The sequence below is a fragment of the Rhamphochromis sp. 'chilingali' genome (genome assembly GCF_963969265.1).
Source record: "Rhamphochromis sp. 'chilingali' genome assembly, chromosome: 20".
NCBI classification, from domain to species: Eukaryota; Metazoa; Chordata; class Actinopteri; order Cichliformes; family Cichlidae; genus Rhamphochromis; species Rhamphochromis sp. 'chilingali'.
The window spans coordinates 16,282,321-16,426,499 of record NC_137947.1 but is presented as its reverse complement, the minus strand read 5'-3'; the positions used below and the strand labels follow the sequence as shown (position 1 = coordinate 16,426,499).

Below are 144,179 nucleotides of genomic sequence, written 5' to 3'. Positions count from 1 at the left end.
CACTTAGTGCCTGAGCCGTACCACTTTTAGTTCAGGAGGCTTGCAGGAAATTTGCCTTTGTAGTTCCAAGAGCTGGTCACAACACAAATAGCAGTGCAGCGTGATTTTAGTTAAATGCAAACTTCATCACTTGGTGTTTTAGTGGTAATTAAAACCATTAAATGTTAAATAGTTAATACTCTATGTGCATGCAAACATTGCCAGTGGATTCAGTACAACCTGTGTGAGAGAACACAGGAGAAAACTCTCACGTCCCCGCGACTTGACAATCACGCAACCTTAATTTATTCGGAGATCTGGTTGCAGGAGATCTGGCTTATTGTGATTTGTAATAACAGCATGTGCAAATAAAGATCAGACGATTAAAGTGGGACTAATTTTATATTAGCATGTATCACTGAGTTGGAACTAAGAGGGAAGGCACATCGGAATAATTGAGTTTAAAAGAGACCTCTGAGCCAGTGACACACTATATACACAGCAACTTTGCTTACTGCTTTCTTCTGTAACTCAGACTTACTCACGTATCACGTATGGAAACCCTGTGCTTTTGCTCTCACACGTGCACCGACATGCATGGGTGCTCAAACTTAAAATTATGCATCTAAGGCCCTGAAGAGAGTTTGGTCTTCCTCAAGCTGGGTGATATGTGTTACACATGTGACAGAACACAGCATAGGGCAGGACAGCAGTTTGTTCAGTGACCTTTTTTCAAATTTCACAGAGTCTGTCACAGCTCAACACAACCTCAGGGACGGAGATACTATCTAGCATTAAATGCACAGACGTAAACACACATATGTGGCCGTGTCCTCACAGACCAAGCCAAAGAAACAAACAAACAAATAAAAAACCCCAGAAAGACACAAATTCAACAACATAAAGAGGAATACTAAAACACCTCTGCAGTGCTTCATTGTGTGTGATAATATGAGTTTAAAGGGGGAAGTGGTGCTGAATAGCTGAAATAAAAAGTGCTTCACAGGCTGACAAAACTGATTTAGTGGCATGGCTCGATTTCATTGCTTCTTTTTCCCTCAGTATATTTTTATTGGAAAAGAATAAAGTACAAAAAGAGCAGTTCCTGTGAGAATTTCAGCTTTTATTGATCCCTGTTCTCCATTTCCATTCCCAGCCAGCACACCAGCAGGCAGTACATGGAACCAATACAGTGGATATTTCTGTGTAGCCGAAACTAAACATAGAACCATCATGCACATTACACTAAGACAAGGATGCAGAACATTTTTGCAAACAGGAAATCCCTGAAAACATAAGGCTTTGATGTCAGGAATTGATGGTTCAGTGGATTTATTATGGTCAATTTCTGCTGTGTTGCAGCTATAGTTTTTAGAGAAAACTCTGTAACCCTTCTGCTGGTGTTAAAAGAAAATAACAAGATCAGCCTCTATTTAGTCTGCTTCAGTCATGCTCGATTAAGCTACTTTTTACATTTCAACATCTGGATCCTTTAATTGGCGTCTAGTTGTGAAAGTAAAATGCAATTCCACTACTTTTAGCTGTAGCTTTGTCATGGTCCTGGGTCGTTGACCCAGCGTTTTGTGTTTTGTGACTATTTCCCTCTGTTCTAGTTATTCTGTGTCCTCCCCCCTTGTGTCCGGTTCGGGTTCTAGATTTCCTGTTTTACTTTGTAGGTCTGTGTCTCGTTATGCCCATTAAGTTCCAGCTGTGTCCCCTCCTGTGTGCCATTTCCTCATTACCTGGTGTGTGTATTTATAGTTGGTGTCTGCCTGTGCTCCTCGTCGGGTCGTCTGCACTCATCCGTGTATTTCTGCGTATCTCTGCATTCATCTGCGTTCCATGGTGTCCTGTCTCTGCGTCCCTCTGCCCCGCACCCCCTTTGTACGGTCTCAGGTTTGCTATTTAGTTTCTCCCAGTTTAGGTTTCCGTTTGTAAAGTACTCATACCTCGTTGCCTGTTTTTGTCACCACCACCTTTGTAAATAAAACATCACTCGTATCATCAGTTTGCTGCATCTTGGGTCCTCCTTTTCCTCCACACCACACGGCTCCCTCCGCCAGCCGTGACAAGCTTACAGTAATACAATTTTTTGGGGGGGAAAAACTAAGACTAAAGAATCATTTTGACCACAAATAACCTGTGTCATGGGTTATCTGTACTGACAAGGGATTGTCATCAACCAAGTAATCCACTGCACTCATGGTGTCACAGCTTTCCTTATCTAAAGATCATGCATCGCATTTTAACTAATGTTAACAAGCTTTGCTACTACAAACAAATGATCTACCCCGACAAGCGCTCTTAGGGTGCTACAATATTAATGCACAGCTGCAGATTAAAGGAAGCACACAGGTGTTTTCATTATGCATTTATTCAAGAGACTCACTTCATTAAAGCTCAGTAACAATGTGGTGGTTTTTCAAAAGTAAAATTCCAAATATTTTGGATCTCTTTCTCTTTACAGATTGCAGTTATATTAATACTGAGTAAATAAATAAATGCTGGCTCAAGGAAATCTCCTGAGATGGAATAAATACATTCGGTTAATGGAAAAATGCACTTACTTTGCTTTAACCCTTAGACTATGTTCCTGTTTCATGCCCTTACAGTGTGCTCCAGATCAAAATTGAGCAGGGCCTAGAATTCCCTCAAGATATGTCTATACCAAATTCTGAACTACAGCCATATTTAAACTGTCTAACTAGCCTATTTGGCATTAATAAATTGGTGGTTAATACTTAATTAATGCTTCAGAATGGTTTTTTTTTTTTTTATGTTTTACAACACTTATTTTAGAGAAACACATCTATAGTGTCAAAGTGAAACAGATACCTGAATTTGAAATATCTTTTGCGATGATATAAAATATATCCTGTCTACTTTGCTTTGTAAATTTCCCATCTCTGGGACTAATAAAGCTTATCTTATCTTATTATAAAATACATCATATCAATCACTAAATAACCGTGATTATTTTGGTGGCTTCAAATCTTTTTTTGTGGTGTAGGACACATGCATCAACCTGTCAATAAAATCCACTCAACTCCACTGTTAGGATTCAAAACCGGTACTAAACAAGGTTTTGTTTGCTGCTCGCTGCCTTAAATTTGTCATGTGATTAGTTTGAGTCGGTGTGTGTTTGACTCCAGAGAGTCAATTAATACTTAAAACACGGAACATAAAAAAATACTTATTGTTTAGTGTGTGTTCAAAGCAGTGGCAGAAACCTTGCTTGTGTGCGACTAGCATGTGTTTCCCCACACTGACTGAAATGGCAGCTCAGGTGCATTTATGACTCCCTGGCCCATCTTTTGATTGTTGTTTGAGTCTCGGTTAGCTCACAATGAATGAATTCTAATTTGTTTAATTTTAGATTATTTTGTTACATTGCAAATGCAGATACACTTAAATAACACTTCTTTAGTTTAATTTCATTGCACACCATTCCCCCTCTATTATCTACTTTACAATATTGGCTCATTTAGAATCACCAGGTAAACTAACATGCACGTCTTCAGAATATGGGAGGAAACCAGGAGTACCTGGAGAAAACCCACCCACCCATGCAAAGTCCACTTATAAAACCTATTGATTTGTAGGAGGAACCATGTACTACTATTACAGAACTTGCCTATGTCATGGCACTCTCTGGCCTCTGCTCCTTTTGCTCACCATACATGACCACTCTTGTGCTGTTTTACTACCAGTTTTGAAATTTCACCATCATCCTTCAACAGTCAGCTGGTGCCTGTCTCTGCGGTAATTTGGGTAAATTTGATGATCATCAAATTTCCGGCTTAAGAATAACATTAAGAATATTTGTACTTCCTTCAAATATCAAAATAGGTTAAAGAATTCAATTCAAAAGTAGATAAATACAGGTAACAATGTAGAAAACTTGATTTTTTTATTCTTAATATTACATTTTGTTTCATGTTTTTCTTCAGTGCCCGAACTTGTATGGTGACTAAATATTTGAAAATATGTTTTTTGCCCTAATTTAGCACATGGACATGCTAACCCACTAAACTAGTGTCCTATAGACTTTCAGTCATGTTGTATCCCCACAACTAAATTCCTCACATGTAGGTAGCTACATTATAAAGGATGATCTGGTTATTACATGCAAACTTTACACTAATTTCCCAAATTAGAAGAAGAGAAAAAGTATTCTGTGTGCATTCTGCATGACATGCTAATAAAGCACTCCAGAGGATGGAGGCCGAAGAAAAGGAGCATTTTAAAGGGTTTCCACCAACACCTTTGAAGTTAGTCTGTAGCTCCCAGGGAGGACGCGACAGAGGGCTAAACGAATGATATCCTTAATGGAAAAAGACCCCTGAAGCCCTCTAAACCTCCTTGATCCGATGAGAGGACACAAAGAACGTGCGTGGCAGATAAAACCCTGCACCTTTATAGACGTCTCCCTCCCCATCACTTTGCATTCAGATTAGTCTCTTCAAAGGGGCTAATTCAAACACTACTAACGCAAATATGTCTGAACACAGCTCCCCGCAGGCATTGTCACTTTCAGAGGGAGAACTTATTTGAGGTGCAGTGTGGAAGACAAGTGGAGACAAGTTGGTGCAAGAAATGGCTTTAAAACAACAGTAAAGGGCCTAGGTTGGCAAAATGTCGCATATTAAATTGAAGATATAATTGCTTGTGAGCGCTCTGATGTGTTATGAGGGGGGGAAAAAAGTGGTCAGTATAATAAATGACTGACAGACAAGGGCTGACAGTCTGCTGTCAGTTGTTGTTATTATTTATCAGGATTCAGAGCTGCGGGAGTTTGTTAAAAATCAGCTGAAAATCCGGGGAGTAGTGACCCAGTTCAACCCGCCTCACCTTCCATGCACCTGGTTTAATGCATCAGATCTCTGACCTGTCATGATGTGTTATGATAGGTTTAAGATGGCTCTAATGGGTTCTTGCATTAATTATGAAAATTACTCTATCATTCTGCACCTCTCAGTGAAGAGCAGCTACTCAGATATCAGGGCATTAGCAGGAGGATGTACAGTGTGAGATGAGGACTAAAGAGGTGGGGGTGGGGGTGAAAGCACTGTGCGATGTGAAAGCACATCGCACAGTGCTTTCAGTGTTGGTAGATTTTCACCATAAGTGGCTATCATCTTCTCTCACCTCTCGCTCCTTTAGCCCTGAAGAGGTTTGCAGGATTTATTTCAGTTCATTATGAAAATGTCTATTTATTGGCTTCAGACCAACTCAAGCGATAACTCTGTTGCTGCCTCGCTTCAAACAACACTGGAATTTCTTTTGCTTCTGAAAAGTAATCAGATTCCCCTATTTCAGAGACATTCTGAAACCAATCACGTTTAATTCAGCCTGTCTAACCTACAAAGTGAACCTTTTGTGATGGTTATTGAATGTTTTTGAATTGCCCTGTGAAACACAATAGTGTTCAACTAATGGCTTCTTTCACACAGTAATAAGTAGGCAGCTGATGAGCAGAACACAATTACCGAAACGACAAGTTGCATTGATTAGTTAATAGCAAGTTTACTTAGGGCTTCATAATTGATGATTTTCACACATCACAAAAATGAAAAAGGAATGAAGCGAGAAGCCTTTGTGTGCTATGCCTGAAAGTGAATATAAAACATGATTGAAATGAAAAATGTGATTATAAGCAGAATTCAGAGTTGATTGATTTGGTGGCTTTGTGTTCAGAAATCCTAATTTAAATGTCAGGGGTTGAATACTACTTGGCAGTTTAGTGTCATCTCAAAAAAGTATCCTTGGGCACGAGAGACAATCAGAATGCTCACTCACTGACTGTACGTCTGCATGCTAGAAATACACCCTGTCAACATTGTTAAGGACAAAGCGTAAAATTTAAAGCATTGATCATTTTGTCATATTTATGCATATATACACGAATCAGGCACAACATTATGACAAGCTGCCTAATATTGTGTTGGTGATGCGCGATTGGATTGAGATCTGGGGAATTTTGGAGGCCAAGTCGACACCTCAAACTTTTTTGTTGTGCTCCTCAAACCATTCCTGAACCATTTTCGCTTTGTGGCAGGGCACGTTATCCTGCTGAAAGAGGCCCCCGCTATCAGGAAGTACATTGTTTCAATGAAAGGGTGTACACAGTCTGTAACAATGCTTAGGCAGGTGGTAAGTGTCAAAGTAAGATCCACATAGACGACAGGACCCAGGGAGAAGAAAGAAACGGTCGGCTCATGACCTGAAGCATATCACATTATCTGTCAAATATGATGATATGATTAGAAATAATCCCTATATTTAAAAATATGTTCGTTTGTCCTGTTACGTTCTTAGTCTAGGTGTGTATTGAACGCAACAAGAAATTGGCCCCACTCACCCAAGAAAGAACACAAACAGTAGTATCTTTGTGCTAAGTAGCCATTTATTTGCTTCAGCAGTGAGCAGTGCCAAAAATAACAAACAAAACTCCCTAATGGTCCCTACGCTTTCCTACACAAAATGAAAACCAACCAAAAGACAATTCACTTACCTAACTTTCTAAACGAAAAACAGGAGAAAACTTAATCAACAAAAATGGCTTCTCACGCCTACTAGGCAGCTGGAGTGAACAATATATACAAGGTGAACAAAATACACAAGTGCTACTTTACAAATCTATTTACAGCTATTTACAAGATTATGGTACTAACACCAGACACACACACATGAGGTGATACTTGCAAATCAATTGGCAAAGACACTCTACACAGCAACGAATCAAAAACACAGGTTCTTTGTTGGATGGTGGAGGTTAGGAGAGAGGGGGCCAGGTGGCTGTCATCTGGTGGTTAAATACTGGAGGTGATCAACCAATTATCCAATCCGAGGATAGGCAGAGACTCTACCTAACTACTCAGCAGGCACGCCCAGGTGTCCACCTCCTAAGAAAGAAAAGGGGAAAACCCCACAGCCATCCTCTGGTGGGAGGAGTCACACATAAAACAAACGCTGACAACATTGGATCATAACAGTCCCCTTCTGAAAAAGGGGGACTACCTGTGGTACATTCGACTTCCACTGGATATAAATGGGACATGGGGTGTTCAGAGGTCAGGTAAACACCCTAGGCTCTTTCCCTTTTGCTCAAAATGTTCCTGAGCATTGCACTGTGACAGAGTGGACTGTCCTACCTTGGGGGCACAAGCACTGCACTGTGACAGCATGCACTGGCTTGCCCTGTGCCCCTCAAGGCAACATAGCGAACCCTGTATTGCCCCAAGGGGGACTTGGTCATCAGCAATATATTGATGGCAAGTAAACATTTGCAAGAATACCAAGACTCAAGGTATTCAGTAACAGAACATTGCACTGCAACAGGTTAATCATTGTAAATCACTTCACCTGTCAGTGGTTTAACTGTGGCTTGAGTATCTTTAGTCCATGTAGAATCACTGGTTGAAATTCCTACATGAATTCTGTGGTTGTGAATCCAGTCTTCACTGTTATGGGCTTTTAATGCCAGGCTATGAATGATGAATTAATGCAGTCTCATGCATAAGACAGTTTTTGAGTATGTTTTATGTCACAAACCTTTGAAGAAATCTTTACGCACTGTTAGCGAGCAGGCTTTATAAGTAGTAGTGACTCTGTCTAGGTGGCTTCACACTTTCACATTCAAAGCCAGGATATCAAATAACTGTGTCACCACTCCCACTTCTCTCACCGTCTGTCAGTGTCTGTCTCTCCATGACTCGCTCCTTCGCTTAAATCTCTTTCATGGCACCTTCTGTCCTTTTACTGTGGAACTGCTCAGCAGATCTGTTCTAATTACACTGAACGATCGAGCTATACCACATATTAGTGTGTGTATATGTGTTTGTGTGTATGAGTGAATTAAGGTTTTGACTGTGGTTCATTAAATCCTGTGAATCTTTAGAAGAGGATCTGGTTATCATGCTGTGTGTGTGTGTTTGTGTGGCTCATCCTGTCCATGTGTGGCTGTGGATTAGACTCAGGGGGTCGAACTTTGATCATGGGGTTCAGAGCAGTGCAGAGTGGCACACACATAGAGGGGAGGAGAGAAGAGGGGTGAAGGAGGAGAACAGAGTCGACAAAAATATCTTCAAGTGTGTGGCACAGTGCTTGCCCTCTCTCTCGTTACACGCTATCCCTTCTTCTTCATTTTCGTCTCTCTTCAAATTGATTGATTATTTGCATTTGAAGCAACAAATACAGAACCAGAGACAGGAAGGTCAGACTGGTGAACAGCTGAGAGCATCCTCGCTTACGATACAAGGCTGGCCACAGACTTTTATTATCAAAACACATCAGCTTCCCCTGTAAAGACTTGTATTTATCCAACACTCATCTGGTCCTACACCTTAGCTTGTTAAATGAGCAATTAAAGAAACATTCAGCAGGCAAAAGTTCACTGCTCAAGTCGGTCTGAAGGTTCATTTGCTAATTAGCTACTCACCTCCAGCACATTTAACAGCATATCTGTATTGCTGGTGTGGTTCTTGGTGTTCCTTCGCACTGTTAACAACTCACCATCTGCACACAGTTGGGGTATTTGGTGTGAGCTACAAAGCTGGTTTGTTTACTTCTTTCGCACCTTTTCCCTGCTGGAGCTCAACTAGCCATCTGCTGTCAGTCGTGGTGGATATCTTACTATAACACAACATCTTCGTCTGTGCGCTTGTTTGTCTGCAAACTTGTCCTAGACCACCACAAGTTGAGCAGCCAAACTTAGCACACAGGTACATCTAAGGCCCCTGAAGCTTTTTATCTGTATCGGCTATTAGGACATCAGCATGTTGCCTAGTAACAACCCACCAAGAGGAACCAAAATGACACATAAGAAACATATAATTATTATTTTCTCAATTATACAAGCTCACCAGCACCATTAATAGTAATATGTACTTACATTACATATATTATATTAACATATTATTACTATGTACTGTATTACTATAGGGTTTTTACCATATAATTGGTGTTGCTGTAATTTAGTGCCATAAAAATAAAATTGAAATGAACTGAATTGAATAATTAAGCAATAGAAATTCCAGATAGCAAGCTGATAAGGTCTAACTATTATTTTTTTAATCTATTTCTTTTATTAAAATTTAAGCATATCTATAATACACACATTATCAGGTTCCTGTCAGTTCAGGTTCCCATCCTATTGTACTTGGACAGCTCTTATCAATATTTCTGTTTAAGTGACAAGAAGAGGACAATAGAAATTGTAAGGTGTGCTCATCTAAAGCTTCATATTATTCCGTTTAAGGAAGTCCACAAACCTCTAAGTTTATACTGACTAGAATAGTGAAACTGTTGTTAAAGCATTATTTCATGCAGTCGTCAATGATCTGCTCTCTTGTTTTTTGTTTTTTTTAAATCATACAACTCTTTACGTTTTGTGCAATGGTTTATTTACAAAATTGTATTCTACAAACAGTTTTGTTGAGTTGTGCCTTTTGTGATTTACTGTGTGTATATGTTGTCAGGATACCTTTCTTATTTTGCTGTTATGTACTTTAAAGACATTTCTAGGTAGAGCTTCTCCAAAACAGCTTCAAAATGCCCCAAGGAAGGCTGTAGTATGTGGCTTCAATTCATGCTGGTCAAATAAAGGCAAATAAATCAAATACAGTGTTCCTGTGGAGAAAAAGGCAATTCTGATATTTTGTCACACTTGTAACTGATAGATTTACCTAGAAAGCAAAAATAAGGGGATGTTCCCTGGGCTACATGCAGTTTTGGGCTTTTATGGCTCTTATTCGACAAGACAGTACAGAGAGGAAGACAGAGAAAGGAATTAGGGAGAGAGAGGATGAATGACACGCAGTGAACTGCTGCATGCAAAAAGGACGTCGGCTGCAGTACATTGCGGGGCATGCTTTACCAGATGAACTGCAGGGGTAGCCCATTTAATAAGACTGTTTTTTATATGGATGCATAAAGCCAACTCACTGTTTTACACTCAGATACAACACTCCATGTTAGGATGCCTGGGTCGTCGACCCGGGGTTTTTGAGTTTTTGATATTATTTATACTTCCTAGTTTTTGGTTTCTTTGAGTTCCGTCTTATGGTTTATGTCTCTGTCTTCTTTAGTTGCTCTGTCTCCCCTATCACCTGTATCCCCTTGTCTAGTTCGCGTCTCTATGTATCCTTAGTTCCTATATCCCCGTGTTCAGTCAGTGTTTGTGTCTGCCCTGGTCCCACGTCTCTGTTCCCTCTGTAGTGCCTGCATGTGAGCCTGTGTTATGTGTTTCCTGTTTTACTTTGAAGGTCTGTGTCTTATCTCAGTGTGTTCAGTTTACGCTTCCTTTTGTCTCGTCAGTTCTGATTTGCCCCAGCTGTGTTTCCCTCCTGTTATTCATTCCCTGATTGCTCCCTCTGTGTATTTAAGCCCTGTGTTTCTCTGTGTCCGTGTCGCGATCTACCGTTTTCCTAGCTGTGTGTTATGTCATTCCTCCTGGTGTAAGTTTATTTTGATTTTTCCAGTTATGTTATATTTGAGTTTAACATTAAAGTTGTTTTTGAGTTCACATCTGTCTCCGGAGTCTGCACCTTGGGTCCTATTCCTGCCTGCACACAGCCACACCTAACACTCCAGGCTATACTCTCCAGACTGCCTAGCTCAAATGCAGTCTTAATTCTTTACCAATAAAAAAAGGCTAGATTTCACCCCATTTTGCATGATTTTACCATTTTTTATCCATTCTTCTGGAGTTTGTTGGTGCTTTTTGTTATTTCAAGTATATCAAACAACTGAAAGCCACTTGCACTGATAAGACACCCATAATTTACACATTTATACAGCTGTTTGTATGCAGCTGGATATTTGACGAAACTTTTTGCAAATATATGTATCAGTATTTTTAGTTAGTTCAGAGACTTACAGCCAGCTAACAGATCTCACTAAATAATAGAGGCAAGTGTATATGAGTTTATTACTAAATGTAGTTATTAATGCAGTTTTTTGTTATCTGAGCTCAGCGTCTTACAAAGAGAGAGTGACATGTGCTCTAGAAACTGTACAGCCCCTTGAGGAAAAGAGTTTTATTTACTTGAGTTTAGCAAATAAAAATAAATGGTCTTGACTTTTCTGGGTCTAATGCTGCATATGCCTTCTTTATTTTTAGTGACAAACCTTTGTACTCCAAAGCTGCTGTTTCGTTGATCATACACATAACATAATTTAACAGACAGGTTAAAAAAACTGTGTCATTCGAGTTTCATTCATTACCGTCACTGTTACTATGATTGTTTCTGTGGTTTCCTCCATCTGCACAGTAGTGGCCCACTGTTAGCATCAAAAGAGCAGTTTTTGGCTAGAAGTGGGAAAAAAATACTTCCCCGCACCAAAGCAACCATGGCTTTGCTTTTAAAAACTTTGGATCACCTCCACATTCGTACTTGAATCGAAGCGTTCAGCTCCTTCCCTCCCCCAGCGTACAGAGATGTGATGAGACAGTAAATATGGATGAGCTTCTTGCTTTCTCTCACAGTTTCTGGGGATTTTTGTTGAGCATTGGGCCCCTGGAGCGCTCTGGCAGCCAATCTTTTCGTGAATCTTCTGTTCGCTGTTCAATTATTCAGTCGGGTTCCATGCTGGAGACAGAAACAACAGGCCGAGAGGCTGGAGACATGCTGGGGTGAAGCCACCAGCTCTCTGTAAATCACTTGATGTGGCTTATTTGGGTTTTTCAAGTAGCGGTGAAATTGCAGGTGAACGTTCAAGGAAGCATTGCAATATTTAGGTTGGAGTTTCATGTGGCAGGGAAAAGTGCCCTCTCTGGCTTCTTTCTCTTTCTCTATGCTTCTCCTTAAAGGCAATGTGATGGGAAACACGGGGGCCCTGTGAGCTTCATGCATAGTAATGTTGTGACTAAACGCAGCACTCATATGACAGGTGCTATTTATGTTAGCAAGGACTAATAACTTCTTCACAGGCTTAGTTTCTCTGCTGTTCCGAGCACACAAAGTCCTCCCGTTCTTGAATTGCATCCAGGATCGTAATTCTGCCAGAGAAGTGGGTCTATATTTCTCCTTCACACTCATGGCTCATGTTCACAACGCTGGTGATGTGATTCCACCCATTTGCTCATGCATACACGCAGGCTGGTTCTTTTTTACGCAAACACGCACAATGTGTCAGCCTCACTCAGCAGGAAGTTTTTTCACATGAGGTTTCATTTCAGGGAGGGAGAGAGGTGATGTTGCAGAGAGAGATGAGGCCACGGCACAAAGCAGCAGGAGGGAAATGAAGATTAATTAAATCTCCGGGGTTTCCAGGAAGTTTTTTGGGCACAGACGGAAATCTGAACGCACCCCCCATCTGGGAAGTGACTCTGATGTCAGGAAAAGATGGACGAGGCCACTACCACGGGTTTTTAAACCTACATGAATGCATACAGTTTTTCCTCATTAGATGTCTTGCAGCAGACGACTTTATTCAATCACGTTTGTATATGATTTAACTATAGACAGGGAGGCACAGAAAGGTAGCTATAAGGACACCTACTAGATAAAGGTTATTTAATAATGCCAGTATGATGAGAAATAGAATGGCTACACATTTTCAGGCTTTTACCCTCTGTCAAGCACTCTGTTTGTCAGTACGTTTTAATGTCATGATTTTTTTCAAGCCCTCAAAGCCTGATCAATGACACCAGCAGAGCCGTACCGGTGGTTTCCTTACACCACACATGATTGCATTACAGCCAGGTCTATTGCCTCATTGCAGAGCCTCACATTTGATTACTTTCTTCTAAACATTTCTGAATAGTAAGCAGAAGAACTGATGGTCTTTCCAGCCCAGTCACCCTCCATCCTCATTCTCTTCCACCTCCTTCTTTGATCTGTTCCTCTCCATCTTTCTGTCTTTCTCTCCAACTCCAGCTGAGTCTCCCTCTCGCTCTATCAAATATGAGATTGACAGCTGTGAGCTTTCACATAATTGCGTCATAATTTTCCGCCTTCACGCCTTTGATTGCTAAGCCTATAAATACTATAGATGCGCATTTGTCTATCCGCTGGCTTGTTTCACTCAGTCTCTCAATCTGTGGCTTAAACGAGCTGTGTCTGACTTCTCTGTGCACTGTTATCATCTCACTTGGATGTTTGACCAACACAGTGCAGGAAGATGTGGGTTTAAAGCTTACTTTTACATTTCACATTTATCATCAGAGGGATTCCTGTGTTCAGCAGTTAAATATTTGATATATAACTTAATTGCATATGTATGAGTCTTGGATTTTTCAGCTCAGAAGAAAGAGTAAATGTACTTTTAATGTGGATTTTTTTGTGGCAATAACACTGATTTAAAAAATTGGAGCAAATTTAAATGTAACAATGTTAAATTAGTAATTTTAAAAATGAAATCAAGCCTTTATCTGTACATGAATATTTTAAATTAATCTCCATTTAAATCAGATAACTCACATTTGAAATGATTCAACAAAGCAGCAGGATGCAGTTTGAGCTTGGAGTCTAATCTCGGAGCTCATCACAAATATAATTAGGTCCATAAATTCTTGGACATTGAAACTGGAAAAAAAATAGTAATGTTTCTGTACACCACCACAGCGGATTTTAAATAAAACAGTCAAGATGTGATTAAAGTGCTTTAATTCAACAAGTTTAACAAAAGTATTTAGGTAACTCATTTTATATGTAAATCCCCCATTTTTAGAAGTTCAAAATTAATTGGACAAACCAGAATAATTTTACATAGGACTGTTTTTAATACCGGGATGAAAATACTTTGCAGTTAATCACTGTCTGAAGTCTAGAACTGATGGATATTTCTGTTTATGAAAGAGTCTACAGCTCCTCCGTGAGAGTATGCTTGACTGCGTTAGCTGTTTTTCTTCAAGAAGGAAATAATTCTGTGATCATTCCCTTTAGTTGTCGTGTTTCCTTTTTTTTTTATTACATTTGTTTTTTTGATTTGTTCACTCCCAAAGGTTGTGCTATCCCATTTAAGATTTACGCATTTATATTTTCATTATCTTTTACTCCTCTTCTTCATCTACCTCCTTCATCTGCTCCTTCTACCACTCCACCTCCTCCTCCTGCGACCTTAAACCTGATCTGATGAATAAACACATAAAAACATGCATAAACATGCTTATTTATTTTCTAAATATTGTCACAATTACTTACTGTCAGCAGATCAGACCCTAAGAGCCACAACAGCTGGTTAAGATTTGGACATGTCACCAATTTTCTAAGTAATTTGTAGCAGATGTTGATAACAGCCCATCCAATCCACACATGCAAAGAAATCAAACCATCAAACCACAAGCTTACTGAAATGTATGTAATACTTCATACAAAAGCCTTTCTTGGTGATGAGAGCTTCAAGACACCTCCTGTATAGACACATGCACATGCATTACCCAGGTGTGATTTTGCAGAATTCTTCCACACAAACAATCTTTAAATCCTGAAGGTTTTGTCCATAGCTTGTCAGTTGGTTACAGGTCAGGTGATTGGCTGGGCCATTCTAGCAGCTTTATTTTTTTCTCTGAAACCAACTGAGAGTTTCCTTGGCTGTGTGTTTGGGATCGTTTTCTTCCTGAAACCTCCACTCTAGTTTTATCTTCAACATCCTGGTAGATAACAGCAGCTTTTAGCAATTATGTGAAGTATGTCAGTGGCGTACGCTGAAAACTAGTCCGACGCCATGATGTTCCCGACTCCAACCTTCACTGTTGGAGGGTGTTTTTGGGGTGATATGCAATGCCTTTTGATCTCCAAACATGGAATGTATTATGGCATCCAAAGAGTTCAGTTTTGGTCTCATCTGACCAGACTATAATCTCTCAGTATTTCACAGGCTTGTCTATTTGTGCATACAGGCCACTGAATTGTTTTAATTGAAACAACTGTACCTTTCTGATTTTCTGATCTGAGCTGTCCGAGATGATATTTTATTTGAAAAGGTGATTGTTTACAGCACTTATACTAATGACAGTAGTGAGATTACTTTTAACACTAGATCTCAGGAAAGTTTTACAAATTGAGTATGTTTCAAGTAGATTAAACACTTAAATTTGTCAGTAATAAGCAAATCACACACTCTGGAAATGACTTGAAATATGCTAAAACTAATTTGATTTACATGCAAATTTTTGAAAAACAATGATTTTGACTTTGTCCTTGTGAACGCTGTGTAGGTGACCTTGCAGCATGTTCTGGTCATTGCCTCCGGCTTGTCCCAGTGGACAGAGCTGCCATGCTGCTGGACTTTTTCTTTCTTTTTTTTTTTGCTTTTGGATTCATCCTCCACTCATCATCAGCAGGACAGAGAGGCTGTTAAATGTGATGGCCCCGCTGTTTCCCCTTTAACTCAGTGCCATCAGATCCAATGTGACATGCACAGTGCTACGCAAGATCTGAACTGGCTTCTCACTTCACAACAATCTGCAGTGCCTCGTCACAGGGCAAATGCTGCTATCTCCTCTAGCACTGCCACGACACACGCATAAACTCATAAAGACCCAGATAACCTCCTCACCCAACACACACGAGGAGCAATTCATTCTTAGCGCAAGTGTGATTCATCCTTTGGTGTCTGTCAGTTTGTCCCGTGGACTCATCTATTGTCTCGCTGTCTCCTGAACCACCCTTGACACTCCTATGTTCGCCGTCCCCTCTCTCTGGATTCTCTGATTTTAAATCTGTCAGACTGAATTAATACTAAAATGCGTCATGTGTCAAAACTGTCACATCTGGATTGGAGATTTGAATTTGGCTTTCAAAATAAGATTATTATTCATGAGCGTGTTGGAGTATTATATTTATTTTTTCCTCTATCTTATTTTGTTTTCCAGTCTTTAACATTTTTTCCTTTCAACATGAGGCAGAGGTTTCTACATTGTAGATTCATTCAGCTACATCCATTAAAATAATATAACCTGTATGCTTAGAGAGACATTAGCAGTTGAAACTAATGAAAACAAATAATTGAGCCAGTTTGCTTCTGACAGGCCTATACAGTATACCTCTGGTAATGAAAAGACATTAAGTACAAGACCTGTTTTGGGAGTTTGAGTGGATTTCTGTAGGCACTAAAACTAACCAGCACATATTTTACGAATCATATGTACATTTATTGCACTGGTCACAGCTAATGAGGTATTTAAAACATTTTTGCATTAACTTTTAATGCATATTAGTGTTTTACTTAAGCAAATAAGCCATAATTAACATTGCAATGCGCCTTTTGCTATTAAACTTGTGTAGGCTAATAGTGAAGCACTTTCAATATGACACATAAGAAAAAGCACAGGTGTTAGAGCAATAATAGGAATCCAGTCTATTTAAACGCCTGACTAAAAGCCATTGTGGCGATGGAGCAAGAAAAATACCACAGTTCTGAACAGGACAAATACAGCGTTTATTTATGTCAGTAATTACATGAATCCTCCATCCTTGCTGTGAATATTTAGTACGTGGTTTGCAGGTCAAGTTTCCTGTTGTGAAAAAGGTTCCGTATGGCTGCAATGTCATAATTAAAGTTTAATACATTGTGGAACTCTTTAGACCTCACAAGCCGTTGCCCATAATAGAAGTAATATTGCAAGATAATTAAAATCACTGTGCACTGTATTCGCTTCTTTAGAAACCACACACACTATTACACCCACAAGTTGTTGGACAAAAGCCTCTTCTTCTTGCCTCTGTACGCCACCACAGTGGATTCTAAATGAAACAATAAATGTGTGATTGAATTGCAGAATTTATTTTCAAGGGGTTTTATAAAAATAAAAAAATTGGATTTACTGTTTTGTTTGTTTTTCAGCGCTCAAAATAAGCTTCAACTAGTAATCAGCTTCCGCCTGCAACAGTACTTTGTTTCAGGTGTGACTGTTATGTTCCCAAGTAGTCCAGGTGATATGTGGAGGTAACAAGTAGCCTAAGACCGAAAAGACAACAAGCCATGGCCACCAGGGCCATAACTACTGAAACTTGTGAGTCAAAAATTTGTGTTATTTATATAATTAAGAAGAGACAAAAACCCCTGGAAATTTTTGAGTTATTAGGTCAAAAGTTTGAGATAAAACAGGACAGTTAAAAATAAATAAAATAATGGGACACTTCCATAAACTTGTCATGGAGAACCACTGCAGTGTTACGCATGCCACAATACACTTTCCATTTGAAAAACTGTAATCTCACGAGGTGTCAAAGTTAAAAAACAAACAAACAAACTACTAATTATACCGTCTACGTTATTTATAGAGGCTTTGGGCTAATCCCTAAAGATCTTATTCTCATTTAATCCAATCAGAATAGGCCCTCAGATCAATGAGCAGCCTCTCTTGAGACCTTGAGTTGTTGAATTCATAAAAAGAAATAATTTTTATTGATTGATTTTTATTAAAATCTTGTATGGTTAATCCAGAAATGCGTGTACGTTTCTCAAGTGAATGCATTATGCTTGTGAAATATTTAGCCACCACCTACTACATGGATTTATTATAGTCTTAGTAAATAAAAGTGAGAAATAAAGAACCAAACAGTGATGGGAAAGGTGACAGCGATGGTGACAGTGCATATTTTGAGAACACAGGTGAAAGGTGGGAGTAAATTTAATGGTAACTGAGCCTCTGGAGCTGACAGTGTTTCATGGTAACGTTAGCTGACTGGCTGAGGAACAAACTGAACAAGCAGCTTGTTTCAGGTAAGACAGCTCCTTCTGTTATGGGGTATTAATGTTTCTAGCTGGTTTTAATGAGCACATCAAATGTCTGTTTGTGTCTGTGATCAGTGCTCTCCTGGTTGGTAGTCTGTGTAGAATTTGCAGGTGTCAGTGTGATCCAGGTGTGACAGGCAGCTATCAGACAGATGCATTTGGATGGAAAGCCAGGTATTTTGTTGTGAAAGTTGCCAACAGATGGCATGGAAACTGATGGATAAAGCCTGCTCTGATGTTCCCCTGTAGCTGAATTCATGAATTTAATCCTGCATTAATAAACGTGTATCAGCGAAGCTTTTATAATATACAATATGCTCATATAACAATGCTGCCGATGTATTTAGTTATTAGGTGTCTGATATAGGCATTGAATTTCATCTGTATTTTGCTGTGAGTTGTTGTAGAAAGGTATTATTCAGTGTCCAAAAGTTGATCCTGTTCATCTGGGCGTAGCGTTTTGTGGGAGAAACGTTTCGTCATTAATCCAAGTGACTTCTTTTGGAGATTTACTTTCCTGGATGATTGAGAATGCATCAAGACGTATTATTCAGTGGTTGACTGCAACTTCCTTGCATACTAAACAGATACTGAGACAACAGAAACACCAGAGATTATGTGGTTTGTTAAGTTTCAACTTGAATATGGTTAAGCATTTATTCTTTTAGATTTTGTCACCCCAGTTAACGCACAGAGAGTGGGTTAGTTTATAATTTTGATGATACAGTAATAATCCAGCAAATGAATACAAGCAATGGAGCTGAAATATAAGATTTTGTGCAGAATAACCTCATATTATTGTAGCCGCAGTCTGATTTCCAGGTAATGAATAGATGTCAATTGCTGATATCTTTTTAACCTCCAATAAAAATGAGCCCCAAGCTGTCAGTGATTCAGCCAAATGTTAAATGCTTTTCCATCCTCTTTTGGCAGCAGTTTAAACATTTCAGTTCTCTGGACTTTTTCACATTAATAACTGTAAGAGGGGAGGCTGTCAAAAAAACCAACTGAGAATATATGAGGTAGGAATCAGAATTTTCATGATTTAAATCCATGAATATTAATGCTTGCGGTGGGAATTATTTATGATGATATACATAGTATATTTGTATGAGTGTGTTTTCATTATGCTGCAGTACAATTGGACCAGAGGGAAAATATGTTTCAGGTGACCCATGACATGCATTTCCAGTACGTAGATTGAGGAGGACACTATAAATATTCTAGTACAAGTCGACATCACAAACAAATTTTCTGCAGTATTGATTAACCTCAATGGCAGTGTTACGGATGTTAGAAGCCTTGGCATTATTTTTTTACCAGTCAACATTAAGAAAAAAAATTCTTTACTTGAACTTTGCTGGTTTCCCATGTGCACTGCAGTCGCAAACTTTTTAATTTTTAACCTTTCCCCTAAAAAAGTGCATATGACACTACAAATACTCAGTGCAGTTCAATCAGACGCTGCCAGCTAGGGCTGTGCAACATTATATCATCCACAATAATACTGTTAATAATGCTTATGTAATAAAACTTCATATAAATGAACAAAGTTAAGCGGATTCAAATGCTTTAAAATCAAGTGATGTAATGAACTTTGTTTATCAGTGTGAATTTTGACAGAAAATTTAGTTTTAGTCATAAATTATTTAAGCTTTATTTTCAGAATCAGAATCAGAAACTTTATTGTCATTGTCATGAGAACAACGAAATTAAGAATGGTCCCCGATCATTGCATCATCCCTAGCAATATCAAAATATAAATAAAACAATAAAATTCAATAAATAAAATAGATAGAATACTTAAAATACTAATAAGATATAACAGTAAAACATTCACATACATTCCCACACACATGCTTCAGACCGTGCATAGATTAACACAAGAGTGGCGTGATGGACATTTTTTTGTAGTATTCAGATGTGTTATTGCAGTTGGATAACAGCTGTGTTTGAGTCTATTAGTCCTTGCTCTGATTGCCCTGTACCGTCTGCCTGAGGGCAACAGTTCGAACAGGGAGTGGCCAGGATGTGAGGTGTCTTTTATGATGTTTTGGGCCTTTTTAAAACAGTGGGCGTTGTGTAGAACTTCCAGTGTGGGGAGAGGGCAGCCAGTGATCTTTTGGGCGGTGTTAATGATCCCTTGGAGTGCTTTCCTCTGAGCCCCTGTGCAGCTAGTGTACCAGATGCATATGCAGTAAGTTAGAACACTCTCAATGGTGGCTCTGTAGAAGGACACCAGCAGTCTCTGTGTGATGTTATTCCTCCTGAGAATTCTCAGGAAGTACAGTCTCTGTTGGGCCTTTTTCAGCAGCTCGGAGGTGTTCACACTCCAGGAAAGGTTCTCCTCTATATTGACTCCCAGGAAGCGGAAGCTTGCCACCCTTTCTACACAGTCCCCATTTATGAATAGTGGTTGGATCTCTGCCTTTTTCCTTCTGAAGTCTATTATGAGTTCTTTGGTTTTTGAAGTGTTGAGGAGGAGGTTATTGGCCTTACACCATGACGTCAGCTGCTCCACCTCGTCTCTGTACGTAGACTCGTCTCCCTTGGAAATGAGCCCCACCACTGTGGTGTCATCTGCAAATTTCACAAAGATGTTGCTGTGGTGGCGAGGAGTGCAGTCGTGTGTGTAGAGAGAGTAGAGCAGTGGACTGAGCACACAGCCCTGGGGTGAGCCAGTGCTGAGACTCAGGGCTGAGGATGTGTGATGGCCAACTCTGACTCTCTGTCTACGGCCCGAGAGGAAGCTATTGATCCACATGCAGGTGCTGTATGGAAGCCCCAGGTCTTGTAGCTTGGCCACCAGTTTGTGTGGAAGGATGGTGTTAAAAGCTGAGCAGTAATCCACGAAGAGCATCCGCACATAGCTACCATGCTCTTCCAGGTGAGTTAATGCAGCATGGAGTGCTGTGGCTACAGCGTCTTCCGTGGATCGGTTTGCTCTGTAGGCAAACTGGTGTGGATCCAGGCTGCGGGGCAGGGCTGCTGTGATGTGTCTGCGGACCAGCTTCTCAAAGCATTTCATTACCACTGGGGTGAGTGCCACCGGTCTGTAGTCATTCAGGCCGGTGATGTGGGGCTTCTTAGGCAAGGGGACTATGGTGGAGGACTTCAGGCAGAGTGGGACAGTCGCCTGTGCGAGGGATTTGTTGAAAATCCTGTTAGCCAGTTAAATAAAAGATTATAGTAGACTAAATGTAAAAAAGTTCATCCAGTTGACTAAAGTATAAAAGCGTCTTATTTTCCTTGACATTAAGTGTGAAATGTGTCCAATATGTCAACTGTTCCTCTCAGTCGCTGACCTATTGTCACATTTTCATGAGAAAGAGGAGCATGAGAGTTAGCTGAACATGTTGCACGCAGATCTGAGGGTTGTGCATCTCAGGGTGCTGCTCGAGGAGATCATTTCTGACTGGATCAACTCGTCCCAGTTTTTTTTCCACACATCTGAATTAGCTCTGATTAGATCTCATCCCTCCGGAATATTTTCATCTCCTCTTGTATCCTGTGGCAGGGCGTGGTCTGCGGTGCCGTGCAGGGAAGGCGGATGCACCTGCACAGCATCCACAATCATGTCCCAGCCTGTGGTTGTGGTTGTTGCAGCCCATTGTGAGTGTACAGCAACCGCGTGTTGGAAAAGTGGTTAATAAAGATGCTGCAAAGCATGAACATGCCACCGGGTCTGGCGTGGTCATTCGCATATCCATTTCATTTCATCATGATTTTTTTTATCCTCGTCCAGTAGTTTTTATTTAGTTATCGTCTTGTTTTTGGCAGAAAAAAAAATCTTGGTTAACAAAATTACCACTGGATTATATGACATGTTTGATTAGATGATTATTCATCATTCATTTTTATTTACCACACTCGTCAAGGCTGCTAAGGATGCGCCCACTCCAGATATAACCACCCCCCCTGGGAGTTTCTTGAAGACCAGAGGGGTACAGCCTCTGAGCTACACTCTTCCCTACACTCATTTAACCCAGTGTGGAGGTTCTGCTGGACTGCTGGAGGGAACACAACAGACTCTACCCACGACTTTCAAAACTGGCATAAAAAGTACTTGTGTGTTCCAGCTCCAAGTTCCCTGTGAGAGCGAGTTTTAGCACTGGGGGAAATGTGGCGACCTGCCTTTTCGTCCCTCGAGTGGGAAAATATCGACAGGCTGATGTTTCTTTCCAAAAACCTGTAAACACTGAGGCAGTAAGCCTTTCCTGCACAATCCTGTCTTGAATTCTTATTTGGTTGCATTTTAATGTTGTTTCATGCAGCACGCCTCTTTCTTTAAGCTTCTCCACCTTTCGCCTGTCTGCATTTACCACGTCAAGTAATAAAGCATAAGTTCCTTCAAAGCTATTTTTAAAACTGTAGTCTCCACTTAGTAGCCATCCTTGCTGATCTCCTTCCATACTTTCGAGCAGCTCCTAAAAGAGTCCGGGAAATAATTTATTTCCTTGCAAGTGGGTCACTAAGCAGACGGGGAAGGTGAAATATTGAGATGCATTAAATCATTGGTAGCTTAAAGGTGGGATGTTTTGAGCTTACAGATGTGTCTGAGTACATCGGCCTGTCTCTGTGTGTGTGTATCTGTGTGTGTAGGGTTGAGGTGGTGTTTCACTCTCTAGGTCTTTAATAAGTTAGGGCCACTGGAGCCCATGGTTTAATTAAGAGTTGGAGACAGATTTAGGCCTCGGCAGCACCACGCTGGTCTTCTCCTTGGACACACATGCACACTAAAGAAGCAGGGGTGTCCTTGGATGTTTTATGAATTACAATCAAACCTTTGAAATAAGATGGACAGCACCAAGAAAAGAAGCACATTCTGGAAAAATGGTAAAAAAAGGATGAACTTAGTGGGGAAACAAGACGTAATGTTCAGAATAACCGAGGGGACTGATAGACGTGAGAATGAATTGCACAAGAAGACGGTGGTTTTTAAAATCACACCGGAAATCTTCTGTATTCAAGGATTTCTACAGCAAGCCTATTCAGCTCTGGCTGTTTCTGAAAGCATGGGGGAAAGGTGAGGGGGAAACAGGCCTGTCGGAGCCGATAAACTGTACACCACGATTATTTATCTCAGCTGCAGGTGGAGCCTTGAGATGTGAAATGTACAATTTCAGAATAACAAGACAAACTTTTTCCCCCCTCCTCTCTGTCTGAATAATAATACTTTATCTGTGTTTTTCTGCTGTTTTGTTTCTCCACCTATGCGTTTTTTTTTTAAAGCATAAAAAGTGTATATCATAGAGAGAACATAGAAGGAACTGCACAGCAAAGACTTTATGATAAAGCTGAAATAAAACTGCACGTAGCCCCTTTATTCTCTCACGCAGTCGAAATTCAGGTGTTGGGCATCAGGGCTGATTTTTTTTAAATGTTGCCTTTTATTTTCTCTCACTTTTGAAAAAGTTGTTTTCAATGTTTAAATCATGCCCCATCCAAAATGACCATCTTCACACTGCATATAAAGGAGCTTAACAAGTTAGTGTAGCACTTTCTTTCTAAAGCCTTCTGTCACACACACGCTCTCCAATGCACGATGAGTTATGCGTTGTCAAAAACTTCCATAAAACTTTAGCAGTTTTTGCCGCTTCAGAATCAAAAGAATTCATTTTGGCCCTAAAAACAAATCTTTACATCATATTTTTATTACTTTTGACTGAGCGTGTTGCTGCAGTGGGATGTTTGTTTAGGGTTTTTTCAGTCAGCGCAGAGATCAATCTTAACATTTTCTTCAGGCAAACTGGCAAAAGAGAAAAAACATCAGAAAATTTAGTGCCTCTTTTATTTCCTGTATACACAAACAAAACTTCAAGGAGAGTGATACCCCTGCAGTGAAAGAGCTGTTCTGTTACTGGCTGTGGTGACATGAATGTATTGTTCAATAGAATATTTAATTAAATATTAAGGTTTTTGTTATTCAAACGTTACTTGGTTCCTATTACCGGTACTGAAATTTTTCATTTACTAGAAAAGTCACATGTCATGCATCAGGCATGAGTAAAAATTATGTTTTTTAGAGCCCGAGTAGATTGTGTCTTGTGATTGCATGGATGAACTTTACGAGTAAACTAGGACACTGACAGAGGCTTTGGGACCATTGTAAGGTCATGACTTTGACCCAGTGTTCATCTCTTCCAAAGTTTTTCTGTAAGAAACATGGGATGTAGTAGCTTGAATGATTTATAAAAGAAGGCTCAGGTTGATAGTGATTTATTCAGAGGAGCCAGATGACATGGGAGTTACAGCTGGTGAAAAACTTTAGATCAGTCTCTAGTAAGAATATAACCCATCTCTCAGTGACGTCCAAGGGAAAGTGAGCAGTCAGGTGAATGAGACAATCCAGAATCTTAATGGGGAGAAGAAAATCAATGAGCAGGGAAAAGGTTACTCAGAAATAACCAAACTTTTGCCTGACTAGTCGTCACTGAAATAGGTGTAATGATCTGGTGAAGGCTGGAGGCCAAGCTGGTGGTTTTATGGGCAGGAAGATGATGAGGAAAGTGGAAACAGGTGTGCCCATGGGCCCTCATAGAACATGGGAGAGAAATAGAAAGACAATTGGGACAACTGGCCAGAAGCTTTAACAGCTGATTAGATGATGGTGGACCAACAATCTGACCAAGTGGCAGAAACGGCAGAGGAAGCACTTGTTCTGCTAACATAAATCCGCAGGTTCCAAAGTTATGAACGCGAAGGATGGTATGCAAACACTGAATACTAGCTAAAAAATTACGTTAATATTAACTTAAGAGAAGTCTGCGCAGAAAGAAAGAGATGAGAATGATGTTGATGGCAAAAAGATGGGTATTTACCGAAAGTGAGATGGTCAACTGCAGATCAGTATTGGAAGAAACTGTGAACAACTACCAACAAAATGCGCTGCAGGTCAGAATGTTTACTGGGACAGAATGACTCCCTTTAGTGTGGACTTTAAGCAATTCAGAGTTCTGCAAAGAAAAAATACCAAACATATATTACACTAAAGGAAAATAACGAAAAAGCACAATATTGCATCTTTTAAACTGCAACCAGCTTGACATTTAATCAATGAACAGACTTTAGGTTGGCAGCTTTTTGATTACTTTTCAAAGTCAAAAGTAAATGGCTGTCAGGATAAAGAAAAAACAAACAAAAAAGCGATCGCTCGGTGTCCTTGTGCACGATACAGACAGGACGTGACCCCAATCGATGCACAGCAGACTGTTCACAGCCTGGGAGATTTACGACTTGGACTTTCTCATTTAAACTCTCCAAACCTGCTAAGCAAAGGAGGCTTTCACTCAGGGATACCTTTAAAAAAAAAGAAAAATTATTTCTGCAAAGTTGTTCAATCAGTGGTACCGAGTGCAAATTTGACTTTCCTGATGAGGCTCCGCTGCTTTCACTCGCTGAGTTCATCCCTCATCCTTATTTCTCATCACATTTATTGACTTCACAAGAATTTTTTTCCCCCCCAAAAGGAAAGAGCTCCTTGTTAGTATGCAGAGCAGTCGAAGTACAAACGCCACACTTCTCTTTTTCAGAAGTATGAAAATGAAATATTCATGACTACAGAGAGCTATCTTTGAGAGAGAGCGGCGAGAGCGAGATGAAGATGGAGAAGAAAACAGTTGCCATTTTGACACGACACTCAAATTTTCATGGCGTGCCGGCCCTCTTTTAGGACACCTGAACTCCTCTAGCACCTGTTCGCTCTTTGAACCTGGAGAACAGGTAAAAATAGCTCATCTTATCCCGTTCCCATTCGAACTGTCTGTCTCCTCCTCCCGTCTTTCTATTGTTCCTCCAGCGCTTTTGGCGAAATCTCTGTGACGGCAAGTAGCAAAGACTTGGCGCCATCCCAGCTGACAAACTGAAGGTTAATGAAATGCGAAAGAACTGTGAAGTCATGAAGCTGCTGCTGTATGGGCTGGTGATACACGTAAGCATTGTAAGTGCTTTTGAGTGGCTTAAGCAATGGATTAAGTGGTACAAATAACACAAAAAAGGGAATATTAATTAACCACAAAAGGACAGATTTATTTTTTCTAATGAATCAAATGAAAAGTGTTTACAATCTTCTACATCCATCACCTACTTTGTTATTTTGTTTTTAATAAAGTAGGTGAAAGTAGGTAAAATAAGCATTTATCATATTTTTATGATATTTTAATTCTCAACCATACAGGGAAATCTATATGCACAAAACATCACAAACACTGTGCCACTAGAATGGCAGCGACTCATGTGACAGACGTCAGGTCAGCTTTTGAGCTGGTCGTGCCAAACTCAATACAGAAAATGATTCTTGGAAAGATGACTCTAAACAGACGGCTAACTTTCTGGAGAGAGTTGAAAGGTGCTGCATAAAATGCTTTTACATGGGTAAATTTGCATGTAAATGTATATTTTGTCACTCTTGTGGTCTATAAGTCACAGGATAACTCAACAGCTGTTCTGTGGGATTCAGAGACAGGCAGAGCAATAGGTTGTGCCACTAGAAACTTGCCTTGTCAGACGGGAGAGAGATGTTTTCAGCTATTATTACTCCATTAAAAAAAAATAAAAAATTTAATAAATAAAAAAAATGTCATATGGATGAGTAAGTCTTTCCTTTGCCCGTTAAAAAAAGTTTTAATGTACATTTTTTAAATGAAAAATGAGTAATATATCCTCCGTGAACCACGATCTTTGACAGGTAAAGAACACCACTGCACTAAATAGTGATTGAAATAGTTGGTAAAGGAGTTAATAATGAGATATAAACAACAACTAAACATGCACTGGGTCAAACTGACCCAAGAACATCATTGCTGTACCTGAGAAATGAACATAAAAAGAGGATTAACTAATAATTGTTAAAAAAAATCTGAACAAACAGGTAATTTTTTGCAACTAACTGTAAAATATATGTTAACAAGCAGCTATAACTTTTTTTCAGCGTCTTGAGAAACTCTTGGCAGGTTTATACCTTCTGGTTTGTTTTGTTGCTGAAGTTCAGAAATTCTGCCTTTGCCCGTGGCAACTGTCAGTCAAACCAGTTTTTTCCACAAAAGACAACATTTCGTGACAGGAAAAGCACAGCTGTCAAAAATAAAATAATAATGACCGAATCGCATTTAGCTGCTTTAGTTTCAGGGTCCTGATATTTTGCACGCTTGCTCACTGTGACCCTGTCATTTCTTAATGGGACTTAGGGAAAAGGATCGGATCGCTCGTCTATACGATAAGCTTAAATGCCCTCTGGGAAAAAAAGACCTAACGAGTTTAGAAAAAATAAAAACTGCAATCAACATATTGCCGTTTTGCAGATAAGTTAAACAAGTTGCTTTAATTAAGTTGCAGGGCAATTTGCTGTATGCTGCTGCAGTGATGCAAAGAATACTAAAAGGCAACAAACCAGATGGTTAGACAAGCTGCCTCAAATTAGCCATGGATGAAAACCTAAATGTAGATTATGTTGTGTAGATTATGCTTGCCATGTGTGCATCATGTACAGTAGATGAGAAGAAATAAAAAAGGGTATGCTCTGCTGTACCTGTTTGCAAAGAAACGCGTTATGCGTTACTGCCCATCTCTGGTTAGCACTGGTCCAGGCCCTTTCTGTGTGGACTTTGCATGTTCACCCTGTGTCTTTTTCCCAGGAGATGAATGAATCTACTAGTACGCCACAGTCCAGAGACATACATAGGGTTAGGTTAAGTGATGATTCTAAAGTGACCCTAGGTGTGAATGGTTGTCTTTCCAGGGTGTACCCTGGTGTTTACCCAGGACAGCTGGGAAAGGCTCCACCTGCCTTGCAACCCTGAACTGGATACAGAAGAAGATGATAGATGTATGAATCTAATCTTTATGACGGAAGGTTCTCACCCTTTTCACCTCTCATCTAAGAAGCTTCTTTAGTTTTAAAACTAAATGGTTGAGAGTCCCAGGTATTTAAACCCAAGTGCTTGTACCTAAGACCTTGCCTCACCTGACTTCAATAGGAAGGGATCTCGCCACCGTTTGGTTTTAGAAAGGATTAGAAAGAGCTTCTTCAGCTCTTCACCTCTGAGAGGTGAAACATCTTCAAGAAACATAAAGAAGTACAGTCGCTTTCTTTTCAGGCTCATTAGCCTCTTGATGATAATATTACTCTAATGTAAAACAAGCTAAATCATTGCCCATTGGGGCAATCAGAATACACCTCACTGCTATCATAGACAGTGTACTAGACATGTGCATTGCATGTGGCACTAACAAGAGACAGCTGCAGTAAAATACTATTGATTGAATTGACAACACATTATGTTACCCCAAGTTCAGTAAAGTTTTTACACTGAACGCAACACAAGAGGGGGCGAGACAGAGAAGCCAATAGGAAAGGCATCAGTGTCTGAAGCGTTCACTCGTGTCAGCTCACCTGACCGCCGTCTGTGGTTACATAAATAATGTATTGCAAACACACAGCAAAAAGCTGTAGGCGCTGGTATGAAATACCTTTGTTTACTGTTGGCTTTCACCAAACTATGGTAGTAACCAACACAGGTGCTGACATGTGGCATGGGAAGCCCAACACAGCACAGAAGTGAAACAACCAAATCAGAACCGCACGTAGTATCAATATCCAGCTAAAGGCCTGCCACACCTATTATCATGTACTCCAGCTGATCAAATTACAAAATCAACCCGTTTGTGTGATTTCATGCAAACTTAAGCAGTAATTAACACAGTATATTGTTCAGCTATCTTCAAAGTTTTAATTAGCATTAAAACCATTTGAGGAAAATTATTCCCTTTGAGGACATACTCTCGCATTCACAGTTTCCAGTCATGTGAATAGAGGCTTGCTTCATCCTAAAGGCCTTTAACAAGATAAAAACAGTTGTCTTTCTTTTTGTCAGTCTGTATTTCTTTCTTTCTCACTCTTTCAAGAGTCTGAATGTGTTTATATGCAAGCGTATATATGAATGTGCGCGTATTTATCTTGGATTGTGCAGCCTCAGTCCTCTTCAGAGAGCGTAGATGATTTATTGATTAAAAAGACTGGTTTATTCAGATGAAGCATCTGGAGAGGCCTTGGGACTTGTTTTTAGTCATAGAACCCCCCCGCCCCCCCATCTATTCTCACCCCCTCCTTCTCCTTAAAAGACATCACGCATGGTCTAACATCTGGAGAAAAAAAACACAAAACAGAAGTTCTGGAAATTCCTTGTCATTCGTCTCTTCTTCATAGCCAAGAATAGCCAAGTTAGAGGGACTGAAAACCTTAATTTTCATCCTTTGTGTGATGAGACTATTCAGTTTATTATGTCTAGCATGGAAGACTGTTTTTACGGCAACCATCTTTAACAATGAGCTGCGTGGGGTAAGAGTTGGGAGGTGGGGCGAGAACCTGTCAATCAAACCCATATTTATGGCGCTGATGCACACGAGTCATATGCCAGTTTTCTCCTCTCTTCAGTTTTCACAGTTAACGTCAATAGATGTTGATGCCTGTAGACGCCTACTCCCCATCCCAAAAGAGATCAATACAAGTAATCAATAAAGAATGGCACCTATAAGCAGAATGGATAATAACAATGGTATCAGTAAAATTTTATCAATATCCATCTAAGGATGGTGTCAGGAGATCAGTGCCCAATCATCCTGCCCCTTTGTCTCAGTGAAATACCTCCAGCACCGTGGGAACCAGCTGATTTAGAATAACTTTATTGTTTTATGGCAAAACCAATGATGTGTATGCATGTTAATGTATGCAGTTATCCTGGTAAGCTTATAGGGATTGTCAAGTAAACAGTCTTTGTAATTCTCTGCTTTCTGTTATTATTGTTAGTTTTTCTCTTACTTTGTGTTTTTGAATGTCAGTTCAAATATTCCTCATGTCTTTATGACTTTTCGTGTGCCTCATGTGTCTCCCTCATCTACCTCTTTTCTGCATTAAATTATTTTCCATGCTTTATTTTGAAGTTTAGTTCCTAATGTACGCTCTGGTGTTTTTACTTTCCTTCCTTTTTTTTTCTCGTTTTGTCGCCCTAGTTAGTGTTTGATTGAGTTCCTTATTACCTTTGTCTCCCTTGTGGGTGTATGTAGTCTGTGTGTTCTTCCTCAGTCTTTGTCATTTCTGTTCCCTTTTGTTTACAAGTCTCTTCTGTTCTGCAGGACTGACTGATTTTTTTTTGGATCAGTTGCCTGTGGCGACTTTTGTTAGTCATTTTCTTCATTCTGTAACCACATTTTCATTCATTAAAGTTGTTTGTTTTACCACCTACCTGCTATTCCCTGTCATGCCTGCATTTTGAGTCCTCATTTTGAACTAAAACATTCCCCAGGCTCCTTTTCAATCTGACATGTTATACACACTGGACCACTATCCAATTATGAGAGCCTGATATCTGGGTAGATGTGTGGAAGCTCTGAAATTTACCCAGAAAGATACCCTGATAACTTACTAAACCACATTCCTAGCTGGGTTGGGAATGGGGAAATGTAGTCATGTATACTTAGTTCCTCTTGATTTGTTAATCCAACAAAATAATGAAAACACTCTGTAGCCCTGCTGGCTTGCCAGTATATGCCTTCTTCTCTTGAGCCATGTCAGAAGCTTGATAGTCCTCGTCAGTGTTTCTTGTTGGGATGCCAGGCCATGGTTTATGTGTAGCTGACAGACTAAAGCTTGTGCTAGGTCAGGGCTGACATGATTTATACACCGCCATGGGAATGCCTCAGATTTCCTGCAACTCTCCGTCAAGGTGCTAACGTAATCTGCCTAATCTGCCCCAGAGCTGGGGATTTGCCCCATGCTTACACAGGATCCTTCACAGGGGTTAGTGCAGAAGGTGTGGAATAAGTAAACATGGCAGTACTTACTCATAAAGCGGAAATGCACCAGGTTTTATAAAACACAGATCATCCATCCACAAGTTGGATTTGAACTCTCTTACCCCAACAAGGGAATCCTTGCTATCTCTTTCTCTGCACTACAAAGCCTTTAATCTTAGGCCTAATTGTGTGTGTTTTTTGTGTGTAACCAAATGTATTGGTTGAGTAAGTTTTGCTGTGGCCTTCATGCAACTCAAACGTGCAATTTAAGTGGAGATTTTCACAAGTGCATGTGAAAGTTCCTGTTTTGACAGGTGCTTGAACCAGGGATTAGAGTGGGGATGAGAGATGCATTAATCAGAGGATTCATCCTCTGCTGCTCTTCTCATCCCTCTTACTAAATATACTGCATCAAGCTCGGCCAGCCAGGGAGCGACGGAGGAAGACTGAGATGGTGTAAATGTGGCTTCTGAGCTGTCAGCGAGAGGCTTATTACTTGGGTGGACATACATTTACAGGTCTTATTTCATAGGTGTGTGTGTGTTGTGTACACAATTTTATGTAAGCGTGTCTCTGCTGATTTGGACAGTAAGCTGAGCTGAGAGTGAAGACTGAGCGAGGTTTGTTTCATCTTCAAGCACTGCACTCTTGGAGCAAGTCCGCAGCTCCTAATGCACTAATGCAAGAGGCAGATGGCTCCCTCTGTGTCTTTCTCTCCTCTCTATTCATGGTTTCGTCTATTCCTGCAACTGAAGTGACTTCTATTCCCCCCATGTAGCGTGTGTGTATGCATGTGCATGCGAGGTGCTGAGTTCATCTCACGGTCTAATTGAGATGACATTTCTGCTCTCCAAATTAAATTATTCAGGTCTTCTTATTCATTTGTTCTGCTGTTCCTTTGTTCCCCATCCACCAACTGCTTCTCTTTCTCTCCGGGCCAAAAACCTGTGCTCATAAAAAGCATTGACCCCAAAAATAAAGAAACCATAACTTCAGTCTTTATTTGATGAGGCCAAAGCTCATTCCAAGTGGTGTGACCTTCAAAGAGTCAGTAATGGCTGAAGTATTGCTGGAAGGAATCCTTCACTTGTCACCAGTGGTTGAAAGCAATTTATAGTTTTCCCGTGATGTTACATCATGGCAGGAACGCCCACCTGGAAGGCAAAACAAGGCTTTCTTCCACTGACTGCCTCTTATTTTGGTACCAGCTTTGTCCAGCCAAATTGCTGTATAGTAGTGGGATGATAAGTCGTTCACAGTGTGAACTACAGCACTACATGCAAGCACACCTCTCCTGCCTGGTTAATACTGCAACAACCTGATGGATTAAGCTCATATAGCTAATTACTGTAGCACTTCATTTTGTTGTGACAATGCAGAATTTATTGTACTCAGAACAGCTTTATAGAATCTCTCAATGCTCCTCTTGGTTATGTGAGTCCTTTATCTGTTTATTTATTAATTTGTATTTGAGTTATTGCACTTATTACCTTATATGTGGTATAGTATGACGATGTCCAAGGCAGGACAAGCAGGAAAAAAAGAAGGGTGGGGAAATGTAATATTTAATACAATGATAGGATACAAATAGAAATTCACTGTTTTTAATGATTGAAATACTCCAGCTGGTGCTGTGTGTGGATTGCAAATTTTTTCCACACATATTTTTTTTGCTCTAAAAGGTGATCTAAATATTTGTGGCTCAAAACAGATGGAAAACTATCAGACTGCAGGCCTGCGGACTGCTTGGGGGCATGTTGGAACGGTGTTTTTGCCCTCCAGCTCTCCGTGCCAGTCACGTGGCTGAGAATTATGGATTGGCTGGATTTGTTCACTATTCTAAATATTAAAATCAAGGCCAATGAAGGTCATTGAGGAATAAACATTTTGGGGTTTTTTCCGCTCGGCTTCGTAATAAGAGTTTCTGAAACTTTTATATTTTATGTGAGGTGATTTCAAAGACCAGTTTTGTTATAAAGGTGCAGCTGCATGACATTGAGGATGAAGCAAAAATGTATTTGTACTGTGCTTCTAAAATTGGCAGCCATGGCAGCAGGAGGTTAAGCTATCCATCATAGGAAAAATACCAGATTTCTTTTTTCTTTTTTTGCTCTCCTTTATTCCAGCTTGGTTCTCATCCTTATCTGCTCAGACGCCTGTTTTCCTTGGCTCATCTTTGATGCAAGAAGTTGTGCGACACAAAGCCAGCATATACCTTGATAAAAAGGAAGCTTCACTGCTACGGTTGCATCTGGCTTGCATCAGAGACACAGTCCCATACACACATTTAACTTGTTCACTCTTACACGGTGTACAGACCTGGGCGCTGGCAGCACCTCTGCGTACCTTTTGCACAGCTACTTCTCTTTTCAAGATCAGAAACTTGTATTTCTATTTTAATAATGTGGCATGTCAGGATGAGCTGGCTGCAACCTCCACTGCTTTCAGTGTGAAGGAGTAGATGGGGAGCAACACAGAGCCAGGTGGCGGCAGACCGTTGTGCCTTTTGAAAAGAGATGTCAAACATAAGGCACGAGGCCCAGAATCAGCTTGGCAAACACTCAAACCTGGCCCATTGGACGGCTTTGGAAAAGGTGAAAGAGTGTATAAATGTTGGACTTTCAACTGCGCATTCTCACTCCTGAGGTGTAATATAGTGACGATTTGTCCCACGGCATTCCTGACGATCGCAAAAGGTGACCTTCTGCGTTCTTATGCTACGCGCCAGCAATTTAATGATGTTAGATAGTGTTTTCCAAAGTGATTTAGGTAAAACGAACACACATGTGTAGATTCATTCCAAATGGTTCTCATGTTTCTTAATTTTTCCGATCTCGTAATAGAAGGATGTGTTGGGTGCCCGGAAGCGTAATATACGGACAATTTGTCACCTAGCATAAAATGTTGAAAATTTTTTTTTTATGCTTTGGGAGTGAGAACGTGTTGCCCATGTCTGTGTCCACTACACCAAAATGATTCAGTAATATAGAAACAATTAAATAACAGAAATAATTCAGGGTTTTTTTCACTATCTATCTGTTGTGTAAACAATGGGTCTACAGAAAAAATAAAAACAAATTTCTGTGAATTCAACAAAACCTTTCTGTTTTATGATTACAAGACAGTCTGGGCAATGAGCTGCCAACACGACATATATCTTTCTTACAATTTAAACCAAAGGAGTAGTGCTGACAGATTTCTTTCATTTACTACAATAGCATTTCTTTATGTTGTAGAAAAACTGAGACGTGCTGTGAGTTTGCATTTGTTTTTCTTATATTAAGATATGTCAGGGATTAAATGTGTAGTGACAGAAAGGGGAGTTTTACTGGTCTGGTCCACTTAAGATCAAAGTGGGCAGTACGTGACCCAGGATGTGAAGTGAGTTTGACATCCCTGCTCTAGAGACTTTGCATGAATACCTAGCCTCCTGTCACTGGCGCTGCTGAAAGTTTACTCGGTGAGATACCTTTAGTGATGCTGAGACAAAAGAGGGCATGCAGCAGACAGCTGTTAATAATCCCTTTGCTGCATCGCCTTTGGACACACTATGATTTTTACTTCCTCTTGATAGGCTTGTTGGCAAAAGCCTTTCTTCTTGTCATCTTGGCTTGAGAAAAACTAAACAGAGTTTGTTTGAACTTTTTGGGAAGGGGCTAAAGTCTACCACTGTGCAGAAAAGGGGTTCACTTGATTTATAACACAAGAGTGAAACAAAATTGTGTTTGAAGTAACATGTGATTAACCATCCAAACACTTCAGTATTGTCATGTTGGCCAGTGAGAGCAGCTGATGAGAGTTTAATGATGATCTCTGTTCTGGATTTCTATTGTAACATTTTCTTAGCTACTTTTGTTATCTTGCATTCACATGTTGGAGGAAACATTGGATATTGGAAACTACTCTGCAGGTTAGTGCCATTTTATCACAGTGAGGGTTTTCATTCATAAAGTCAAACAAATGAAAAATTATGAATTGCTATGGTCATTGTGCAGTGTTGACGGATGTTTGCGTGTTTTTTCTGCCTTGCAATTTGTGTCCACTGATTTGTATTTAAATCAGTGGACATCAGATATTTTATATTTAAAAAAAATTTAAGATGCGGTGAAGTGAAAAACTATTTACCCCTTTCCCGATTCCTTATTTTTATTCATATTTGTCACACGTTTCAGATCAACACATAAATTTTAATGTTAGATCAAAAACATCTGTTTAAACACAAAAAGAAGTTTTTAACTAATGATTCTATTAAGGGAAACAAAGCCACTGACGACTCATCCAGGAGTTCACAAAAAAAAACCAACCCAAAAAACCCCCAGAGCAAAATCTAAAGACTTGCAGACCACACTTGCCTAGTTAATGTCAGAGTTCATGATTCATGACATCCATGGGAAAGTTTGAAGAAAAGTTTGCCTTGTCTCTGTCTTCATGATCAGCAAGATGCCTAATCAAACTTTGGACTTAACTCTGATTCAGATGCTTTGATATGACCTTAAACAGAATGTTCAAAATTCCTCCGGAGCGATATTTATGCCACTTGAACACTTGATTGCAGTTTTTGCTGCCAAGGGTAACACAACCAGTTATTAGCTTTATGGGCAATTGCTTTGTTACTTAGAGCCAGGGCCAGGTAGGTTTGCATATCTTTGTTCCCTTAAAACATGAAATCATCACCTAAAAACAACATTTTGTAATTACTCGGGTTATCTTTATGTAATATTGCAATTTGTTTGATTAAATAGACAAAAAAGGACTTTCAAAGGGGCACACAGAACTTCACAGGACTCTACTCTTTCTAACTTGTATACAGACTAGAGTTTTTGGGGTATGTGGATTCAGGATGTTCCTTTCTCATTTCTTTAAGCTGCATATACTTGATCTCTGTCCTCGACTCCACTTTGCATTTCCCACCAAAGATGCAACAGAGGAGGCATGATGACAAAAAGCGTGAGAGGAATCGAGGCAACAAACATTTAAACATTTAACAGGCGTCCTTTTTGGTAGCCCATTATAAAGCGATCTAAATTTCTAAAGTTTGTCACAACATTAATTATTTAGTTTTAGCCCAACTACTTCTTTATTTATCATCTCAGGTGTAATGTAGGTTTGGTATTTTTTAAATGTTAGAGCTGCATTTCTTTTCAGCTCACAACATGGTGCAATGTGACAAGATGTAATGCGCACGCATACACATGGCAAAGGGCAGAAAGTTTGATCATCTTAAGCCTCTGTCACACTGACCTTTTGACTCCTAGGGGACCGTCTTCTGTTACGGTGAAATGTCCATTCCCCAATGCCAACCACCCAATGAATTAAGAATTGAATTTAATCATTGAGCGGTTGCTGGAGGTCGGAAGGGTGTGGGGTTCCCAGGGGGGTTGCAGCACAGTCTCTAAGTCTGTGTGAGGTGGGGTTTTGAATAACTGCAACAACATATGAATAAAAAGTCTTGCCATGATGTGTATATTCCAGTCAGCCTCTCCTGTCTTATATTTGGAAGGTAAAAACACTTCTGCCAAGGATACACCTGTGCATCCTCAATTATAGCTCCTCTGGCAGGCTTCCTCTGTCCTCTGTCCTTCAGATGCATTTTAAGAATTGAGACATCCTCCAACATGGCACACTGAGGTTAATTTCTGGGTCACAGGGAGGAGGATGGTTGAGACGAAGAGGCACGAATTAGAGAAATGAAAAAAGCCTAGTTTTTCTGAACAGTAGTATACCTTGTACAGACAAGAAACAGCACAGGACTGTAGAAGAAGCAATGAACCGTAGTGGTGATACTGAAGAAGGTACTGTGTATGCCTAACATCTAATATCAGAATAGATTTTACAAACAGTGACATTGTTGCTCGAGGAGACAGAAAAAGAGGCTGGGTGTGTTTGGAATCTTAAGTGGGAGAGTTGCAGCATTGCCAAATTATCCATATATAGGTCAGGGACACAAATTTGTGTTTATGTGAAGGCAATGTGTGAGTTTTTTGTGTATCTCTCTGTCTCTGTGATGACTGACAGGGAATTTCTTGCACTCTGAAGTGAATAGAGTAAACAAACATCAGTGCATGCTAAAGCCAGGCAGCAGCCTGTCTGGGAATCTCTTGGAAGCCTCTGAAATTGGTTTTTGATTATTAAAATGAAGACAATTTCCTCTGATTAAATCAGCGAGTGCAGATATGACTGAAGCTGTCTACTAAAAAGAAGAGATGGAATTTAAAAGATCAGGACAAATAAGTTAGCTAACTTCCAAAGATAAAGAGAAGTTTATAAATGTTCATGGTTTACAGACATATTGATTGGATGGTACGTGTTAGGTTTTTTTTCAGTCACTTCCCTTGTGGAACTACTTCATCCAAGAAGAAACTTTTCCATAAAAAAGGAATGCATAGCTTCTAGATTCAGGCCCATGACATAACATCCATTTACAGTTAGGACAGATAAGCAAGTTAAGCCAAACTTTATAAACTTTTTTCTTGATAACTGAATACATTTACTGAACACTTTATTAGGTACAGCTGTTCAACAGCTTGTTAATACTATCAGGCAATCACATGATTAAAACTGGAGTGCATTTGCAGTATAGCCATGTCTACTGTTTACAGAGAATGTCTGGGTGAAAATGCTTAGAGCTGACAGGAATAGTAACTCAAATAACCATTCAACAATGGTATGCAGAAAAGCATCTCTGAATGCACAACATGGTGAATCTTGGTAAGGTTTTGCAAGGTTACCAAAGGTAAGGTTTACGAGAAGGTAGGAGACCTCCTATGATGTACAGTCTGGAGTTCGATACTGCCAACAAAAAGACAGGAGGTAGGGTGGGAGGCTGATGGCCTGTTGTGGTGACCCTTAAAGGGAGGAGCCAAAAGATGAAGAAGAAGGAGATCCACCTTAGGCTTCAAACATTATAGTGTACCATGCAACAAAGCTAAGATAATCTCACACTGCTTTCTTCAGACCTGAAGGCAAAAGGCAAAGCAGTAGTAGGAAAGAGTACCCAATAAAATGGGCAGTGAGTGCAGTTTTTATTCTTAGTCAGTTAGTTGTTTCCAGCATTGATTACTCATTATTCTCTCAATTATTTGGATTAAAAAAAAACAAGTTTGGTCCACAAAAAATCTTTCTTAATGCCTCTGTTGCTTTGTTAAAATGTTTCTGTCTCATCTGACCAGCAATGCAAAACTAAGAAATATCCAGAAATGAAAATACCACAGACAACACAAGCACAGATGTTCAATTAATCATTCCAGTACCACGTTTTCATTAAACAAAACAACTACTAAAACTGGATGATTGGTGGGTGGTTGATTCGGAATTAGCAAAAATACTTGCAGCTTAATTTTCTATCAGTGGACCAATGGATTAATCGCCAAATTATGTCAGCTCAAACTTAAATGTGAAGTTTTAAAACTAAGAGGATTTAGGGGTGCTGTTAACAGTATAATGCACCCAGTGAGTGTGTAGCTTTTAAGTAAAAGCTAAGACACTGTTTAAGAGATTGAAAGAAAATAATCCTCCCTATAAAACAAATTTAGGTGCAGTTTCATCCATTTTATCTCCAGCTTTGTGCAGACAGTAATTACTAAAAATCTTTCCCATATCTACCTGTTACCCCCAAACCCAATCCTGTTCCTCTTATCTTTCACAGTGACAGTAGTATACAGCCCTGTGCTTAGTGCTGAGTGGGTCATTTCAGGGGTCAGGGTTTTTTAATTGGATAATCCAGTCCCGAGCCAGCTGAGATTAGCAGCTACTCAAACCTAGGGAATTGGTATGATAGTGTTTGACCTGCATGACCATACTGGGTGAAGCAGTAGCACACAGCTCCACCTGAGGGTAATGCATAAGCTACTAGAGATGATGGACGAAAGTTTGTTCAGCAGTACCCATTTTCAGAAATTAGAGATATGAAATTTTCAGACTGTCCTCCCGTAAAGGGAGGAGTTTACTATGTTTTTAAGGTTATGCAACATTTAGCAGTTGCCTGAAAGTGTGCTGGAGTCATCGCTTTTTGAAAAGAACATCAAACAGAACTTGAGCTTATTGGTTAATGTTTTAAAAGTGTTGGTTTAAAGCCTAGCTGTAATATCTTTTATAACGCTTGCCAAGTCATTCTGGGGCTTAAATGTAACCAAACATTGAGTAAAAACGGAGCCTAAAATGGTCCTATCTTAGTGGGATCGCTTCAGACCAGTAACCAAACAATTCCTAATCGGATAACAGCCCTCTTGAGATATCAGCATTATGTACTGGTATTCAAAATTTACCACATCGTGTAATAAACTGTCGTTGTCTTCATGGTGGAGCCTTCAACAAGACTCAGAGACTGTGCTCGTCATTTTCTGCAGCCGTGTGCTTATGTTCACACCCCCCCTTGTGAGTGTGCCTCAGAGTCTGGCACCGCGTTAAGCCTGAGAATGTGCATGTGTCGGTGCTGTCCCCCTAATCCTTACAGCAAATAAAGGGGAGCTTAGTCAGTCTGGTGCACATACACACTGGAGCAGGCAAGTGAGCATAGATGGACACGCTTCACATGCACTAGCACGTGCACTTTTCATATCTTTCTCCCCTCCATCTGTCTAATACCTCATCCTTCCTTTCTTTCACGTCTCTATGATTCTCTTCTGCATGCTTCAACCTTCTTCCAACCCTCTGTATGCGTCCCTGCTCTCTTTCCCCCCCCCACCTCGACTGTGAATTCCTGCACAAATGCCTACAGTGTCCCCATCTCTTTGCCACGCCAAACTGAGTTTTGGAAATTGGCTCAAAAGCACAAGGATTACCCCCACGCCCACAACGGTCACCCCCTCAACTTTCCTCCGCAGGGCTCAACAGCCCCTAGTGTCCCATAATGAGAGAGCGGCTGAGCTGCTGAGGTGGGATTTACGTTTAGCAATGGGTACTCGCTCTGGTCACAGTTGAGCCCAAGAAAGGCCTCTCTGATCCTACACAACGGAAGTAAATATGCACTCCCTTTGCCTTTGTTTTCTTATAAAGCGTCTTATCATCTACACTCCTTTTCCTGACACCCAGCAGACTTGGGCACTCTTTTATGTTATATTAAGAACTTTCTGTTGTCATGGTGTTTAATCAATGATAGTGAATATGATCGAGGAGTGGGTGGGCTCAGCCGGCTCATTAGCCAGAGACAGCTGTGCTGCTCTGTTCACATCTTTTTCAAGCACATGAATGGATATGACGCAGCAGGAGCAGGTGAGACTGACCATAATGGAGCCCGCAGGTGACAGGATGTTCTCAGCTGGATCAAAGGACAGTTTTTACATTTTTGTCTTATATAAAAATAATCAGGTGCCCATGTGAACAATCAAACAGGGCTTTCTTGTCCCTCGTGTCCATAGTGGCTAACAAAACTATATTAGAAATACTGAGCATGACAATTAATCTGATGTCAGCTTTTTGAAATATTATTAAGAGTAACTGTAAATATTATTTATTGCGAATCTTGGTCGGTTTAATCTGGTGATGGAGAATCCTCTGTCAGAGATGCCAGTGTATCAACATCATCAACAAGACACACAGCAACATAGCTTATGATACAATACAGACACAGAGGGCTCCACTGAGCCAAAGCTTTGTAACAAAATTACTGTACAGCTTGGTTAACTTGGGTTTTTAATAACTTAAACATAATAGACATTCATGTTTATCAAATGGCCGAACATAAAGCAAAATTGCATACATCAGTCATGCGCCCCTTTATTTCTGGTTTGTCGTTGGAAGCTAAAATTGTAACTGAAATTAAAGTTTGATTAATTGAACAGCCCTACTTTCAGCGTGAACACTGTACCTGCCTGCACTGATGACGACACTGCTACCTGACAGATTAGGTTCTAGGTTAATAAAAGCTGCTGCCTAGCTGGGGGCTTTATATGTGGGAGCAATATTGCCATCTCATGCAAATTAGGTAAACTCTATGTAATACTTGGGATTAGTTCAGGGTGTATTCTTTCACCCAGGAGCCTGCTGGGACTGGTCCGGCATCCACAACCCTGCATAATTTAGTTGCTATTAGAATATATTTCAAGTCACTTTCTAAAGCAGCTAAGTTAAAAACTGAGAAAACTGGGTCACAAACAAATCACCTGGTCTTTACTTTATCCAAGTGTATTTTCTTAAATGTGGATATTTGTTTCAGAACACACAAGGCCTGTTTTATTGTTTTGGTCTATTTATCATGTTGCCAACAGCAGCAGTAGTGGTATACAGAATTGGTTACAATCTTTTAACTGTATTTGTAATGCAAATATCTAATATGCCAATAATGTAGCGTCAACTCGATGCAGTTATGCGCATAGACATCGTCTAGATGACTCGCTGAAATTCAAACTAAGCATCAGAATGAGGAAGAAGGGTGATTTCGGTGACCTTGAATGCGGAATGTGGTCGGTGCCAGATGGTTAGATCTGAGTACTTCAGAAACTTTTCCCCATGCCAATGTAGAATGGTCCAAAAAGGGGAACAGCAGTTCTCTGTGAAAAAACGCTTTCTTGATTGCAGATGTTAGAGAAGAATGGCCAGACTACTTTGAACTGATAAGGCGGGTAATAGCAACTCAAATAACCACTCATTACAACCAATGTGTGCAGAAGAGCATCTCTGAATACACAGCACGTTTAACAGTGAAGCAAATGGGCTACAGCATTACACCAATTGCATCTCCTGTCAGCTAAGAACAGGAAACCGAGGCTACAGTTGACACAGGCTCAGAAAATTGGACAACAGAGTATTGGAAAAACATTGCCTGGTCTGTTAGTCTCCATTTCTGCTTTAACATTCAAGTAGTATGGCCAGAATTCAGTGTACACAACAAGAAAACACCCAGCCTCGGATCAATGGTTCAAACGGGTGTAGTGTTGTAATGGTGTAAGTGATATTTTTTTTGGCTTGGATCCCTTTGTAACAATTGAGCATTGTTAAACACCACAGCCTGTCTGGGTGTTGTTGTATTGGTGACCATGCCCATCCTTTCATGACCACAGTGTACCCATCATCTGATGGCTGCTTCCAGCAGGATAATGTCCCATGTCACAAAAGTCAAATGATCTCAAACTTGTTTCTTGAGCATGACAGTGACTTCAGTGTACTTATGAGTCATCCACAGTTACCAGATCTCAGTCCAGCAGATCAGGTCTGGTGTGGTGAAGCAGATTTGCATCATGGACATGCAACTGACAAATCATTAGGAACTAATGTATGCTATCATGCCAATGTGCACCAAAATCTCTGAGAGATGTTTCCAGCAGCTTGTTGAATCTGTGGTGCTAAAAATAAAGCAGTGTTGTAATATTGATAACTGTGATATTTAAAAAATAAATTGATGTCACGTTAAAATGTGTATGATGAATCAGTTAATGTCAGCTACAGTCTTATGTCTCATGTCCTCTCTTTGTGCTCATAAACTAAAGCACAGCTGTGCCCTGGGCCTTGACTCACAGGTTTGTCTACAGGTTTTGGAAGATTTGCTTGAGTCGCTGCAGTTTGGTCGTCTTTTTCTGGCTTTATGATATTTTTTGTACAACTGGAGTATTGCATTTATCAGTGACATTTGTTCATATTCATTTAGCCAATCTATTTTTTAATCATTTGTCTCATTCACAAGAACATAGTGAATTCTTCTTTTTACAGTTGAACCTTTTGAATGTTTTAAATCTCTTTATATGCTCTGTAGGTACTTGCAAAGTCTACATTATTTCTGATGTTCTCTAGATATCCCAATGTTATCATTACTGGCCATGACAATATTGTAGTTGAAAAAGAAAAGTCCGTGCCACAGCCCTAAACCACCTACAAATCAGAAGACTCAAACATCCATGAAATGACAAGACACATAATGCGTGAGGGTTAGAAGTGTCTGCATAATGTGTGAGTGTAAAGTGCATTTATTAATGAAGCATAAGGAACTGGCATGCTAAAAAGTCCTGTGAAGTCAGTGTTCCCGGCTTGTCCCTAAAATTTGAGTCTGTCACATTTCTGAACGCATGATTAAGCTGTCAGAAGGATGCTGTTAATACGTTTGCCTGCAGGAATATGCACACACTGTGAATAAGTAACTGTGGAATGAAACTGTGTGTTTATCTGACAAAGAAGAGGAAAGTAAAAAAAAAAGAAAAAGAATCTGCAACACAGTTTTTAATATACGTAGTAATCAGTAAGTGTTCACGTCTGCAGAAAATGTATAGCTGATCTTTTTAAGGCTTTGAAATGGTGTGAGACATTCCTGTGAATGGTTGTGAAAATTCCATCTGAATAGCGAGATCTGATATTTTAGCAGTCATAGGTCAAAATTACATTCTTCAGCCCTTCTCGAGTGGAAGGTACCATGATATCCAACTGTGTTTTCGTTTTCCATGTAGGCTTCTCTTTGATTCTCATCGGTCCAGGTGGTACTGTGCTGATTAAGCATGGTACCAATTTCCTCAGTAAATTACAGTGGCTATGTTTGCCTCTTGGAGACCAGAGTTAATCCATTTACATCACAAAACTGAATAATATAAAAAAGAAATAGACATGAACTAACATTATCCATCTAATTGTCATGATTTAGAGAACCAGACAGACCCCCTAAACCAGCGGTCCCCAACCTTTTTTGCGCCACGGACCGGTTTATGCCCGACAATATTTTCATGGAACGGCCTTTAAGGTGTCACGGATAAATACAACAAAATAAAACTAGTACCGGTACTGGAAAAAAGAAGATTTATTCATCCGTGGCAGCACTCTAAATAAACACCCAGACTTCCCTCTCCCCCGCCACCTCTGAAGGCACAAGGCAGTACTATTGCCAGTGTGTCCTTAATTTGCTCCATCGCCTCCTTCCAGTTGGACATGCTCTAAAAAGTTCCTTTCAATGTGGAGTATCAGCTCTACTCTGACTCCTTTCCATATAGACAAGTTACTCATTCTTTCTCCAAGTGAGAGCCCAGTAACTCATCAGAAGACGCTCAGTTGCAGCACTTGTATCCGCAGTCTTATCCTTATTATATTTAATTAGAGCTTGTGGCTACAGGTGAGGGTAGGAATGCAGACGGACTGGCAAACTGACAGCTTAGCTTTAACACTCAGCTCTCTTCACCTTAACAGACAAATCCAGTGTCTGCATCAGTGCAGATGTTGCGCCAATCCATCTGTCAATCTCCCACTACACTCTCCCCTCACTCATGTACAAGATCCCAAGATACTTTTATACCTCCACTTGGGGCAGCAGTTTTTTGGCTAAGAAGTTGGACCTTAAACTCAGAGGTCCTAATTTTCATCCTTGCTGCTTCATACTCTCCTTTAAACCTGCTCAGTGTAAGCAGCAGGTCAGGGCTTGATGAAGACAACAAAATCACTCCATCTACAAAAAGCAGGGTAGAGATCCTGCAACCACTGAAGCCAATGCTCTCCACCTCTTGGATATTTAGAATTTCATATCAGTAGTTGAAATAAAAGCCAGTACACAATGTCCATAGAAAACACTGAGGGTGTTTTTAAACCTGCATTGTTTAGTCTGATGAAATCAGGTTTGTTTTTTTCTCTTTTCCCTTTATTGCTATGATTTGTTTGGGTGATGCAAAGTCTGGTGAAAGAAAGTCTTTAAAGTTTTATGCTTTCATGCTGTCCTTAACCTTTTGAGTATTCGCGCTAACAAACAAACAGACAAACTGAACTGGCTGCTCGGCAGAGGCTATGTGAATTATTTAATGTGCTTCTTTTTAATATCTCTAGCTTTTGAGGCAGCAAATAAACATTGTGGACCCAAGCATTATTTCACAGGTTTCAGTGGGCTTTTAGTTTCACACTGGAGCGGTAGATGGTAGACAAATGCCCGCATAACATTTTGGAGAGAGTCTTTTTTTTAGTCCTGTGTGCAGCTCTTTGCAAAAAGTATTTGAGCTCTTGGTGACTGTCGCAACAAATTCCAGCAAAAGCGAAAGCTTCCTCTTCTGTCTTTCCTAATTTTGCTCCTGTTTAGTTTGCCCTTGTGTTCAGGCATGCTGCTGCCCCCTCGGATTATACTAAAATAAACAATAACATCTTCTGAAAGAAAATGAATATTCATTGTAATTACATCAAACTCAAGAGTACTGCGAACTTCTACATCCAGCACTAGGGCGGACTCCGTATTAGTAAGTGAAAAATAAACATAACTGGGCTTTTGTCAAATTGTTTTTCCTGACATATCTCAGTGTGTTTCCTGCTTTGTGCAGAGAAGCATACAAAAGAATGAGCACTGAGATGCAGCAGTCTGTTCCTTTGTATTTCAATCCCCTCATTTCATTTTGTCTACTGACTGAAAGTATGGTCAGACTTTGGTCATTTGCCTTGAACACAAGATCAAGAGGCCTCCTAGAGACAGCAGTCTCATAATGATTCAGCCTCTCTCCACTTCTCCAAATGTTAACATCAATTCTCTATCAGTATCCTTTCCAAGTTTTAGTCACAAGTCACAGACTTTGTAATTCTCCATTTAGCTGTTACATTTGAGTCTGTTTGGCCCCCTTGTTGCAAAATATGACTCAGATACATTTTTAGAAAGCTTTTTCAGTCTGCGAACTTCCTTTACATACTGCTTTGCTTCCTATATTTATGTGGATGATCCTAAAGTACACACACACACACACACACACACACACACACACACACACACACACACACACACACACACACACACACACACACACACACAAAGGAGCAAATGAACCATAAATCTGCTGCAAACTAAGGCTGCTTACTAATATAGAAATGACTTGTTCACAGAAGATATTTTTACATGTTACAGTAAGATTGAATGATTGGTTTTCAGTTTTTCAGTCATAATTGGTGATAGACTGATCAGTCTCAGATCAGCCTAGGCAAGCTGCCAACCAATGTTATGGTCTACCAATCCTTGTATAGACAACCAGTTCTGAAGTCTCTTCAGGATCAAAGAGATCCAACTCCAACATGATCAGCCCACACGAGCCGGCATCACTGAAGTATAAAACAGTGGCAGAGTAACCCCACTGGCAGGTCCTGTTTGAGAGTTGCAGAGTCACAAAGAGATGTTGAACATGATAGATAAAGTAGGTCATACTTTCATACATATTCTTTTGGATGTTATTTGTAGAAAAAAGGTCTGTGCTGTCACCTTGAACAATATTTGGCCTTCTGTCTGATCCAGTTGTTGCAATACTGTTTAGAATTGAATCAAACTAGCACACCGTGATCCACTAATGGATCTTCAGCTAAACTGTGCTCAAGGTCAAGGTCACATTTGGTGTTCTCAGTGGAATTTAGCTCATTAGTTTGTGAAATGAAAATATCCAATGACAAGAAAACTCATTATTTTCTTTTTGTATATCACACATTAGAATAACCTGTGAACCGTGATAGATCGGTTCTTCACTTCGTGTGCTTTCTCTGTTCCTCTCCCTCTGACTTTGTTTTTAGTATTTCAGTCTTTGGACAGTTGATTTTCTGAAATGTTTCTGTTTTCCATCCTTTGTGATTACCTCCCTACCCTCATTTGACTGCTTTCAACTGTATTCAGCTCATTCTCATTTTGTCTAATTAATAATATATATTCCTACTTTCCCTATCACTCTTTGTCACATCACATCATCTGCTGTGCTTCGTTGTTTATGCAGTTTCCTGGCACAAAGGAGCAAGTTCAGTAACCCCCAACCCTCAATCAAGATTAGCAGTTATATCAAGGCGGTTATCAACCCAATAAGTTACCTCAGGGTTTGTCAATCTAGCGACAAGTGTCCTCGCATGAAATATGTGGCATAAGCATCATTTGACCAATCACAGATCTGGGTAAGTGCACTGAAAACACTGCGGCTGATTTTACAAAGGAAGATATAACTGTCGGTAATAGGAATAGCACTGTAGAGTACTTTAGTATTAAATATGTACATATTTATATTTACATATAAATATGTACATTTCAGTTAGTAAGACTGGAAAAGACCTTCTATAATAATAAGGTTTAGACTTTTTGAAGCTGGGAAGGAAAGTTGTGAAAAAATGATGAGTGTGTAAGTTGACATAGTAATGAGTACCAGAGTGCTAGCATTAAGACATAGGGGAATCTGATGGATTACAATAGTTATTACTTTAAATTAATATTTAGATGTGTGTAAGAAATCATTTTAGTTTTTACTGTTACAGTTGCTGCCTCGGTGGTGTTTGAGAATGAGAATGGTGACGCATAAAACTTTAAAATAGATCAATTTACTGTCCCACAGCTTGATGAAGGAGACAGGAAAATCAGTTCAGTTTGTCTGCAGATCAAAGTGAAATGAACTCGATAGGTTGACCAGGATGGCTGGTTATGCAGCAGATCTCTTGCTGATTGTCTTTGCTATCATGGTGGTAATCAGGTGGCTCTGGTGTTTCAGTTACATCGTCAGCTCATATCTTGCCGTGCTGTGTTTCTGCAGCTCCGAGGAAATCTGCATACACCAAAAGCCACCTAGCTCTGGAATCTAGCTTTAATGAGAAGGACATTACCTGAAACTCTGCACCACTCACCTTTTCCAGAAACTTTTCTGTCTTCTGAAGACCCCTCCTGAGTCTCAGTCACACCTCCGAGTAAGACTGTTAAACTTGAACTCTGCCTTTTACTATAAAATTTATACCCACCTTGGCATTAGCTACTCTGACTTCTCCTACTCCACAGTGCTCCAAGCTATGTCACTGCTGCTGTAAAACCAAAGTCTCAAGTTTCACACTTGCTCAATATTTAAGAACTGGTTGCCTTTCAATAAATCTTTTAAGGCTCCCTTTGGCGTCTCGAGTCTGAATCCAGGGCTCAAATATGACAAAGACTTTGGATCCTATTTAAAAACACCTTTTATACTATCCAAGTATAGCGGTCAGAGGGATACTCCATGATTAGTGACATTTTCTGGAGACCTTAATGGTCAGTATTGGGTTTTTTTATGCCTGTTGATCTCTAATCTTGAACATAACCTGCTCCATTGCAGGTTAGGTGCAACATCAGTTGCCATGGCAGTGTACCCTGTTAAGCAATAAACAGCATTTCCAATACTGAAGACCCAGACTTAACCTTGGATGGAAGTCCAAATCCTGCTTTGTATTACAGGCTTCTGTTTTTGTTTCATTTTTGGACTATGGATTTTTTTTTCTGCCTATACCGGCTTATTTTCTATTTATTTAATCAGCCCCTGTGTTTTCCACTTGGTTCCTCCCTCCACCGCTGCAACTAGATAAAAATGTCTGCTGTGGGGACTGACCTTTTGATGGTAAAACCTAACTAATTAAATTGTAGCCCCATGGATTGAAAAAGAATTATGGCTGAAATAACAGGGTCTGAAATAAAAACCTGCCCAAAATGTCAGTTGAGGGTAAATAAATACTGAAACTGAAGACTAAAAAGGGCAACTTTAAGCCAAGTGACTTAAAAAAGAATAAATAATACTATTTCTTCCTTACTGACTACATATATGTTTTTGTGTTGTCTAGATATGTTTGATCTCATTCATCGTGTGTTTTAAGCCAATATAGCAGAGCAGGTAAGGTATAATATCACAAATATTCCTGTAGACTTTATTCTTTACTTTTTCAACTATGCCTGTAACGGTATCAACAGAGACAATGGCTGCTGTTCACAGCTGTGTATTACACTAAATGATTTATCTGATAATCTGTGAGTTCAAAGACTAAAATCAAATTGGGTAAGAGGCAGAGTGCCAGTATTTCAGTGAAAACATATGTCTTTATTTAAAAGCCAGTAGCCAACACAACCCATTGCCTTTCTTCTTTTTGATTTGCTCTTCTCTGTGCTTAATCTTGGTCTGTTTAAGCAGTGTAGCATCATTTATAATAGGTGGTATTACACGAAAAGCTCAGAGATGGATGAAGGTGTTTGCTTTGGCTATTACTCCCTCTGTTAGAGCGAAACAGCATGACTACCTTGCAGCTCATCTAGATCAGTCTAAATCTGCCTCAGGCAAGCAGGGCCAAGGTCATTGAAGCTTTCCCATCACGTTCACATACTGTGTGCTATATACAGTATAAGATCTAAGGTTAGTCATCACTACCTTTCACTGCTCTGTGTGTAAATAAAACGTATCTTTTAGAAATGTGTCAATAACAGAAGAATCAGTGTTTCCACAGGCAACTTATAGCATCATGTCTCTAATGTCTGAGCCTGGTGCTTCTGCTTATTTTCCTTATTGATCTACTTCTGGTCTACTTGCTCCAACCAAAGACATTTTCCACAGGGGGGGTTCACTGCTCCTTTCAAACCTCCACAGAGCTTCCAAGTCTCTCGTCCCTTCTCTCTCTCAAGCTCCGTGTGTGTTCTGGTGTGGAGCTGAGGGAGCAGTCCACTAATAGAAAGTCTATTGACTGGGCCAGACACTCATTGCTGCTATAATAGCTGCCAGGACCCTCTGGAAACCAGTCGATAAAAGCAACTTGTCTGTCTCCACTAGTGAGAGGCCTTTGTCAGCACTGGAGGACAATTAAATGTCTGATCGACCACCTTCAGATGCAGTTTAGTGTGTGAGAGAAAGCATGCATGGAAGCTGCATAGCAGTACGTGTTTGAATGTGAAAGGGGGGGAAAAGGGAACCAGGTTAACATTGTGTCAGCAAATGCTCTTTGACTGTATATCTCATTGTTTGTGTGTATTTGAGGAAACCAGAGTGACCATTATTTCTTGGGAGCCTTGCTTTTGGGTATTTCTGGACGCAGACAGCTGGCACTATTGTCCTACTATTTGTTGCTGTAGAAAATCATACAAACTCCAAGTCAAGTCTCTCAAAATTTTGTCAACAGTAACTTTTCACTCCAAATTAACATTTGGGTGAAAATTTACCAACAGTGTGCAGAGCTGGATACCAGATTTCAAGCCTTTTTTAGTATCTAAAATCTGTCCATGAAATTTCCAGTTCATCTGTTTGCCATCAAGATCTGGCATACAAAGTTTCCTAAGACAAAATAAAGTCCTAAAAAGACCCATCCCACTGAAGTGGCATTTCGTTTAACGACGAGGGTTTATCCTGTAAAAAGTTAAATATGTCTCTAAAGAAGATATTTGTTGAAAAAATATGAACTTTGGAAAACTGTTCTGAAGTTCAGGTATTGCAAGTCTTGACAAGTAGCTGGACTTGTCATTTTTTTTAAAGTAGCAGGCTTTTTGAAACATGCCCAAGAAAAATGAAGTTTGACATGCTCAACATTGTAATTTTGCACCATCAAGCTGACTCCCAGAGAGCCAGAAATCAGCCTGGCGTCCAGCGTGCCCTAAAAACTTGAGGAAGCTGGACAAGTGAAGGACAAAAGAGGAAGTAGCTGCCCCGAAAAACGAGCAGATGAACAGTATCTGAATGTCATGACCTTAAGAAATAGGAAAGAATTCAGCAGAATGAAAGCCAAAAGTATCATATTTGATACATGAGTTTTTGAGAATAGGCAGCCCCCCCCCCCAGGAAAAGAGCAATAAATAACAAAAATAAGAATACTGGAAATTAGGGCTGCACGATTAATCGTTAGAAAATCGCGATCTCGATTCATACTTATGTGTGATCTCATTTCCAAATGACAACGATTAAAAAAAAAAAAAAAAGACGACGACCATTGTACCGCATTTTGATCCGGGACGTAATCTGCATGAAAACAAGCGCTCACTCTTCCTGCTCAACAAATGACAAGGGCGGAGCCTTATACCACGTGATACAGAAGCTGTGCCGTGTGATGCTAAAATTAGCAGGGAAAAAACAACGGAGAACACGTCAGGGATGACGAGAAAGTGACAGGAGAAAATCCGTCCCGGTCAACCACCCAAACATCAATAACGGGAACCTTATACAGCGCTTCCCCTTACCCGTCGAACTCCCGCAGGCACAAAGAAATTACGGAGGCTATCACTTATCACCTGACCAAAGATATGGCTCCCATCAACATTGTGCAAAACGAGGGATTTAGGAAAATGATCAACACCCTAGACAAACGCTACACAGTGCCGTCCCGCAACTATTTTTCTATTGTTGCACTACCTGCTCTATACACACAGCGTCGAGCAACGGTGGAGACGGAATTTCAAGCAGTACAACATTTTGCGGCAACAACATAACGTGAGACATTTGTTGTTTTTATGTTTATTTATTGTTTTTATGTTCAGTCTCAACTGTTACGAAGTTGATGTGCAGTTAATAAGTGCAATAAATATTTACACTGGAAAAGAAAATCGTGAGAGAATCGTGATCTCAATTCTAAGGCAAAAAATCGTGATTCTCATTTTATGCAAAATCGTGCAGCCCTACTGGAAATCCGGTTGTTCAGTGATGACGCGACGAATCCTACTTCCGGGCCTAAAGTAGTCTGCGTTTAACATGGCTTTTGTGTTGTTGACATGCTTAATGTTATGTATTTTCTTCTATTTAATCTCAAAAAGCTCCTAAAACAGTCAGTGAACCCTGTTGACCTCCCTCGGCTTTTATTACCACTAATCATTTATTTAAGCTCAGTTTTTAAAACCTTAGGATGTAACTACAGCCCAGCCCATGCAGCAGTATATGAATGACTAACCTCGTATTGTGGATGGATTATCTCAGTTGTTCTCCTGGCTGAAGTTTGGTCCTTTTACAGCATCCTGCCATGCGATTACATTTGTTCCTGACCACCGAGAAAACTCACGTTAACTTTTATCGAGTGGAAAAAAAGTTACCTTGTTCATATTATGCTAACATAGCTGTGTCGCTAGCGGTCACGTAGCACATCATTATATACCAGCTAGCCAAACTTCAGTAACCCTACAAACGTCACTGCTGTTTAGTTTTCTGTCTTCATTTATGCTGGAAGTGATAACAGAGCTGTACGTTTTAATTTGTTTCCAAAACCCCGCAGTCAGGACATGCTATATTGTATTTAGATAGAAGCTAGCGAGCTAACTCCCTGCTAACTTCTAACTCTGTTAAATGTCATAAATTCCGTTTTCATGGATGCCTGGATGTTAAACTCAATTGTTACACCTGGTAGAGCAGAACGCTGATCATTTTATTAAAGATGAAAGACTTTAGACAGTTTTTCAACTCTCAGTAATGCCATAGTGATCGTTTGATATATGGACCTGCAGCGGAGTTTAGACCCAGACACGGCTAGTGACGTCAGACTGAACAATCAGATAGCAAATATGATACAAATGAAAACAATATATTCAAATTAATATTGAATTCATTTATTATTTTAAGGTTCTTTTTAAGGTTCAATAAAAACTCAGTTTTCAAAAATGTTTCATTTACTACGGCTCATCAAGAAAGACCTAAGACAGTGAGTGTTATGGTTTCATTCTACATTTCAGTCAGTGGTGTCAGGCATCTTGTCAAAATTGATGTAATTATGACAGAAAAATACAGTCAGATCTTGATCCAGCCTTCAATACCATCTGGAAAATGTCCGATTGGCAACAGCTTTATTTTTTTTAGCTAAGCAGTGATCCCAAACAAACTGCCAGTGCAGTAAAAGTACAACTGGGTACAAAAACACACAATGGAAAACTATCAGTCATAGATTGGACTCCCCAGAGAAACACAGCCTGAGCTCTCTTAGATAAGTTTTTTTCATGTCTTCTCCAGTCTTCTTGAAGGACATCCAGTCTCTTCTTTGGATGTTGGCTTCCTTTTCTTCTATTGTCTGCCAAGATGATCCCACACTGCTTCAGTAATGTTGAGGTATACCAAATACTGACTTTCAAGCTAATCGGGACTGAAGAAACTCTGCAAATGTATCAATAAACTTCTGCACATATTTTCTTGCAACATATAAAGACATGAGTGGTGGCTCAATCATGACTTAGATTTGTATACTCCTTTCAAGAAACCCAAAGATGCTTTACAAAGGAGTATAAATAAAAAATATATATAAATGAGCACAAAGACTAAAAGTTGAATGCTTTGTTAGAAAGGTGAGTTTCTTAAAAGAGGCCAGTGATGGGGTACTGCGAATCTCAGATGGGAGAGAGTTCCAAAGGGTAGGAATACCATAGAGGTATGGAGGTTGGCTACAAGGGACTGAAAGCAGACCCACAGCTGAGGACTGTAGCACCCAAAACTGTTTGTATGGGGGAATAAAGTCAGACAGGTACTGAGGGGTGAGGGCATTGAGGGATTTATAAGTGACAAAAGGGCTCACTACTTGTACACAGTAATGCCTTTTCTTGTTGTTTTGCAGCAGCAGCAGAAAAACAGTGTTTATAGCTTGTGAATTGCTTAAATAATGTTTCTACTGGTCTCTGTTTTCTCTTGGCACACACGTGGATGGGGTAATGGATGCCCTTGTATGAAACAGTTTCACAGGCAGCTTTTTGTGCCATAATGCCAACACACACCTCATTAGAAGAGTCCCTAAGGTAGCTCGGGGGGAGGTGAGGAGGTTGATTGACAGCAGTGGCATTCAGACTAAGGAGGAGACAGTGCGGAAACAGCACGGCACGGCCACTGTCTGGGGAGAATAAAAATGGAGAGGCCTCTTAGTGCTTATAAACTCTGTGGTAACTAGAGTACTGCTTCAGTCATATTCACACTTCCACACAGCAGGTGCCAAGGATGAAGGACCATGGTACATCAAAGTTTTTTGTTTTGTTTTCGGGGCCACATGATCCTCAGGAGTGTCCACTCTTAGCAAGGAACACCACTGTGTCACCGCAAACCTGTGACACCTGATCAACGTTGTTACTGAATGATAAGACAAGTGCCTCGTATTTAGGATTTCTGATGCCTTCTGTGGCATTAAATTCAAGTTTCCCATCCAGTATCTTTGTCAGCACGTATGCAGTCTTTTGGAGTGGTCTTTGTCTACACTTAAGCTGCTGTATTTGTCAGGAGAGTTGGATCACAACCAGGAGATAAACAGGAGGCAAACTTGCTGCTAATTCTGTCCCACATTTTTCCTCGCAGCAGACGCGGAGGGACATTGGCTAATATTGTTATAGGTAATTTCTGCCAAATGGCTGGTAAATGTGGCTTGGGAAGACAAATGCCTCCAAATGCATAGACACAAACACTCACACACCCTTGGTCTTACGCGTGCACGCACACATACACAGAGCAGAGGAAGATGGGAAACTGCAGATTGAATTAAGGTAAAATTAACTGGAAACTTTGTGAAAGTTGTGCTGCTTTCCTTGAGGGGAAAATCCGATTAACTTCATTAACATACCTGGCTAGAACTTCAGTTCTGGAAAGGAAGTCACGCTGACAGACAAATAGACAATGTATGGCGGTATGTGGGGGTGAGGCGGTGGCGGTGCTGGTGGTGGAGGGAAGGGGTAAAATTGGGATGAGGCAATTGCCAGATGGAGAGGTGAGGGAGAAGGGAGGGAGGAGGAAGCAAGGGCTATGCTGAGTGATATCTGCAATGTGCAGGGTGTGAAGCGTGTCATCTATCATCTAATAGAAAACCTGTGTGTGGCTGAAACGGTGAAAAAAACACACCACACTTTCCTTTCCCTTCTCACGCTCGCTGCTATTTGTACCCACAGGGTAACCGGTCCAATTGCTGACAGTTCCTCTGCTGTCCCCGTTTGCCCCTGTGTTTTCTCTCAGCGCTGCTCTGTCACCTGTCACACATGCAGCTATGATGCAATTTCCCACAACTGTGTGATCTGAATCTTAACTAAGCCATGACTCAGACGCTGATTGGAGTTCGCTATTTAATGCTGATTTTCAGATGGCGATGCGTTTGTAAAGTCTGGATAACGAGCCTCTGGTTTCATTTTCAAATGAATGCATCCGTTTACTGCTTGTTGGCAAACAGTTACCTTTAAATGAAAATGTCTAATTGGCAAAAGATGTCTGCAATTAGTCCTTTATGAACGGAAAAGAGGCTGTAATTAGATAAACATGTCGCCCTTGGCGAGCCGCAACAGCTCTGTTGTATTAGATGAGGATTTAAAAGTCAGTCGCAGGTGATCAGTCATTTCAACTTTGATGTTAATGCAGCTGTTGTTCAAGGTCGGCGTGACCTTGTTACAGCTTTGCACAGTGAGGTAGTCGTAACACCCGCACAACGATGTGTGCAGGCTTTAGTCTACTCTAAATCTAGACGATGTTTTCACTTAGAAAGGTGACAGCTGTAATGGAGCGCGTATAGGGTTGTGTGACATGCCGTCACTGCCAGAGCATTTGTATCAGTTCACATTTTTTAAATCTTTTTAAACAGTCAGTTTGGCTTATTCTCTGCATGTTTGTTTGGATTAAGAGAATCAGTTTCCTTGTCGTGAGTTGTTATGAAGAAGTAAAGCCTCTGACTCACATGTGCACGCTGTCAACTGCCGTCGTATAAGCGTCAAAACAGACGCAGTTTTTACTAGGTTTGACGTCATCCACCCAAGGGATCTGAGATATATATCAGCCTCTTCAAAACCTTGTGGTGGTATTTTTTTTTCTTTTAATATCCCACAGTGATCGCCCTCTGCTTTGTGACCTAAAAGATTACATATTGCTCGTGTACAGTTAACAGTTAACTCCCCGGCCTTTTACATTTCCCAGCACAAAAGATGAATCTGCTTACGGTGCAGCCACTTCCTACTTGTTCCTCCTCTAATGAAGGCTAAGTGCGTTTTAGTGTTCTAATGGCTTTGCATTAAGCCCCATCTGATCCGGTTCTCTTACACAACAGTGCCTGATTAAGGCCAAGACTCATAAATATTCTTATTTAAACAGGGAGATGGGTTATTCATTGTTAGAGGTTTACTGGAGTTCAGTCATTTCAGTGTTCAATTATTCATCTCGTGCAACTCTCAAGGCCTTAAATACATAAACTGTATATAGTAAAAGGCTTCCACGAGAAACTGTAATAACTTATGTGAATATATTTTTACAATAGCATATTCCACATAATGGGTTTAGGTAGGCTTTTGACAGACATGCTTGCTGATCCAGTGCTTCGAGTTTCTGAATGACTATTAATGTTTTTTTAATAAACATATTTATTTAACTCTGTTCTGAAATTCAATGCAAACTATTTAACATCCCTTTCCCATCTTCCAAACTCCCACCTGTCCCTTTTCCTGCCCACTAAAGCTTTGCTCTAATGCTTATAGCCTCGGTTGTGTTGCATTGTGCGAGCTCTGGTATGTTTTTGTCTTTTCCAGACTGACTTGCCTCTCGGAAGGCTGAACTTAAAATAATTTTTCAGCTACGCATTTCCTCGGTGTGATATAATCCTTAACACTTCTACACTTACACTGCATGTGTTTGCGTCGCTTTACTAGCAAGAGACAAACCGCCTGAGAGAGTGAGGACAAATAAAGTCTCCTTGGCAAATCCTTTACGTCAAACAGTCCCCCTCAGTTGTATCTGTGCTATACAGTTATATTTGTGAAATTCAAAATATAGATCATAATGTTACATTAGGATTCCTACAGAGGCAAGGTCAGCCAACAGCCTCCACAGGTCAGCCAATATCCGTGCCGGGCCAAGTCAGCTGATGTTTTAACTCATTCCCTTATTTGCATGCTCTTGTCAAGTCAAATATGTGTTATTGAAGCAGATTTTAGTCAGTGCATGCTGTTTCTTACTTAATCACTGTCATGACCGTTGTCATTTATCTCTTCTCTGGTGTGTGTGTGTCGGGGGGGGGTCTTGCTGCTCTCCCTGCATTTAGGCCTTCTATTGTTTTAATGTGTGCCTTTGTTCAGATTAAACCAACCACAGTTAGTCAAGTTAATACTAACAGCTGTGCTGTGAAATCTTCTGTACTCGTATGTTAAATTGATGAGTGATGACAAGGAAGGTTTCTGTTCTTCACTGTCTCCTGCTGTCCTCATTTGCATTTCAGTGGTTGGGATTGTGCGACAGTCTCTCTAATAGTGACAATATGAATATGCAGTTTCATAACTGATGCTCATTGTTGTTGCAGTCATAACATAAGGTACCAGCAGTAAGGTCGATGAGACACTCGGCTTGTGCAGACGTTAAGCTTTTGTGTTGGGGTAACTAAATTTGATAAATAGAGTAGGAAGTGTAGCGTTTAAATTTAAATAAATAAATATTATATAAATATCGAATTCAAAACATGATAATGTCATATTCCCATTTCTTTGTTGATTTTTGTTGTGCCACTTTGCGTTTAGTTGTCTTCCTGTGCCTCCTGTGTTTCCCTGTCTCTGTTTTTAAGTGTTTGTTTTCATGTTGCTGTGTCCTCATGTTTTAGTAACAACTGTCTTTGTTCTAGTTTTACTTCCTGCTCTTTTTACTTCCTTTGTGAGTGTCATTCAGCCTCTTTCTTTTTACCTGCTGGGTGTGTTCAACTTTGTCCTGCTCCCACCTGTGTCTTGTTATTCAATCTATTCTTAGTGTGTTTATATATAACCCTAGTCCTCACACTGCCTGTTGTCTCCTGTTGGTTAGGGTCCTCTGTCCCTGTCCTTGTTTGAGATTTTTGGACTCCGCATCATAAAACAATGACCTTATTTTTTTTTTTACTTTGCTTTGTGCACTAAACTATATAGATATAGATATATACTATATATCTATATATATACTATATAGATATTGCAAGTTCTTTGCAAATCCTTCTCAGTAAATTTGCATTTACCAGGGTCTTGTTGGCAAAGTGAACACATAGGCTGTCATGAATATTTCACAGTTCTGCTTTGGTTTCAAATTTTCAAGATCACTGTTCAAATTAGGGGAAAAACTGTAAAATTAAAAGTTGTATAATTCCCCATGTTTGAAAAGTGTGGCTTTTGTTTCAAGGCTCCTTCTCCTTCTACGGTGTCTCTCACACATTTGCAAATTGCTGATAAAGCTGGTGCCCTGTTCTATTTCCATGCGCACCTTTTATTTGATCTGTGTTCAGGATTGTAAGGTAATTTTCTGCTTAACTGAAACTGTTAATTGAAACTGAGGATTTCTTTTGTGTTTTTGCTCAAGGATCTTTTTTTCTCTGATTTGTCTGACATTTTACTCATTTTGTTGCATAGTAACCACAAACGGAAAGGTATACGCTGATACCTTGGGCATAATTTGTGCCAACTGTGGAAAGATAAGTACAGAGATGTGAAATATATTTAGCACTGGGCTAATTGCTAATGCTAATACAAAGAGCTGAAGTCCTGCTCTCAGTATAATCCTTTTTTCCACGTAGGCAGTTTGAACTTTTTCTTGTCCTTTTATGCTATGTAAATAAAAGTAATGTCATTATCTCCTCCTCTGAGCATATGAACTAAAATCAGCAGATTGTTTGGTTTTCTTTCAAACCTTTCTAGCCACCCTGCTTACTGATAACTTACTGATAACTGATGATAAAATAAAATGGCATCTTCTGGAACTGCCTCACCACGATGCTGAAGCAGCTCCAGAAGATGCAAATATGTTAAGAAAAATTTTATTTTTCTATTTTTCAACTTCTTTTTGTCAGTCAAATGAAAAAGAAAAATCCAACATAGCTGTGTTTAAAGCCTATTATTGGTTACTGATTCTCCATTTATTACAAAAGGACCATAAAAGGATGTTTAGTTGGGAAAGGGGCTTCTGACGAGGCTTTGACAACCCATAATTTCAGCTGCAGACAGGCTGCCTGTGGATGTATGTGTGTTTATGTCTGCATGCTGGTTACAGATTGAGATCCCTGGTTTGGAGTACGCTCTGCAGGCTGGGAACAGGATGTTGAGATGACAGCAGTCACAGGAGGGGGTTATCAGATGTAGCCGTCAGCTGACAGACTTATTGCACTGTCTGTCCCCCTCCTGAGTCGAGGCCCAGATACATACTGTATTAGGCCAAATGCTGCCTTACTGGCCCAGTTTATGTACAGCCTAGTTTGGAAGTGTCTGGAAGGTATTGTGGGCCATCCCTGTAACATTTCTAAACTTAGTTCCTTTGATTTAATGTAACTAAAAGAGAAAAAAAGACCAAGTGTGTCAGGTAAATTAGCTTTGGTAGGTGGTAAGTTTCAGTATTTATTTGAACCAGATGTCGGCTCGTCTGGATTCTGTGCCTGTTTTATTTAAATTGGACGACTTACTAGGTACAAGATTGATTTGTCATAAAAGTCTCCCTGATGGTAAAACAGCTTTTAGATTGAGTGAGCAGCTTTTAATGAATTTTTAGGGCCCATAGCATATACTATTTGCCAAAAACATTCACATAAATCTGTCGCGCAGATACTCAGGGAGACAAAAATAAGCAAAGAAATATGCAAAAAGGGGAAGTAAATAAACGTTATCTGTGCACACATGCATATTAATTTGCTGGGAACACTGGTGCACACTTATTTTACATACAGAAGCACAACTCCCAAAGTGTATGTGTTTCAGGGCTAAAAGAGTGAACGTGTCAGATCAGTTTTAATTGGAGATGCTCTGGCCGGCCACAGAGCAGGAACAACAAAAAGCTTTTACCGAAGAATTGTTTGGCGCTTGGCAAAGCTTCCCCATTTGAAAAACAGCAAGAGACAGATTTGGATTATAGCAGAAGCCAAAACAATATCTCTGCTTGACTGGAGCCACAGCCTTTTGTCTTGGCTTAAAACAAGGTTAAAAGCACTGAGGCAATCTGCAGCATTACCCCTGATATAATTTCATTATTATGTAGCAATTGGCCTCACTCGCAAAGGCAGATGGGACACAAATTCGCAACAGGCGCATTGATGTAAACACTTGGGTTGTACTCAAAGTTCATTTCGCCTTATCAACAAGGGAAGTGGGGTGGAGGTGGGTTACTGAGCGATGACTCATGCACTTAAGAGAATATTATCATTAACCACAGTCCTTCTGGCTCATTTCCCACACTTTTTGAGGTTTTGTGATATCTGGCACTTGACATTTTAGTAGTAATCTTGATTTTTGATTTCATCCCGGACCACAAATGGTGTCCAGATGTTTAATTTTTCAGCAGCCTTTTAATTAAGAAACCCGTCATGCTGTCAAATGCCACTGTCCCAGTGTTACAATGAGTAACAGTGTCTTTGTCTGAAAAAGACACTAACTAACAGAATATTAATAATAATAAATGATAAAAGAAGAACAAAAATCTCTTGAAGTGTTAGAATTGAGCACAACTCAATTAATTTGAAATTCTTAGTCACATCCTTAAATAGCCAAGTAATGTTGTAAACAATGGCATGTGTGCCATTTGTATGTCTAAATGTTAGCAGTCTAGGGTCCGAGGTCTTCAAGATATCATTTTCAGATTTTTTGTGTGTACATATTAATAAGAGGTCACGCTGATTTAATTTAGGTGAAAATCAGGTCAAGGTCACGCCACATTATTCACAATTTTTTATGGATCGTCTTCAAATGTCACAAAAATATATTGTTCCTTAGAGGAAATTAGTTTCTAGTTTGGCTAACCAATATACCTTGACCTTCATTGTTAGCACCCAAGGTTAAAGTGAGAAAAAAACAACAACCAATAAACGATATTGTAAAATATCATATGAAAGGGCATGGAGAGAGCTGTACAACACACGTTTTACATATGAAGCCCTATAGTGGCACGATGATGCCATAACAAGCTGATGTCATCACATTGTAGCAGAAACATAAAACATCAAAGTTTTAGTAAAGCCCTCGCTCTTTAGGGAGCTGTGCCCTCTGATTGTTTTTGTATTAAAAGCCTTAATCTGTGACTGAGAATTAGCACCTACAAATATGGAGCTAGGGTTCTCAGTGGGAAATGGGTGCCCACTCTGGTTTTGGAGTGAGTCACTGCCGGAGGTGGAGTGCTTCAAACCTTTCCGGTTCTTGTTTATGAGTGAGAGCAGAAGGTGGTGAAGAGAGAGCATCAAAGTGAAGCTGCTGATTTACAGGTCAATTTACATTCCCAACCTTATCTATAGCAACGAGCTGTGGGTAGTGACCGATGGAATGAGAGTGCAGATGGTGGAAATGAGCTTCCTCTGAAGGGTGTCTGGTCTCTCCCTTAGATTGAGGACCTTGATTATTTGGGAGAGTAACAGCCACTATATTCCTCCACATCAAAAGAAGGTGGTTTGATTATCAGGCGAGGAAGTTTCCTGGAAGGCTCCAAGGTGAAGTGGTTTTTTGGGGGGTTGTTCAACTGAGAGGAGAGCCAGGATATGCTGGAGAAATGATGTGGAACACCTCAGTGGTCCTCCAAAACAGCTGGAGGAGGGCAGTGTGGGCGTCTGTCCTTACACTGCTGCCCCTGCAGCGTGGATAGAAAATGGATTGGAAGGTTTGCAACTGTGACTCATCCAGAACTGTACATTTTATTAAATGTTCTTCCATTTATGTATGCATGATTATCCTTGTCGTGTATCCCAACTGCTCTGACCTTTAAAGGGACAGTTAATGTGGACATGGTCTAAGGGCTGCCTGTTGCCCATTTAGAATAAGTCAGCCTGGACAGATTGGTCATTGCTGCAAGATAACACTCATTTCTGCCTTTAAGAATTATCACATTATCATTAGTTGTCTGGTTTTAATGCAGATGCTTTCAGTTTAGCCTGCTTCATATGTGTCTGGTTGTTACCCATCAGCTTATGAGGTGCTGTCTCAGGAACCAGCAGAGGCTGTGGGCTCAATATTGTAATAGCTAGGATGATTTTTAGACAGGGAGTCTCTGACAGGCTATAAGTACAACAGCCTGATGCATGGAGCAGAGCACCAGAGTGGAAATCTGTTGCTCCTGGGCTGTCTGGGGTTCACATCATCACAGCTGACAGCTAGTGTGCATAGGCACAGCATGTAACATGATAAAATGGGAGAAAGTCCAAGTCTGCCTTTGATTTGGTGAAATATATAGGTTAGATGTCTAATTTTGTACTGATGTATTTGTGTAACAAGAGAAAACAAAAACTCTTATATTATTTATTAAATGTTTTATTGTCTGTCCTTGCTAAGAGGTTTTAATAATTGAATTCATTCCGGTTTCAGTCAGCATAACCTTTTCCACAAGGCAGGCATTGTTATTCTTCAACAAAATAAAATATTGTCAAATCAAAGAAAAGTTTTGAACAATCTCCCCTGAAAGTCTGCCTTTTTCGATTCAGCTCCTTTGCAAATTTAAGACGTGGTGTCGGTACACACTCATGGACTCAGTGTGGGATTTAGCTTTGTTCACACCCTGTGCCACACATGTCCTTTAAAATGTCAGCTGGAGACGTACCAAATCTTTATTGTGACATTTTCAACACATGCTTCTCATAATGGGGTGGTTGCACGCTGTCGCAGAGATAACTGTAAAATCGTTGGGTACCATCAGTGTGACTCACTGATATCCCTTGATGTCTTTTAAGTTGATTACTGCATTTAATTCAGCGTAAACTCCACGGTGATGCCGGGTCATGGCAGGACTAGAAGAAAGCGAGCTGTGAACTGCACCTACAGTGAAAAGAGTTCCTTTTCAAAAACCCATCCCAGTAGAACATGGGGTTACAGTGATAGGGTCATGAATATGGATGAGCTCAGATAGCATACCCTACTGCTGCCTAAGTGGAGCGATGGCCTAGTATTCTCATACCCACTGACTAGTACACAGAGGTTGGGTGGTGCAGTGCAAATGACATAATACCAGAATTAATATTTTATTTAGCTCATCTCCTGTTGACTACATCGCACCATAGTGCTCAGTGGCTGCTGTTTACACTGATACTCTCTCCCACCTGCTGCTTCCTCTTCTCCCTTTCTCTTGCACTTGTTTTTATGCAATTAGTGTTCTGTTTTCTTCTTCTTTTTCTTTCCTTTTTGCTTGGAATAACAATTTGGTTTCTAGGAAGAAAATTACAACAATATATGATAAAGATTTCCTGCAGCTCAGCCTCACTCCACTCAGCACGTTATTATGCTCATTTATTTAAATAAAAGTTTAAAGAAAGCATCTGTGTGTGCTTGTGAGGTTGCTCTTGGCACACCCCACCCAAACTTTCCTCCTCTGTTACTCCGAATCTACATAAACTATTTTGGGAACCAAACTTTAAGGCTGTTTGTTTCCCTTCGACTCGTTTTCATACAAAACCTTCCAGCATTTTCTGCTTTTATTCCAAACACACACACAAATGACAAACACACAGTGTTCAGTCCCCGGCCATGAATTTTTTCCCTTTTCACATGCTTCCTACTTTAATAATGAGCCGTCACCATGGTGAACATACAGGTATAACAGCTTGTGTATTTATAAGAGCCTCCAGCAGTCTGGCAGGAATAAGGACATCAGCTAAATCTGCATGATATGTTGATCTGTAGATTGGTTATGGTTGGTGGAATTTATCGCCATGAAGTAAAAGCTGATATTTCAGCAGATACCATTTTGCAAGAACATGGTTTAATTCCTGAAAAATAAATAAATAAATAATAAAGAAACACTAATGATAGTAAATGATAGTAAACTATCCCACTAGAAATGAATAAAATCTTTAATTAGTTCTTGAATTTTTCTACTTTTCTAAACCTCTATGAATTTAGTAGAATCATTATCAATGTGACTATTAATATAGAAATTCTTTTCAGAGTCAGATTTTGCAGTATAAGGAATAATGCCTTTGACCCACAATTTCAACTACAATTATTTCTGTGTATAAAACGACAGAGCACCTTTGTCTTTGTCTCATGTGCTGTATTATAATTTGTCTAAGGAGCATATAAAAAAGTCAGTTTGGAGAAGGAAGTGGCAAAGAAAGTGATGAGATTTGTCGATAAACTAAATCATTTAGATCTGTCACTCAGGCCCTATAGACCACAGGCAACTATCTGTCGCTAAGGAAAAGTGTATATTCCCCAATTTGTTGGTGAGTGGTTGCTGGCTGTCTGTGAAATCGATTGCTAAAGCCCCAGTCAACAGCCCTGGAGACTGGTTAGTGACCAGATAGCCTAGCAAGCTTTGAATCCTATGGAAAAATGTGAATTCCCTGACCGGATCTCAGGTTGCTCCTGGAAGTCACTAGGCAAAACTGGTTATAAAGACTTATATAGTGCTGCATCGAAAACTTACTTGCAATGGTAGGTGGTCCTTGCAATTGGTTTGATCAGCAGTAGGCTGTAGTGTGGAAATATTGCCTGTTGGTCTACAACCAAGCACTAACTGCTCTCCCAGTGAAAGTGTGACGCTCTTTGGAAAAGCTGCAGATTTCGAAAGGTGTTGATTGCAAGGCTACGGTACAACTTTCACTTTGAAGGTGAAAGGTCTGTTAACAGTTTGTGTCATGCTTTCAAATTTCAAAGAGTGTTTGCAGACAACACAAGTCTCCATGGTTGACCGGAGCAATGTGCCAGCAACCAAAGCAATCACAAGGAGGTTTTTTCAGTGATGTGTGCGTTTTGCAACAGATTTCAGCTAGTTACAGCAGGCAACCACTCCCCAGCTGGTTGGGGAATACAGTTTTCCCTGGCAACTGGGTTGCCAACCAGTTTCCAGGGCTGTCTGACTGAGGTCTTATTTGTTACTGCAAATTGTGAAGTTGAGCAGTGTGATAACAGATGAATGCTTAAGTAAGAGGACATTTCAGACGTATTCATGGTGTCACACACAGTCAGAAAAAGGAATACACACTTGTGGTTTTTGCAAGAGAAAATAGATGTACTGTAGGTACCATTGTATTCATCATCGTGTGTTTACAAATGTGCTCAGGCTGCATAGCTCACAGCAAGGCTTCCACAGTTGATAGATTCACAGACACCCACCCGCAAGCATCATATCACACAGTTCCTACCCATAGATACATCTCTGTCATATATTATGTAACATCTGCTAAAATATGTGACTCATGGCGCAGTCATCATCTGCACAGACTGTGATATCGTCACACACAGACATCACTCCTATTGTGAATACACTAGTGTTTGAAAGAATGAAGTCAGTGTAAATAGTCATCAGAACAGTCATGATGCACATCGACAAGCAAGAAACAGACTTCTTGTTTTTGTGGTTTTGTTATGGTATAAAAATATCCAGCGGTTTGTAGTCCCACTTTGTTGTTTTGGCAGCTTTAGGAATCCACTGGCATTTCAGATGTTTCTCTGCAGGGACTGTCTTTATAGCGACTGCAGTTTTCCTCACGAAAATGACGGCTATCAGAATCCCTCTAAATGAATGTGATGACTCACTGGCTTCCAAACACAGAGTTTTGGTCCATCATCGCCGACTCTTTGAGTCACCATTACTTTATTTTCACTTATGTTTATCTATGAAAAACATGACCCAACAAAAGACTCTCATCCCAGTGCCAACATTTCGCTTATCATCTGTGGCTCAGTGGAGATAAACACTATGAATACAAAAATCCTGTACTACTAAAAACACGAACTTCACCTGTCGCTACTGCTTTATTTACACAAACCGCTTTTTTTGCTTTGTTGAACTATTTCACTTCAAACCCACATTGTATGGTTGTTACTATTAGCACGATTGCATAAAAACCATATATCTCAACCATATATGTGCAGAAGAAAAATAGTTTCTAATCAAGTAATATGTAGTTCACTCTCTTCACCGCGAAATAAGCAAAATAGAAAAGCAACAACCTTTTAATGTGTTTACAGATGACCAACAAGAACAAACAGAGGGTAGCTTTGCATTGACTGCTGTATTTCTCAGTCTTTTCCCCTGCTCATAGCCAATGTGATGTGCCAGCATGGGAAAGTGGAGCACGTCTTCTTGTGGTGCTACAGACCATTGTTTAAATACACTTTTCAGCCTGAAGACACTTACGAATGAGGTTGTTGTGCAGTGGTTACTGGACTAATATCTAAAAAGGCTCTCCTCTTTATTTTTTTGATGAATTGGTAAGATGTTGAGATGAAGGCAGTTCAGCACTAAAAGGTGATTTCTTTGTTCAGGTACAAGCATGTGCATTAATTCATTACCTAGCTATCACTACAAAGCAGCGCTATTACCAAAATGCGCGAGAAGTAGGTTTCAAGAAGGCAAGTGAATGCAATGTTCTACACTTTGCATGCATTGAATTACACCCCAGTTGTATTGTACAGTGGCTGCTACATAAGTGTGAAGTTTCTTTATTCTGGCAGTAACAGAAAAATAAAAAACATATCTAGTGGGGCAAAAAAGTATTTAGTCAGCCACCGATTGTGCAAGTTCCCCCACCTAAATTGATGACAGAGGTCAGTAATTTGCACCAGAGGTACACTTCAACTGTGAGAGACAGAATGTGAAAAAAAAATCCATGAATCCACATGGTAGGATTTGTAAAGAATTTATTCGTAAATCAGGGTGGAAAATAAGTATTTGGTCAATAACAAAAATACAACTCAATACTTTGTAACATAACCTTTGTTGGCAATAACAGAGGTCAAACGTTTACTATAGGTCTTTACCAGGTTTGCACACACAGTAGCTGGTATTTTGGCCCATTCCTCCATGCAGATCTTCTCGAGAGCAGTGATGTTTTGGGGCTGTCGCCGAGCAACACGGACTTTCAACTCCCGCCACAGATTTTCTATGGGGTTGAGGTCTGGAGACTGGCTAGGCCACTCCAGGACTTTCAAATGCTTCTTACGGAGCCACTCCTTTGTTGCCCGGGCGGTGTGTTTTGGATCATTGTCATGTTGGAAGACCCAGCCTCGTTTCATCTTCAAAGTTCTCACTGATGGAAGGAGGTTTTGGCTCAAAATCTCACGATACATGGCCCCATTCATTCTGTCCTTAACACGGATCAGTCGTCCTGTCCCCTTGGCAGAAAAACAGCCCCATAGCATGATGTTTCCACCCCCATGCTTCACAGTAGGTATGGTGTTCTTGGGATGCAACTCAGTATTCTTCTTCCTCCAAACACGACGAGTTGAGTTTATACCAAAAAGTTCTACTTTGGTTTCATCTGACCACATGACATTCTCCCAATCCTCTGCTGTATCATCCATGTGCTCTCTGGCAAACTTCAGACGGGCCTGGACATGCACTGGCTTCAGCAGTGGAACACGTCTGGCACTGCGGGATTTGATTCCCTGCCGTTGTAGTGTGTTACTGATGGTGACCTTTGTTACTTTGGTCCCAGCTCTCTGCAGGTCATTCACTAGGTCCCCCCGTGTGGTTCTGGGATCTTTGCTCACCGTTCTCATGATCATTTTGACCCCACGGGATGAGATCTTGCGTGGAGCCCCAGATCGAGGGAGATTATCAGTGGTCTTGTATGTCTTCCATTTTCTGATGATTGCTCCCACAGTTGATTTTTTCACACCAAGCTGCTTGCCTATTGTAGATTCACTCTTCCCAGTCTGGTGCAGGTCTACAATACTTTTCCTGGTGTCCTTCGAAAGCTCTTTGGTCTTGGCCATGGCGGAGTTTGGAGTCTGACTGTTTGAGGCTGTGGACAGGTGTCTTTTATACAGATGATGAGTTCAAACAGGTGCCATTCATACAGGTAACGAGTGGGGGACGGAAAAGCTTCTTACAGAAGACGTTACAGGTCTGTGAGAGCCAGAGATTTTCCTTGTTTGAGGTGACCAAATACTTATTTTCCACCCTGATTTACGAATAAATTCTTTACAAATCCTACCTTGTGGATTCATGGATTTTTTTTTCACATTCTGTCTCTCACAGTTGAAGTGTACCTCTGGTGCAAATTACTGACTTCTGTCATCATTTTAAGTGGGGGAACTTGCACAATCGGTGGCTGACTAAATACTTTTTTGCCCACTGTACATGTTGCCCTTCTCAGAAAGATTTTTTTTATCACCTCCAGACTGCATCTGACATCAGTATTTAGTGCTATGGGAATGTTTTGAGCAGTAAATGATTCACAGAGTTGCACAGACCCTCTTCAGAGCAGAAGTTCAATAGTTTCTTTGCTACTTTTCTCTCCCTTTTAATCTTCAGGTTTTGATTATTTTGGCATATGTGAAAATGAGTTTCAAAGTGGCACATCCGCAATTGGTAGACAACACTAGATTCAAACCAACAGCTTTTTGAAGTTATGGAAATTCATGCAATCTGCAATGGCTGAGGTCATCGGGAAGTTTCTTGTCCTTGAAAGTCTGGGCCTGAGTAGGTCTCAAGTGGTCTGAAAGTGAGCCGCGCTCACGGCACCGTCAGCATCACTGCATATTAAATACACGTTGAAACACAAGATTCTGGTCAGACTTGGTTCACGGTCAGAGCACTTGGGGGCGGGGGACTGCTAGTTACATGGTTACTGTAACTGCTGTTCTGTGACGATCATTGTCATGGTTTTCACCACTCCGAGCAATGCGCTGACATCATTTCAATTTCAGGATTGTGGTTCACACTGGAATTACATGGCAATACACAGCCGCAGGTCTTCTGACGGACGCCGGTGTTTAGAGCTCGTTGAAGGTGCTGAATAGATCTCAAAGATATATTATTTTTTGATTAAAGATAGAAATTAACACACTCACAATGACCCACGCACTCGTACTGCAGATGTGTGCATAAGTGCCTATGACACACATATAGGCTATATACACAAACACACGCATACTGAAGTTGCACTGCACGACTTTCGCATACTCTCGCATACTAAGACAAGTCCTCTTTTCGGAAGTTGTTTATTCCAATAATCTCTGTCTTCATCACTTCTTCTTTCCAGAGTGGCCTGTCTCTCTGACTTACTGCTGGTGTTGCTTCAGGCTGAAAACAAAACACAGAAAAGAATTTGTTAGTCGTGTTCTGTCTCTGACATAGGCAGATCCGACAAGACAGGGCCCTTTAACCACAGGGAATATCAAGCCCATGGGGCGAAAGATATTTTAGTGTCTGATATGTTTGGTCCCGTGGAAGCAATTTAATTTACCTGTAAATCCGCGTCTCGTGCCGTTTTTCATATAGCGCAGTCGTCATTTGTAATATAACGAGACATTGTAACCTTGGATTGCTGTTATTATATCGTATTATCTGCTGCACTGAAAAGAATTCCCTTTTACCGGGAGTGACAGCTCGACTTTATGTAAAGCATTAACCAATAATCCGGTTTCACAATCTTCTCATAATTACAGGAGCCTTCTATCTGGCTATACTCCAAATTGAAACAAAGAGGAAAGATACGAGCATAAACCCTCATGTTTAAGGTGCGGTAATTACTGTGGATTTAGCCTTTATCTTGAACCGCTGATTGTTTTTCATGATGACGGCTGCTGCGGCTGCATTCTGCGGCTTTATCGCCACGAAACAAAGCAAGTGTGGCGGCAAACATGCCGCATTTAATTAAAACAAGGAGATAAATCGGATTGAAGATCACGCCACGCAACACACACCTAACTGAGTAGGCATTTTTAGGGCAGGGTGTTCAAAGGACTCGATTCTTGAGAAATCCCACAGCTGATATTGAGAAAATGAAATGAGTGCTTGGTATTTCACTTTTCTAAATGTCATAGCAGAAATCTCAACAATAATGCGCAACACTTCCTTCATCTCGGCAACGCTGTTGTGTAATTGTTTCTCACGTCAGTTTGAGGTGCCTTTTAACTTTCATGATGCTGTTTTGAGAGGTTTTCTCTCCAGTATGAGCTAAACTTCTACAAACTGAGATAAAAGTCAAGTGAAAATGAGATGTTTGGCTTCATACGTCTGTATCAGTCTGAGTCTGACAACGTGTCCCCCGAAAACCACAACAAATTCCACCATTTTCAGCTCAGTCCTTGTTAAACTGTCATTCCTGTCCTAATTGGGCTGTTGTCCCCACCCACCCAGCATCTCCTCCGCTCACACAGAAACACACACACACGTTGCCAGCTGAAATGGAGTGAGAGAAAGAGAGAGGATTCATGGGCACCATAGCTGTCAGCACCTATTCCGGTAATGGCTGTTAAAACAGTGGCCTCTACACCCTGTCTGGTCTGTCAGGACTCATCTAGCACGTTAGATTCTCTGAAGAGTGGAGGGCACGACTCTGGTAGCTTGTATTGTTCTCTCTGAGGGGACAGGTAGCAGCAAGGAGGGGCGGGAGGGCAACAAGGTGGGAGGGGCAGAGCGAAAACACTGTGGGGTAGAAGAAGGGGTCAAAGAAAGTCAACAGAATGATGTAAGCTGATAGAAAAAAAGGGCCTGAATCCAAATTCTTTGTACATTCTACATAAATATGTAAACATCATACACAAAAGGTGTTATTGATACACAAAGTAATTATCTAAACAAATAATTTTATCCAGAGATTTTTGTTTTGACCATTCTACAAATCCCAATACAAGCACTTGGGACACTGAACAAAACAAAATGCAGCCGTTTAAATACAGCATAAACAATTTATTCTGAATAAATAAATAATACCCATTTTGAATTTGATGGCAGGAACACGTCTCAAAGGACCATGCTCACCACTGTGTAGCATCCCTTCTTCATTTAACATCAGGTTTAAAGTTTACGGTTGATTCTAATTAGTTTACATTTATTGATTCTTGCGACCACTCAGATGTGGACTGATATTTATTCAAGCAATCTTCATATTTTAGGAGGTTCCATCAGCATATGTTTAACATTCTTTCTTGATCCAGAGCATTATTACCGTTAATGATGACAATGTTTATCCGGCTGATGATACATCACAGGTTACAGGTTATTTTAATGTGTCAAGTACAGAAAGACAGTGATACGTTTTATTGTTGGTTGGCTGCATTGCACAAACTAATGAGAATCACAATTCATTAAAAAGTCAAATCCAGTACAAATGCCATTTTGCTAACATCTGACCAATCATTCTGTGGAGGGACAGACGAACTCACCTTGCTATCGCATAAGTTCATTGGTTGTTAGCTTCAGCCTCAGGTAGTTGGCTAAACGACAAAGCTACCAGATTTTTTTTTTAAAATCTTTGTGTTAAATAAATCATTAGACTGGTACAGTTAAGCGGACGATGTTTTTTTTCTTCACTAGCAGGAAGACTCACGTGTTTTACAATTTACAACCTGTCAGCAGGTACACCTTTTAACTCCATCAACAGTGACAGGCTCCACCTGGTGGCACAAATATGTACTACAGCAAATCCACAATAAATTTCCACCCCATGTCCTTCAGCTTTTACAGTTGGTTTTCATATGAACGCACAATAATATTGCTAGCACCATGTTCAGTGATGCACAAGGTCAAAACATCCTATTTCACAGTTTTCTTGTGGTTGCCATGTGAAGGGCATGTCTCCAGTTGTTTAATAATGCAATATGGAGTGCAGCCTTTTAAAAAAATAAATAAATAAAAAATTAAAAAATGTGTGCATGCAGTGCGCAAAGCCGTGCCAAACATTTCACAATCACTTCAAAGGGAAGTCATGCCTGTACAAAAAATAATTAATACACACTATAGCATGTTTGAGCAATTCTATCACATCTTATGGTGAGAGAGGTACATATATATTTTTTACTCAAGGAGCTTTTTCCCCTGATGCTTGAAAGCCAGTGGCATACTTTATTTATTTCTTGTAAGTATAAAGCAATTTCATAAAGGGCAGTGTAATAACTGATTCAGGGAGCTTTATTTTCCATAAAATAATTAAGTAAAGTAAAGGCTGTGAATGGTTTCTAGGATTTATATTATGGTTTGAAATTTTCCCTGGGTAAATGTGAGGGAATTGTAATTGTGTTTAAATTCAGGTCTGTATGTTATGTTTGCTCAATAATATGTTTGAACTTGCAGGTCCCAGCTTCCATTAATTACCAGGTTATTTATCATATTGTTTGGAAAATGTCCCTTGGCGGTTTCTATAGAGCAACATGGTCGAGGGATCTGCTGAGTGTGTAGTGAATACACAAACACCCAACATGTTCCTCCCTTTTGCATAATGCCTTCAACTTTTACATTGAGTGCTTTTGACATAGTAAATTTGTAAGCGCTTTTCTGTTTCTTTTTAACGTTTACCTAACAAAAAAATATTTATTATGATTGAATCAATTTTATCCAGTCAAGAAAACATTTTAGTGGTGATGACTATCCTTGAAAAAAGCCCTGCCATACTTTTATTAGTCCAGTGTATGAGCAAGGTGTTACATGGTGAGGAATAGAACGATGAAGGCTGGAAAGATGACAGAGCCAAGAAAAGCAGCAGGACACTAGAAGGTGAAGCTGGGGAAGGGGTACAAATAAAGGTCACGGTCTGTGAGTGGATGGGGTCGTTAATAAATAGACTAATCCAATAATCTCTCCCAGGGCCACACATGTGGGATGTAAGATATATGGGGATGAGAATGTGTGTGCGAAAGAGGGCAGAAGCAGTGCACGAGCCTGTGTGTCTGAGGGAGGTGTTGGTGAGGATGTGAAGGTCACCTTGGCACGCTTTGGATGCGTGTGTGTGTTTTTGCATGTCAGGTATACAGTTCAGCAGTGGCAGTTGCAAAGGGAGCAGCGATGTGAGTCATGGTTCACGCATGATCCGGCTAACCCCATCCCCCAACACAAACCACCACCCTAAAAAAATAAAAATCAAATAAATAAAACTCACCCTTACCTTATTAAGTTAACGGACAGCAACACCCAGGGCGGTGTATGCGTAAGCTTGTGTGTACGTGTGTGTGTGTCTGCATACAAAGTCTGCCTGTTTGTCTGATTTTCGGGTGAAAGGTGTAAGGGAAGACAAGGACAAATACCTTTGGGGGAGATGAAAAGAGCCCAAGGCATGAGCCTACCTCTGAGTGTGTGTGTGTTCAAGTGTGACAGAGGGGGCATGTGAGACGAGAGCCAACCGATGAATCCTGAATTAACCTTTTCCTCGCCTCAAGCGGTGAGAGGATGCACACACACATTGATGGGGCTATTACACATGCATGCATATAGCAAGCCTGGCCTATTAGCAGGTCGACAAGTCAACCATTTGCATGGGATTTATCTTACAATAAGCACTGTAATCTCCAACTGTCGTTGCCACCCTCTCTCTGAGCCTTTCCCTTTTAAATGTGCATTAGTCTATTTTGTGTCTGTGTTCTCTGACGCTAAATAATTACCAGGGTGAGTAGGCTAAATGGATTGTCCCAGACCTCACCATCATACCTCTGGGGCCTACGGCAACATCAGCATAAACACACATTAAAGCAAGCCAGAGGTCGAAATATATCAAAACAAAGCGCCCAGAAAGCAAAGGCCATGCAAACCTAGTGGGTGATGTGAATGGAAACAATATTAAATGGGCAGTTAAAGTTCAGGCAGTGTCATTGGTCAGAGAATAAGTATATATTATAACCATACTGACAGCTCACATCAAGTGAAATACACTCTACTGCACTTGGTTTTCACTTGTGGGTTCCAAGTAGGTAATTAGTGACGTTTCTTTGTTTACTTTTTACTTTCAGTGTATCTTTACACACATAGAATCTTATCTGGATCTGTCAGTATGCTTTATATTTACTGGAAAATAGCCTTAAAAAAGCCTTTAAGGTAGTCTTTATGTCAGTTATGAGTTCTTTAATAGAAGTTTTGCAAGCCCAAACCACTCAAAGTAGTACTGTTGATTAATATTCTAGATTTGATTATAGGAACTAATTAATATTTAAAAAGACAGACATTTAATTGTGAAAAACACGTTAAAATATATAATAAAAATATTAAAAAATGCTTTCTCTGCGACCTGCTGGAGCGGGGGGGCTAGGAGGAGGAGTTGGCCGTCCGACTGCGGTCTGGAGTGTGGGGCCTCCCTGCTGCTGCTGCGGAGTCGGGGCGGTCTGCCTCCCCCCACCGCAGGGAAAAGGGTAACACCACCTGGGTCTGGGGGCAGTTCCCCCCCTCCAGGGGCAAGGGTACCTAGACCCGGTTTGTAGAGTACGCTTAGGGAGTGTGATCGTGTGTACAGCGTCTCTTTATGTCTGTCTCCACGTTGGTTGAGTGTGGAGTAAGTGTATATGAGAGCATGAGGGTGGGAATGGATGTTTGTGTCTGTGTGTGCCTGTATTTCTGTGTCTATATGTCAGGTTGGGTGTCAGGCGCCACCTCTCTGGGGACATCTCAGGCCCTCCAAGGTTTGGAGGCCTATCTCCCCCTACCACCACTTCCCCTGCCAGTGGCGGACTCCCTCAGACATCGGTGCGTTGGTGGTTCTTTGTGTCCGGGGGTGGGCGTCCGGGTACACACCGGCTCACTCCTTGGCGGCCGCTTATTGGGGCCTGGAGCCTGGGGCTCGCTCGGGCCACTTCGGAGGTGGGGTGCCCCCGGCCTCTCGGCCTGGGGCTCGGTCACTCAGGCACGGCTGGCTGCCGGCGGAGCTCACGGGCGCGTCACTGCAACTCCCCCTGGCTTCTGCTCCGCGGCTGCTGAGTGAGCCCTCATCTGGGACTCTCCTCAGCTCTTTCTGGGACAGTGGTGCGGCTGCCCCTCTGTTGGTCTTCCTTGGTCTCTTGTGTTCTGGGGGCCTCTGGATGTCTGGAGTTTTGATCTCCTCCATACCTGCTTCATGCCCTGGAGGACGGGGCTGTGGCCCCCCCACACCCTCTAGCAGATCATTACATGAAGGAACCTTTTAAAAAACAAAAAACAAACGCGTCCATGCTCACAGGTGTACACACGGGTGATCACACCCACAAACTACACCCTTTTTGGCTCCTACCTCAAAGCACACTGTGTTCTGTTGATCTTATGTGCTGCACAATAATGTTTAATATTTAGTATTTACTGTCATATTCCCATATATCATTGTGATGTTGTTTATTCTATTACTCTTGTTCTCTTCTGCTTGTTTTCTTTTTTCTTTCTCAGCAGGTGATCCAGGTGATTGATATGCATTTTTTTTTCTTTTTTTCTTTTTTTTCTTTTTCTGCTCATTCTGTTGGTTTTTGGTTTTTGCCCTTCTCCCCCGTCCCTCTTCTCATCTGTTTCTCTTTCCCTCTTTCTTTCTCCCCTTCTTTCCCCCAGTCAAGTCTGTCCCGTATTCAGTAAGTGAAAATAAAATAAACAATAAAAGGTGAATCAAATGGACCATTATGGCAAGGCTGGGATGGTCAATTTGGTAAAGTAAATCCATTGGGCATCTTTCTTTGCCTTTAGACAACAATTCTGATGGCAAAAGAGCCAAACGGGACAGGCCAAAAAAAAAAAGAAAAAAATATATATATAATAAAAATATTAAAAAATGAGATAGAGGCAAAGTTTCTGGCTTGTTAACTGAGTGCTATCCTGCAACAGCACATACTGTGTTGGTCAACTTTGAACAACTGTGTGGTGCACACCTAATGCAGCTCTCACTGCTCCAGTCTTCAGACACATCTCAGCAGGAGTAAAGACACACACAGAGAGAGAGCAGTGAATAATTTAGCTGGCTTTAATTAGAGAACATAAGCTGACGAACTGAAGGTAAAAGGTGTAAACTCAAAACAGTTATCTGGCTCTAACCTTTCCTGGAAGTTTTTTATAAATAAATAATAGTTAATACTAAGAGTAAAGCAATTAAATACATGAGCTAACTTAATGGATGTAAAATAAAACAATTAAAGATTAAAAATATGATTTTGTTGCCAATTTTGACAGCCCTGAAACCCATCATAGTGAATTTTATTTATGTTTACTTACTGCGTAATATAAAATCTCTTTTGTGGAAACTGTAAATAATGCAATATTTGTATTATAAAAGGGTAAATATGACACATTAGTGCTGGTGTATTTGGCTGTTTCTTGCAATTGACAACTTTCTGAAAAATTAGTGTTTCTAGTGCAAATCCTTGACAAACAGTTCACAGTAAACAGGAAGTTATACCCGTAGAGTAAATAACTGATAAATACTATAGTGTGTCTGTGTACCGGCACATCTGGACCAAGATTCAAAAGTAGCTGACTCCTGCTTCTTCATGGAAAACCGTCCAAAGTCCGTTCACCCTGCTGCTAACTGGCAGCAATACAAAGAAGCCGTACAACCAGACCTGCTCAGGATGGGAGACTACTCAGTTCCTCCTGCACACTTCACAACAAACTATTTCTTTATTTTTACATCCTAGTTATTAATTCAGTCATTTATAATCTTCGGCTTTGTATTTGTAGCATATACAGGCTACATCTGCATTAGATTAACTTGTGTTGTATGTCAGCCATCAAAATGATTTTTTTTTTTGTGGGGCAAAAAGTTGCATAGAAGTTTTAAAAGTTGATCTCATATTACCCGTGCTACGAGTGCAGGCTTGCAGTCTCTGCTGGGAGCTGCTTCCCATCATGCGAAGACTTCCCAGATTTTTGCACAGCAGTAGGGCTGCAAAAAATCCCAGCTCAGCTTTTGTCGGCTGATGGCCTTATGTTCCTTCTTTAATTTTCACTTTTTTCTACTTAGCCTTTAGCACGCAGTAGTCGAGTTAGAAACCAACACGGGGATCTAATGCTCATCTGTCTGTTTCGGTTCTGTCTGCTGCCTACTTGTGTCTCTATCTCCTGGCCAGCTTGGTGCATCAATTTAATTGCAACATACTGTAAAGTGTGGAAGCCTTCCATCCAGTTTATCAAGTTATATCTCTGCTGTTATCATCCTGTACAGGTCCAATTACAACAGCCAGTCTGAAGCAACTGCTTGGACTCTGCAGCATTTCAACTGACCTGCAGCTGACTGTGTATGAAACAGGCAGTACTGATAAGCAGAGCTGGCAGGTTGATGCATCCAGCTGTTTAAAGAATACAGAAATCTCTTGTTGTTTTACGGTGACACATTCCTAATGCCAAACAGCACACGCTCGTACACAAACTCCCCAGAAACAGACACAGACGCACACACGCATTTTTCATGGATGTTTCTTCGGTGAGAGCTAATCCCCTGCCGCTGTCAGCCGTGCTTTTTGGAAAGCTCCTTACACAAGCCAAAGCTCATCCTGAGTGTGAAATAACACACACACACACACACACACACACACACACACACACACACACACACACACACACACACACACACACACACACACACACACACACACACACAGATTTAAACTTAGGGTGTAAGATTGCACATAAGTTTGCCAAAGTCTTGTCCATCCAGTCCTGTGAAAGGAACAATCATAGAAGATTCCTTTGCACGGGTTTTTTTTTTCATATTTCAACATCCATCCATCTATCCATTCTCCTCTGCTCATCCTTTTTGGGGTCGAGGGGATGCACAAAAATATAAAAGACATTTCATCTTGACAGCTTCTTTTTTTAAGGAAACAGACTTGGTAAAAACATTTGTACTCAAGCCATGTGCCAGCCAGCCAACAAAACCAACTAAAGCAAAGGAAAAAAACGCACTGCCCTCATTCATATCTAAACTAGCAATTCCTTAGAAGTTGTCTGGTCTTTTATTCGTGCTGCAGCCTTGGTGTGTGCATAGAACTGCGTTTGCACTTTTATGTCAGCAGGAAAATACTTTTCAAACGTTTTAGCACAATAAAACCTGAAAGTGGAATATTTTCTATCATACTCAAACCTGATGCTACACTTTTATTGCGAAGGCTAAAATGGTAAGCGTGCTGATGTAGAAACAGTTAGGAGATGTGCGTAACAGAGATTTATTGGTTTCACACACACACACACACACACACACACACACACACACACACACACACACACACACACACACACACACACACACACACACACACACATTCAGGCGGCTGTTTTCTGTTTCATCTGAGTGACTGGGTGAAGGCAGAGGAAGTGAGACTGATGAGGTGGAACCTTCGGTCTTGTTCTCTGTTTCCCAGAGGATCGATAACAGCAGTGCAACAGAGCTGGCAGGACTCTTTTTACAGTACCAGTTTTTTGCTTTCATAGACTCCAGAATTTAGCATGTGCACGCAATAACGCCACAAGGGCTCACAGCTGTCACACTTTTAAATTGCTTGTGCTATAAAGGCCCTCTCGTGGACTTTTGCATACTTTAAACGGTAGCAAGAAAAAAACAGAAGATGGTAATTTCGAATATTTTTGCATTATAAATGGTCAAGCCGCTACACTTCTTCTGTTGAACTACACACACGCGCACACACACATACACACACTGGAGCCTGATCCTGCCAATCATATGATTGAGTGATTATCAGCAAGTGTGAGCACCTCTATAAAGTCAGGGGTACTTTGCTGCTCTGGAGCATTTAGGTGTGTGTTTGTAGCACAGTGCTACAATTTCTCCAGGAGTGGACGTTCCAGCAAATTCACAGCAATACTTAAAGAAAACCCAAGAGTGGCATCTCAGACTGTTCAGGCATCAGTTAACATGATAAATGTTAAACCTTATGACAGTACATTACAAGAAGACTGAATAAGTATGGCTTGTTTGGTAGGGCTGTCAGTTTAAAGCCTGTTCTGTCCAAAAAGGACATGGCAGCGCGCCTTAGGTAAGCAAAGTACAGAGCAAAGCACAGAACTTCTGGAACAATGTCTTTTGAACAGACAAGACCAAAGTGAAGAAGCCTGGTGAAAATCAAACACAGCATATTAGCACGACTACCTCATGCCAACTGTGAAACGCAGTGGTGAAGCAGTGATGATTGGGGTTTATGTTTTTAGACAGAGGACCTGGACAATTTGCAGTCTCTGTGTAGACCATGAATTCCCCTGAATAACAAAGTAATTTAGAGTCAATTGTGAGGCAATCCCTCTGACAGATAAAGCTTGGCCAAAATTGGGTGCATACAACAGGACAGTGCTCCCAAGCAAACAGCCAATGTATAATACTGTGGCGGAAACTTAAGAGAACTGTGTACTAATGAATGTCCACAAATTAAATTAAACAAATCAAAGCTGTAAAGAAGAGTGGGACAAAATTCCTCCACAGCGATGTGAGACGTGGATAAAATCATACAGAAAATTATTATTTCAAGTTACTGCTGCTAATAAATCGTGGGTTTTTTCACAGGACTACACGGTGTCTTATGAGAGATTTATTTCATGCCTATAGGATTAAAGCACTTATTGCATTATAAACTTTATGCCCTAATGTTTTGAACAAACCTGAGTAAATGCCTTTGTTCTAAAAGAAATGACTAAAGACGAACTCTGCAGACATATCCAGCAAACAACCTTCCTGGAAGCCTGTCAGATAAAATGTGTGAGGGACTTCCTCTGTTTCTGTTCAGTGACCTTTCAGTGGTTTCCCTGTAAATCGTCCTGGTACCTCTCCCTCAGTGGCTCATCTATCATGCCCTGTAAATCCATCACCTCCATCTTAAGCAGTAAAACCTCACAGCTGTCTGCAACAATGGGTTCATCTCACTGTCCACTATATATTTGCTCCACATATCTCTGGTCCCACCTTTCAGTTCAGTTTAAGGAGATTTACTCTGTTGTGATTTTGTTTTATTCTGCATCTTTCTGTCTGTATTACTTCATTGCTGTATGTCTGTCTGTCCCTCCTTATCAGTTTTTTTCCTCAGCCTTTTGTCGTGTCCTGTATACCCGTTTTATTTCTTTTTTCCTCTGTCCCAAACGTAACGTGTCTGTTTGCATCTCTCGTCCCATCTGTCTCTTGGTGTCTGTGGTGCGTGCTGTCTCTCTAGTACATATCTGTCTTGCTTACTCTCTCATTCTCTCTCCTAAGTATGACTCTTCCAGTGTGTCTGCCCGCTTCTCTGCTTTGCGACAGTAAAACTGACAGAAGGAGAGAGTTATGAGCCACTGGTTCCCCATGATTTACCGTCTCTGGACAGAGACATTATACAACTCAACAATTGCACATGTCAGGAGTTTAGCTTATGCTCTTATCAAGGTTGACTAGATTGAGTTACCTTGCTTACTGGTATGTGGAAGTAAATGAAGAGTGACTTCTGAAATCACTTCTGTGACCTTCAGTCTTACTACCAAGTATTAAAAAATACTTTTTCCTCCGAGTAGCATCTCTTCTGAAATGTAATCATGGAGTTACTCAAGGTTATTACCCGAACTTGTCATGAAAGTTCAACAACTACAAAAACCTGCTAATTCTCATTTTCAAATCACACAAGCCTCTGATTAGTACATCAGATACTATTTGTACCGCTGTGTTGAAGCTTCTTTGCATCTCAGTAAATCACAGTAGGGCCAGACAGCACTGTGGGTAGGAAAAAAATGTGGTTAAACTTTGCCTCTATCTCTGTGCCTGACTTGTAGACACACGTTCTCCTTTTTTTAAACAGCCATCAGATGATTAGTGAGATTTCTAGGGTTATGGGTGGGTTCTGGTTAACATCCACTGGTTTTTATAACATTTTTGCCTGAATCATTCAAATGAAAAATCAGAAATTGCATGAAGACTTTATTTGAAATGTAACACCGTCTGAAAATGCGCCTTTTTTGTGTCACTACAACAAAGGAAAAACTGGTTGTTGCAGTAAGTAGTTAATGTGAATTTTTGTGCATGCAGAAGGCAACAGATTTACAATTTTTGCCAATTTATCATAGTTAATCGCCTTGTTATCACAAACCGATTACATGCATTTGCCAACTTGACCCCATTTAATCTCATACTGATGGTAGCAGCTGATACCATCTTATTGGAGTTTCATCGCTGCAAGTTGCTTTGAAGATGGCAACTGACTCCCAGTTGTCACAGACCTGGACCCATTTTTAACGCAACTATTTCAAAGGCAACGAGACTGCAAGCTCATTGCACAGACTTGCACCAACTTTTTCACCACTGTTTTCCATAGTGTGACTTAGTTAAGCAAAGTAACTGTGCAGGCAAATGGGAAAACATATGTCAATTATTTTAAAGTGTCCTCACACTGTATGATCTTTAAAGCTGGCAGAACAGGCCTGATGTTTCTCATGATAAACATACAGAGCATCATCTGCTCTTTATGCTTACAGCCAAATACATATTTTTTAATGGATTAAAGAAAATCTTTGCTTTCTGTTTTTCTCACTTCTTTCTCTCGCTGCCTTTCTCATCCTTGTTATAGCTGCTGCTGCTTTTCTCACTACACCCACCAGTCTCTAAGAGTTAACTTGCTTACAGAAGTTTAGTCTGTGCAGCCCAGACAGCTATATGCTCTAGGGTAGTTAAATACCAAAAAATAAAAAAAAGCTTCAAATTTCTAAAAAAGGAAAAACAAAACAGCAGAAAGCTGCACTAACAATATAATATCCTCAAGCGCCCTTTTATCTGACAAATACATTCATAAAATACTTAATTTACACTGTATTCCTTTAAATACAGACAGATGCATGCACGCACACAGACGAGCACCATTAACCTGCCTATAACCATGCTGACAGCTATCTCATGGCAAACGCATGAAATGTAACGGTTCCATATCACAGTCTCATCCTGCGGGTGGATATAATTTCTCAGACACCAGCTGTGATTCCTTGGGATTTTCTAAAACCAGTAATGACCCAAGCCTAATTGTGAAAGACTCATTATAATAAATTCCACATTGTTATTTTTGTAATTCTCAAATCTGCTGGAACTTTCATTATATTTCATTTTACTCACATATACATCTGATAAAACAGAAACTAATGGAACCATCAGTCCTTACTCTTTGAAACAACATACCGCTTCTAATGTTGGAGCTTTTTTATAGTATATTTTGTGACAGTGATAAATACAGCCCCAAATGGTTTTCCTCACACAGCATGGTAAAGTAAAAGTAATGTAAATAAGTGAACGTCAGTTTTTAGGCATTTACAATACAAGTCAGCTCTTGTCATTAAATCTATGTTGTTTTCTATTTTTGTTTCAAGTAAAGACATGAAAGTGTATGATGCCACCCATTAGTTGGTTTCTGTTCTGAATCTAATTGTATTTGCATTGCATTTGTCTTGCTTTTACAAATCAAATGTAACCATATTTGGATAAGAGGGTAGAAATTGAGAGTTGTAATAATAATAATAATAATAATGGATTGGATTTATATAGCGCTTTTCAAGGCACCCAAAGCGCTTTACAATGCCACTATTCATTCACTCTCGCATTCACACACTGGTGGAGGCAAGCTACGGTTGTAGCCACAGCTGCCCTGGGGCAGACTGACAGAAGCCAGGCTGCCATATCGCGCCATTGGCCCCTCTGGCCAACACCAGTAGGCGGTAGGGTAAAGTGTCAGCCTATGCTGGCTAGTTAGCTCTTGGTTAGCAAGCCACAACCTTTGGGCTGTATCAGGAAGTATAACAATCCACTGTAGTGACCTGTTTCTGAATAAGGAAGCAACATTTAGCTTGAAAGTATATATAACTGGAATGCTAACTTTGGAAAGTGAAATACAAACTTTAAACAAAATGTATTAACTGAACAGCACTCACATGTGAGTCAGCGTTGCCATGCTCTTGATGATGTATAACTACAAACTGTAATATAGTTTCATATAACAACTTTTACAAATGGGAAAATCAGACACCAAACAATTGTAAAAATGCGTATTTCCTGCTTGAAAGTATTAGCACTGGACTTTGAGCTGGAAAACGAATCGTTCAAAGAAATCATTAAAAGCCCAAAATGACTATGACATTTTAAAAAAAATGCCTGAAATATACTTGCACAGTGAATCTTTATAGATCTTTATACCCGTGCAGGCTGCATTGATGGCGAAGTGTAGTTGCTTATCCAAGGAAGTGCATGCCATGTCATTAAGGTGTAGAGTTAACACAGAAGTATAAATCTGCTGTATGTTGTTGTACTCACTTGTTCTGGTGCTTGGAGCCCTGGAGGTGTGCATGATACTGCTCAATGGAGTTGAGGACCACACTGCAGACACTGCAAGAGTAACTACTTCGCAGCCCTAGAGAGACATAAACATATTATAGTTACTGTAAGTCACTTTCTGTAAGTATGATTTATAACAATCCCTAAAAGCTGTCATCATCATCATCATCATTTGGATCACCAGCTAGTAGTAGTGAGCCCAACATGAGCAACAATAAAAATCTGTACTGACACTAAGTAACAGTCTAATTTTTACCCTCAGTAGTGCTGGGTAATTTTCCTAATTAGAGTGCATCTGGAAAGAGATTTGATTAGACTGATCATTAGCAGAAAACCAGTTACATTTTTAGATCCTTGGATCAGTGCCCCCTTCTTTTTAGTGCCTGCGTGTGTGTGAGGGGTTCCTTTTTAAAACTTGCACTAGAAAGGCGGGTACCGCAGAAGAATTTGGACTCTAGGAATCAGAAACGAACAGCACAGTGGGATGTGTGCATGTCTGCTTTGTGTGCATGCACAGTTGTATTGTGTTGGTGAATGCAAGCTTGAGTTGGTGCAGCTCAGACACAGATGTTAACTAATTAGAGGGTTTGCAGGTGGTCGCGATGAACACCCAAAAATAGATCGATGAATTTGGAGATACTCATGGAGTGGGGAGAAGGGAGAGTTGGTGGTGCGGAGATGGGGATTAGGTAGAAGAAGCGAGTGAAAGAGAGGAAATATCCAGAGAATAATACGATGGTTTAAACAGAGGAGGGAATGGATAATGATTTATTACACTGCAGCATTGATGTAGCATTCACGCTGGTGTTTAATGACCACAAAAAAATGTGTATCCAAGCCCCAAAATAACGTCCCGTGGTAACTAGAGCACCGATTTTAAAATCGTCTTTCTTTTTCATAAAAGGAAGCAGAGGAAATGATCTCTCTGGGTAATCAGCAACACGCTATAATTGCCCGTGTTTCCCCTGTTAGAGATACAATGAAGAGCTATTTTTGTTTTCTCACTTTTTGCACACTGCAGAGCCATCACTGCAGAACTTTACTTTATTTTCTGACAATGGGTGTGAAATTTTAGTTATGCTGTGCAACTAAAAATTGGAGTGTGCCTGCTTGTGTGTACATGCCCTTTTCGCTGCTGTCATTATCGTCCTTGAGATTTATGACTTGTCTTAGTATTCCTTTTGACCTTTCGTAGCAGTAATTGGTGAAGTACACTGGGAGATGAAGTTGTAATATAGTTAGGAGTGGTGGGAGGTCGTTTAGGCTTGGGCTAGAGCTGCATAATGTGGCATATCTACTCCCTGTTGCCTCAAGAGTCCCTTAGTCTCTTTCAGGGGTGATTAAGGATAAGCAGTCATTTACAAGAAAGCCAGGACTGAATTAGTTGCCTGAAGTAACTGCTGTCTTGGCTTAAATGTTGATATTTTTGCAACTATTAGGAGCTAATAACTAATTCTGTGTGTATGTGTGTGTGAAAGAGAGACAGAGAGAGTGGGAAAAAAGAGAGCCGGCACATCTTCCACTGCCAAAATGTCATTACTTCTGTTCTCTCTAAATGAGAAGGCTATTAATTGGAGAAGCGATAATTTAGAAAGAAAGGAAAGATAAGTCTCTCTTTCTTCTTTCCTCTCTCCTCCCCGTAATTCTATACTGCTGCAAGGATTACATAAAGAGGTCTATTCTTTTATGTGTGATTATGAAGTGTGTTACATGTGCATGTGTACACGTTCGCAGACAAAGGCAGCTTTCCTGCTTTTAGCCTGATTGATGTCACCTCCACACTGACTGCCCGAGTAGCAGAGATATACAATATGCTGCAGTTTGTGTCAGCACCAGCCTTTTGTAAACACACGCATAAACATATACATATGCACAGATAACGTGTTTTGGTTAATAAAGCAGTTCTGGCACAAGACCACACTGTGCCCTAATCCATGTTAATTACATGCAGGGAAAGTGTGTGTGCAACGGTAGTGACAGCACGTGGCTCAGGGTTGTGAATGTAGGGTTTTTTTGCGAGCATGAGCAGTATTTGTGAGGGAGTTCTAAGCCTTGTTAATTACACAAGAAGATATGCCAAGAAGAGAGAAAAGAGGGGGTGAGAAGCGCTAAGGCAGTGGGTGTGGAGCTGTTTGTGGCTGTCGTTTAACGTACAGAGCCTTCTGGCATTGCTGGCACCCCCGGTGTGGAGATGCCTAAATGGTTGTCAAAAAAGTAATGAGCTACATTTTGTGCTTAGAAAATTGGGAAAATTATGTTTGTTTCAAGAGTCTTGTTGCAGCGAAATTCAACATCCTGCTGCAGTTTCAGTGTGTGATGAATTTTAGCTTTCAGCTTTTTCACTATGTCCCAACTCAAGCAACATTAATGACCCATTTGGAGCACGATATTTGTGGCTCGTTCCAATACCACGCGCTGCCAAGCTCTGACTGCAGCTCCTTTTTATGTGAGAGGCTCAGAGGAATTTCAGGTAGCGGTTAGCACTAGCAGTTGTGAAATCTAGTCTTTTGCACACACTTTTGGTGAACGGTGGGATTGTTTGAAGACAAAGAGGGAGGGAAATGGGTCGTGTACAACTATTGAACATCAAGTTTCCTATGGATAAATTCAAGGTAGAGTTTCCTCTAATTTGCACTCACTGTAGGGTATTCATGTGTAATGTTATTCATGCTTCTTGTAGGATATTAGTTTATGGAGCGCTTACTACCCCAGAGCCTTTGTGCTTTAGTTTACCATGTGCTTTGCAAGATTAAAAATGAACTGAATCCAAGAAGAGCCCATTGAGATGCAATCAAAACTAACAGTCTGCAGCAAATACTTGACAGAGCCTCTCAAAGGAATATATCGCAAATACCATAGAAGAGAGGGGTTGAGATTTGGGTGAGAGTCAGATTAAATCCAAGTGGAATTTTACCAGCAAACTTTGAAGGACTTAGAGAGAGACTAATTATTTTTTTGCAGCCAGTGTGACAGTAATTGGAGAGACCATCTGTTTCAGACAAAGAAAAAATTACCAGGCGCAGGAAACTATCTTTGTGAACTATTGCTTTTAAAAAAGGATTTCCAGATTCTCTTAGATTTTTCTAGTTTTCTAGTTTCTTCACTGTAAGCAACTAATAATTCTTAAAGGTAGCTTATTAAGATGGAGTTCATGGATTTTGGGATTATTGCCAGAGTCGTTCAGTAAAACTTTTGAAAGACACAATAATAATTATTATTGGTATAATTGATTTACCAATAGAAATGGGCAAAAGAAATGGAAACAGGAATGCATTTAGTGGCATCTTTCTCTTATCTCTAGTGTTTCATAGTCCAACATTTCACTTTATTTTCCTGTCTTTAACTGAGCTTTTGGTCGATAATAACTCCAGAGGGAAATACACAGGTCTTTAGCTGCTAAATGCTCCACTACATTCACTAGGGAGCTGCTTACTTCACATGATGTGTTGCTGGACAGGTAGTTGGTTTATCACTGGTGAGAACAGCTGCTTGCTGCTGCTAGAAATGACACCGTCGAGCGTGATGAGCCTAAAGAAAGATGTGCCAGTTGCACTGTTAAACAATAACAAGGAGCTGAAAAAATGTTAAAATGCTGCACGCTGCCGAATCGAGCTGAGTGATAATTTTCCATGTTCTTCACTATGAGTCACTTTTCCACATAACACTATTATTTGAGCCCATTTTATCGGGTTAAATAAGACCTTTTGGGTACTTTTAACATAACTGAGGAAATATATCCTCAAAGAATACTTAAAAAAGCCTAAAAGTATATATTGGTTTTCGGTAAATTTACTGCTTTGTTAGATAAACTGTTTTTAATTCCCAGAGCGAGCTGGTATTCGGACCTACGGTGCTTACACTACATCTTAGTTATGTGTTTCTGCATGTAATTCTGATGTGTGACTGTGTCACAGTAAGTGGGAGAGGAGGTCAGCTCCGTCTCACAACTCTGGCACAGTCATCAATTACACACAATTTTCTCTCGGCTTTAGTGCTTCACCCTCTCTTGGGTCCTGCACACACACATACACAGACACACTCTCCATTCCTAGACGCTTATCTCACTGCTTCTAATTCTCTTCGGAGTCTCCAGAGAGCAGAGACAATGCGCTGGCTCTGTCTTAAGGGGTTTCTCCCCCGTCATGATTTATGTAAAGACACAGCCGAGTCAGCTGGGCCCCATCCCTCGTCAGTAGCTACTCCCTTGTCCACCACTGTAATCCATCTCCAAGGATTTCGCCTGGCACCTAGCTGTGGAAAGTCACGACATTCTTGCTTGTGTCCCGTCTGTGCAATTAAACCAGAGAAATACATATAAAAAATAAGAACCTGCATGTGTTTAAATGTCAAGAGGTCTTATGATAAGTTTTGTTCATGGCCACAGGGGGATGAGACAACACAAGTAAAGGTCAATATCATCAATAGGACACAACAAGAAAACACAGTAGGCAGACTCTGTAGCCATAGTTTGGAGAGTAAGAGAATATTGGCGTGCAAATAATTCACCTGTGCCTTGTGGGGGAGATAATAAGGATGACAGATGAGACATGATGCCAGATTGGACGCCACAGTGGTTTACACAAACACACACATTTAGACACAACCTAACCAAAACAAAGACTGAGTATGGCAGAAGGAAGGGGGTGGGAAAGAGATAAAACGAACGTAAAGAGAAAACTATTCCACAAAGGGAAAATGAGGACGAAAGGACATAGATGAATCTGTGCTTGGCAGAAGCCAAATTCCTCCTTTCTCCTCCCCCTCCTGTGCGTATTTTGCTTAGTTCAGCTGCCACCTCCTGTTCGACCCTCCCACTGTGATTACACTTGATACACCTGTGACTTCACACCTTAAGTGGTGATAAAAAGCCAATCTGACGTGAGAATCTCGGACCAATGGAAATTCGTCTAACTCAAGAACAAACGAGTACAAACAATGGAGCTGCGCTGTAGTGAACAAAGCGTTCCAGACTAAAGGCCTTGGAACAAACACATGAATGACAGCCCGTATAATAAATCACGGCAACAGCAAGCTCACTTAGAAAACTTCGACCCGTTAAACGTCTCCTGTTCAAGGGCAGTTAAAAGATTTTGCAGTGCAGCCTTGCTCTTCAATGAGGACGATTGTCTGAAAAATAAACAAAATTCTAATTAAATTAAAAAAATGTTTTCCGTGGTTACATTATGAAATTTGGAGTCTGTGGGATCTGGGTCACAGTATGTGAATGGGGGATGATATCTAACATGACACCACTTAAAGCCTCTGAGCCAGTGTAGGCGGCAACATGACTCATGCTTTTAATATGATTGGCTTCTTGAGATGATGATTTGTGTCATGGCACCTGGAGCATGCAGCAAATAGCACTGCTACGGCTTCACAAGTGGATTTATGTTTGTCACAGGCTGTGTGCTGTGTGGTACGAGCATGCGTCAAACTTGTATGTGTGCGGTAGAGGTGTCGTGTGGCACTCATGAATGCATGTTGGACTCAGCTGAAGTAGGATAATGTTTGGTGATATTGGATGATATCACTCCTAAGAACCCGAGAAGCGAAAGTGGTTTCTGTGCCAAATGCTATTCATAATTCAATTAAAGTACCCATCTGTTAGAAATATTTGTGTGAGTGTTGGAATCATTGCCCCATTATCTCCACATTTACTTGTTTAATTTACTAATGTTTGACCATTTCATGTGCCATTTTGTGTGAATCATCACACACATAAATATGCATGGATGTAATGTGGTGGATTTCACCTGTTGAGCCTTCTCTGCTCTGCACTGCATTATCTCTTAAGTATGCTTTTCGCAATGTGCCAGGAGACTTCACATACAGCTTTTGACATATACTGTTGTGTTGTGACCCTCAGTGAGACAGATAGTTGACTTAAAGAAGAAGCTTTGGCTAATCCTTGCAAAAACACAGCCATGTCTTTATCCAAATGCATGTAAGCTGAGATCTCAACACTAAGTAGTGCTGATGGTGCTAAATTTATCAATGAATAACTGGTTTGCCTTACCTCAGTTTAACATATGATATGTACCCCCACACTGAAAGGCATATCAGCATTTCATGAATCCTCATTCACTGCTGCACATCTTGCAGCATCTTGCACTCCCACTTATCGTCTTTCCTCTGACAAAGTCGCAACACCCCTGCTGCCTTTCATTTGCCACTTTTGCTGGGATTGGGTCCAAGAGGCTGACCTGTGCTCTCTGTGGCATCCAGACTGCCTGCTAGCTGCTCCAGGAGGCGTGCCCTGGCTGCATTCCTGCGGTGTTTCTTGCCCTCGTAATGCTGCTGGGCCATCAGAGGGTTGTTGAACCAGGCTCCACACAGACAGCAATATTTCCCAGCCTCTCTCCCACCATTTCCACTGACCACCGCCATGGGCCAGGGTAGGGCAGGTGGAGGAGGGGGACACGACGCGGGGTCTGTGGGCAGTGGGGTGGAAGGGGAGGAATCTGGAAGCGGAAGTGAAAAGATAGGAGTTAGAGACAAGTCAAGGGTAAGATACTGTAGAAGGAAATGAGAACAGGAGAAGGAAAGGTAGAGTGAGGGAGGGAGGATATTAACATGAATTCAAATGCAAATCAAGCTCTAATGTGAAAATTACATGAAATGAAAATATTTTCATGAAACTCGTTAACATGAAAATTTGATGCATTTGCACAGATTCTCACGCACATACTCTTCGCAGACACATGAATTCTCAAATACATGCTTGAAAAACCAAATTTACATTTAAAAACTCCGTAATCAGATTGTACTCATCAAGGCTGAGAGCAAAGAGCAAATGGATTGCTGCGAGCCACATATGTGGAGCATAGATGAGGGCTGGAAGGAGGCCATCTGCACTCCGGGGTCCAGTCTGCAAGTGTTAGAGACTGGCTTCTGAACCTTCCTATTTTATCTTTTTTTTTCAACCTGTACCATCTTTCCTCTCCTCTCTTCTGCAAGGGAATAAAAAAAAAAAAAAAAAAGAAACGGCAGATTTCCAGGTGACCTGCTACTCATGACATGGCACTGGTTACCATGGTGATTGCCCATTAATAGCCAACAGGCACGGACATGTCCACAGGACGGGGTTGTAGCTCTCACAGCGAAAACTGCGTACATGCGTGTGGCTACTCGTGTGTCTGTGTGTGAATGTGGGTGTTTGGGTGGCGGACACGCTTACAGCCACGCTTAAGAAAACGTGTGATGTCTTGTATATGTGTGCACGTGCATGTGTGTGTGTGTGTGTGAAAGAAGCTCCAGAATAAGCTGTTTGCATGTGTAAGGTACAGTATGTGTACCAAACAAATCATCCTGAGAAGGGATGGTAGGGAGGGGGTTATGTCCACAGCCAAATTGCGTGAGAAAGCTTACAGTGCCAGATGGCATGTCCAAATGTGCCGATTTGCCATCCACAATGTGTCAATGACTCTCGAGTTATACTGACTCTGAGTACACAGCCCCGATGCCGCACGTTTAGTTCACATTTTATATCACAAACAAAAGCCCACTCACACATGCTTTGAAGCTCAGATGAGTCATATCACTTCTTTCACAACAACCATCGTCTCACTGCTAACAAATGCCCGCATGAATCCTTGACCAGTGACCACGGGTGTGAGGTGGGTTCGTTTATGTGTCTTTTTTAGTGTGGGGGGCCTGCGCCGGATTGACTCCAGCCCTTTGAGCTGATTGGCTCCTCATACCTTGATGTGTCTTCAGGCTCTGTTCACATAGTTACTGTATCTATGGCTGTGTCTCTGTTCATCTCACCAACCACACCCACTCATATTCCCTTTGCTTGTGTTTGCCATCGTCTCACTTTCAAAACTCAACCCTGCAACTCTCTTACTGTCATTTTATTTTATTGCTCAAAGCTCAGAGGCAATTCCATCATCAAATCTCCGGTGTAGCATTCATGTGTGCTTGCGTGTGCCAGTGCGTAAATGATACTCCTCGGTTCTGACAGCTCTACGGAACTGCATGTGATGAGCAGCAACAGGGAGAGACCCTGTGATGTTTTTTCTCCTCTCTTTCCCTTGTTGCACCACCACTTCTCCTCTCCTGACTGTGATCTCTGCACAGTGGAGCAGAAATAAGTGTTTTTCACAGAGTGGGGCACAGGCAGTGTGCACGATAGTGTGTGTTCTGGAGGAAGAGGTGTTGGGTTGAAGTGTATGGGGATGTGATGCGCATCGGGGAGGGAGCGCAGGTACGATCTCTGCTCTCCACCGCTCAAAGGCTTCTCCAACACACACGGACTCTACTATTTCTAACCTCACTGTGTTGTATGTTTGTGGGAATATGCGTTAGTGTGTTTGTTAGTGTCCAAGTGTCCTGAGATGCAAGTGAATGCCATGAGTGCCTGCGCCAGTCATCCTGCCATTGTGTTTTTCTAATAATGATTGTGCGTGCATGTGTGTGTTTCTATGTCCATGTGTGCTCAAGCCTGTCAGCTTGGCTGTGCATCTTCTGTGGCGCGCTCATCTCGGAATGATCATGAAGGGTTCTTTTTGACTCTAATCTCTCCTGAAATCCTCTTCTTCTCTCCCAGGTCACTCTTTCTCTCTTCTTGTTCTCTTGTTTCTTTTCCTTCAGGTCCTACTGTCACAAAACGAAGCAAACTGCACAACAGTGCCTGTACAGAAGTGACACTTTTCCCAAAAGTAGGCCAGAGTTTAGCAAAAGTCACTCAGGGGCTTGATTATAACACTCCATTTTGTAGCGATTGTGCCTTTATAGCTGTGAGAGTTTCCCCTTTGAATCCAATTTGAATCACATTATGTAAAGCTCCCCTGGAGTCAACTTAGCAGCACAGACACTTAAAAACACACTAATCTTGAACAATCTTGTGCTTCAACAAAAAAAATATCAATCAGCAGATGTCTTGATTTGATAAAAAACACATTTTATTAATCAGGAGACTTTTATAAATTAATGTTTCTCTGTGTGCCTCATCTGCTAAGTTTTACTTCTTGGGCCTCTGGCATGTTGCCATTTTCAAACACATTTCCCCCTGAATCCCAGGCTAGTAGTTTTGACTGAACCATCACTAAAGCTCTCCAAATCCACTTCAGATAAAAAAAAATAAAGCCTTTGAAGTAAAAATAGTTCTCAGTTCAGTAAAACATGTCACAAAGAGGGGATGTATACGAGCAGAGGTGAGAGTCTATTTGACAACTGAGTTATGGTCTCTAGTGACGACAGGCTTTTTGTGTTAAGATCAGGAATGAGAACTTATAGATGCATAGCTTAGCATGGAAGAATAATAGATTGTGTTCTGTCTGTTATGTATTGCTGAATGATTGAAAGAATGAATGCTATACTGGTGCATCAAATAGTCTGGTTGAGATTTCATGATTGAAAGGAATTTTTAACATACCTTTTAAATGCTAAAGAGACAAAATGCCTAGTGTAGCGGTCTAAGAGCTTTAAATGTGTTATTTTATTAACCAGAATAAAGTTAACACTTCTGATTCAAGGTTCTAATCATCCATCCATCCACTTATCCTTTTCAGGGTCGCGGGGGCCTATCCCAGCTGTCATAGGGCGAGAGGCGGGGACACCCTGGACAGGTCGCCAGGCCAACACACAGAGACAGACAACCATTCGCACTCACTTTCACACCTAGTGGCAATTTGGATAATCCAATTAACCTATCCCCACAAGTTGCATGTCTTTGGACAGTGGGAGGAAGCCAGAGTACCCGGAAAGAACCCACGCAAACACGGGGAGAACATGCAAACTCCACACAGAAAGACCCCGGCCTGATGGTGGAATTGAACTCAGGACCTTCTTGCTGTGTGGCAACAGTGCTAACCACCTTGCCATCGTGCTGCCCTAATCATCTGATTCTAATCATATGATGTAAAAAAGAATATAAGCCAAAAATTAATGATTCAAACTGTCAAATTTTGAAACATAGACATGTATAAGAGCCCACGTGGAGAGACAGCATCCTGTGAAGCTCACCATTGACAGCATTTAAAGTTGTTGCCACAAAAAACACCATCAGGACAGAACATGTTTTTGCAGCTAGCTTGTTAGCTGGTAGCTGGTAGTCTGTTGACTGCTGGAAGGGGCTTTGTCTCTCATCAACAACAGTAAAGAAAGATGGAGGATGAGGCAAAGAGAGCAGAGATCCACCAAAAACAACTTGTGACCAAGAGCAGAGCTGTGTCTGCTGTTTGTTCCTTAAAGGAACAGTTTAATGCTCTTTTTACTTTGCTGTCCGAAGCTCAAAGAATATTTGGACACTGCCTTGACTTCTTCTGCTGCTGTGACTGCTGTAACAGAAACAAAGCACTGTGACTGGTTTTTTAAACTTTTTGAGGCAAGCCAATATTTCAACGCAAAACAGCTTCTGTTGTTGGGCACATCTTTTTTCGATTTTATTCTCAGTAATTTCACTTTTGACAATCTATTTGCTGCATCTGGACCTCTGACATGTAATTTTCTTTTTTTGCAAGACTCGCCTGTCCACTACCATATGCCTTGCCCCTTTCCAACTATCAGACAACAAAAGTCCCTGCTGCGTGTGGTTCAAATCCAGCAAGCTTTTGAAATTGGCTGCGTTTCTGTCAGAATGGTTGTTTGGTTTCCAAGAGCCTCTTTATCTTGCCTGGCACTTTCTTAGCATTAGCAAACTTCTCACAGGTGATGCATTTGAATAGTGTTGACACCTCTGTAGCCAAGAGACATGCAGCTTTTGTGATAGTGTCTGCTGACAGTTTTTCTTTCTCATTTCTAAAAGTTGTGTGTCTTCTGCAGTGAGGTAGTTACTCAACACAAGAAAATGATGCGTTTTTTTCCCCTTATTAACTTCCTTGGTGTCATTCAGGGCCTTTGATGTATCACACACGGATAAATCCCACCATCCAGCAACTGCAAAATGAGACTGGAGTTCCCTTTATTTATAATTATAACTATGGCTGTCATAAAGTCTCACAACACACCAGGATTTGGCTCAAAGGCACACTAGCGTGCCTTACTACACCATTTGCAAACTGCTGCACAGCTTTAGTACGTTAAGTTAAATATCTGAGTTTAATCTTTATGTAAAAGTCTAACACAGGTCAATATAACAACTAGACTGTGTGCGATACCTGTGTTTGTGGGGTTGGCTATGGCTGTGGGTACACTGGGTGGCTCCCCCAGCACCAGGCGGACTCTCTTGGCATGGGTTTTGCCCTGGTAGTGGGACTGTGCCACAATTGCAGAGGTGAAGAACATGTTACACAGGGTACAGCACTTGTTCCTGTCCACTTCTGTCTCTGCACAGTCCTATAGCAGAAACAGAGGAAGAGAAATGGTAAAAGAAAGTGTCAGAGGGGTGAAGAGAGGTGTTGAGAGAGAAAAATAAATCAAAGTACAAGAGAGTATAGCGAGTGGAGAGGTGTAGGCTGATGACGAAGGGAATGGTGTGAAAAAAGGCAGGGAGAGGTAAAAGTGAGAAAAAGAAGAGAGACGGGGGGGATGGAAAGATGTAGACTTTACACTGACCTCACTGGGCTTTTTCTCTCTCACTTCCTCTCACACACACATACACACACACACTCACACACACACACACGTGCACACATGAAGGCAAAGAGAGGACTAATCAAATATTCATCTGTCTCTCTGGGCTGAGATTGTGGCTTCGGCCTTTCACCGCAGCTGGTTCATTACTAATGATGAGGGAGAGTTGCTCCCTACGGAAGAGAGAGAATACAAACAAAAAGACCAACCAACCACCTGATTGACACAAACATGCAACCACACACACACACACACACACACACACACACTCATTCTTTCATCCATCATGAAGTATACTGATTTGCGGTTAGGCAATAAACATTTGCCTAACCCCAGTCTTGCCCTAAATCTAACCTAGCCTCAACCTTAAACCAATCCACACAGAGGGACTATGACGATACATTTATGTACTCACAGGATGAGTAATACATGCACGCATGTACTTTACTTTGAGCCTTGTCCTGAACACTCAGAAACACTTTAAAGCCTACTAGAATGTGCAACATATCACACATATGACATATGCTGCAAATAACTGTCAATGTCAGTCTTTGTGGTATCTCTCTCTCTCTCTCTATCTATCTATCGATACATATTTTAACAGGGACATGTCAGAGTAATATCTGATATTCCAGAAACAGAGACACTGTCATTAGAAGTCTTTATGGTTTATATATATATACTACTACACCCAGCACGCCCCTGCGGGCGGTTTATCCTTCAAGCTCGGGTCCTCTACCAGAGGCCTGGGAGCTTGAGGGTCCTGCGCAGTATCTTAGCTGTTCCCAGGACTGCGCTCTTCTGGACAGAGATCTCCGATGTTGTTCCCGGGATCTGCTGGAGCCACTCGCCTAGCTTGGGAGTCACCGCACCTAGTGCTCCGATTACCACGGGGACCACCGTTACCTTCACCCTCCACATCCTCTCGAGCTCTTCTCTGAGCCCTTGGTATTTCTCCAGCTTCTCGTGTTCCTTCTTCCTGATATTGCTGTCATTCGGAACCGCTACATCGATCACTACGGCCGTCTTCTTCTGTTTGTCTACCACCACTATGTCCGGTTGGTTAGCCACCACCATTTTGTCCGTCTGTATCTGGAAGTCCCACAGGATCTTAGCTCGGTCATTCTCCACCACCCTTGGGGGCATCTCCCATTTTGACCTCGGGACTTCCAGATTATACTCGGCACAGATGTTCCTGTACACTATGCCGGCCACTTGGTTATGGCGTTCCATGTATGCCTTGCCTGCTAGCATCTTGCACCCTGCTGTTATGTGCTGGATTGTCTCTGGGGCATCTTTACACAGCCTGCACCTGGGGTCTTGCCTGGTGTGATAGACCCCAGCCTCTATGGATCTTGTGCTCAGAGCTTGTTCTTGTGCTGCCATGATTAGTGCCTCTGTGCTGTCTTTCAGTCCAGCTTTGTCCAGCCACTGGTAGGATTTCTGGATATCAGTCACCTCCTCTATCTGCCGGTGGTACATACCGTGCAGGGGCCTGTCCTTCCATGATGGTTCCTCGTCTCCCTCCTCTTTCTTGGGTTTCTGCTGCCTGAGGTATTCACTGAGCACTCGGTCAGTTGGGGCCATCTTCCCAATGTATTCTTGGATGTTCGTTGTCTCATCCTGGACTGTGGTGCTGACACTCACCAGTCCCCGGCCCCCTTCCATGCGCTTAGCGTACAGCCTCAGGGTGCTGGACTTGGGGTGAAACCCTCCATGCATGGTAAGGAGCTTTCTTGTCTTTATGTCAGTGGCTTCTATCTCCTCCTTTGGCCAGCCTATTACCCCAGCAGGGTACCTGATCACGGGCAGGGCGTACGTGTTGATGGCCCGGATCTTGTTCTTACCATTCAGCTGACTCCTGAGGACTTGCCTGACCCTCTGCAGGTACTTGGTGGTTGCAACTTTTCTAGCGGCCTCTTCATGGTTCCCATTCACCTGCAGGATCCCCAAGTACTTGTACCTGTCCTCTATGTCTGCAATGTTGCCTTCTGGTAGTTCAATCCCCTCAGTTCTGACTAACTTCCCTCTCTTTGTTACCATCCGACTACACTTCTCCAGTACACTATATATATCTATATATATATCTATATCTATATATCCATCCATTCGCTTCCGCTTATCCTTTTCAGGGTCGCGGGGGGCGCTGGAGCCTATCCCAGCTGTCATAGGGCAAGAGGCGGGGTACACCCTGGACAGGTCGCCAGTCTGTCGCAGGGCCAACACACAGGGACAGACAACCATTTGCACTCACATTCATTCGAACATTCACACCTAGTGACAATTTGGATTAATCAATTAACCTATCCCCACAAGCTGCATGTCTTTGGACGGTGGGAGGAAGCCGGAGTACCCGGAGGGAACCCACGCAAACACGGGGAGAACATGCAAACTCCACACAGAAAGACCCCGGCCTGATGGTGGAATTGAACTCAGGACCTTCTTGCTGTGCGGCAACAGTGCTAACCACCGTGCCACCGTGCTGCCCATATATGTATATATATATATATATATATATATATATATATATATATATATATACATATGTATATATATATATATATATATATATATATACATATATATATACATATGTATATATATATATATATATATATGTATATATATATATATATATATGTAAGCTTTGAGAAAGGTACCTTCTTGTTTCACTATGTCAATGACTTGTTAAAATCAGCTCCGTGCCTTAAATCAACCTAAAAATGGAGCTCGCACGACTGAATTACAAGTCAGCAGAGGAGAGCTCTTTATCTCTCATATCCAAGCTGTCCAACTGACCATTTTCATTCAGCTTTAACTAGACTAGGTCAAAGGGTCCCTACACACTATTACTACTTTCATTATTTGCCAGTCAAGAGCAAAGAATTCGTTAGTGCAAAGAAAGCAAAACATTTTAAGACAAGACAAGAATTGTATATCGATTTCTTTCTGTTACATGTTTGCTGGGAAGCATCAGGACCCATGCACTTAGAAAGATGCCCCCCAGGCAACCCCGGTAAGTGGTTTGAGTGATCTGTTTTTAATGTGCCTTCATAGTCTTATCTTACCCTTGTATTCAGTGCTGTCCACTTTTACAAAGGACACTTTAAAGAAACAGCTGTAGACAGTGTCTACGCATTAGTCTCTAGTTCTGCTAATGCTTTAGCATCTCAAACGAGTCAAATCCAGGTGCCAGAATTTGCGGATAGCCCTTGCCACACGACTGGAGGCTGTTATAGCAACGTTTCTATGTCTTCCTTGAACTCTTCGCATTGAACCTCCACCTTCTGTCTGTTCATCCGGGCTTTCTTTCTTTTTCTTTTCACACCAGCGCACATTTTAGTCCAGGTGTTAATTCGGGTTGGAGGAGAGAGAGACCTCACTCTCGGTGAGAGTACAATAATAGAAATGTGTCTGAGACACCACATCTGAGTATGTGGGTGCACGCGGTGCGTGTGTTTGTGCATGTGTGCCTTATGTCAGCTCTGGTTAGCATCAGGGACACTGGATGTGAGAGTTAAGGACACCTTTACCTTGCAGGCTTAGCTTTGTCTCTCAGCTGTCCTATCTCTCTCTCGCTCCTTCTTCTTACTTTTTTGTCTCTCTGCCTTGCCTTCACTCTTAGCTTTTTTCTATATCTCTTTGCCTCCCTCCATCCTCTATCCCCCTCTGGGCTCCAGTCTCAGTGACTCTGTGTGTTGTGGGATGAAATATTTATCTGTATTGGCAGGCCCGCGCAACCGCCTCTCCTCCTTCCTCTTCCCTCCTCCCGCCTCGCCTCCTCTCCTCTTCACTGACTCTCCCTGCTGTGATCATGTTAAAGGCTTGCTATGAACTGTCCCAGACCTCCCCCCTCCATCACCATTAGCATTAGACCTACACTGTTATCTTGCTCTGCCAATATCATCCGCCAATATTGAACTCTGTATTATTTACGGTATTGAACACACTAACGGTATTAGTTATACAATTTTTTATTTTTTAAATTAATGGAGCATATTTTAGAAACAGTGTCATCACACAGTTTTTCCAACAAATCAGGTTAGACTAAGACTCAAACCATTATCTGCACCACATGGAGCAGACTAAGCATTGCAGCTGAGCAGAAGAAGCTTGTGGACTATTTGACAACAGTAAGTTGCTAAATAAGCTCTAAAAATCTTATTGGAAAGCACTGTTAGCAAAGAATAACAGCTGATATTTCAGTAATGGAATTTTAAGCTTTCTAGAAACTGATATGGAATTTTTATTAGTATCTTGGTTTCTTTACTAGCACATGCAGCACTGTCTAATGTGTATTTGCCATTTTGATTTTGTTGTATGTAAAGTAAAAAACAGCTTATCTATATTTATCCAGTGTTTTTTATTCATGATTGCAGCATGGGGCGACAGAGACTCTGTAAGGACAACTCTCCTCTTTTCTTCTCTTCTCTAGGAAACTTTTTTCTCTTACTCCATCTTTCCTTCTTGCCTACATTTCCCCTCCTTCCTCATTACCATATCTTCCCCACTGCCTCTCAGTTTTTGTGCCTCCTCTCATCTCCTTCGCTATTTGTCCCATTGTTCTGCTTTTCCACTTCCCCCTCACATACTCCCTTTTCCTTTTCCTTCCTTGGGCAGTGGTGTTGAGCTCTTGTTCTACTAAGATCTTGTTGTACCAGAAGGAGGAAGATAAACTGCAATAGGCTGATGTCCCATCCTTGTGTGTTTTGTGGTTTTTGTTTTTCCAGTTTTTGACTCAGGACAAAAAGCCTGAGCTGTTTCTCTGTGGCAGTCTGCAGCAGTCTAACCCGTCACAACAAGCACTAAAAAGTGAAGCAGTCGACAGAGATGGAACTGAAACACAAAGAAGCATCTACTCGAAAAAATCAAAGATGTTACACCAGGGATTTAGTGACAGTGCGGGGAATGTTTTAAACAATCTGAAGCATGTGTGGGTGACTGACATATGAATAATTGTCAGCTCATTACAGCTGCCACTCTACCAAACCACTTCAAACACTAAATAGCATCTCTGACTCACTGTTTTTCCTCCATCGTGCAGAAAGTCGTCACCTTTTCGCTTTCTTCGTTTTTGATTTCTAAATCTCTGCCATCGCTCATTACTGTGTTTCTCTCTGTTTTCCACACCTCACTGTCTCTACCTGTCGCACCTCGCGCATCTGTTGAGACCGATTTGGATGCGACCTAATTGTTGTGTGTGTTTTTTGTTCGCACATGCCGCACGTATGCCTGTTTGTCCGCTGCCTGACAGTGACGTCTGTATCGCAGATTTTGTTTTTTCTTTTTCATTTTTGTTTGGGTGGCTTCAATCTGCTCACTCACCTAACAATAGATTCCTAATTAGCTGTGTTTATCTTCCTCTCCTTCTGTTTTTCTTTTTTCTGCTCCTCCTCATTTCTCCCCACTGTTCTGTGTTGGGGCGCTGTGGGAAACATTGCTAAATATACTCGTGGAGCAGCTCAGGGAAACAGAGCTCTCATTTAGAGCTCGAGGATGCTCTGAAAGTGTAAATTAGAAGTAGTCACAGTGAAAATACAGCAGTAGAGGAGAATAAAAGGTCTGTCTTGCCCTTTGCGCAAGTGAAAAACTGCACAGATGGAGAGAGAGAACTGGGTGGAGAATAGGGCAGAAAAATGGATCATGTCTCCTCTTTCATCTGAGAGCACCTTGATGACCTACTTTCTCTGTTTGTTCTGTGACAAAAACTTTCACCTGTACACACAAGCACAAAAACCTTAAAGCATGGCATTTTACACTGACATTTCAATCACTCTGCAAAAAAAAAAAAAGGGGGGGAAAGCATTTTCTGCAGTTCCCATTGGACTGCACCATGTCAATCAGCACAAAACAGGAGGGAAAAAACATTGGGATGAAGTCTAGAGAAAAGACGTGCAACGCTTCCCCTGGGAGAAAGAAAGATGAAAGAGATGAAAGAAGAAAAGTTTATTCCGAATTGAATGCTGACAGTTTCACCTCGGGAAATGAAATTAATCTCTGCTCATCTTACATCAGTTTTCCCGCCTTGTCAAATAATCAATGTCACATCTCTGCATGAAAGGTTATGAACAAAGTGCTAGCTGTGGCACTCACAGTAGGTTACAATATAGCAGATGTGGGATGTGTGTGTCTTTGTGCACACAGCCTATTTATGTGTGTTTAGTGTCCAATATGAGGTGAAATCCACAGTGGGCTGAGTCATGTCTTATTTGGTTTTTAGAGAGACAGATGGAGACGCAGGTGTGAATACATCCACAGTATGTGTGTGTGTTTGTGTGTGTGTGTGTACCCATAAGCCTTTGACATATTATATTATGCGTGTTTGCAGTGTTATGCGTTACCTTTTTACAACTTTTGTTGTGAACTATGGTTCCATTGGTTGAGCGAGGCCGAGGTCACACAGTCCTAGAGACTAACTAATGACCCTCTTAAAACCACAGGCCACTAGGGGAAAATGTACTATCCTTGACTGGTTTGTGAGTCAAATTGACAGTCTCTAGGTAAAATTGATCACAAAGAAGTATTTGGAGCTGCACCCAAAACCTCCTTGTGGTTCCAGTTTGCTTTCTACTTTTCCGTTTCACTAGTGCACCAGTATTTGGCAAGTATTTGCAGACAAGCTGGAGTCTACTAATGCAAATCGGCAAGTAACAAAAGCAATCACAGGGAGGTTTTTTTTGCGTGTGCAGCAAGCTTAGTGAAACCGATTTTACTAAACAACAGTCAGCAATCTCTAGCAACCACTTGCCATTCCCTAGAGACCGGTGGTTGCCACGGAGTCGCTGCTCAGTCACCGTCGCTGCTCGGTCTTTCATCCTTCATTACAAACCAAATCATAGTTAGTTTTTCTTAATTTCACTTTCCTTTTCAAAATATTGTCATACAGCTATTTGTGACACGTGTGTAGAAAGTAGGCAATATTTATAAAAAAAATAAACAGGAGCTGGCCTTTATTTTTGTTCTAGTCTTTTGCCTATAAACTTCTTCAACCTTCTGACAGTTTAGATAACAGATCCTAAAGAGTGTATTTGAAATCTCATAGTTTTGGATTGATCTACTGATCTACATTTGATCTAAAAGAATGCTTCTTAAAATTTAAACGTATGCAATCATTGGGAAAAGAAAGACTGCATAGAAGGATAAAGGAAAAATGATCATGGCTCATGTGAAGGTAAACAGTGGGGGAACAAACCAGTCCATGGACCAAATAACGTAAGTCTGTCGAGAAGCATAGTTTAAACACCACCACTTGGTTGCTCAAGCTCTAGGGCTTGAAACTGTTAATCCAGGTCTGTTTTTATGTTTTAGTCTCGCTGGATTTATTTTCTGAAAACTTTAGAGACTTTCACCCTCTTCACCTCTCCCTCTCTCTGGAATTGCTAGATTTGTCAGTTAGTTTTAAAACCTTTATTTTTCCACCAGCTGTGTCCTCACAGTGTGCACGGTATGTGATTTTAGTGTGTGAGTGTATATTTTATGCCACATGGGAGGAGCCAGATAATTGGGACACACAATGTAATATTGTAAATCTTCCTTTACACAATAGTCAATTACACACACACACACACACACACACACACACACACACACACACACACACACACACACACACACACAAATTAATCATTACCAAAATAGCAGTTATACTTAATGTTTGAAGCCCAACAATTCAATGTAGGGTACAAATGCCATCTCAGCATTTGCCACAGTTACAGAATGGGGCTCTAGAAACAGGGACACAATGGCTTTCCGACTGCACATGCACACGGACAGACACACAAACATTGGTAATGCACTGACCTCCTTTGCTATGGCCTGCAATAGTCAGATACAGAGCTGCTTGGCGCTGTTTGCCTTCACTAAATGTGACCAGAAGCAGGCATAACCTCTCTTGGGAGAATTATAGCCCACAACTGCATACAAGAGATCAAATATTCCCATGAGCGCTTGGACACAATGGTTAAGGATGAAAGTGGACGAGCCTTGCAAAGGATTAGACTAAAGCTAATCAAAAACTTAGGTTTTTGTCATACACATGTGATAAAGGACATTCAAAATAAAAGCTTTTATTCATACTAGAGTTTCCATTTAACTGCAATGCAGAAAATTATTTCGATTTATTTAGTTCATCAGTAAATATTTAATACATTTTGACATACATGTAAAAAGTTTGGAGTGATAATATACATTTTAGGTTTATATTTTATATATTTGCACAGAGGTAGACACACACACACACACACACACACACACACACACACACACACACACACACACACACACACACACACACACACACATACCCGTTTTTACTACCTGGTGGGACCACCTGACTGGGAGGGTGCTGGTGGGATCCACCTTTTCTACATGGTTTAGAAAATTGATTTTAATTGCTAAATTCATGTAAATTTTTTGTGAAGGGGAAAATCACTTGATATATTAAAAACACTCACATGAAAAAAATGACCTGAATTTTGCTATTTCTGTGGGGACCCTCCTATATTAAATGAGCAATTTTACTTTTTACCACAAATAATTAACATTTCCTACCATGTTAAACAGAACAGCTATAATACTACAGCAGCTATGGTGATAGTGTACCTCAAACACACTTAAATTTCTCAATCAAAACATTTTTTTTGTGTTTAAGCTCTTTATTTAAAACACAAGATATTTTGCATGGTAGCAAAATGTCATGCCATATATCCCATAACCTAATAAACAAAACAAAAACAAAAAACTGCAAATGGGACAGTGATTGTTTATTTCTAAACAAAAAATCCCAAGTATTCCATTTATCCAAATGTTTTATAATGTAAAAACAGCAATTCACATTATTATTTTGTCTTGTACTGACCTTCCTACAATCCATAATGAAATGAAAAGTGCCATTGTGCACAAATATGTAAAGTACTCAATTTAGTTTACACTGGGCCAGCCGTGGTTAAACTAAATATGAGCTTCAACATGAAACATGAAAAAACAGCACTCTGAAATGTGCAACTATGTGTTTTAAACCAAAACCAAAAGTCTTTTAGCACTCTGGTGCCTCAGTGCTCCAATTCTGTTTGTGACATAGACCTTAACTGCTTTCCACGTCCTTTGTTCAAGTTCTTTTGGTGAAGTTTCAATACACGCAATCCACCTTACCAGGAACTTTGCCACCTTCTAGGAACCTTTTCTCTTTTTTTCTACAGCAAGAGTCTCTGCTGCAGACCAGCCTCTCTTCTGTGAAGCTCCTGAGAACAAACAAAAGTATTAATAGTAATAATTAATTTTAATTGAAGGGGCCTGTGAGGTGAAGTGATATTTCTGATGCTAGTGATTTCGAGAGCATAGTGGTGAAACTAGTGTGAGGGACAGACAAGAAAATAGGAAACCGAACAAGTAAAATACAACATGTGAACAAGTGAAATAAAAAGTAGCCCCCATTTATTTTTGCCATTTCAGGGGAGATATTGTACTGCATGTACATATCTCAAAACTGACAAACTCCAGTCCTCGAGGGCTAGTATCCTGCTTGTTTTTGAGATATCCCTGCCCTACCTGCTACCGATTACCTGGATCAGGTGTGCTTTGCCAATAAGAAGCTACAAGGGCAGGTTAGTTGGAAAACAAGCAGGACAGCGGCCCTCGAGGCCTGGAGTTCGACACCTGTGCTGTATGGTGTTATACAAATGCTGTAATAACTCAAACATACTTCCAGAGCTAAATAAAAACCTGTACAGTACCATAACAATCTTTTAACTGTGTTCAACAAATTCATCAACTGAAGATAAAATTGTTTCAGGCATGTTACGAACTTGTATGTCCGTGTGTTTGTTTGTGCAGGTGCTGTGTTTTTGTCTATGTTAATTTAGCTGTGCCAGGGCCCTGTTCCGATTGGTGCATGGACTTACTGCCCCGGCGTGATTGGATCCAGCTGGAGGACCCGCCCAATAAAAGGAGGCTGGAGTGCTACAGCGGGAGAGGTCCTCGCGTCTCTCCTCATCACCCAGCAGTAGTCCTGTGGTAGCCGCTGGCTGCAGTATACGTGCGAGAATTGTGGAAGTGGAGTGGGTAGGGGTGAGCTGCCGTTTATTTTGATCACCCGTTTTCTCCTGTTTTTGAGTTGGTTAAGGAGGTCAGACTCTGTTTTTATTTTGACTTTATTTTGGTGAGGTCAGGGGTGCGGGATTTGTGTAGGTTTGTTTTGTTTATTGTTTTGGCCTTGGCTCACCCTGAAGTGTTGACACTCCCGTTTTGGTTCTCTTTATTCACCTTGTAAATAAATCACTTCACATCTAACGGATTTGTTGCGTGTGACTGCTTGGGTCTTGGGGGGGGAAGCGAGTGCCTCGCTCATGTTATGGCCTGGCCCTAGACGGGTCGTAACAGGCAACAGGGAACAATGAAATAATTAAACCGTCGCCTGCAAAAGAATTTGGACAGTTAGGCCAAGTTCTTTGTTTTTGAGTCACATGAAGAGGTTTAATTTTCTTTGCTGTGGACTTTTGGTTTGACTTCAAAAGCTGAATATCAGACAGCAGATTTAAATAAAATGTAAATAAAATATCACCCTAGCTCTTGAGGTGTACATTTGTTGTAACAATACCTTTCAAAGGAGTATCACCCTCTGACTCGGTCCACCATGTTGTTGTGATCAAAGGGCCTGTTTAAACAAAACAAAACATTAAATTCAAATGCATAAATCTGGTCATTTCAGAAGTGAAGTGTTTATTAAGTGTGTCATAAATTAACAAGGAGATGGAGTCAGGCCTAATACCAAGATGGCGGCCCGTGCATCACACTAGGTACAGTGTCTCTTCACATTTTACAAGTTTGCTGTATTATTCCTGCTTATTTTGGGTCTGTTCTTGTAGAACAGCTTCGCTTTTACATATTACACCCGACTAGAGGTTTTGGATTTAGGATTACACAACTTCGACTGTTTTATCAGCAACCTTTGACTCATCCCGGAAATAAGAAGAACACCGATGCTTTTGCAGGCTGCTCGGCCAGCCGGAAGTGCTCGAAGACGGCACAGAGACTGTAAACAAAGGCAAGGGAAACACAGAGGGCTAACAGTTAATCTAAGGCTAACACCTGGTGAATAAAATGAATGAGTTATGACTGTGGATCACTAACAACAGGACACTAATGGATTGTAATGTCATGATAATAATGGAAACACAACTCTATCGAGCTAGTTGGACGCCACACTCTCCGGCGACTTCAGCTCAGCATTCAGTACAGTTATTCCCTCCAAACTCCATCATCAAGTCTGCAGATGATACTACGGTGATTGTCTCATCAGTGACAACGACGAGTCTGACTACAGGAAGAAGTAAAGCACCTAGCTGTGTGCTGCTGACAATAACCTGCTTCTGAATACCAGCAAAACCAAAGAGCTCATTGTGGACTTCAGGAGGGAGAAAACAGACACCCATGTCCCCATCTACATAAATGGAACAGCTCTTGAACGGGCCTCCAGCTTCAAGCTCTTGGGGACCCACATCTGAGAATCTGTCCTGGTCAACTAACACCTCCAGCCTGGTCAAGAAGGCCCATCAGCGCCTCTTTTTGTTGAGGACACTGAAGAAGAATCACCTGTCTGCTGACATACTGCGTAACTTCCACCGCTGTGCGATAGAGAGCATCCTGACCAACTGTGTAACTGGTATAAGAATTGCGCTGTTGCTGACTGCAAGGTACTGCAGCGGGTAGTGAAAATGCATTACAGGAACTCCACCTCCTGCCACTGAGGATGTCCAAGAGAAGAGATGTCTATGTCAAGCACGCATCGTTCTCAGGGACTCCTCTCATCCTGCCAATAATAATAATAATAAATATCATAATGTTAGGCAATGATAAGAAAATGAAATATCGCGATAGAAAATGGGTAAAACGCGTTTTGTTGTTTTCATATGCATATGGCGGAAAAAGCATGGCGGCGACGGAGAATGAGAAGGGAGAAAGCGGATGGCTGAATGAATCAGATGAACCAGAATTGGTTTGTAAAAATGGTGCAATTTCAGTGGTGTGGAACTGGTTTGGCTTTCGTCCGTCAGATACACACCAGAGCACATTTTTTGGTAGAGCATGCAAATTGGCCGTCGTTATTACCGAACCAATTTTATGTCGTACATGGCGCTCAAAAATCTGTCAAAAATGTTTTAGTACGACTTTGCTAAGCTACAGAGTCGCACCGCTTGATGGATTGTCAGAGCATTACGGCTACCGTCGTCAGGAGCCTCGTAACACGTACTGTGCTTCAACATAATATTACCACATTTTGTGTATAACCTCTTTTTAAGTTTTGTGGTTACTATACATGGTTGTGCTGAGTATATGTCGGCCAATTTCCACTGGAAATTAGTGATGGGATTTCCGGCTCTTTTTAGAGATCCGGCTCTTTCGGTTTGGCTCACTAAAAAGAGCCGGCTCTTTCGGCTCCGAACCGGCTCTTCAGGTTGTTTTGTTGCTTTAATTAATTTATTATTAACAATAATATAAAATTATGCACAAAAGGAATTACTAACGTAAAAAAAAGGGGTTTTATTTGTATATGTTTATATATAAATATATGCAGTGGCCCCTAGAGACAAAACACGTACAAACTCCAAAACACATTTCTAGCATGAACGGAACTTCCTAAGCAGAGCTACTAGATCACTTAAATTACACAATTGAAAGCATATGTGTATTGTTTGTGTATTTATACACAGGCACTCATATATATTCAAATAATTTTAAAAAAAAGTTCATTTACCTGTTACTACCACACACCAAATCCGGTCGTTGGTACTTGCTGGCTTGTGTAGCCACTAGGTAACAAAAGCTCAACACTACGCCCAGCATCCTGGAGCACTTCTGTTGTCTTTTGTATGTGTTTTGAGTTTTTATGTGCTTCTGAGTTTTTTGTACGTGTTTTGGAGTTTTTACGTGTTTTGGAGTTTGTACGTGTTTTTACGTGTTTTGGAGTTTGTACGTGCTTCAGAGTTCGTACGTGATTTGAAGTTTGTATGTGCTTTGTCTGTAGGGGCCACTGTAAATATACTTTTATTTTTTCACTCCACATAAAATGTAATAAATAAATCATATAATACAAAAATCAACTATTCACATTTCAACTTTTAACTATTTAAATTTTCAGCTTTTTCCTTTTACAAATTTAAAGTGAAAACAACACAAAACACTGCAAACCACAACACAATTAAATATAAATTATAATATGAAAACAAAAAGAAGATGCATATTCTCTGTCATATGGGCCTGCATGAATAAACTTTATGAATCCTTTATCATCTGCAACCGAAAATAGTTGTGGATGATTACTATACCTTTCTAATGTGACGTTGTTGTCCCTGGCTCTCTTTCTCTCTCTCTCCCTCTGGCTCTGTTCCTGTGCTACTGAGTGTAACTACCGCCCCTCCCCCCTCTGCCCAGCATAAAGCACAAGGCTCAGGTGCGAAGTGAAGCGGAAAAAAAGCGCGAGAGAGAGAGAGAGAGGGTGAGAGAAAGAAAAAAAAAAAACCCCACGTGACGGCTCGCGATAAGGAGCCGGCTCGCATCGTTCACGTCAAAGAGCCGGCTCTAAGAGCCATTTCGTTCGCGAATGACCCATCACTACTGGAAATGCCTTTTGTTAAACTGTCAGCAAGGAATTTGCATTTGCAATGTTAAATTTTTATATAACTTTAATGCACATAAAAAACAGCTGCTTGTTTAAGTGAAAATTTATTGATGAGGTTTTTTTGCACTAATAAAGTTGTGGATTTGGAAAGTATTTTGTCTAGTGTCAATTATATCGTCAGTTATATCGTTATCGCAAATTTTCAAATGTATATCGTGATAAATATTTTTGGTCATATCGCCCTGCTCTAGTTCATATGTTGATTAATGGTTTTCTTTCGTTTTTGATCTACTGCAGAATATTTTTATAAAATCCCAGGCCAGGAAAATCGCCTTCATGTTTTTCTGTGTTTTATCCTCATTTACTTTGACACAAAGGCATCTGATGTGATGCTCACACCTTTGATAAAGTCAAGTGTCAGCTTTCATGATCTGAATTATGATATTTCTGACTATCTGAGGCAAAATTTCCCCAATTCAAATCAAATTGAATCGAAAATAATCGACGCGGGACCTTGTGAATCGGAATCAAATCGATTCTAGAAATCAGTGACGATACCCAGCCCTACTGTTTTACCTCTATGGCCTCAAATTGTGGTCATAAATTTTTTGTACCAGGATTTGTTTGTGCAAAAAGAATCCCTGTGTACGTAAAAAAGATTTGTGTGTGGACATAGCCAAAAAATCTCTGCACTCAAGTTTCAACTTACAAGTACGAATTTTGACCCTATTTTTCTTCCTTTCAGCTGATTGGTCAATGTCATGTCAATCACAAATGGAACTATCCAATCAGAGAACAGATTGGCTGTCGGAGGGAAGCTTTTTTGAACTGCAGGTCCTTGAAGGGTAATACAGTTGAAGCTGGAGGATCTTTATATAAATATCCCATAATACTCATAAGGTCCTTTAACTTTTGGTAGCTGTTGAAAGCATACAGTTGTGGTATACCAGTCTTCAGAAACACCATTATTACTTTAGTATTACTTTAACACAAAATCAGGGTTGACCCGGGACCACTGCTATGAGTCACACTATGCAGCATAAATGCAGTTTCACATCGGACGCAACATGCGCTGTGCTCACCGCTAACTAAGAGCGAAGGATCCAGAATTTGTTGCGCTGGCTGCTGAGCTCTGCTTGTATATTGTTTTTTAGCGACTGCTTTAGGTGTACTAAATGCGCCTGATCCTTGTCGTTTCAAAACATGTACCTCTCTGACTTTATCTCCTCTACGAGAGTTTATGTTGTATTATGTTCAAATGTTTAATAAAGACAATGCAGCTCTGCAGAAGGAAGAGCTGCAAACAGGGTCTGCAGCTGCATGAAAAACCCATGGTTCTGTCCATGTCACACGCCAGGCATGGAGAGCAGAAGCAGCTATTTTGTTTCAATAAAATTGCTGAGATGACAGTAGGTTGACCAGACTCCATGTTTCTACACAAATATAATTTTACTGGGCCTCATGCACGTGACCGTGGTCTACAGGCACGTGTCCACCGTGTAACATTAAAAAGCTATATGGATTTAAAACAAACATGAACTCATCAGAATAATTTAGAAGATAAACTGCCCAGAATCACTGCAATGGAATATGAAACATGCTAACAAGGTTAATGCGTGTTCGTATTCTGATCTTCAATCCCCCTTCACCACCTCCACCACTGCATACTTGAGCATTTCAATAAGACTTCAGGCTTTTAAAGTTAGTACAAATGTAATATAGGTCAAGTTAAGCTACCATGAATAAACAACCAAACCAGTGTCATCCCTCAGTAAGCCTCCAGGCCACAGAGCTAATCAATATTAGCTAACCACACACCATGTATGAAAAATATTGCAGTTAAAAACTCATAAAAAGCTAAAATATATCTCTGAAACGTCTCTGCATCTATTGAGAGCAGCAATATTAAAGTTTTGAGAGGACTTACCTGGTTTCCATCATGTAATCAGTCTCTGCAGAAATTAAAATTGCTTTGCTCCATCCAACATGGCTCCTCGTGCTGAGTGTCTGTGGGGGAGGGGATAAACTGATAGGTAACGTGGGGACCGCAAAATTCAGGAAGTGTGTAACCTTTGCAAACAAGATTCTTTCCTCCTGCTGAGGCACACACTTTATGGGGGGATGGGCATGGTCATCATGGGGACCAGAAAAGTCTGGAAATGTCAGCTTACTCTCATCTGCACACATTTGTTTCATGTAGGCTTGCTTTTGTTACACTGTTGATTGTTTTTGTGTATTTTTCATATTTCTTGTTGATCAAAAATATATTATTAAAAAAAATCCAAATAAGGAAAATGGATCACTTATTTATAAAACAGCAGTTTAAGCACAGGCATATGTACTTCTTCAACAATCACCGGGCTTTTTAGATGCTAATCTAAATAGTGACAGATTTCAGTCTGGGTTTAAACCACATCATAGTACTAAAACGGCTCTGCTGAGAGTTGTTAATGACCTTTTAATGATGCCGTCATTCACCTCCTACATCGTTCCCTCGCTCACCTGGAGACCGCTGGAAGCACTGTGAGAATCATGTTCTTTGATTTCTCCAGTGCCTTCAACACCATTCTTCCCTCGGTTCTGAAGGACAAGCTGGAGAACTCTGGAGTGGACCATCACCTCACTACCTGGATTTTGGACTACCTCACCGACCGACCACAGTATGTGAGGACTCAGGGCTGTGTGTCGGACAGCATTCTCCACTGCAACCACTGAACATCCAGGGTATGGACATTGAGGCTGTGGACAGCTACAGGTACCTTGGTGTTCATCTGAACAACAGACTGGACTGGACTCATAACTCAGACGCCCTCTACAGGAAAGGGCAGAGCAGGTTGTACCTGCTGCGGAGACTCAGGTCGTTTGGGGTGGAGGGCCCACTCCTGAAGACCTTCTATGACTCTGTGGTGGCTTCTGCTATCTTTTATGGTGTGGTCTGCTGGGGCGGCAGCATCTCTGCTGGGGACAGGAAGAGACTGAACAGGGTGATCCGAAGGGCCAGCTCTGTTCTAGGATGCCCTCTGGACCCAGTGGAGGTGGTGAGTGACAGGAGAACGGCGGCTAAGCTGTCATCCCTGTTGGACAACGTCTCCCACCCCATGCAGCAGACTGTGACAGCACTGAGCAGCTCCTTCAGTGGGAGACTGCGGCACCCACGGTGTGGGACGGAGAGATTTCGCAGGTCTTTCCTCCCCACTGCTGTCAGACTCCACAACAAAGACTTTAACTGAACAAACACACACATCCACACATGTGCAATAACACTAAGTGCAATAATCCTTTCTGGCATCGTTGTATTTTTACTCAGTTGTATATAGCATTCGTATTCTATTTTTATCTTATTGTATATTTTTATTCTATTTTATTCTACTGTATATAGTATATTATTTTATTCTATTCTGTACAGCTGTGTACTGTATTTATTCTTATTGTATTCTAATTTTTGCGTCATAACTTTTGCACTGTCCACTTCCTGCTGTGACAAAACAAATTTCCCACGTGTGGGACTAATAAAGGTTATCTTATCTTATCTTAATTGCAGATTTATGGAGCCCTGAGTTCTTGGTTTTACTGAATTTGTCTTCAGCCTTTGATGTGGTGGACCACAGCATTCTGCTAACAAGACTAGAATATTTAGTAGGCATTAAAAGAAGCGCCCCTGAATGGTTTAAATTGTACCTTTTGGATAGGTCCTTTTGTCATGGTCCTGGGTCCAAATGCGAGACTCAGACCCTAAATTTAAACTCAGAACGTCAGCTTTATTGCTGGAGAAAACAAAATGGGAACTGAACAAAGAATACTGGTGACAGAGAACAGAGACACACAGGAATAATCTGATGATACGGACACGGAGCAAGGGCAAACACAGGGCTAATATACACAGGTAGGAAGTAATCAGGGAATGGAAGACAGGAGGGAGACACAGCTGGGAGAGATCAGGGCTAACGAGACAGAGGGAGCGAAGCTAGACACACTAACATAAGACACAGACCTTCACAACAAAACAGGAAACAAGAAACCACACTTTACTAAGACACGGATTAGACAGAGAGACGGACTTGACACTGAACAAAACCTACTAATATAATGATAAACACAGTATCACAAAGTAAACAGCATATAAATCCTAATCCCGAGAAATACCAAAAACATAAGAACTAATCCCTTAAAAAGAATAACCGAAACATAGCTTATAATAATAATCAATAAAGCACCAGAGAAAGAAGACAGTCCATCATTCAAAAATAAACCAAAACATAAGAACTCAAAATGCTGGGTCGAACCAACCCAGAACCATGACAGTACGTGTTTCCTGTTTTACTTTGAAGGTCCCTGTCTGATGTCAGTGCGTTCTATTTACGTTTCCCCTGCCTCATCAGCTGTGATGTCTCCCAGGTGTGTTCCCCTCCTGTTTCCCATCCCCTGATTCCTGGTGTGTGTATTTATACTGTGTGTTACCTCGTCCTCGTTGCTGATTCGTCTGCGTTTTTCCCCTCCGTCGTTCAGAGTGGTTTTCGCCACATCTCCCTGCATCTTCTTTTGTGTCTCTAGGTTTCAGGTTTGTTTTCTATGCTTAGTTTTCCCAGTTTACTCGGTTCTGTTTTTCGCCACTCTCACCTTTTGTTGTATGAGCACGCTCCACCAATAAAGCTTCCTCACGTCAGGTGTGCCACATCTTGGGTCCTTAATATTTTCATACGGCTCACCTCGCGAACCGTGACACCTTTTCTGTTACGATGAGGAGCTACTCTTCTTCTGTTACCCCTTTTCGTTGTGGTGTGCCCCAGTAATCTGTTCTGTACAATTTTCTCATTGTACATGCTACCCTTGGTCTCTATATTTGAGAAATATAACGTTTCTTTTCATTTTTATGCTGGTGATATTGAAATCTATTTTTGTCTGACTGACAATACTTCACTACACTGCTTTCTTGATTGTATGAGGGAGGTCAAAGGCTGGTTATCGAGTAACTCCCTAACTAAAAAGATAACGGAAATTATTGTCTTTGTTAGCCACATGCCGCGGGGACAATTAGCTGATATATTTGGGCCCTTTGCTACCTCCCTCTCTGATACAGTATGTAACATAGGTGTTCTTTTGGACAGTTTCTTTAAACTTGTTAAACAAGTGTCCTCTGTAGTACAGTCTAGCTTTTACCAACTACGACAAATCTCTAAGGCTAAGCATTGCATACCGCAAATGGATCTTGAAAAACGTATCCATGCCTTTGTTACTTAAAGATTAGACTACCGCAACTCCCTTTACCTGGGCCTCCAATCTGCCCTTCTTCCTAAACTACAACTTGTCCAAAATGCAGCGGCACGCCTTTTAACTGGTACTAGAAATGGCTGACTTTAATGGCTGCCCATTAAATATTGGATTGATTTTAAGATTTTATTGCTTATATTCAAAATCATAAATAATATTGCGCCTTGCTATTTAACTGAACTTCTCAGCCTGTATACTTCTAGGAGAGCACTTCAATCATCGAGTCAAATGCTCTTGGCGCAACCTATGTCCTGGCTAAAAAAACAGAGGTGATCGTGCCTTTGACATTGCTGCACCTAATATCTGGAACAGTCTTCCAGCTGATATTCGCGTGTCGGAATCTATTCAGTCTTTTAAAACACGGTTGAAAACGTATTTATTTGATCTTGCATTTTCGGTTAGTGATTTATCGGATGTACACTTTGTACTTTTATTGCATCTGTATCAAATTTCAACCTATTGTCTTACTAGTTTTTTTTACACTAGGAGTGAAATATTTCTTTTAACATAGTATTCCCAGGTTAATTACTGCTTTGTTTTTTTTCGGGAAGTGTATATATACTCTGCTATCATACCCAATTAATTTTATTTCATATTTTACTATTTAGAAGCACTATGGTGTACCTCTGGTCTTTAATTGTGCTATATAAATAAAGTATTGATTGATTGATATAAAAATTTTTTTAAATGAAATACCCCACAGTCCACTTTTGAATGCAAGCTTGAGTTTCTCCCCCCTTACTTTTAAAGATATTACCTCTTTAACTTTATCTTTATAGTATTAACAAGCTAAAGACAGTAAACATATAAAGGAAAATTACTTCTAAGTAGGGCTGGGCGATATGGCCGAAAATCCATATTGCGGTATAATTCGAAGCATGAGCGGTAACCATATATATAGATATATTCTTTTCTTCTGTATAATGTATTTTTCACACTATAAAGCACACTTAAAATCCTTTAATTTTCTCAAAAATCAACAGTGTGCCTTATGTATGAATTCTGGTTGTGCTTACTGACCTCGAAACGATTTTATTTGGTACATAGTGCTCAAAAATCTGTCAAATTTTTTTTAATAACACTTATGTCTTGAAGAGGGTGATTTGGCGATGAAGTGACCCGATTTCTGACCCTGTATGCCTTTCCTGTGACTCACAGCATGACCGCAAAGTTAGTAGAAAAGGCAATACAAATGTATAGGGGATTTTGAAAGTACATTTTGGGGGGCCTAATCGCGTAGGAGTGGCGTATCAGAATGCAAACACTTAAGTCTTGAAGAGGGTGATTTGGCGAAGAAGTGACCCGATTTCTGACCCTCTACGCCTCTCCTGTGACTCACAGCATGACCGCAAAGTTAGGAGAAAAGGCAATGCAATTGCATAGGGAAGTTTGAAAGTACATTTTGGGGGGCCTAATCGCGTAGGAGTGGCGTATCAGAATGCAAACACTTATGTCTTGAAGAGGGTGATTTGGCGATGAAGTGACCCGATTTCTGACCCTCTACGCCCCTCCTGTGACTCACAGCATGACCGCAAAGTTTGTGGAAAAGGCAATACAAATGTATAGGGGATTTTGAAAGTACATTTTGGGGGGCCTAATATGCGTAGGAGTGACGTATCAGAATGCAAACACTTAAGTCTTGAAGAGGGTGATTTGGCGATGAAGTGACCCGATTTCTGACCCTCTACGCCCCTCCTGTGACTCACAGCATGACCGCAAAGTTAGGAGAAAAGGCAATGCAATTGCATAGGGAAGTTTGAAAGTACATTTTGGGGGGCCTAATCGCGTAGGAGTGGCGTATCAGAATGCAAACACTTATGTCTTGAAGAGGGTGATTTGGCGATGAAGTGACCCGATTTCTGACCCTCTACGCCCCTCCTGTGACTCACAGCATGACCGCAAAGTTAGTGGAAAAGGCAATACAAATGTATAGGGGATTTTGAAAGTACATTTTGGGGGGCCTAATCGTGTACGAGTGACGTATCAGAATGCAAACACTTATGTCTTGAAGAGGGTGATTTGGCGATGAAGTGACCCGATTTCTGACCCTCTACGCCCCTCCTGTGACTCACAGCATGACCGCAAAGTTAGTAGAAAAGGCAATACAAATGTATAGGGGATTTTGAAAGTACATTTTGGGGGGCCTAATCATGTACGAGTGACGTATCAGAATGCAAACACTTATGTCTTGAAGAGGGTGATTTGGCGATGAAGTGACCCGATTTCTGACCCTCTACGCCCCTCCTGTGACTCACAGCATGACCGCAAAGTTAGTGGAAAAGGCAATACAAATGTATAGGGGATTTTGAAAGTACATTTTGGGGGGCCTAATCGCGTAGGAGTGACATATCAGAATGCTCAACCCTTCAAAACTGCACCCAGATCATTAAGAAATGCTTTTGATGTAAATGCATTCATAAAATATAAAGTTATACTTAGTTTAAAAGTTTACACTTTGTCAGGAAAATGGCCCCACCGGTCCAATTTTACACACTTGCAATACCACATTTCAACAGTAGGGCGTCAAGTCGACACACACATTTACACACGTTGTCAGGAAAAGTCACTTCCAGGGGACCAATTTTACTTTTCAAAAAAAATCGCACTAGGCATATCAGGAGGCTGTTTTCTATCCATTGCAATGCTTGTGCCTGTGGGGACCCCACGAGGTGAGTGAAATCTCAGGTTGTGGATCCCACCAGGTAGTAAATACGAGAACACACACACACACACACACACACACACACACACACACACACACACACACACACACACACACACACACACACACACACATGCAAACAGTGAGTGGAAGCATACTGGATTATCTGGCCTCAGTCTTTTGGAAGGTGGTCCTCCATCTTCAGGATGAAGCATGTAGAACAGACGTACCTTGTTGGCATGTTTCTTGCTCTGGCAGAGAGAGAAAGAGAGAAACAGGGGGTCAACTAGGAAGTGAGTTTTTTTTTTAATCAACTGTGCCAAGTGGAAAAAAATCAATGACTGTCACTCTATCTTAGCAACTCCCTGCAAGCTTTTAGCTTTCTTGCAGCTGATGATGCTAGTAAACATTTTGCTCCTGGCCAGGTGACTAATGGACTGGGCCTGCCTTAGCTTTGTGGATCCCTGACTAAGATGTGGAGAAGTGTGTTAGTGGTAGAGGACTGAAGACTCTTTGCTTGATCTGCACACATTGAACGCTGTAAAGTGCTAAATGTTGGAAGTGAGGAAAGACTTTTATATTGGAGAGGAGAAATCATATGCTAATATTTAGCGATAGGTACAACTCCACCGTGTGGCAACATGAAATGACAAGCTTTATACTTTGATATACTCCTTTTGACAGGCTATCCATAGCCACCTCAATTGCAACCCAGTATCGTGTGTACTAGACAAGCCAGTCCACTGTGGCCATTTCATGCTTTGCCTCTTGAAAACATAAAATTGACACATGCAGAAGTTGCATGACCAGCAGAGGGCGATAGTGAGGGAAAATACGTATGAAGTACATTCCAGGGTCCTTAATCACCAGACACGGTTAAGCTAGACAGCTAATATATATTTACATGTAAATGTGTTAATAATGTCTGTTTAAATGCTTTTCCGTGATTATTTTCATCTTGGCTTGAAATAAAATCTCTCTCTCTGCTGTTACCACATCTTACTGCAACTTCTGCATGTGTGTACATTTCATGTTTTGGAGAGGCAAAGCATGAAATGGACACTGTAGGCCGACATGTCCATTACACGATTTGCATGACAAATGTGTTCAGAAGAACTTTCAGACCCTAATGATGGATATAAAAAAAGAAAAGAAAAGTGGGTCACAGTGGGTGGGAAAATTCATGAAACCTGGTAACCTCAGATGTAATTAAAAACTTCTTGGCGATACTAAGCTTTTCTGTTTTGTGGACATGGTTAATGTCAAGCATAAGCACAAGGAAATTAACCGTGTCTAGAGACCTGGTCTGGAGATATCTAAATGTTGATACTGAGTCACTGTCATAGTCTCTCAGGGCAAAGGTAAATCAATCTTGTGCAACAGACACCATGTAGTAAGGATTTGCATTGTTTATTCAACACATGATATACAGCAACATGATCCTACATGATTCAACATCCTAAAAACTCTAAGTGGTGCAAATTTTATTTATATGTCATCCACCTGACCTATGGAGTTAGGGTTGTGGCCATGTTGACCAACAGACCAACCAGGGGCATTACTAAGTGGGTGGTGGGTACTGGCCACCCCCCAAAATTTGTTGAAGAAGCAGCAGCTAAGCGCGGGATGCACAAAAAGGAGTGAAGAGGCTGAAGCTAACGCCACAAAACGGCAAAACATTTTCCATTTATCTATGTAGTGCAGCGAGCAGTGTCAGGGTAATAACGTAGTAACGAAGCGCTGTGAGGAGTTAGTTTCTAGACGTTTTTTGACATCTCATGTTCGCACTTGCTGTGCGGTCGGTTGCAATGTTAGATCGCACGACTGGTAAGGGAATAAGCTTGAAAATGCTTTATCTTTTCATTCTTTCCCCACCTGGAAGCAACATGAGGCAGCTCTTGTATCAGATGTTACCAAAAGAAGGCGTCTAGTCTGGATAGCAGCTGTGAGACGAGCTGATATCCAGTTCTCTTCCATCTCCAAATATCTGTTGGTGCTCCAGACGTTTTCATTCAGGTAAGTTCTAAACAAGTTTATATCACTCTTTATAGCCTATTAGTTTTATTTTCGATGCACTCTGAGGTCATAGCAAATTAGAACAAGCATCCTAATGAGTGATTTTGCAGAACTACGTTCTATTTATAGAGTTGCTAATTATTTGGCATTATTGCAGGCAAACCAGCCTATGAAATGGATGAAACACATCGTAACTGGGTTCCAGCGCTACACAAGGGGCACTCCGAAATCCCTGCTTCAAACATACCATCTTGAAATGCCTATGTCCATCTGTATTGTCTATAAACCCAACATGCACCATGGTGCAAGGACATGATCACTGCTGCTTGCAGCGTTCATTTTTCTTGTATTTCCTTCTGTTCTGCTCTAAACAAGGCGCACTCCAAAACAATTCAATTTGCTCTTCTTACTTTATTGTGTTAACCTGAATATAAAATACTGTAGGAGGCAATCATTCTCTCCTAAAACACTATTCATCGAAGGTTCTTTTACTTTTTTATTTCATTTACTTGTATTTTTTTCAATAAGCAGTGAATTAGTTTACACAAATCCAACTGTGCTAACACAAGGACAGTAATCAATCAAGCTACGTACTGCACTCCTGCTGTCAAAGCTTCACTAGCATAAACACGAATAAACACAACAAGAGCAAAGAAACTGTAAACAGGTATTTAACAACCCTAGAAAAACAATTTATTACATGATACGTACGACATTTTAGCCAATGTTCAGCCACGAGGAGGTTATAATTCAAAATATGCTTGTCATGTAACCATTTCAAATGACAGTAAAAGCCATTTCAGTTGAAAGAAACCTTTCATTTCAAGGCTTTTGCTGTGGAAATTTGCAGGAATATGCAGCACACACGCTCCCCATCATTATCTGAGACTCACCTCTTAATTGACTGTAGATTTTACTGCTGCGCTTGACTATTTTGTTCTGGTTACTAATATGTTATTCTCGCTACACCTAAGCTTGTGTTTCTTTGTCTGCATTTATTACTGTACTTAAGGGTATAACCAATATAAGCTATAATAAGCCAGAGTGGTGTTTACATGAAAGGACAGCGAGCCGTCCTTGAAGCTGCTAACTGTCACTTTAATGCGGGACAATGAAAATCCCCCGAAACACTGCAGGGTAAAGATTACAGAGTGTGTATGTGTTTTGACAATGCTATCTTGGTTGACACTGCTATCTTCCTCCATACACATAATTTTACTGCCATACTCTGGCTTTCATTCCTTCCTACTATATAATGTATATCATTATCTATAAATTCTAGGGCTGCCATTATTTTTTCAGTGTTGGCACGATCAGAAAGATTACACCTTTCCTACTCCATATGCAGCAAACACAGATTGTTCAACCAAGTGCAGGCACACAAGTAAAGACGGTGATAATGAAATGCGTCAAGAACAAAAAATGGGGAATTTTTGGATTAATGAGAGATTAATGTGATTAGATCAAAGCAAAAAATATTTGTCAAATGCTTTTATCTGCCAAACCTTTCTATATGACATCATATCCATATGATATGAAAGTAAATGACAAGGCATTGTAGTTGATGCTCCAGTGCTTTGATTGGATTCTTGGCCCTGAGGAAAAGAACCCGACCACGAACTCACGTCTCTTCACTTGTCAGACTACTGTTGATGAATTTTGTCAGTGCCTGTGTGTGTGTCTTGTGTTCATAGGTGTATAAATGGTCATGTAGTTGATGGCTTTGGGATATGGGCTAAAAGCAGGACCTCATGTCACCATGGTTACCCTGCACTGACCCTCCGTGCTCGCCCTTCTCTAATGGACTATCCATGTCTCTCTGTGTTGTCTTCCCCTGTTTCTCTGAGTGTAAAATCAAGTTGGAGGAGATAGACAGGGCTGGAGACAGCTACATAAAAATGTCTCCCACAAAGGCATTTAGAGCTGTGTTATGGCCAGGAGTGACATGGGCAGAAATCAGCCCCAAGGTTGAAACCACTAAAGTAAACATAGTTGCAGAGAAGCACTGTGCCACCAGAACACTTAAAAACCTTCCTACCACTCTGGAAAAACTAATTGGAATGGTTTATGGAAGATGATAAGCCCCAGATGTTGATCCAGCTTCCAAACTCCACAGATCCTAATCTGGGCTGAGAACACTTGTGATGTGCCTGAACAAGCCTAATCGATGGAGGCCCATTCTGCAACTAACTGTGCCAGTGCCAGACAGCAAAGGACATTCCCAGGTCTTATATTCATGTCCTGATATGTCAGAGATGCTTTGGCCATTCCATGGTAGAACTTGCAATGTTAGGCATGGCACAGTTATATATGTGTAGTGATGGGAATTACGGCGTTACAAGTAGCGGTGTTACTAGCGGCGTTACTTTTTTCAGTAACGAGTAATCTAACTAATTATGATTCCTAGCGTTACAACGCCGTTACCGTTACTAACAAGAAAATGCGGTCGCGTTACTTTTTTTCAACAAACAGAAGGTTGAAGCTGTCTTCAGCTTACCGCATCTTATATCAGTTGCACGGAAGTAGCTGTCTACGTAAGTAATCTGGGCGCTACAGCTTTAAGCAGCTGTGCGTGCTCCTGCGGTAGATAATCACGATCACTTTTTGGCACAACACCTGGAGCTCAGGGGGCAAAACAATCGCATGAGTGCTGCTGTTTGACTGAGGAAGATTAAAGTAGTCGCGGTAAGCCAATCACATGACCACTTCAAGATGACAAGGCAACAAGGTGATATATACCAGTTTTTTAAATTGTGTTGATAGGCCACGTGGTGTAGATGATAAACAATATAAATGCGGCGTTTTTTCCTCAACAGTTTCGTCTCGTCTAACATCTAAGGACAGCGCTAGCAAGCGCTCTCTCCTTATGAGCAAAAAATAAAAAAACAAAACAAAAAAACTTAGTTTCTGATGTTGGTGGAAAAATGCACCATGTCGACCAATCAAAAATGATATGGCAACATGACATTTGGTTGTTTAGGAAGAGGGGGAAGTTTTATGAGTGATGGCGAGAGAGAGGGAGAGAGAAAGAGAGAGAGAGAGTGAGTACGTACACATTGAATGCAGAATACCTGATTGTTAAATAAATAGTTTGAAATGGTTATAAAAAAAGAGGGTAAAAGGTAAATAGCTGCAAATAACTTTGTTGTTTGCAAAACTTGTGCATATGATTTTAAAATTGTAAAATTTATATTTGCATTTAAAGTTATGATTCAATAAACATGTTTGTGATTGTTAAAAAACTATAACTTTTACTACTCGGATTTTATGTTTTTTGTCTGATTTCAGATCAATTGTGTTAAGGCAGTATGTCAAAATGAAAACATAACTGTAAATTCAGAAACGTGAGGTTGTGCTGAAAAGAATGATACCAAACAAGGCAAAGTAAATAGTTTTTAGAGGTAAAATGTGGAGGGAAAATCAAAAATGGTTAAAAATGGCCAATTATACCCTGGAGCCAGGAGGGTTAAACATTTTTTTTTTAAAGTAAAGTAATAGTTACTTTTCAAGTAATTAATTACTTTTAGAATCTTGTAACTCAGTTACTAACTCAGTTACTTTTTTGAAGAAGTAACTAGTAACTATAATTAATTACTTTTTCTTTTCCAACAACATACAAAGGTAGTTTCCAATAATATGCTGTTGTAATAGAAACCCTTTTCCCCCACCCTCACCTCCCACTCTGCTCTCTTCCGAACAAAGAAAAAAAAGAACAAGCTCACATGAAATATATATACAATTGTACCATATGTGGCATTTATACATAATTCAAGAAAAAAAAACAAAACAAAAAAAGAAATAAGAAAATATAATCAATAGGAATAAACAATAAAAAATAGCATGCACATGCTAAACAATTTCCTCCTACTCCACTCTCCTACATAAGTTGTTCTATATTTACTACTTTTAAATTTTTTTTAAATGGCTTCCAAATTTGATGGAATCTGAAAAGGCAATTACAAAATTAGAAAATTCAAATGGTAATACTATAGTAGACCCATTAGAGATAAATAATGCATTTAAAAGATTTTATGAAACGCTATATAACTCTGAACTCAATAATGTAACTAGAATGCAATCTTTATTTCTAGATAAACTTGAAATACCAAAAATTTCAGAAAAAGACAAAGTAAATGTTGATAGGCAAATTAGTATACATGAAATTATAGATGCAATAAACTCCTTAAATGCTGGCAAAACAGCTGGTCCAGATGGATTGCCAATTGACCTTTACAAATATTTTAAAGATAAATTAGCACAGCCCCTCTTAGATATGTATATAGAATGTTTTAATAATGGCAATCTTACTGACTCATTAAGGAAGTCCCTGATAATACTGCTTCCTAAACCTGGAAAACTAAATAATAAGTGTGAAAATATGCGTCCTATAAGCTTAATCAATACAGACACTAAAATTATTTGTAAAATTTTTGCTAAAAGATTAGAAAGTATTCTTCCAGTTATTATAGGGGATGATCAAAATGGATTTGTTAAACATAGACAGGGTTTTCATAATGTAAGATGAGTTTTAAACATTCTTCATAATCAAAGTGAGCAGGACGATACAGCCATTCTTTCGCTTGACGCGGAGAAGGCTTTTGATAGAATTGAGCGGTCATATCTTTTTGATGTCATTGTTAGATTTGGGTTTGGAAAGGTATTTCTGCATTGGATCAAGCTATTACATTGTCACTCTGTGGCTCAGGTTAAGACAAATGAGATAATCTCTGAACAATTTGATATTAAAAGAGGGTGCCCGCAGGGTTCACCCTTATCTCCACTTTTATTCCTTTTAGCTATTGAACCTCTGGCAATAGCTGTTAGAAACAGTGGACAGATACAAGGTGTTAGGATTGGTAGAAAGGAACATAGAATTGCTTTATTTGCTGATGATATCATAATATTTTTAAAGCAATTAAAAAATTCTGTGCCCGCTGTAAAGGATTTATTAGATCAGTTTGGGGTTTTCTCAGGGTATAAAGTTAATGTAACAAAATCATCATTAATGTTACTTAATCAAGGGTACAATCAAAACGTAAATCAGAATGTATCTGGCTTTACTGTTAACTCTGAATTCATCTATCTAGGTATTAAAATAGTTCCTTCATTAAAAGATGTGGTGGTACTTAACTATAATATAATACTATAGAAAATTTCCAAAGATTTGGAGCGTTGGATAAGTCTACCACTATCTATTATTGGAAGGATAAGTGTTCTTAAAATGAATGTATTACCTAGACTGTTGTATATGTTTCAAAATGTCCCACTGGCTCCTCCTGCTGGATTATTTACTAAATTAACATCACTAATCAGAGAGTTTATCTGGAACAAGAAGCAGCCTCGTATTCGTTTGTCTTTGTTGTACCTTCCCTTTGATACAGGGGGGTTGAAATGCCCCAACTTTTACTGGTACTATTTGGCTATTCAATTAAGGACAATAAGATTTTATTTTTCATCCAAACAGTTAAAGAAAGAAACAAATAATCCTATAGTTCAAAACATGATTGAAGTCTGGTTTACAATAAAAGAAATGATGAATATTAAGAACAATCTCTCTCAGTTTAGCCCCATCTGGGGAAATGCCTTATTTGTACCAGGAAAGTTGGATGCAGGGTTTCAGGATTGGGCAGTAAAAGGTGTTAAGAAAGTGGGTGATCTGTTTTGTGATGGAGTAATGGTCTCATTTGAGGATTTAGTCTCAAAATTTCAAATCCCCCAAAAACACTTTTTTAAGTATTTACAAATTAGAAGCTTTATTTCATCTATGCAAAATAAATCCCTTAATTTTCCCCAGTTAAGTAAGCTAGAGGAGTTTATGGTGAAAAAAGGTGGTAATAAAGGCTTAATTTCAACATTTTATAATTGGATTGTTTCTGCCTCTTCAGAAACATCAGTTTCTAAGTTGGAAGCTTGGAGAAAGGACCTAAATATTAATATTTCTGAGGAGACATGGAAGTTAATTTGCTTAAAAGCACAAAAACAATCGATTAACAGTAACTTAAAATTACTACAATACAATTGGATCATGCAAACATATGTAACACCGGTGAAACTGAATAAATATAATAATAGAATACCAGATACATGTTTTAAATGTGGAGAAGCCCGTGGAACATTTTTTCATTGTATATGGGAATGTAGAATTGTTTGTGCCTTTTGGCAGGAGGTGATGAACAAAATAAACCAAATTTTAAATAAAAAGATCACTTTGGATGTAGAAATGATGCTACTACAAGTGTATCCTAAAAATATTAAATTAACAACCTATCAAATTAAGTTTATGGATTATTGTACATTACAGGCAAAACGTATGATTGCAATAAATTGGAAAACATCAGTTCCTCCTGCTATTGGCGCTTGGATAAACTCCTTGACACAGTGTATGGAAATGGAAAGGATTACGTACTTTCTGAAAAATAAGTTAATATATTTTGATGAAATTTGGAAGCCAATTAATTACTTTTTCAAAGTAAATTGCCCAACACTGTATATGTGTAAGCAAAAGAATCTTGAATCTGTGAATCTTTGAAAAGTGTTTTGAATCACATGTAGGACATCTCAAAATGGAAAGCAGTATTGATTGGCTCACAATTAGAGAAGTGTCTCATCAAACAGTGAATAAAGCCATCACACATACACTGTCTTATGCTACGGAAGAATAAAAATGTGCCAAGATAATGCTAGAGTTGTCTCTATTCAAATCCAATAAAAAGGACATACTTGTCAGTGTCAGTGGCAGCTGATGGAAATTTCCCCTCTGGCACACACAAAGCGGAGGGGAAAAGGCTATGAAAAAGAATGAAACCAAGAAAAAGACCATGATGGCTGGTGCTGGTGATGGAGGAGCATGTGGTCAAAAAAAAGTAGTCAGACATGCAAAAGACACTGCAATGTGAAAAAAAGTGGAAGGGGAACTGAGAAAAAGAGGCTTACTTAAAGGGACTTAATGAAGTGCTTAAATATATCTTTCTTATAACCTTTACAATCAAATGCTTAAGTGTGTGACAAATGAAACTGAAGATAAAAGAAGAGCTAGTGCAATGGCCCTCAATGCCCTAACACACAAAGCTAAAAGTTAAAACCTTTCATATAAGGTGCTAAAACCTAAAGCACTCAAACACTGGCAACTTAAGTAAAGGAAGGTCAATACTGATTGATGTGCCAGATTCTTACCAAGTGAAACTGACATTACTAGTCTGAGACCAGACCTGGTCATCTGGTCATGTGTTAATCGCTATGTTTATGTTGTTGAACTGACAGGCCCTGGGAAGATAAAGTAGAAGTACCTGTACAAGAGTGGAGGGCACTTTGATATTTTGGCATTGCAGCAGAGGGTGAAGACTGAGAACAGATGTGTTACGTGTGTCACGATAGAGTTGCTATAAATTAAAGGAAGGGCTGAAGGAAATGAGCATCTCAGGATAGACGCTCAAGAAGGTGAAGAATTCACTTATTGATGCAGCAGACAGAACCACTGACTGTGACTGAAACAAAGGGGCACATGCTGGGCTTATAGTTGACAGACAGGTCACACACCTGGGTTTGTTCAGCCTTTGGTTTTAACCTTCGATAAAGCACTGGAACATAATGCATTTTATGGTCCTATTGACCAACAGCAACACCCCTAATTGGCTAAAGACAGCCTGATATTGACCTGGATTTTGTTTATTAGTTAAGTCCATTTTCATTAGTCAAAGCTGAAGCAACTACCTGAAGTTCAACAATTTAATACATATAAATTATCTCAACTCAAAAGAGGATGCATGAATTATTTAAGTGAGACATTTAGGGATGTTTGAAGAACAACTGTGGGACTTCTGACATTTTTTTTTCCTTTGGTCGGAAATGAGAAATTATTTTTGTTTTTGAAATGTGCTCCTAGTAAATTTGCCCATCTTTGCCCTCAATCTGATTAGAATATAACATTCAAAATATTCCTGCTTGCAAATGATTTGTTTCCTTGTCTCCTTGATCTGCTAACCTCTACAGAGACCTTTTGGAACTGATGAAATGCAATGACTCAGCTTGCCTATTCATCTGCTCTACTCAAGGCTGTGTGTTTTTGTCAGGCTCGGGAGGGACAGAAATAGATTACTGACAAGTGAATGACGTACTGTAGGTGCACATCTATGCAGAAACCTACCGTACACACCATCATTGCCCTTGCTTTAGTCTGCCTAGATAAGGGCCTCACCCTCATTAGTCTGCTTGTTAATCCCAATTGTATCTTGTAATTAAGTACAACTTTAATGCAGTACACTCACGCAAGCACACATTCACATGCACAAACACACACATTTAGATTCTAGTTAAATAATGCAAGGGCTGAATGGCCATCCAATAAATTACTCTGAGAGAGTCTGCTGAAAGCTATACTACATTAAAATAAAAACTGTGTGTGCACATTTGTTGTTGTGCAAGTAACTAGCATTACAGTGCTGCATTAATACTATGTTTAATGGATGAGCACTATTTTGAACGCCACAAGCAGAAATTGGTACAAATAAGGCATTTGCAAAATGTACCACGCAGGAATCTGCCTGAAAATGAAGTAAACGTTGCAACATTTTGGCTTGCTTTATGCATAAGAACCTTTGTGTCTTCTTCAGTTGTTGAACACATGTTTATTCTGGAATAATATGAGAAAATACCTCAGAAACTGAGCAGAGGAGATGGACTCACCTCATAGTGAGCGGTGCGCTGGGACTCGGAGATGAGCTGGGCATTGCAGATGTTACAATAGCTCTCTGTGAACAAGCCTCCATCCACAACGCCCGCAGACTTCATCTTCATCTGAGACTACAAAAACACACACACACATACACACCCAAACATATGCAAATATGAATATGATTAAAATGCAGGACGGAATAAAATGTCAGTGAACCTTACTGTGTGTGTTTGAGATGCATGAGCATGCAAATATCTCAATTTAGAAATCGTTTTTCCTTCAGAATGACAGATTCATTATGACAGTGCAGCCTAAAATATGTTGATCCTCTCTGTCACAACATCTTCTCATGGATTTTGGCTCTAGACTTGGAAACAATGGCCTGAGGCTCTTGCGCGAGTTTTCTGCATTTTACTTAGTAATAAACTTTTTAAAAAATATTCAGTAAGCTCTAACATGATGTTGAGAGCAAAAGCTTACTTAGATATGGTTTTATTGATGACAGACACAGCAGAAAAAACAGAATTGGTTCCTGACTTTTTTAAATATCAAAAGTGCAAATACTCAAAAACAAGAATCTGATTTACTAAAGTGATTTATTTTCGCCCTAATCTTAACAAATTCCTAATTTGAGGTATATTTTTATTTTAATTGACTAAATCAAACCTGGTAATAAAACCAGTAATGTAAGTTTTTCTTTCAAATCTGGAGCAGAAGATTTAAATTTTTAAATCCAAGCCTCACCATGCTGGCTCAGCTATCACAGTTATCTCAGTGTTTAAGGTCGATAATCTCATACATGTTTTCCATGTAATGTCAGAATTTACTGTGAGCATTTTAAAGGACTCTTAAAATTACTTACAGTATTTTAGAGACAAAATATAACCATATATAACAGACCATAAAAATACAGTGTTGTTGTTCATTTTCTGATATCATATGTGTTGTTATTAGTTTTATTACAATTACTATAACTCTGCACTGTTTTCTTTAGAAATTAAACACCATAGTATGGATTTGTTTGCATATAGTTAGTGGACATTTATGCAAAAAAAAAAAAAAAAACCCCACCAAAAAAACCAAGAAAAAACCTTTTTGACTACCTTCTGCTTTTATTTTTATTAGCATTACAGGCCAGACAAATGAGAATGTGATGACTTCAGAAATAATGAAGCACAAATGTCTGCTTCTTTGCACAAATGTGAACAGGGAAAGTACAAATGAGTCACGACTTTATTTTAGACATTAGTGAGCTTGTGACATCATAGATGTATTCTTAAAATGTGCGCATTAATTTACCCCAAATCATTTGGGCAGAATTTTTACTCTGGGTGAAGTTTTTTTTTTTTATTAATATCCCGATCATATTGTGAACCAACCTCAATGAGAGTTTGCATGGTTCAGTAAAATTCCTTACAGTACACAGTTTTTCTACCTTTTAATTACACACCCAAATTAAGTACATAACACTTATGGTACTTAATAATAGGGTAATAATCATTAAGCTTGGCTTCTAATGACTGGTTTACGATAGATATTTGGAACCATGCTTTCTTTTTATTCTCGTGCTTGTGTTTTTACTGCCTTTGCCACAGACATGAGCTAAATTAACGCGCTATCTTAGACTGCTAAACTTAGATTTTACTATATTCATCTTAGTCTGCTTTGTGCCATTTAGAAAGTGCAACTTGTGGAGGTGTTCTTGTAAAAATGAACCAGGTAAAAAATTTCAGCTGTGCCAACCATAATAAGCAGTAGTGTATGTAATGGAAATGCTGTAAGCAACTGAAACTCCCAGGAAGTTTTGAACATTGGAAGGAAAGTAATAATGTTGTAAGGCAGAGAGAGGGTTTAACATCTCTGTGAACCTGTTTCCAGTAACATTTCCCTGTGAGAAAAGGTGTGTTTATACTTGGTGAGCGCTGGGAACCACTTAAACCATAGAAACGTGAGCATCCTACTGGGAGTGATGGCTCGAAGCCTAGTACAGTGCTTTGCTTATATACAGAGTACAATAATAGAAACAGCTTAATGATCTGCTCTGGGGTCTTATGTTCAATTTTCTATTCTCTTCATTATGTGCGCCCTATAGGCACTGCTCTGACATGTTAAGAGTGAGTAACTGGTCTGTAGGGAATAGTGAACAAACCAAAGCCATTAAAACCGTCTGAGGTCTTTTCGCAAAGGAAGTGGCAGGTCGGGGGTTTGTAGAGGCAAAGTTATTCACAGCTACGAAGTACAAGGATCCTGTCGAGGTCAGCTCTGGTAATTTTGAAAGAATAGGGCCCTTTGTGTATCTTGAGAATTACAACATTTGTGATGAGATCAGACAAAATGTACTCCACGTGTCAGCAGGGAAAATGAATTTTCTTTGTTTCACACCTAGTGTTTAATTCCATTTAGCCAATATGTTTGCACAACGCTCCACACACACACACACACACACACACACACACACACACACACACACACACACACACACACACACACACACACACACACAGAGTAATTACTCCTGTCTGTTAATCTTGTCTGTTTAGTGCACCCTGGACCTTCCAATTAACCGCAGACACGCTGTATGGACATTTCTTTCATTATCTAATTGAAGCTGCAGTGAGACCCACATAATGCACGTTAAAATGAAAAGGCACTGCATTTGATTTACAGTAACAGAATTTACTATCGTCTTTACTTGTGTTCAGTAAGTTATACATGCTTGAGAGGCACAATATTCAATCTCATATGCCACAGATGACAAGCTGTAAACTTGTTTTGTCTGGAGGCCTAGATGCATTATTACCTCCACAACGTGAAGTATGAGGCATAATGGAACAGATATATCTTGGAAACTGACACATTAAATTTGCAGCAGAATTTACAGGAAAAGACCTTGCACCGCCAGCCTGGACGTCAGCCAGGCGGAAACGAGTCTATCTTTTAATCTTTAGGCTAATTAAAAATGATTGTGACTGCAGAAATATCCTTATCTTCCTAATATCTCAATTACCTCTGAATATTACATGCAAGATGGGGGATGTAGACTAATTAATAGAGGCAATCTGTTAGCAAGATTAATAGAATGGCAGACCCAATGAAGCGAAAAGATGGAGAGACAGATAGTGGGATACCTAATTGAAGATGGAAGGAAAGAGGGAAAAAAAGGTTGGGGAGGCAGCAGGAGGGTTAAATAGATGCGCTCTTCCTGCTTTAGTATCAATTTGAACCACAGGGCATGTATTATATATGTGTTATATTTAGTATCAGTGGAAAGTTTACCTTCAGCTCATCTTTTGATTTTGTCTTGTTAGTTTAATTTAGAACCTTTTTTTTCACTTGGATGCATGCAGAAGTCATTGCAGACGACGTGATCACTTGTGACAAAATAAAGAGAGTTTTTAAATAGAAGGGGAGTGGGAGTGAAGCTGTTGTATAGTCAAGCCCAGAAAAGCTATTTTCTTAATGAGCTACTTCTTAGTAATAAAACCGTTTGGTAACTAAAATAGTGTGAACACATGGATTTCCTGCCAAACTTGCAAACTTGGGGAAGTTCATTAATAGACTCTTACGTCAAAGAACTGATCCATGACATATAGTTTGGTGTGTGACGAATGGTATGAATTATTGCTGCAACCCAATTAATTCATACAGTCATTAAGGACTTAACTGTTCTCAACTTGTATGTGCATGAGCCAATAACACTTACAAAAGCAATAACAATTGCAATATAATTCGTAATTCACTTTTAACTATTTCAATTTTGACTTAAAAATGCACAGTAACATTATAATTTTGTCATTTTTAATCAATATTGTTTAAAAGAGCTCCATCAAACACTAATACGGTGCTGGTGCCCAATCTAGAATGGGTGGAGATGATTCTACATTGGCCACTAACTCTGCATCAGCAGGAAAAGGGGAAAGTGCGGTGGTAATTTCTGGCAGCACCAGCACAGCAAAACAAAATTCCTGGGCCAAAGCTTGAACTACTGATCGGTAGCTATCAGAAGGGCTACCACAAGAAACTGGACAAGGATTAGAAGAGGCAGCTCAAAGATTTCATCCACTGTGATTTTCTTCTGACAGAATTTGTAAAAAGAGAAGTGGCTGACGCACTGCACTGTACAGAGTCAGCAGAGAGGTAATGTGTTCTGTTGACATAGGAAGACTGATTAAGAACTAGACTTAACTTCTGGTGAGAGTTAACAAATTGTGCATGTTTAATAAAAATGGCACACACAGTCTGCCCAGCTCACAATTCCCAGCATGCTGTAGCTGAAGGACAGCAACTGTTGTACTGCCAAAACTTTCCATATAGAGCTTGCATTTTAGAGTTTTCGCTCCCTGAATTGACATGAACAGACAGAAATGCAATTTAGAAAGTAATTATTTGTCTTACACTTGCATCAAAAGGTTGTTGATAGTGCAAACAGTTTCAGTGATAACTTAAATGAAACATGTCATTTTTTAGACTTGATCCTGAAAAAGTGTTATTAGTGACAGAATCTCATCAGCTAAATGCCACCATATCAGCAAAAATGGTATATTAGGGCTCATAAAGGACTCATTGTACTAATCATTATGCTTCAGTTCACCTCATTGTTGCAAACTTAACTCATTTAGTGGCTTTTCGTAGACTTGCAGTGACTTTGTCCAATAAATAATTAAATAAAGTGTTGAAAATTCTGCAACAGTACTGTTTCACAGTCATTTTACTTATTAAACCAAAATTCAATATATAACCCTAATTCCAAAAAAGTTTGGAGACTGCAAAATATAAATAAAAACAAAATAAAATGATTTCAGAATGACAATGGTTACTCTAGTTTGTATTTACAATAGAACCCTGAAAAATAAAGAAATAAGAAAAAGATAAAGTAATTTTAATTCAATGGTTGCAACACATTTAAAAAAAAATTGGGATGGGAGCAACAAAAGGCTGTACATTTGATGACACCAATAACTGTCCTTTTAGAAGTCTACCTATTCACAATCTACCTGTTCTGTCCTCCAAGTATAAAGTCATGCTACTACACAGGAAATGTATTTGAAATATATTATTTCTCTTTTATTGCTTTGGTGTAGGACAGGGGTGGGGAACTCCAGGCCTCAAGGGCCGGTGTCCTGCAGGTTTTAGATATCACCCGGGGTCAACACACCTGAATCAAATGATTAGTTCATTACCAGTCTGGAAAACGTCAAGACATGTTGAGGAGGCGATTTAGCCATTTAAATCAGCTGTTGGATCAAGGACACATCTAAATACTGCAGGACACCAGCCCTTGAGGCCTGGTCCTCCTACACAATGGAAATCTCATTGTGACATTCTAGAGAAAAGGTTCTGATGTGAAGTTGTCAGATGATCTAATGAAGCTGGATACACACTGGAATTGAATTGCTGTAACCATGAAAGGGAATGACATTCTGTGACATTCTCAACAAGCGAGCCACTGTATCAACTACCAATGAGAGTGAAGAATATTGCTGATTGACACAGCATCTGCACAGACAGGATGCTGGCCAGGAACCCAGAGTGATGTTAAAACTAAGTAAATGCCTACCTCAGCCCAGCAGCCAGGCCCTGAATTTCAACAATTAAAAAACTGATGAGCAGTCAGGCTGCAGCCGCTGTTTTCTACCTCTTCATGTTTCTGAAGTAGAATCACTGTCTTCGTGCTGATTTTCACCTTTGCTTTGTGTTGTTGGCTTTGTATTATACTATGAAGAAGATCAGTTAATTTGGTTTCGATATTTCAAGAGAAAATCTTCATTTTCTTTGTCCAAGATGGAACCTTTCAAAAACTCTTAGTCACCTAAAATGCAATGAATGTGTGGACCAAAGGCCAAAACACATAGAAAAGATGTGTTTCAGAATACCCATGCAGATGTGGACAGGGGTTTGAAGGGTCTGCTAGAGCAATAGATGTGAAGAGCTTGGAACCTGATAGGGTAGCACACAAGGTTTGAGAAAAGTACACTATATTGCCAAAAGTATTCACTCCTCCATCCAAATCATTGAATTCAGGTGTTATAATCACTTCCATGGCCACAGATGTATAAAATCAAGCACCTAGGTAGACTGCTTCTATGAATATCTCATATAAACAATCAGTACAAACCCCCAGACTTAGTGTGGCCTTCAGATCGACGAGTCTGGGTTTGACGGTTGCCAGAACAGTATTTGTCTGACTGCATTGTGCCAAGTGTAAAGTTTGGTGAATAGGGATTATGGTGTGGGGTTGTTGCAAGGTCCATAAAGACATGGATGAGCAAGTTTGGAGTGGAAGAACTTGACTGGCCTGCACAGGGTCCTGACCTCAACCATATAGAACACCCTTGAGAAGAATTAGAGTGGAGACTGTGAGCCAGGCCTTTTCATCCAACATCATTGCCTGACCCCAATAATAAGCTTCTTAAGAATGGTAAAGAAAATATCCCATAAACACACTCCTAAACCTTGTGGAAAGCCTTCTTGGAAGAGTTGAAGCTGTTATAGTGCAAAGCATGGTCTGCCGTCACATTAAACACTATAGGTTGAGAATTGGATGTCACTCAAGTTCATATGTGTGTGAAGGCAGACTAGGCAATACTTTTGGCAATATAGTGTATGAAAGCAAAAACAAGGCTTAGAATTAAAATGTGAAAGAAAGTTAAAAGTCTTTAAGAGTTAAAGTGAAGACAGAAAACAAAAACAGCATCTCCAATTAAAAATGAAAAAACCTCCAAACTCCATTGGACAGAACTATAAAAAGTAAATGAGTCTTAGCCGGCACATGCACAAACCTTCTGTCTTCATCGGAAGGAATATAAAGACAAAAGGGAACGCTCTTTTAAGACCACATCAAGTATTTAACATCGATGTGAACGTTGAAACTTCCTTAGAATCTCAGCCTCTGGCCCACTCTTCATTAAATAGCTGGCCTTGGAATAGAAGGAACTTTTTGTTCTTTCTAATAAATGCAGCTAGTGGGGCTGTTTTTGTCACATAAGCTTAGAATATTAATTAGGTTGTAATAGTACTTGCAACTAGATAGTGTAATAAAGCCCTACCCTACTGTAGACAAACATATAGCATCAAGTATTTGCCCAGTGGGGAACTTTAGAGACACTACTCCTATCACAGATACATAAAATGTGTCCTTAAGATGAACTTAGAGGGTGAAAAAGAAAAAAACTGAGACATTTTTTACAAGATCCTATCTTCCCTTCCCCCATTTCTCAGTTTATTCATTTATGCTCCATCAGGGGGTAGCTGCTGTGAGCTGGACTGTCTCTCCTCCTCTTCCATTTTCTGTGCTCACATTTTCATACAGCTTCTATCTCATTCAAAATAAAGTGCTCCCCTCATTTAACTGTCAAATTATGCATACGGACGTTGAAATATTGACATCAGCCTGTGAGCCAATGGCCTGTCGAATGAGTCACAAGCCGTAATGACAAGAGCAAGGGTTGGAGGTTAATAATATGGAACCCTATATCGCAAAGGCACTGTGGCGTCACTTTGATGTTCCACATTACAGTTTTTTTTCTTGTTTCACGCCTGGTAATGTAATCTTTCCCAACACTGTCTCCCCTTTGTCAAACCCCTACACACACACAAACACACACAAACACATGCACACACGCTCCAAGATTCATAACCCTCCGCTTTGTACAGTAGCAATCAAAGGTAATAGACTGAGGGAACAAAGTCTTCAAAGGAGCTGAAGCCAGAGTCTGAATCCAAATACACATTCATTCTGTTTGCACTGCAGGAGCTTACTTTGTACTATTCTTGTTAAATACTGCAAACTGCATACGTACACAACCTCAAATACAGCGTGGGTACAAGCAAATGGATTTGCTGTCAAATAAAAAAAAATAAAGCCAAAAGCTTAAGATATGGAAACAGAGGTCCCGTCTGTTCCCCCAGAGTTAAATTCAACAAGTTCAATCAAGAAGTAAAAGAAGAGAGTGTGTGATTGCGATGCAGAAAGAAAATCAACAATGCTTTATTCCAAAATTGGCTGTGTGATCTTCTAAATTTATGTCTGCATTTTTTCTGTGCATTTGTGCCTTTTAATACATTTTACAGTTCTCACACATCAATTTGCGTTGCGAATCTGAGTGACAATTGCACCGTCAACTCCTGAAATCTTCTCGCAATAACCTTGGTGACAGCTCTGAGATGCTATACTTCTTGTCTGAGTTTCCTTCTATAATGACTGAGGAGTGAATGTTACCTTGAACCGAGGTCAGTACTTCAGCCAGTTTTCTGTATAAGTCAAAAAAGCTGGACTGCTCTAGATTTATAAAATGTCAGGATTTTAATCATTACTTATTATTAATCTCTGGCTGTCTTCCAGGTCCTATCCTCCTACCCTCAACCCCAGCCAGTCATGGCAGACGGCTGCTTCCTCTGAGCCTGGTTCTGCTGGAGGTTTCTTCCTGATAAAAGGGAGTTTTCGCTTGCTCGTAAAGTGTCATCTAATTGTTGGGGTTTTCTCTGTTTTTCTCTGTGTTATATAAAGTCTTTATCTTTATCTTACCTGAAGCAACTGTTGTTGTAAATGAGCAATATATAAATTGATTTGAATTGAATTGAATGTTGACCCTGTAGGTATTACACTGTTTGCATGCACATAATCTTTGAATTTTTTTCTTTCCTTTTTTTAATTCATTTAAATTGTTTGTTCATTAATTAAAGAAAATACCAGACTTTTAAAACAATCTTCTCTGTCAGCCATGACCAAAGAGCACACAATATAAATGCACAACAATCGTGACTGCTTGACAACTGCCACTGCAATGTTAAAGTAAGAAATTTCATAACATCAACTGTTTAAAAAAGTTTAAATGACATAAATACGGATCGCAGCACCATTTTTGGCCACTTATTTTGGAAAACAACGAGTGTGTAATCACTCACATGGTACAACCAATCTAATCCCTAATTCTGATACTGTTAGTCAAAGACAGTCACAGTATGCTTTTTATCTCACTGTCTCTTATCTTCATCTCATTTGCCTCTTTTCTCTCCCAGTGGTGGAAATATGCCCTTTAGGGCAGGGATTATTCATGAAAGATGGTGTAGGCTCGACTTATCCACTCTTGGGAGAGAAGAGGAGATAAGCTGCAGTATTATGCACCTTACTACTGGAATGAATTTTAGTGAAACTTAAAGTTGGAGACTCACATTCGTCCAAGAGGTATATACTGGTATTTTATGTAATATTTGAGATGGATGTATATGTGAATTCTGAGCTTATCCCAGCCAAGGAGATGATCATTATAATAGTAATAATAACAGTAATAGTGACTTAACAAAATAAGCTTAACAGAAACAAAACAAAATTGTAAAAACACATTTTCCTGATTAGTCAGCCTTTAGCATACAGACTCAATTACGTTTATTGTGCAACGCACAAGAATTTTTCAGTGTAACTTATTAGGGGTTTGGCAGCTTTGACAGATGGCTGGCAGCTCAGGTAGCTGTAGCTGATTTGAGCTCATTAGAATCACTGAGCCTTTTAACAATGTTTATGGTTTTGGTGTTATGTCTTTTTAGCAGAATACACAATATGGGCTGCTGTCTATGACAAAAACACAGTGAGCCAACCACCACCAACACCAGCAGATGCCATGGCAGCCCAAATCATCATAGACTGTGGAAACTTCACATTGGACATCAAACACTTTGGATTCTGTGCCTCTCAATCCTTCCTCCAGTTTCTGGGACCCCGATTTCCAAATGAAATACAAAATTCTTTTAAATCTGAAAAGAGGCATTTTCAGACGAAAGCACAGTTAGCACAGGTAAGATGCATCTGACGATATTCAGTTTTTTAAGGTACACTGGTACATAGATATTTACTTCTATTAAATGCACCAATCCACACAGACTACTAGAGTTTAGACTCTGATTATGCACCTGTTTTCTGGCTTTGCTGTCAATACAAAGCGATCAATGAAACGACTAAATCTATCAACACTGTTTATTGCTTCATTTTAGTGTTTCCATTAAGAATATTTATGCTGTCAGTCAGCTTGGTGAAGACAGTTTATCTGAACGCTCTCCTTTCAGCTCCTCTGTACTTCTGAGAGACAGACTGGTTCTGAAGGCAGTGATACTGAAGGCAGATCGGTACTGGTGTGGATTGAATAGATCAAAAGCTTCAGTGGTGCTTTTGTGTTTTGTGTGTGTCTGATTTTCCATAAGTGAAAGTGTCTATTAGTCATCTCTATTTATCAATGCATTTATATTTTATAACCTCTCTGGCTTGATGAGACCCTTGTATTCATGAGGGTACTCTGTTAGTTTTATCTCTGAAAATCTCTCTCAGTGGACCATTAGTTGTTAATGGTATTAATAACAGATCTAACCCTTTAGGCCATAATATGGGCTCATTAGAGGGAGAAAGAAGACCATTATCCTGGGCAAAGTTAGGTTTGCAGTTTAACAGCTCACATTTCCGCGTAGTGTCTCTCTGCCTGTGTGTGTGTATTCAGTAACAGACTTCTAGGCAAACTGAGTTAATGGTGGGAGACCGAAGGCAGCCTGAAATTTGAATGGGGGCTGTTAAGTTACTTTAACATATGGGAAATGCCATGTTAGAAAGCAACAAAACTGTTGGGGTTTATCAGTTTCATTAGCAACTGATTGGATTTTCCTTTTATATGCTTATATAGTTTGCCCCCTTTTGGCCAGATGTTCTTTTTCTATGTTATGGGACTTTCTGGACATGTTTTCATTTTAAAATCTCTATTTGAAAAAGGTAAAACAACTTTTGACAAAATGCAGACTTGGTATTTGGATGGCACCCCCCCAAAAAAACTATGTGACATCAAAGAACAGTCTGAAGATCCAATATAAGCACGAAAGTGGAGAGGAACTTTGTACAAAAGAACATGCTGCAAGGATTTTGGCTTTTAATGGTTGTCTCAGTGTACATTATGGCAGCAGCTATACACACAGAGACCTGTTCTGACAGGCAGTGAATGGAAGTGGGATCAAGGCACTAAAGATAAGTCAGTATTTTCATGAATATATTTTCCCAAGTCCAAACAAAAAGTCATTCAGGAATAATATTGTTCCTTTTTTTCCACCTAGAAACCATATTATACAAGCAGATTAGAGCAGAAGTGAGCAAGCAGACAGATTTCCCAAGAGCACCTCAATGCGAAAGATATACATTTGAGACCAAGCAGGAGGGAGATGCACACAATATGAGAACATACTGGAAAGACACAGAAGTAAAAAATTAATCGGGCATAAAATTTAGTGGAACAACTAAAACGACACAAGCCACATAACTCTGACATGATTTCATAAAGCTAATTGCCAATCGCTCTTCCTAATTACCAAAACAAGCTTGTTTAGCTTCAAAATTCACAGAAGCATCAATACATACAGATTATCCCACAGCATCATTCAGTTAAATAACTGCATGTCTTCTTATCGCATGTCTGACTATGAAGCAGGTGTGTGAGTAGATACAGTACAATACAGCTGAGAGTTGATTTTCTATTTACATCCTCAGAGGACGTTACAAAGACATCATGGTACGATCATCTGTCAGTCACAGGGCTTCTGTTTTACATATGTGTGTAATGTGTGCCTGTGTAAAGTGTGTGAATGCAAGCTGAAGTGACAAACCCATTGATGTTACTTTTGCGTGACAATTTTACTCTTGCATGTCAGCAGGCAATATTATCTGATGCAACATTAAAGCGTACAAATACTGTACACCACTAATTGCTGGTGTATGCGCAGAGAGCTGTTCAGTTGCCCAGAGCCAAGCCTGGTAACTGCAGTTGTGATAAAGGATGCTGCCTGCAACTTCAAATTTGACAATTAATTTTGTATAAATTTTGCACTGTAGAGATTTTTTTTCAGTGTGCTTTTTTTTTTTTTTAATTTTTTTTAAATTTCAGTACAAATAGAGGCTTGACTTTTAGAGCTTGCTTGGCCCTTGGGTGTTTGTTTGAGAATTGTACTTCCATCAGCTGCGGCTCCAAGATCAGGGAAGCAATTAATGAGATTGATTACTGCAACTAGCTCAACTCCTGAAACAAAGGGAATAAACTCCATGTTGAAATTAACCAGACAAGAAAGCAACTAAAACTTTAAGCCATTTTAAGTTGAGCTAAAACTTAAACATTCGGTAACTTTTAAAATAATGCTTTCCTCCACAAGTCTGCATGATGACACAGTGGTTAGGACTGTTGCCTCACAACAAGGTCTTTCTTGCTTTCTGTTCTCCCTGTGTTTCATCTAGGTATTCTGGCTTGCATGCAGTTAGTGGGGTTAGGTTAGGCTGAGTTGGTGATTCTAAATTGCCCATATGTATATCTCTGTGTTAGCCCTGCAACAGAGTTGCAACCTGCCCAGAGTGTAACCCGCCTCTCCCCCTATGGCAGGTATTCATTCAATCTAGATATCCACGTTTTGACACTTCAGTATGTGCCAATAAAGATGTGGATATATGAGCAATAGAATTGTTTCCTGGTTTTTTTCCAAGTCAAACTCCACAGGCAGAGATCACTCTTGTTAACTAAATAGGCCTGAAATATGACAGAATCTGCTCAGTTGCAAAAAGAGCTTCAGTGGTCAAGCAAGCTTTCAGGAGGTAAAGCATTAAACGTTAATAAACACTCACTTCCATGGCATTTTTGGAGTGAGTGTTTTGGTTTTGGGTCAAAGCCAAAGACCTAGTTTAAACATCAGTGGTGATCCTTCATATAAAAGCTAGGTAAGTTTGACAAGAGAAGACGTTTTCTCTCTGTGTCACTTTGATGGTAAATTTATAGATGTGATCAGATCAGAACAGGGCTGCAGGCAGTGATCAAAGAATAACAGCTGGGAGCGGTGCAGCCCTGCAATAAGAGATGACCTTGAATGGTCATAACTTTAAATCAAGCAGAGTTATGGAACTTTGCAGTTGCACCTCGTGTGAGTTTGGGAATCCAATTAAAAATGAAAAGCTGGTTTTTATTTCGCGTTTGAGAAATATTTTCAATACAGTACAGCACCGATTCTTTTATAGAGCAGCAAGGTTATAGGTATATGAGTTTGTACAGCCTCCACATGAACATTGTACTGCTATCGACAAAGTTAGCACACTCGCAGCACTGTGGTCACGCTGTGTGTGCATGGATGGCCACACACACGTCCTCACAAAGCAACGTGATACTGATATGACTGAATGTAAAAAACATGCTGTGCATCACACAAACAGATGTATACACACAGAGACACACACTGGCATGAAGTAAATAGGGTATGACCTTGCAGCACCTAGCCTATATAAATAGCCTGTATAAAGTGTCTTTGCTTCTTCGACTTGCATCTGTTCCTTTTGGTGTGAGTGTGTTTTTGAGAACTGAGTCTGAAAAAGAAATAAAAAGCAAAAGCATGAATTCTACATCTGATAAGCATTTTTTTTTCTTTGCTCATTCACTAATGCACCCACAATATTCCCCTCTCCTCCCCATGTTCCCTCCCTATCTGGCAGCAGGCCAGTTTCCTAACACGGTGATGGAGCAAAAGAAAATTGATTTCTAAAGAGCTGCTATGCCCGGATATGAAATACGTAACCAGTTATTAGTCTAACCCCGATATTAACACAACACGACAACCATGTCAAGATGTATATTTGAGATGTCGCTCTTGTTTCCTTTGAGAGATACATAAAAAAGGCTAAAAATGATAAACTGCCACTTGTTCAAAGCATTACAAATCAATGTCAGTATTGCATAGTTTTGATGATATCTACTTTGTTTGAGAGAAAAAGGAGAACAAAAAGCTCTAGTTGGCAATGCATTGATGCTGCTATGAGACGGACTCAGTATCTTGATTGTGTAGACAGTCAGAGCGAGCGGGTCCATATTACTTACTATGCTGCTATTAATGAGAGGCCAAATGGCCCACACACTGATGTACTGTACATGGTCTCTCTTGCACGTACACTTATTAACACAGAAGCAGATGCACCCGTGCAAAGACAGCACACAGTGAGCAGTAAGGTCAGGGCTCACAGTGACTGAGAAAAAGATATTTGAAGAAGATATGCTGCCTGTTGCTATGGAGCACTCTGAGAGGAAAACATACACACAAAGACGCACACCTACACATGATGCTCTATCAATCCTAAAGAAAATGGACCAATCGCACACCCGGGAAGATAAACACACATATACATGCATGTATATACGCACACGCTCAATCAATCATTGTCCTATTACAGAAAGTAATGAAGCTGCAGCGTCTTTCAAGAGCATCACAGCTTCAGTTATTGCCCTCGGACTCTGTGTGTGTGTGTGTGTGTGTGTGTGTGTGTGTCAGCGTTTGTGTCTTTTCCTTCATATGTTTTATTTATATTTAGAAAGGAAAAAGGGGCCATTCTTCAAGAACAACATTGCTCTTCCATTTGTTCCTTTAGGACAGGGTGAATTATGCCAGTTGGTTAATCAGATTCTTCACCAGAGAGGCTCAGACAGAGGCACAGCAAGGGGGAGAATGAAATAGGCAACCATACTTCTAGACGCCTCAGAATTGGGAAGAACAAGGGCACGGCATAATGTGTGGCATAATGAGCATGCCTGTTAATTTGCTTTATTTTTTGAAGGGTGATTTAAAAACTTTAATTAGACTATGAACTCTGTTGTTCATCATAGAGGGAACTGGCACAAATAGCTGGAACAATTCTATTCACGTCAATAACAATACGTTAAATGAGCCATTATACTCTTCATGAACCCGAAAGAGAAGAATACAATAGAATGTAAAGCATAAAACATATTTACCATTGTAAATAAATGAATATGTTGTAAAGCAGTGGTAGATGATTTAGCACTCTATGTACTTTAAATCCTCTCAGACACTTTTTTTTAAAATCTATGTCCATAAACTGGCACTTTGCAATAATTCATTTGCTTTAGCTCTCATATTTTTGAACTGGGAACCTTTTACTGTAATTATTTAACAAATTTCACAGTGATATGAATGATTAGTTAGTTGTTGCTTTCAGAGGGTGTTTTTCTTTTCCGTTCCAGTGCTCAGAGACCCAGCCCACCTGCCTGCCTTCCTGCTGCACTGACCTAAAGTACAGTAAAAGTCAGTGCTGGCTGAATCGATCACAGTGTAGGACTGAAGATCACTTGCGATGACTTGTGATCGATAGTGTAACTCCATGTAAACAGAGCATGAAGGTTCAGTGCTGTTCGGACAGTTGAGGCAAATGTGGGAAAAACTGAATCAGTGCCACTCAGTGGAAGTCATATATGCTCATTTTAGGGACAAAACAAAAGACTGAAAAGGACACTGAGATGATGGCCGCATGTGATATTAGTAAGTGTAATTGTCCAAATTCATATTTCATCACATCGTGCTTAAGTGAGGGATTTTTAAGGAAAGCCTGTGCTGTTTATGTGTGTCTGTATGTGTGTGTCTGTCCTGTTGACGGGTAGGTGAATGCCTGAAAAGACCATAAGCTCTTATCACTCTGCTACAGACACCCGGTATCAAGCTGACTGGACATTCCTCCCAAAGTGACAGATGCTAGCAACAAGAGTGCTCTAAATGAGAATGGATATGGAGCAGTGAAGCAGCATCAAAACTAATCCATATTACATCCGACGCGTCTCATTTTCATGTTTCACAGGAAGTCATTGAATGTGGACCAGATGCTTTGAACAGTTTCAGAATGAGAAAATTTCCTGCACACAATTTAAACTCAAGCTCAACTTTCTGTAACTTAACTGAAAAGTGAACTCAACCAGGGATGTTTAAATCATTCCAATAAGAAAATTAATCTAATACTATTTCAGCAATGCACTTTTCATTAAAGTCATTTAACCAGCAGTCCATCTGTTCTCTGGTTTCATGTTTTCTAGTGTTGCATGCTCTCTTTGTGTCACTCCACTCTTTAGATTGCAAATGTTTAGACTCTGGCATGCTGTGATTGACGGCTTTTCTGATATTTTGTAGATCAGACAAATAAATTAACAACCTAGATTAACCGGCAATGAAAACAATTTTTAGCTGCAGACCCAAATCAGATTTCTCCACATCAGTTTAACTTATCATGTTCAACACACTCAGAGATGGCCCCAGTGGATGAATGAATAATAAATAACTCAAAGTGCTGCTTTTTTAAATAATAAAGCAGCTAAGAAAGATGTTATGAGCATTAGATGAAAACCTGTGACACCATGCAGCAGCATGGCTGTACGTCAACATACACTGATACCACGTTTCTGGTTTGCCTACAGTTAGAGAACAAAAACAAAGTTTGCAAAGGTTTTCCCCAAACCGACGATGAGTATCCCAGCAATTCCACGTGATGCTCTGAGTGGTGTAAGAACTTAGGTATTCTACAACAAAAAATCAAACAAGGCCAATCAATACAACAAGTCATCCAATGAACAAACTGATGGGGGGACATAGCGACGGTGGAGTTTAGAGTCCATCGCTCACCTTCCGCAGAGGCACTGACTCCTCTCCGCGAACCCGATGCACCTGCGCACCTGCACCGCGAAATCCGTCAAAACTTAGCGCCAGTCCTCCCAGTGTAGCTGTTTGATTTGTTCCTCGTCTTAAGCTGCGATGTCCCCCTCCAAGAAAAACTCCCTCGCGCCGCCGTCTGTCGTGATGCGCTTGTCCCCTAGCGACTCCTCTCCAATCCTCGGTATCGCGGAGGTAAGAAGGAACGAAGCTCTGTTGATATCATCCACCACTACTCCGCGCGAAAGGCACCGCGGAGAGAAAACAAATAGAGGGAGAGAAAACACACACACACACACAAAGCGAGCTATCCCAGCTTGAAGTAAGCGAGAGGGGGGACAGAGAAGAAGAAAAAAGTGTGAGCAGCCTTCACTGGGATGAATGAGAGACAGAAAGCGCTCTCGGCTCACGCAGCGTGTGAGTGATACACGGAACGCTCGATTTGTAGAGTGAGTGAGTGGGAGCACTGGTCGAGTGAGTAGGTCTTCGCACCCACACGCATGTCATATTACACGAGCATAACCCGAGAGAGCACCCAGATTCCCTGTCATTCCAGTCACTGTAATATCGATGCTCTGTTTCCATGACCCCCCTTTACAAAGTAAGGCGTCTTTGCTCACACTCACTTTTTAATCCCCATCATTTCATTATAAGGCATATCATGCACTGTTACTGTCTTGTTGAGAAGATGTAGTGTAGTTTCCAGCTGTGTGGTCTTCATCAAGCACTCAGAAGAACCACAGGGTTCATGTGCAGAGGTGCCCCGAAACCGTAATCAAGGCTGGGAATTTGACTTCATCCCAGGCCTCTCTGTCAAACAAACCACCAGACTGCAAATTCCATTTGTAGGCTAAATCAATGCGTTGATGTAACACTTACAAGACTAGTCATGAATATGTCCACTGTGCTCGTTTGAGAGAAAAGTTATCCAGATTTTTTTTCATTTTCAAGAGGAAAAAAGTATACAAAATGTACTACTTACCAAGAAATGCATCTGAATGATAACTTTTAAAGGTTTGTTAGGGCAACTGTGTGCTGCAAACACTTACACCTGCGAAGAATCAGAAAACACACAACTCATAGCATAATAATCTCTTTCCTCCACCTTTACTTTTCTTCTGAACACCTGTGCAGCCGGGCTTCTATATGCATGTTTGCCACATTTGCAGCAACAATGGTGAGATTTTGAGACGTGCGTCTACTCATCTACCAATAGAGTTTGAGATGAAGCAGCACTCTCTATGTTAAAAAGTTTGTTCTCTTCAACCCAGAATGGTCCTCTGAATCTAAATGCCGTGAGGTAAAAAAAATAAAATAAAATAAATAACAGGGATGTCAGTCTTTTGTTATATTGCTCACCGTCCACTGATGCAACTGTTTAGGTGGGTTGACATCCTGCAGACCTGCAAAACATAGAACCAGTGTGACTTTTCTTCTGTGAACAGGTTTTTGTTTGTTTTTTTTTTCCCTCAGCCACAGAGTCCATAAAATGATTATCTCAGAAAAAATAAGAAAAAGAAAAACAAATTGCTGCAAATGAACTCAATGTTTCAAGAGGAATTATTTTGAAGTGTAATCTGAATAAACAAACCGTGGCCTTTGAATCCCAATCAAACCGAGGCAATTTAACACAGTCGTGAATCCCAGTGAAACTCACAGGAACCCAGTATCTGAAGCCAGAATGTTTACCACAGCCAACAACAGAAAACTCCCCCGGCTCTTGATCTATTAGAAATGGCATTAATTCACTGTGGCCTGCAAACAGTTCCCAAAGCAATCATGCACCAAATTTAGAGCTTAGCTGAAAAGAATGACATTGCCATGCCCCCCCTATCCTTTCTTTTTTATAATTTTTCTGTTCGATTATCCCGAGTCTTTTTGAAATGCCACATTTTCTCACTAGTGTATGGATGTGTATTCATTCCGGCAGAATGGGCGCCTATTACACGCTTTCAGAGGCTGTGACAGCAGCCCTCAGTGAGGAAGCCAAACACTTCACAGCTCAGACAATGTACCCAGGCAGACGTGCATACACACACACACACACACACGAATGCATGCACTCACAGTTTCAA

The 144,179-nt window shown here is 40.3% G+C and overlaps 1 protein-coding gene across 1 annotated transcript; it reads right to left on the bottom strand.

Annotated features, from left to right (window-relative positions):
- Nucleotides 1-67,021: 67,021 nt before the first annotated feature.
- On the bottom strand, nt 67,022-142,199 carry LOC308388893 (zinc finger matrin-type protein 4). The gene is made up of 7 exons (XM_080869864.1): nt 142,078-142,199; nt 125,637-125,753; nt 115,097-115,189; nt 92,979-93,156; nt 88,083-88,340; nt 81,859-81,955; nt 67,022-67,970 (listed from the first exon to the last, which is right to left on the bottom strand). Exons 2-7 carry the CDS (start codon nt 125,745-125,747, stop codon nt 67,949-67,951), a joined length of 759 nt encoding a protein of 252 aa, XP_080725990.1. The 5' UTR covers nt 125,748-125,753; nt 142,078-142,199; the 3' UTR covers nt 67,022-67,948.
- Between the last annotated feature and the right edge of the window lie 1,980 nt (nt 142,200-144,179).

Bases quoted from the DNA above. Each gene is read 5' to 3' on its own strand.
- LOC308388893 (XM_080869864.1), bottom strand. From the start codon at position 125,747: ATGAAGATGAAGTCTGCGGGCGTTGTGGATGGAGGCTTGTTCACAGAG. The intron at 115,190-125,636 runs GTGAGTCCATCT...TCTCTCTGCCAG, and splicing joins AGCGCACCGCTCACTATGAG to AGCAAGAAACATGCCAACAA. The intron at 81,956-88,082 runs GTCAGCCTCTTG...ATGTCTCTCTAG, and splicing joins GGATGCCACAGAGAGCACAG to GGCTGCGAAGTAGTTACTCT.